The sequence below is a fragment of the Astyanax mexicanus genome, chromosome 7, assembly GCF_023375975.1.
Source record: "Astyanax mexicanus isolate ESR-SI-001 chromosome 7, AstMex3_surface, whole genome shotgun sequence".
In the NCBI taxonomy this organism is placed as follows: domain Eukaryota; kingdom Metazoa; phylum Chordata; class Actinopteri; order Characiformes; family Acestrorhamphidae; genus Astyanax; species Astyanax mexicanus.
In genome coordinates this window covers 40,099,670-40,243,848 of record NC_064414.1, presented here as the reverse complement: position 1 = coordinate 40,243,848, position 144,179 = coordinate 40,099,670, and the positions used below count along the sequence as shown (strand labels likewise).

The 144,179-nt window shown below is 38.7% G+C and overlaps 2 protein-coding genes, 2 long non-coding RNA genes and 1 other non-coding gene across 8 annotated transcripts; 2 read left to right on the top strand and 3 right to left on the bottom strand.

Annotated features, from left to right (window-relative positions):
* Nucleotides 1-33,324: 33,324 nt before the first annotated feature.
* LOC125803032 (uncharacterized) lies at nt 33,325-65,507 on the bottom strand. Its single transcript, XR_007440096.1, has 3 exons — nt 65,428-65,507; nt 53,761-53,843; nt 33,325-33,835 (listed from the first exon to the last, which is right to left on the bottom strand). It is a non-coding gene; the product is annotated as an uncharacterized LOC125803032 (long non-coding RNA).
* A 2,543-nt stretch (nt 65,508-68,050) lies between these two features.
* LOC103043622 (cilia- and flagella-associated protein 46) lies at nt 68,051-106,471 on the top strand. The gene is given in 39 exon segments (XM_049480967.1): nt 68,051-68,373; nt 69,003-69,100; nt 71,503-71,634; nt 71,897-71,961; nt 73,580-73,744; nt 76,546-76,669; nt 76,866-76,954; nt 77,588-77,610; nt 77,707-77,848; nt 81,081-81,180; nt 81,293-81,391; nt 81,672-81,862; nt 82,600-82,828; nt 82,942-83,062; nt 84,532-84,652; nt 85,089-85,228; nt 85,821-85,826; nt 85,868-85,917; nt 87,425-87,537; nt 88,617-88,817; nt 88,925-89,156; nt 90,615-90,758; nt 91,143-91,253; nt 91,641-91,822; nt 92,243-92,374; nt 92,659-92,824; nt 93,113-93,185; nt 94,053-94,194; nt 94,406-94,589; nt 95,124-95,277; nt 95,597-95,778; nt 99,142-99,262; nt 99,428-99,441; nt 99,635-99,794; nt 100,976-101,197; nt 102,374-102,555; nt 102,699-102,899; nt 102,965-103,105; nt 104,942-106,471. Coding segments are annotated over 39 exon segments (5,205 nt in total). The 5' UTR covers nt 68,051-68,318; the 3' UTR covers nt 105,140-106,471.
* Nucleotides 93,364-93,434, bottom strand: trnag-gcc (transfer RNA glycine (anticodon GCC)). Its single transcript has one exon. It is a non-coding gene; the product is annotated as a tRNA-Gly (tRNA).
* A 2,255-nt stretch (nt 106,472-108,726) lies between the features above and the next one.
* Nucleotides 108,727-114,265, bottom strand: LOC111196831 (uncharacterized). The gene is made up of 3 exons (XR_007440095.1): nt 113,950-114,265; nt 109,032-109,070; nt 108,727-108,860 (listed from the first exon to the last, which is right to left on the bottom strand). It is a non-coding gene; the product is annotated as an uncharacterized LOC111196831 (long non-coding RNA).
* Nucleotides 114,266-114,274: 9 nt separating this feature from the next.
* Nucleotides 114,275-143,907, top strand: LOC111190094 (calponin homology domain-containing protein DDB_G0272472-like). Of its 4 annotated transcripts, XM_049481809.1 has the most exons (9): nt 126,995-128,210; nt 133,849-133,992; nt 137,282-137,503; nt 138,696-138,872; nt 139,221-139,349; nt 139,508-139,555; nt 139,640-140,007; nt 140,131-140,498; nt 140,792-141,734. In XM_049481809.1, exons 1-3 carry the CDS (start codon nt 127,075-127,077, stop codon nt 137,340-137,342), a joined length of 1,341 nt encoding a protein of 446 aa, XP_049337766.1. In that variant the 5' UTR covers nt 126,995-127,074; the 3' UTR covers nt 137,343-137,503; nt 138,696-138,872; nt 139,221-139,349; nt 139,508-139,555; nt 139,640-140,007; nt 140,131-140,498; nt 140,792-141,734. The 4 variants fall into 4 exon arrangements, with proteins under 4 accessions (XP_049337765.1, XP_049337766.1, XP_049337764.1 ...); XM_049481808.1 differs by lacking the exon at nt 126,995-128,210 and adding an exon at nt 114,275-115,488 and having other exon boundaries at nt 139,640-140,498; XM_049481807.1 differs by having other exon boundaries at nt 139,640-140,498; nt 140,792-141,735.
* Nucleotides 143,908-144,179: the final 272 nt, after the last annotated feature.

The following is a 144,179-nucleotide window of genomic DNA, read 5'->3' as shown; positions in this document are numbered from 1 at the left end:
ATAGAGACAGAGCCGCTATGAATAATTTCAGCACTGCGGAGAACTCTCCAGAGCCCAATGCGATGCACAATTAAGTATGGCTGTGTTCACATTGTGTCTTCATAGGAGACCTCATGATAGCTGTGACATAATGATACTCCATATTTCAGCACAGTTATGAACATTTAATGGGCAGCTGTTGTGCCAAAGGGGAACTGGGGTGCTGCTGCAGAGTGGGGCTGTTTTTGACTGTTGTTTTTTTATTTGTTTTGCTTTGCCTTGGTATTTTTAATATGCTTTGAAGTGTTCTGATATTTTTCTGAAAGGAAGTTACTATAGTTTATTATATTAATACTTCATAATGGTTTTCGTATAAGCACATAATCCTATTAAATCCTAAATACATTAAAGAAGAATAAAGTAGAAAGTAAAATACTTACAAACATAAATATGAATTAGATAATGAATTAATTACATTTCTGGTAGGGTGCTATAGCATTTAACATGTTATCCACTGAACTGTAGTGCTTTAGAATGAAGCTGTTGTTTTGTTGTTTTTTTTATATGCAGCAATATATCTTTTTCAAAAAGAAATGTACTGATATTTTGTTGTTTGTTGTTTTAATACTTTAAAGGATTTTAGCCTATAAGCACATAATCCTTAAGAACAAATATAAACAAAAAAAACACAAACACATTCATCAATTAGATAATAAATCAATTAAGTGCGCTCTTGCATTAATCGTATTCTCCACTGAGCTTCTATTTGAAGTTCAGCTTCTAAGGACATTGTGAGGATGAGCTACCCTAGCTTCTGATGTATAGTTTGAGAAGAGCCTCCATCCATGCATATTGTATATGATCCAAATTTACTGAGAGGCTTACTCTGTTCTAGAAATGATTGATTCCCACAGTCCCCAGCAAGTCCTCCAGTTGCTTTGTATGTTCAATCTAATTGAGTTTCGATCTATCCCCATCTCTCTTTCCTGTTTTATTGATGAATCTGGACATCTAACTCTGGTAACCTTCTTTACCCTTTTTCCCTTCCCTGATTCTTCCCCCTTTTATCCTGTTTTTAATCTTCTCCCATCCCTGCAGTTCACCGTAGACTTCCCTCGGTTCTATCTTTCCCGTCAACCCATTTTCTTCTCTTTTGTTTGTCTACTTCTCTCTCTCTTATTTACCAATCTGCCTTCTGTCTCATTTTATGCAGCTAGCTTCTGGAATCATGTTTGTATTCTTAGTCTCAGAAAGAAACTGGGCTCACAGTCTCAAGAGAAGGAGAATAACATGAAAAGTTTGATGAATTGTTTTTGACATCACGGTTTAATGCCTTCAGAGACTTTTTTAATGGTTAGCACTGTTTCAGAGTTGTGCATTTGTATTTTTGGATCAATATCAATGTAATGTAGCTTTTGAGCCCGTAGCATAGTTGTTTAAATTTTATACAAACTCTGCACATTTCTCCAGATTTACAAAAAAAATTGCAAATACACATAATTGCAAATATAATGGAATGTTAAGTGTCACAACACTAACAAACTGATGTGATTTTACAGGGAAATTCTGACAGATTCTGAAAGTACTGTTTCAATCAAATACAGAACATTGCTATGGATCAGTAAGAATTTGAAGAATCTTCATGGCCCCCATGTGAGAGGTTTCTAATTACAGTAACTAACTGCAAATAACAGTGGATGATGGTGGATCAGCTTGATCACAGAAGTAGTTTTCATTTTAAATATACATGAATAAAGTTTTTTGAGTACATTAAAAGATTTCTTAGTACTTCACACACACACAAAACACACAAGAATACATTCAGCTTCATTTTATATAATGGTTGACTGTCTGGCCACCGTGTTGTAGGCTATAAGAGCAAGCTACCTTTGGTGTTACCCACAATATGGGTTATTGCAAATGTTAACATGTCCACAGTGCTGCCTGGTTCAATAAAAGTGGTTAAATTACACAATTAAAAATTTGTTTTCTAAATGTTAGCTTGATATTTATAAAAAATAGTCCATCCAAGAATTCCCATTACATCATGTCATCCTGGGATAACTTCACCGCTTAAGGAAAGTAATGTTTGATACCAGTGACATCACAATCATCATACCATTTTCTTTTTACTGAAGACACTTGTTGCATGTTCAGCAATTAATAATATAATATAATATATGTTTTATATTGTCTGCATATTTATCTAAGGTAAAGCTGCTGACCGTTTCATGGTAGAGTTAAATAATTAAAATAATAAAATGTTTTTTGAAAATCAAAATGTACAATGTTTTAGAGAATGGCATCTTTTGCTAAATTTCCCTGTCATTGTCCATGGGTCAGGGTCCACGCATGCACCCTAATAAAAAAAGTGATTAGGCAGAAAAAAATTTGATCTCAGTGCAGGCTGAAGTCTTATAAATATGATTAATAGTCAAAAAAATTAAGACAATTAACTTTAAATATATTTTTAAAGTTATCAGATGGCAAATAATAATTAATTTGAAGCTAGAAAATAACTGAAATGTCTGTTCAGTAAAAGTGAAAGTTGCTCATTTAAAAACAGAAGCTGAACGATTTCCCCCCTGAGAATCAGGCTCAGAGGATACGAGCTGAAGAGAGCTCACAGATAAACACACAGCCACTGTCGGCTCTACACACAGCAATTAACCACAATCAGTCTTATCCATCATCTTCATGAACTACAAAACCTTCAGCTCTGTTGTGCAGCGACAGCAAATAGTGAGTTATGTTCAAATCATGCTCTCATAAATTTAAATAATGACAATCAGTCTGATAAAACTAGAGGACAAAGTGCTGCTCTGGGACATTTTTCATATCAGAGCAGAGTCTACAGGGATTGCACAGATATATCATTACACATAATTGCACACGATTTTGCACCCATTCCTGCATATATTGTCCCCAGATATTTCATTATGTACTCACAGAAGTGAGGGGTTAAAAACAATGACCCGGTTGGGGTCATTTCTTTAATGCAGTGCAGGGCTGCTATATTACAAAACACATGATGCGTGTCCCTGGCCAGGAATCACTAGAGTATATGAATATCTCAACATGCTCATTAGAGTTCACCACATGTATAAGATGTGGATCAAACACAGACTGAGAAAATGTTCAATACCCAAACAATAATGTTGGCAATACTTTGCAAAGAAAGGGACAACCAGAGCAGGAATTTATACATTGTATGTATTAGTTTTATTTTATGTGGGGGTGGGTTTGGTGTCATGTCCACAGTTGTCCCTGGTTACATTTAATGGGTTAAATCACAATATAAAATCACGTTTTCTAAATGTTAGCTTGATATTTATAAAAAATAGTATATCCAAGTATTCCTATTACATCCTGTCATGCTGGGATAACTCCACCACTTTCGGAAAGTAACCTTTGACATCAGTTATATCACAATCATCATAATGTTTTCTTTTCAAGTGACTGAAGACACTTGCTGCATGTTCATCAATTAATAATATCATATAATATATATTTTTATATTGTCTGAATGTTTAGCCAAAGTAAAGCTTAAGCTACGTACCCTGTCATGGTAAAATGTAAAAAAATTGAGTAATAAAAATATTTTTTGAAATGATAAAATTATAGAATTTAATTTATTCAAACATGAGTAATCATGAACAGGTGAAGGTGATCAGTACTCAGGAGAGGACTGGGTGGCTGCATGCATGTGACAGGAGGATTATGAGAAGTGTGGTTCAAAGGCAGAGATAGAGGCAGCAGGAGAAGTGGTTGTCACCACTGATTAGTTTCCGAAATGCAGTATAACACCCTTTGTTTTACTCAGATTCCTAAAGTGCTTTTATTTATTGGAACTGGCTTTTTCAGGTGTTGTGAAAATAAACCTGTACAGTCAACGCAACATTTAAATACATTTTATTTACCCAGCAGTGTAATTACATAATTGCTAACATATTTGAAAAATAAATGTGCCAAAAATAAACATTTGGATGCCATAGAAGAACTATTTCTACATAAAGAGTGTATTAATGTATGGGAGATGTGATTATGAAGGAGGATCTGTACCAATATATTTTTTGTCTAGTGTCATCTCTCTTGCTAAATCAGTCACTTCAGGTTATATGCGTAATGGGAAAGAGAGAGAGAGAGAGAGAGAGAGAGAGAGAGAGAGAGAGAGAGAGAGAGAGAGAGAGAGAAGAGAAATCTTATCACACCACATCAAAGTATTCCAAAATGTCCTAAAAATACCTTTTACTTTGAGTTTATCGTCTGTATCTTCCCCTCAGCCTCCTCTCTTTCCCTCAGTCTCTTGCTGTCCCATTTTGCTCCCCCTCTTTCCCTCCTTATTTATTTATTTCGTTCCTATCTTTCTTTCTCTGCATCTTTTGCTTTGCTTTTTTTAAGCTATCTTTCTCTTTCTGCTGTCTTTCCATGTTTCTCTCCCCCTCTCTACCTTTCTTTCTCTTCCTCCGTCCCTCTTTATCTGTCTTTCTTTCTCTCCAGACAGTCACGCTGCATGATCTGTTTTCCATATGGCTTTCCCAGCACCAGGTCTCAGCAGTGTTTTAACTCCAGACAGACTAGCTGCTGCATGCCTTACATAAGCCTCCCCATTTCAAAGCTCTTTTGAGCCTCATTAGGGGGGAACCTGGAGCATGGCTTCCACATCTTCTCTGATGTTCTAAGGTAAAGAAGAAGCCGTCTGCTTAAACCAGCACACAGAGAGAGACAGAGAGAAAGTGCAGCTCAGGAGTACCTGCTATTATGAGGCTTTTTATACTGGAGACACTTGTGTTGCATTGTTCAGAGATGAGAACTACAGTCTTATCCTGTAGATTCCATCAGTTCTTAACGAGTCTACTGGTGATTATACTGTTGACAAAAATTTTAGTCAGTGAGTCAGTTGACCTGTTTACAAGATACAAACTGATTAAGCAATACCTCAATGTTTGACTGTTGAGAAACCTCCTCAAACAGACTCAGTCATCTTTTTATTACTGTAACTTCAAAATTCAGGCTTCAGGATTGGTGCAGCTGTTGCTCTTGGCTGTTCTTAGCAACATGCATTAGCTAGAATGTTGTGTTAACAGTGTCAGAAGACATATTCCCAAGGATTAGCACCTCTGCTGGCTGGTTGCAGTAAGTGTAGCTCTGCCTATCCTCATATGCTTCAATGATAGTTCATACATTTTTTTTTATCCTGTAAACCGTCTTTTCATGTCTAATTCCAATACAATTTCAATACAATTACACTTATATAGTGGCATTTTAGTGGCACTTATATTAGTGGCACTTATATAGTGGCATGTAAGCACTCAAGGATGCTTACAGTTCAGTTCCACACACTCTGGTAGGAAGCAGCAGCCAATAATGCTCAGCATACTCTCAACCGGAGCGAACATCCACCTGGAGGACTGCATCAGGCAGTTGAACCATCACAAAGTGCCAATCCATATCTGGGCAAACAGTCACACACACACATTCACTCACCAGGGCAATTTTTGTGTTTTTTTTTTAGGGTATCCCATTTTCTGGGCAATTTAGAATATGTAATTTACCTGATCTCCATGTTTTTGGACTGTGGGAGGAAACCGGAGTACCCAGAGGAAACCCACCAAACTCCACCAAGATAGGGACTAAAACCCAGGATGGTAGGTGAACTTGTTAACCACTAAACTACCTGCTTTTTTACTGTGTCAGAAAAAAACATCACAAAATCCTAAGACTAATTGATTTCTGTGTATTTGAGTGTCTGTTCTGGCAAAAGCTTCAAACAATCTATATCAGGGGTGTCCAAACTTTTTTTGTTGGGGGCCAGAAGGAGAAATATATTTGAAGTCACGGGCCACAGACTCTATAATAAAACAAATAATGAAATATACCACTTTAAATAATACTTTTTTCCTGATTATTTCATTTACACACCATTTTACTTGACTAACTGTCTTTATCTTTGACAGTGTTGTGTATTCTGCGCTAGAAATGCGCACCCTATCCGCTTTTAGACTCTTTGGCCCGTTTTCCTGCGCTAGAAATGCGCACTCTCTCCGCTTTTAGACTCTTTGGCCCGTTTTTCTGTGCTAGAAATGCGCACCCTCTCCGCTTTTAGACTCTTAGGCCTCGTTTTTCTGCGCTAGAAATGCGCACCCTCTCCGCTTTTAGACTCTTTGGCCCGTTTTTCTGTGCTAGAAATGTGCACCCTCTCCGCTTTTAGACTCTTTGGCCTCGTTTTTCTGCGCTAGAAATGCGCACCCTCTCCGCTTTTAGACTCTTTGGCCCGTTTTTCTGAGCTAGAAGTGTGCGACCTCTCCACTTTTAGACTCTTTGCCCTGTTTTTTCTGCGCAAGAAATGCACACCCTCTCCGACTCTTTGTCCCGTTTCTGACACCTAACTTTGAATCTCACATTATAAAAACCTGCTTAACAGCGGGCCAACTTTCATTCTATTTCTAAAATACCTCGCGGGCCGCTCCAAAAAAGGAAACGGGCCATAGTTTGGACACCCCTGATCTATATATTCAAACATAAAAAATGGTTCTTAAATGAGTTTGGGAACCTACACTTCATTCATTTACCCAGAGAAAGGGTGTTTTTTTTTTACATTTTTTTTTTTCAGAACAGAACTGATTCAGTTGTTTTCTACCTGAAGTTACTAAAGATTCACGCTTGAGGTTAACACCCCAGTGACAGTGTCTTGTCTGTACCTTGAAGGGTAGAGTTTACTTTATTTTGACATTTTCATCATAGCAGGATGCAGTATACGAACATGTTCACACTTCCAAAAAAACACAACAGGGAGGTTGACATTGACAAAACATTGTCATGACTTGTCATATCCATCAATATGAGTGCGGATGGGAGAGTTTTGGCTGACAGCTGAAGATCTGATTGACATTTCCTGAGACGTGTTAGCTTAGGAAACACTTCTCCACTTAGACTTCACTGGCTAACATTAGATTCTTTAGGACCTAGGATACAGACTGGAGGTAGAGAAGTGATACACTCTGTTCATCAACATTGCTGGTAAAGGCAAGGGCAAAGGCAGGGTGGGATAGAAATTGATAGAAGCTTTTTTGCTCTAACAACTTAGTAAAGAAATAGCATTATGAGCAAAACTGATCTCTGGATGTGTATTCATAAATTAAATGACTGCATCTGTGTTCTCAGATATGTTTTGCTTTATACAGAAACTAAACATATTTGACTATTTGACACTTTAATCTCACTGTACATGAAAGCTGATTATTAGAAAAATATCTGCAGGAAAAATCACTCAACAGTACATGACATAAGCACTCTGCAAATAAATAGATACATATGTTGATATAATTAGATGTGTGTATGTTTGTGTGTGTGTGTGTGTGTGTGTGTGTGTGTGTGTGTGTGTGCGTGTGTGTGTTGATGTAAATGGCACAAATAGTGTTTAGTGTTTGGCAAACGTAATGTCCCAAATGTAGTACATACCATATTCCATTTTAATATATATATATACACAAATACAAACACACACACACACACACAATACATGTGGAGGATATTGATAACACATTTGAACCTAATCAGTCGACTCATGCTTTAGTAGAGCTCAGTAACACTACAACAAATAACAGATCAGCACAGTAATTTATCAGTCTACTCATGCTTTAGTAAGACCCCAGTACCACTGAGAAATGTAATAAATAATGATCCTAAATTATTTTAAGTTCATTATAGCCTCATTATGTAATGTGAGCACAGTTTCCACTATAAAGAGCGCCCTATGTTGCTGCATGCAGGTTATGTCAATTTTGTAAATTTTGCTGTTATTCACAGCTCTTGCAATGTGTTTATTGTAAAAGAACATGATTTATCTTACAACCCTAATGTGATTGGCCAAAGCAAGTCTTTAAACATTACTAATGAGCGGTTTTGATGGGTTTGCATAAGTAGTCTAAAATATGAATATATCTGTAAAATACATGTGCTTACATTCAGTGCTTGCATTTGTTGTGTGTGTGTGTGTGTGTGTGATTCTATGACTTGCTCGTGTGTGTGTGTGCTTGCGATGGAGGCTATAATCTGTTTAGTCTACAGAGCGTGATTGTTCGCTATTTCCGTGTGGGAAAATAATATGTCACCAGCACCCCCTCAGTAGCGCTGAGCTATTACAGATGGTCTGTTCGTTGTCATATCTCTGTTCGCTTCTGCATAATGGGCTTGTCACCATCTTTCCCTTCATTACAGAGAAAAAGAACACCATCAATGCATAATTAATACATCTACCGACACACTTTCACACTTTACTGGTATAAACTCATGGGGCCGACTTCATTTGCCACTAATGACAAAGAGGTTGGGATGAATATGATTACTGGAGGTAGAACTTGGTACCAGTGGCCTGCTCAGTGAAACTGATAATATTATGCATGTGATCTTTATCAGATGAATGAACTCTCTCTGCTTTCTCTCCTGTGATAGTAATGAGCCACTTGATACGCAGAGTAACTCTGGCATTCTTCACACGGCAAATTAGATTATCTCTCTTTCACCCGGCAAACCGTGCACAGGATTGCAATGATGTTCAGGATTTTAAACCTCGACTCGATAAAATCAGCTTCTTTCACACTTGACCTTCTATTTGATTCTGCTAAACTTAGCCGCTGTGCCTCAGTATACACGAAGCCACAAGTTTTGACATAAAGTAATCAGGACTGCTCCATCTCTGAATTTCACCATCTTATTTTAAACCATTTTGTTTCAACTTCCATTTGAAAGCCACAGAGCTGTGGTAGGGATTTTTCATGCTCTCTAAAGACCGCTTGTCCAGCTCTGAAGATCGATAAAAGTCGATAAACTAACAGCAACAGTAAGCCAGTGTATTGAATTTCACACAAGAGAAAAGTGAGACTTATTTCCCCCTACATTTCTCACAGCTCTCGTCAATGCTCTAGCATTGTATCTTTGGCCTTTTTAAGAGCTTGGCCAGTCCTACTTACTTACTCTCAAGGACAAAGGTAGCATAGCATTTCCATTTTCGCTCATGAGTTATAAATCACTGAATTCTCGCTGAAACCTCAGCAATTTATAATCACATTAAAAAAGTAATTACAGAAAATAAGAAAAAATTAAGAAATATAATCAGTAATTTTCCATCACGCGTGTCCCATTTGTAGCTCCGCCCTTACCCCAGGTGTTAATGTTTAGTGTGTGTTCCCTGTTTGTATATATAGTCCTCCTTGGCCCTTTGTCTTCGTCGGTCTTTGCACCTTCACCTGTCGTTTGTCTATCCGTGTTTCTTTGTTGCCTTAGCCGTAGTTCCTAGTTCCTTATCTTCTTGTTTATTTCTTGTTTTTTCTAGTTCCTTGTTTATTTCCTTGTTCTGTTTTGTTTACTTTATCTAGATTTTTGTTTTTAGTTTGTTTCTAGTTAATTTCCTTTGTTATCCTTGTTCAGTTTAGTTATTTTAGTCTTGTTTTAGTTACTCGTTTGTTTCTTTGTATAGCCTCCCTGTTGTATGTTATTGTTACCCCCTCGTTTGTTTTGGTTTATTTTTTGTTACATGCTTACTTGTTCCATGTTTCTTTGTTTATTTGTTTTTTATTTATTAAATATTTTCTTACCTGCATTTACGTCCGCCTCCACGTCTTCTCTGTCTGCACCTCTCTGACAGATACATGCTGCAACTGTTGATTAGTCTCCCTGTTCTGCTCTTTACAGTGGCATTGTTTTCTATTAAGTCACTTAATCTTATGCTATGTTTTTTTAATAAATATTTTAGTCAAATGCCTCAATAATAATAAATGTGGTGTTAATAAAGAAAACAATAATAAACATTGCTGTCTTATACAACAGAAAAAAGCATCTCTTGTATTTTGATGTTTTTTTACATTTTTGGCTTAATTTGAATTTAGAAATTGTACGATGAATGGGTCAATATAGGTGATCCAAAATGGATAAAATGGAATACACTCTTTTTACACTGACTTCCACTGACAGTAAAAAAGTTGACAGCAATGATGTAGTCAGTATGTGTTTAAGAAACAACATTTGTAACATGCAAAGAAGGCAGCGCCACACGGTGCTTTTCTCTTTTTGATTTGGTCATTGCTTTTTTTGTAATGAACATCATTCTGAACAAATCACTGAATAACTGAATGGTTTGTTTAATGTGTGAGGCTTATTCATTTAATTTAATTATTATAGATTTTGTCTTAGATTTATTTGTTATTTTGTGTATTTGAATGCTGTCTAAAACTATTTATATTTATTTGTGCAGTTGCAATAAACCTCTATTTAACATAATAATAATTAGCAGAGCAGAATAATAATATAGTGGTCAGTGAATAGTATAGTTATTGATGTGTTGGTTAGAGACACACTGCATCCAGCCACTGTATAGATTTTTTTTTCTTTCTCCAAGCAGCTCGCCTGATTTACTTCAATGAAGAATTGATTACATAAACAATTGGACTTTATTGTAGGGAGCTTTGGAAACTGGACGCAAGCACACACACACACACACACACACACACACACACACACACACACACATATCCTAATATAGTGTTTGATTTGTATTTGTTTTTTAAACTAATAAACAAAGTGTGTTTGGTACTGTGATTCAATCTGATAGTCCGCATCATTATAGCCCACCTTAATCTCACACGGGTCCCATCTAGGCCCCACATGCAGTGTATAACTCAGCTGGGGCCACTTTTAACCCCTTATGGTTCCATCAGGGTCCCATCAATGTTATACATATTTAGGGTCAACATGGAGCCCATAGACAAACCTTTCTAGTTCCCAGCTGAGCTCTCCATACCATACAGACCTCACACAGGCATGTCATTTAGGGTGAGCTGTAGGACGTTTAGTGAAAGAGAGAATGTTCAGGTATTACATCAGTATCAAATCTGCATTCAGCATCTTATCACATTTCCTCATTCCTAAGGGTAATGATAACACAGTGTGACAAATAAAGCTAAACACAGTGGGCCCTATGTTAGCGATCTATAGCACACCGGTCATTTGGGCACAGCTTGATTTAGGGCGTGTTGGTGTGTCTTTGGTATCAGAAATATGCCAAAATACGCCTTGTGCAGCTTGAAATGCACAAAAAGCATGTCAACCAATCAGTGTGCCAGTTGTCATTCCCTTTAAGAGCCAGGTATGCTCTGACTTTGGCGCATTGATATCTTAACAGTGTAACTTTTTTCACATTTTTGCGTATCTCAGCCCTATGTGTTAAAAATGCCCACAGAGACTGTCTGTTCTGTCTTTGTGTATATATCTGCCAAACTATGTAGGTCTGTCACATAATCTCTATTAAAAATTATATATTTGTTGGAGTAACATTCTCTATTGTCCAGTGAGTTGGGGTTTTCTACTACACGGAAAAAAAATGATGCGTAAAATTTGCTTTAAAAACTTTTGCAACTTTCTGCATTTGCTTTGTTTAAGTAAATTTAATTTCATGTAAATTTATGTAACTTCAACTCGGTTTCAAGACTTAAATGTTACATAGAGTAAATAAGTGAGCTGAACTTCAGCCAATCCTTTCTTTTAGTAACCTTTACTTAATTTATTTTTGCTGAATTAATCCTTTTTCTAGTAACCTTTACTTAATTTCTGCATACAATATTACCTAATTACAATTACTTAATTTATACAATATTACTTAAATAATTTATGATACATGATATATTATAATTCCTGAAATGTAAAGACTTTTAGTTAAAACACACACAACACATGGATGACATGTAATACATTCTTTATACTAGTATATGAAAAAGAATGTATTAAATGCCTTCATGTGTTGAGACTTTGTATAAATTAAGTAGGTAATATTGTATGCAGAAATTAAGTAAAGTTTACTAAAATAAAGGATTGACTGAAGTTCAGTTCACTTATTTACTCTGTATAACATTTAAGTCTTGAAACCGAGTTGAAGTTACTTAAATTTACATGAAATTAAATTTATTTAAAAAGCAAATGCAGAAAGTTGGAAAAAAAAATTAAGTAAATATTACGCATCATTTTTTTCAGTGCAGATTTTGGAGCAATGCTGCGTGATTTGTTGTGATTTGATTACATTCATTGAAAAGTGTCAGTGGGTCAGTGAGACCAGGATGTTGCTCCAGAGAGTTCTGTTATTTGGCAGTACCCCTCGACAGAGCCTAGACAAGCTGTGTGTGTGCATTTACTTATATGTGTCAACAATGTGTACAACTTAAAGTAGCAGAATGCACGTATTATATGGGGTATTTACAAACACTTCTAGTGTATAGTGTATTTCCACAAATATATTACCACCATGTCTTAAATAGACTCCAGCCTTTTCCATCATTGTTTAATGTCCTGTCATTTTCACTTCACACAGTTCTTTAAAGCACAGCTCATGTTGTGTTCATGTTAATGAGATGCACCTACTCTATAGCTGTGTCTCATAAGCTGTTGGATCATTTATAGTCAATAGCCACCTATAATTTCTGTTAGGTCAGACGTGAGTTGACTGTTCCAGAGTCCTGTCTCCCATATGAGGTGTGTTAGAAATTATTACTATCCTGTTTTGCTTTCAGTGTGGGTAGGCTAGTGCCTAAGGCTGGACTGCAGTTCAGAGGGAGAACAGGTTTATTTTTACTGAGACAGAGTTTTAATTTGCTGCTTTTCTCATTATGTATGATAGAGGCCAAATTCAGCAGCATTGCCCCAGAATCTTTCGCTCAATAGCTATATTTGTAAACTGCACAGCCAACAGTCCAATTATTCATAGTGTCTTAAAATGAGAGGCTGTGTATAAAAACGCCTTTCATCCCTTTGTGATTCATCCACCATAGTTGCAAAAGCCCTCAATTTAAATCTGACTTTCTGCACTTTAACCTTATCACTGCTGGTTCATTTGAAAGCTCACAATCTGCACAACAAAAAAACATGCGATTTTCGAGATAATTGCAGAATGCACCATGTATAAGAATGCCTTTATATGCTAAAATATGGGATATATTTTTACTTTATTAACTTTATTCACCAATTCAAATGTGCTCATCATCTATATATCTATAAAATGTATGTCTATATAAGTTATTTTGAAAAAGAAAGCAAACTATAAGAAAACACAATGTAAGGGAGAATGTGCAATTAGAAGAGACCACTTAAAACAATGAGTATCTTTGATTTTACCTAATTGAAAAGCAATGATATATAAGCAAGAGAAAGATGGATGATTACAAGCCATCAAACCAAGCTGAACCGCTTGAATTTGTGGCATAAAGTTATCCAAAAGCAGTGTGTAAGACTGGTGGAGGAAAACATGCCAAGATGCATGAAAACTGTGATAAAAAACAGGGTTATCCCAACAAATATTGATTTCTGAACTTTATGAATATCAACTTGTTTTCTTTGCATTATTTGAAATCTGAAAGCTTTGCATCTTTTTTGTTATTTCATCCATTTCTCATTTTCTGCAAATAAATGCTTTAAATGACAATATTTGTATTTGGAATTTGGGAAAATGTTGTCCATAGTTTATAGAATAAAACAACAATGATGATTTTACTCAAACATAAACCTATGAATAGCAAAATCATTTAATTATCAAAATTATTTAGAAACTAAATTAGTCTCTTCATTTTTTCCAGAGCTGTAGTATGTAGGCATATATGTTGATATAATGAAACATTATGGACACTTATTGATGAAGCAGATCATACAGAATATTTTGTAACTATAGTGTAAATCAAGGTCTGGAAGATACACTGACATGCCAACTTTCACTGGACAGGACCTAAATGTCATGTCCCATGAGTTTTGCCATGTCTTATGGAAGGTATAGAATGCTGCATTAACTTGTGGGATGTGTGTGGGGCCTGACACAATTACCTGTTCATATAGACAGTTCTAGCCAGAGGCCACCAGTCACAATCATTACCACCCACTGCTTTGTCTGCTCTGTACTTTAGTGGTAACATCATCTATGTTGTATTGGTACATGTATTCACATATTCAAAATGGGAATATACTATGCATCTAGAATCCACTGTCTTTGCTCCAACTCGATAATTCACGTCATCTTGCCATAAGCATGCTGAACAGTGTTCAGTCTCACTCACAAGATATTCATCTTACAACCTACATACTTATACTGCTAAACAACTGAAGCTCTGTGGCAGGTGGAAATGCCAGTGGTGCAAACAGGGACAGGCCATTGTTGCATAAGGTTCTTGTCTAGGCTAGTAAGGGTCAGAAGGGTTGTGGCTTCAGGTTAAAGGTGGAATGTGTTACATCACACTATGCACCACACCTTGCAGTGAACTGGGCAGAGTAGGCACAGAACAGTCTAACACTGAGTTCTGTCCACTGTCTACTTTCAATAGGCAGCACTGGAGCTTGGAGCAATGCAAGAAGGGTGTCTGTTCCTATGACTTCTATTTTCCTTTATTTCATGTGGACGGCCAGGTGCATGTGAGTGGTTTACCTGTGGGATATGATGATGTAACACTTGCAGCAGGTACACCTCACAGCATGAAGGACATAACAGATCTGCTGCAAAGGTCTTGGTCACTTTAGCAAGAGAAGTTGCTACTATTTGGTGAGTCGACCTATGGAAATGAATTTAGGCTGGAATGGACTTTCAACATTTGTAAAAAACCTTAAAAAGTGCAGCAGTATTAGACATTTGTTAGTGACAGAAGATTTAACATTAAATTTAACTATAACCTGCCTAATTATTGTGCTCATTGTCCTTTTGGTTGTTGATGGGACCATTACAGATTGGTTCGCTGACTAATATACACTACTAGATTATGCTCAGAGTTGGAATGAAAAAAATCAAACATGTTTGAAATGCTCCAACAAGTTAAAACGACTGGAGGGCCAAAATCATGACACATCATCCCTTAAATGCTGCGCGATTTTCTCTTCAACTATCGACTCTGAGTGCTGAAAATTCTGAAGACAAGAGTCAAGGACGTAACAGATCTGCAGATTAGGTCTTGATCGCTTTGGGAATAGAATTTGCTACTATTTGTTGAGTCTACCTATGGAAATAAATTTAGGCTACATTTGTTTAAAAAAAAAAGCCTCTTATTAGATTCTTCTATGAAGGGCAAAACAGAGTGAGTCTTGTGGCACAAAATAACTGGTCTAAAATGTTGCTGCAGATGGTGATGGGGATGATTTAATTGTGGTTTTGTTTTTGTCTTGTCTCTTGTAAACCAATCAAGGTAACAGTGCAGAAGATTCTCTGAATATCAAGTAACATGTGCCAGCAGGCTTTACTCCCTATTTCTCAAATTTTAGCAAAACGGTTGAGCTGCTACTGTCAGGGTTCCTACACATTAAAGGCCGACAGAGCATTAGAAATCCACCCCCAACACATCCCAGTTAAGATGCTGTGTCAGCTCTGTTAGACTATAAAAGTGCCTGTATGCAGAAAAGAGATACTTCATCCAGTGTCAAAAAGTTCAATCCATTACAAACTTTGGTGAAGTGGATTCTGACATGGAGGCACGTCAACCAATAGAAATGAGCCAAGTTGGGTACAGGCAGACAACAGATAAAAAATCCTAGATAGAGGAAGGGGTAGTTTTGCGGATTTTTATGGCAAGTGGGGCCCATACATTACACATTGGCTGCCCTAGTGAAACAAAAAGTATATTAAAGTATACTAAGTATTATTATGCTATAGTGCACTAAAGTGTACTTTTAGCCACATTATTAATCAGTATATTGAAAGAGTGACCCTTTTTTGTACTTATTATACTTTAATTGTATAAAAAGAACAAAAGTCTTACATAAATTGTGCAAAATTGTAAAACGTCTACTTAACTGTACTAAAATGGAACTATTTTAAAAATATTTAAGTCATATTTAAAAATACTACATAATGTATGTAACCCAATATTTCAAATATGCTTATGGTAAACTTATAATACATTTAATGAGTAGTACAACTGTATCACTATTATACACTGGGTATATTTGGAATGTTTTAAGAATTGATGGTAAACATATTTACATTAGAGTACAAATATGCTTCTTGTTTCTGTCTTTTTTAAGTAGCACATTGTTTATTTGACATTTAAATGTTATTTAACACTGTGTCCTATAATTTATATATTATATATTAAAACTTTGTTAATGTACAAAAGTATATTTGGAAATAAGTATTTTGGAAGTATATTGAATTAGATTAAAATAAAAGTGTACTTCACAGTAGTCTATTTATTAAAATACATTATATTGTACTTCTTAAAAAGTATGATAACATTTTTCTTTTAAACATTTAATGAAAGCAGAATATGTACTTTTAATATATTTTAAGTAAGTACATAAATCTGTTTATTTACAGCATACTTAGACATTTTTCAATATGTTTTAAGTAGAATTAAGTATATATTTTTTCACCAGTGTCACGTTACCTAATATATGTATGTAGATTTTCTCCATAATAAATGCACATTCCATAAATAATGCACATTTCCATCCCACCCTAAAAAGTGCAGCAGTATCAGGCATTTGTTAGTGGCAGAAGAAAGCTGCTGAATCATTTAACATAAAATTGAACAATACATTTTATAAACAACCTTCCTAATTATCGTGCTCGCTGTCTAATATACACTACTAGATTATGCTGGGATGAGTTGGGATGAAAAATAATACATGTTTGAAATGCTCCAACAAACTTGAAACCAAAATTATGAGTCATGAGGGCCAAAGTCTGAGCCACTTAAGAAAAGAATGCAGTATGTGGCCATCTCCAGCAAACAATTCATTTCATGATTCCTATGTCTTTCAATGGTCTAAATACCTTATTTCCCACTAGGTTTTAAACTGTACAAACTCTACCCCAGCTTCAGCCATATATTTACCTTTAAGACATACAAAATCTGCATGCACATGTGCCTAACACTCTGTCCTTGTGCAGTGTAGGCACTTAAACTCGTACTGCTACAGTTCTTTTCTAAAACCTGGCTCTCCAAGTCCATCCCAGACAGCACTCTCCAACTCCCTGGCTTTTATCTCTACTGAACAGACTGCAATGCTGAGCCGCCAGGGAATTTGAGAAGTGGGGAAATCAGTTTTTTCTTTTATTAACCAAGGTTCTTGTACTAGTGCCACAGTGTTACCAAAATCCTGTATTCCAAACCCTGAATCACTTTTTGGAACGTGTAAACTATTCCACTGCCCTTTGGGAATTTTCCTCCACTGTTCATTGTGCATTCAGGCTGGCATGGACTGGCTACATTTGTGCAAAAGCCTCTCATCAGATCAATCTGTGGAGGCCAATACACAGCCAGGTTTGATGAGCAGACAAAGGCAAACAAAAAAACAACAATCATTCTAAAATGCTGTTGAGGATGGGGGTGTTGGATCAAAGGTCCTTTGTGGATTATTTGTGTCTTTCTGATTGTCTTGCCTCATATTAACAAATAAAAAAAAACCTGCTTAAGGTTTTCTTGGAAACACTGATGCCACAGTTTTATCAAAACCATGCAGTCCAAACCTCTAAATCACTTTTTAAGAAAGTATAAGCCATTCTACTCCTCCTGGTAATTTTCCTCCATTGTTCTGGTTGGGAATTTTAAGTTTTACCATGAGTGTGCATGAGCTGTAGCTGGCATTGGTGGAATAGACCATAGCATACACAATACAGCATAAACACTAATTTAACACTGCCCAAATACAGAAAGAATGGGATCTGCTCCTTCGGGGGGAGCAACTAAAACACTAGACCACTGCTATACTGTTTTAAAGAAGGCATGACACTCTGTGTTCACCATGTAGCCTCGAGGCTTTTTGATCTCATCTTCTCCCAACCTACAGGTAGAAGCTAAAATCAGTGTTCCCGCCTCCACCTGCCAGTGAAACAAAACACAAAAACATGGTGGATGGAAAACCCACTCGTGACATCCTACATCAGCTTTTGTGAAGACATCTGTTCTCTAAACAGGACACAAATAAAATACAACAGTAGCAAAAGCAGATCTTTATCAATCTAAAACAGATGGAACACAGAATTGAGGACTGGACGTAGTACGACAACAACAAGTCCCGATTTAATTCAAACCTGAGACATCAAAGTCAGTATAAAGAGAATGATTATAAAATTGAAGGCTAAATGTTGTACAACAAAAGCAAGAAACTCTCCAAAGAAAAAGCAGTCAACAAAAAAAAAAAAAACTGCAGCAGCCTGCAGGTCATCAGCTACAAGAAGACATTCGCCCAGAAGATCAAGAATTGTCATCTGGCTGAAAGGCTGAACTCTTACTACTCACTAGCTCTAATTCACACCTCACTCACACCACAACACAAACATCGGCACCTCTCCCACAATTTTGACCACCCCCCAGCATGTACACAGAATGTCCTGATCTGTGAACAGGATGATGCCTGTCTTTGATTGAGAAAATGTTATCTAGTCAACAAGTCACTGGAGCTTTATACTTGTATTAAAACACCTGAACAACATTGTGTACATTCTGTTGGACCCCTCTGCAGTTTGCATATTAAGCAAAAATGTCAGTGAATTACTTGGCAGATCTCAGATTCTTCTTATCCTTAACTTTAAATCAGTCAAGGAACCCAAGCAGAATCATGTTAGTTCACATCACCATGTTGTAGCAGGACACTGTTAGGCAGCACTTGTCTGGATCACTTAACCTATCTCAAATACTGGACAGTTGCGTGCAGATCACTGACTTGAATGTGAGCACCCAAATATTGAAATGACTTAAATGCCCATCCCTACTAGTGGTTGCCTAAAATTAACTTAATTCACCTAGTTAATTTTAATTAATATAAGCTGAAGCTCTGTGCTTATCAGTTCAGGAGAAAAATAGCCAGCTCAACTTATGTCTTGTAGTCCTTCTGGGTTCAGAGCTCTCTGTTTATTAAACACATTGCCAATATTTACTCATATTTTACTCCTGCTCTGATGTTGATGCATTAGCATACTGTGTTTGTCTGCTATTGTCTTCCATACCTGGCAACTAGGAAAATAGGACTGGGGAATCTGCAGTGGGTAGGATTAAAAGCTAAAATAAATGAGAATTGAAATGAAACATAGTGGTTAAAGCAATACTGGCAAGAGATACAAGTGATTAAACTTAAAATATTTACATAATATCCTGAATTAGTAAAAAAAAAAAAAAAAAATTCATACATCCTTTAATTTCAGTGCAGGGTTAATTCATCATTCCACAATCATTACAGCGTAACCTCTCCTAGCTCACTGTTCCTGCCTCCACCTGCCAGTGAATCACCAGCTTCCTCCCAGGCAAAGAGCAGCAGGTTAGGTGAGGAAAGCTCTGCTCATCAGTCACTTGAACCGTCAGTACTGGCAAACACACAAGTACAAATATACTCTCCCTACTACTGTTTCCACTGTAAATCAACAGATGCACCTCAACAGACCCCTCTTGTCAAAATCCTGAAGTTTTCAGACGACTCTACAGTAATTGGTTTCATCCGAGATGATGATGACTCTGCCTACAGTCTGATAGTTGCTTGGACAGCTGGCCCCCTGGAGCAGTCACAACACATTAGAGTTCATGAAAAGCCCACCACCTCTGTCTGCCCTCACCATCACTGACAAGCCTCTGATAGCTGTGCAAAAGAAAGCCCTGCAGAGGATGTGTTTTTTTTTTTTTGCACCAGCTGAAGAAGTTCAACCTGTCTCAGGAGTTGCTGCTACAGTTCACCATAGCCATCATAGAGTCTGTCATATTCACAAACTGCAGCACAGCATCAGGTCTGCAAAGACCAGCAGAGCTCACCTGTCCAACAAAGAACCAGGAGGCATGCAGAGAACATCATTACTGACTGATCACAGACTGTCCAACATCTGTTGAAGATTTCCCCTTCAAGCCACCATTTTATTTAATGCTTTAGAACCCGAATTGCTGGAAACAAGCATTACATAACTATATATTTTGCTTTATTTCATTGCTTTCTCAAGTTTCAAGTCATTTGCACAATATGTCAGGACATACATGCATGGAAATGATTAAGATTACACAAATATAGAGCACTAAATACATCAAAAAGAACCAAAAAATATACTAAACATACAGTAATATAAAAAACTGTATATTCAGAACAAGCCCAAATGATTCTAAATGCACTGTACAGAAATATACAAAAAGAAGTCCAGTGTCAGTTTGTATGGGGGTAGCACTCAGATATGGAAGTCTGTATTAGTCCAAGTGTGAAAAATATATCTATATATCTATAATTGTGTATTGTGTTTTGAGAAAATAATGTCAATTTTCTGCTGTCACATTCTCGTCCTGTTCTGTGTCTTTGTGTTTGTCCTGCCCTCCTGTTTGTTTCTTTACCTTTCCCCAGCATGTCACCCTGTGTGTTCCTCCCATGTCTCTGTTCCTGTCTTCAGTGCTCTCACCTGTGATCATTTGTAGCTCTGCCCCCTCGTTACCTGTCCCTAGGTGTTAGGTGTGATCCAATTTTAGACACATGGAAACATGACCTAATAGGATTCTCCCTTCAGCCACAGCTTGTATCTGAAATTAGATCTCCATCTGCCAAGCTGTTCTCATTTTATATGGGTGTTTCCTTACTTTTGCAACTACCTACTTTTGAGATAACCTGTAAACACTGATGAGACACTTAATTAAAGCGGCAGTGCATATTTTTTTTCTTTCTAAACTGAAGCAGAAGCATTTCTGACTGGAGAAGGGACAAAATATTGTGTTTAATGGTACCAATGTGCTGGAATGACCATTCCTGCTGAGACTAATATTCTAATTCTAAAATTTGGGATGTCGGGTCACTTTTCGCTGGAGTTCTTCTGGCCACGTCACACGTCTTTACGTACTTATGTTACATGTACAGCCTCTAAAAGAGGATCCGGATCAGTTTTACTGAACGCGAGCAGCTGGTGGAGCAATGGAGACTTCAGAAGGGGAAAATCCGAGCTCAGTAGCTCATTCACTCATAGTAGAAATAAGGTGTGTAGTTGAAGTGAAGTTTCTGACTGAACATAACCTGGAATCGCATTCATCCGCTCAAAAAGGAGACCGCATCACAGCCGCCCAGTTTAAAATGATTCTTCCGCATGCTCGGAGCAATTACCCATTCTCAACAGAGAGGGCTCTAAATCCCAAAACTTATAGACATCAGCTTTAAAACAACTTTTATCTACTTACAGTGTTTATTTTATAAATGCCACTTACCCTTCAAAACCATTTTGTATTTCTATAATTACAGTACAGACTCTAGTATTCCTGTTTCTCTGCAAACTTTATTATCCTGCTTTCAGCCTGTCCTTTAATAACCAGGACCCCACAGGACCACCACAGTGCAGGGGTATTATTGGGTGATGGGTTACTCTCAGCACAGCTGTGACACTGACATGGTAATGGCATGTTATTAGTGTGCGTTGTGGTATGACATGATCAGTCATACTGAATCTGTTGCTGTACAGTTTGTGTTGATCACACTTCTGGTCTTTTATCAGTGCCCACGGGACGCTGTTATCTGGATATTTCTTTTAGTTTATAGACTTTTCTCAGCCCAGCAGTGACACTCCAACAGCACTGCTGTGCCTGATCCACTCATCTGCACCCCGCCATCCTGTCAATGTCCCAGCAGTGAAGAGAGTGACCCACCACACAAATTATATCTGCTCTGTGGTGGTCCTGTGGGGTCCAGAGCATTGAGCAAGAGTGTGAAATTAGGATAATAAAGTATGCATATAATCAGATGGATTATAGTCTTTATTTCTAGAATTTCAAAAAAGGAGGTGGTTTTAATTAAGTGGCCTGTCAGTGAACTCACACAGTATTAATTTATAATTTTATCCCATTTTCTCCCCTAAATTTACAAGGTCAATTACTGCCCCTATCACTAGTGATGCTCACCCAACACCAGGAGGGTGAAGACTAGCACATGCCTCCTCCGATACGTGTGAAGTCAACCACCACCTCTTTTTGAACTGCTGCTGATGCAGAATTACCGAGTAGCATCACAGCGCACTCGGAGGAAAGCGCAGCGACTCGGTTCCGATACATCATCTCACAGACACCTAGTGCTGTGGACATCACCCTTTGGAGTGATGTGGGAGGAGAGCGCCATCTACCCACCTAGAGAGAGAGCAAGGCCAATTGTGCTCTCTCAGGGCTCCGGCAGCTGATGGCAAGCTACATGAACAGGATTCGAACTGACGAATCTTCTAATCATGGTGGCATTCCTTAGCCCTCACACAGTATTACTAATAGCACTAGTTTTCATGTTAGAATCACAACAGGGAATATCTTACAATGTGACTGCTGAGTGAAGAATACCTGCTTAGAAGCATTGCCACAGAACACAAAACCCTGTTATTTGGATGAAACTCTGTGTGTATGTGGGGGGGGTGGTAGAGGAGTGTCTGTTTAATCTTTGAGAACAAATTCTGCTTGAGGGATACAGCATCTGTTTTGCGCTATGCCCGCGAGAGAAAACAAGAAAGAGAGAGAGAGAGAGTGAGAGCAAGAATGAGAGGGAGGGAGGGAGTGAGAGTGGAAGAAAGATGGGGGGGGCAGGAGAATGAGAAAGAAGAGCTGTGCTTTCAGCACTGTAAAAGATATCGAAATGAGCCGACGTTGCTTTCCCTGCAGCATGCTAAAATAGTCAAATTCACTGAATAGGGTGGCACAAGCCCCTTTGTGTCACTAATACCTTACACCAGAGGTGTTTAATCTTATCCGCAAAGGGCCGAGCAGAAGCATGTGTCCTCGGTTGTTTGAAAACAGACCAACTGATTAAACAAGTGGAATCAGGTGTGCTGCTGCTGCTGCTGTTGTCAAAGAAATAAATGTGTGTCGGATTGCAATGCTATTCAGAAGGATCTATAGCACACTGGTCAATTGCGCATCACACAGCTTGAATTAGGGCATGTCAGTGTGTCTTTGGCATTGTGAGGGCACAAAAAATATGTCTTGATTGGCTGGAAAGGTGTGCAATTAATTAATCATGGGTGTGTTTTGGGCGCAACATGAAATAAAACAATGAATGTGCCCGTTGTCATTTACTTTAGGAGGCTGGTGTGCTATGACTTTAGTGCATTGGGATCTTAACAGCGGCGCTTTTCGCATCTTAGTAGAGGATACTGACCTGTGCATTCACTCTTAACATTATTTTATTCGTTATTCTGTTTATTGTTGAGATAAAAATCAGGTTTGCGCTCTGTAGCGCATCCGTGTATGTGTTTAATGAGTGGATTAGTGTTTAACGAGACAGGATTGGGCTGCTGACTGTTGTCATGGTTTTAATCAGTCAGTGGAGAACCTGTGTTTTCCGCTGGCCAGATAGAAACACGGCAGAAATGAACCTGAACACACCTCACTTCCAGACCACCAGGCCCATCGGTGTAGATTTAATCATAAACTCTGACACTATTTTAAGAGGGTGGGCCCAAGGCGTGAAAATAGACTGTTGAAGGGGTGTAAGATAGCAACGAGCTTAGCAACGCACCTTGTGCAGGGAGTACGATAGGTCTCTTAGACTGACATGGATTGCCATTTTGACATAAAGTTGGGTCAATGTAGTGTTAGGAGTCTTGCCCAAGGACTCTTGTTGGTGTAGTGCAGCACTCAGTCACTCAGGCTGGGAATTGAACCGGAGTCTCCCACACAATGTGGTAGTTAGCACTCTGGCAGTTAGTGGCGTTATCCACTGTGCCACACCAACCACTGAAAATAATCCATCCCGTGCAGCCTAAATATTCACATAGTTACTTCAGCTTGTGCCGTAGTGTTAAAATCTTGTTCAAAAGCATCATATAGCAGCAGTATAGGGACAACATTGTCCTGTTGGAATAGTGCACCGGAATATATGTTGGTTGCAGGACCCTTATCAACGTAACTTTGGGCTGTCAAAGGACCTGTCATGAAGATCAAAAGTATACCAGCATTGTAGGAAATTGTAACCCACAACATGACATTAGGCTTTCTGGACATGTTATAGTATGTAATATCATACTGTTGATCTAGCCGCTGATCAAGGTGCCTCCACACACAGATTCAGATTCAGATTCAGATTCATCTCCACCAAGGCCAACATTGGACTCTGCCTCCTGATTCACTACCCAGCAAGTTTCATTCCTGCCAGTTTATTTCCTTCTGTATGCACCTATTTTTTTGATGATGAGTGTGCAACAAAAACCTGCACCCACACCAGCTCTTTATGAAAAAGGTTTGACACCCCTGCCTTACAGTGATGCCAAAAGGAATAAAAAGAGCTTCACTCCCGCGCTCCTCCAACTCACCTGGCCACTGGCTGCTTCTCAGTGCTTAGCATGGTAAGATTAGGAGCCTGACTGCACTACAGTGTCTCTGCATGTCTCTGCTAATGTAATATAACAGACAGAAGGAGATTAAAGCCTGTCTTTTCCTATGTTAAGATAAGATATCACCGGCAGCGTGTTTCTTTAGCTGGGTAGGTATGTGAACATCTTGAGATCATCCTGGAACTAGCTAATTGGCAATAAAAAAAAGAAAGTAAGATGTCCTTATAAGACATTTTAGAAGTAGATACATTGACAAATTGTACTGTGAAAACTGTACAATTAAGAAGAGGCTCTAAGACCTTGTTAGGTCACCTCTAGCCTTGATAAATGATGAGACAAACATCCCCAGCGCGTACCGGGTGGAGCCCCGCCCCCACCTCGCTTTCTCGGATCACATGTGTGTTTGGCTGACACCAACATACACACCACTCATCAGACGCTCCAGACCAGTTCAGAAGCAGGTGAAAACCTGGCCGGCAGGCTCCATCTCTGCCCTTCAGGACTGTTTTGAGTGCACTGCATGGGACATGTTTAGGGAGGCTGCTACTGAAGGCGATTCTGTTGATTTGGAGGAGTATGCAGCATCAGTCACTGGCTACATCAGCAAGTGTATTGATGATGTCACTGTCTCCAAGACCATCACCACACGCCCAAACCAGAAGCCTTGGATGACTGCTGAGGTACGTGCGCTGCTGAGGACCCGCGACTCCGCCTTCAGAGTGGGTGACAAGGTGGCCCTGAGGAAAGCGAGAGCCAACCTGTCAAGAGGCTATCAGAGTGGCAAAGCGCGCACATGCCCAGAGAATCCACAGCCACTTCAAGGACACGGGTGACGCGCGGCGCATGTGGCAGGGCATCCAGGCAATCACCAACTACAGGACAATGCCACCATCCTGTGAACGTGATGCCTCCCTCCCTGATGCCCTAAACAACTTTTATGCACGGTTTGAGGCACAAAACAACACGATGGCGAGAAAGACCATGCCCAAGCCGGACGAGCAGGTGTTGTGCCTGACTGCAGTGGAGTGAGGAACACTCTGCGCAGAGTCAACCCACGAAAAGCTGCAGGACCAGACAACATCCCCGGCAGAGTGCTCAGGGAGTGCGCAGACCAGCTGACAGATGTTCTCATGGACATCTTCAACATCTCCCTGTGCAGCGCCACTGTCCCAACGTGCCTCAAGTCCACCACCATCGTCCCCGTGCCGAAGAAGTCAACAGTGTCCTGCCTCAATGACTACCGTCCCGTTGCACTTACACCCATCATCATGAAGTGCTTCGAGAGGCTAGTCATGAGGAACATCAAGACACAACTGCCCTCTTCACTGGACCCCCTGCAGTTTGCGTATCGTCCCAATCGCTCCACGGACGATGCCATCACCACCACCCTTCATCTCTCCCTCACCCACCTGGAGAAGAAGGACACTTACGTCAGAATGCTGTTTATAGACTTCAGTTCAGCATTCAACACCATCATCCCACAGAACCTCATCAGGAAGCTAAGCTCGCTCGGCCTCAACACCCCCCTCTGCAACTGGATCCTGGACTTTCTGACGGGGAGACCCCAGTCAGTCCGGTTCGGGGGCAGCACCTCCAGCACCATCACACTGAACACGGGGGCCCCCCAGGGCAGTGTCCTGAGATCCTCTGCTGTTCACCCTGCTGACTCATGACTGTGCTGCAAAACACAGTTCTAACAGCTTTATCAAGTTCGCCGATGATACAACCGTGCTGGGTCTCATCACCAAAGGCGACGAGTCAGCATACAGAGAGGAGGTGCAGCGGCTGAAAGACTGGTGTACAGTCAACAACCTTCACCTGAATGTGGACAAGACAAAGGAAATGGTTGTTGACTTCAGGAGAGCACAACACACCCACTCTCCACTCAACATCGACGGGTCCTCTGTGGAGATTGTTAAGAGCACCAAGTTCCTTGGTGTCCACTTAGCAGATAACCTCACCTGGACCCTGAACACCAGCTCTACAGCCAAGAAAGCCCAGCAGCGTCTCTACTTCCTCCGGAAGCTGAGAAAGGCCCGTCTCCCTCCACCCATCCTCACACTCTTCTATAGAGGGACCATTGAGAGCATCCTGAGCAGCTGCATCACTGCCTGGTTTGGGACCTGCACCGTCTCTGACCGCAAGACCCTCCAGCGTATTGTGAGGACAGCTGAGAGGATCATCGGCGTCTCTCTCCCCTCCATCACGGACATTTACACCACCCGCAGCATCCGCAAAGCAACCAGCATTGTGAATGACCCCACCCATCCCTCACACGAACTGTTCTCCCTCCTGCCTTCGGGAAGAAGGTACCGCAGCATCCAGTCCAGCACGACCAGATTCTGCAACAGCTTCTACCCCCAAGCCATCAGACTCCTGATGGTTTTTCTGTACATGCACACACACTCTTACCCCACTTACCCCAGAAAATGGAAAGCACTAAAAACCCTACTACCTCACTGGACTCTATTGCACACTGTGTAATAGAGTAATTACTACCTCACCTGGTCCTTTTTGCACACTGCAAAATTTGCACACTGTCTTGTTATTTATTATTCTTTGTCTCTATGGTGTTGTATTGTCTGTCTGCACTTTTGTACTGTTGCACTATTGTTCTGTCTACACTGTGTTTATGTGCACCATGGTCCTTGGAGGAACGTTGTTTCGTTTCACTGTGTACTCTGTATATAGCTGAAATGACAATAAAAACCACTTTGACTTTGACTTTGACTTGATCATGAAGGCTTCCAGGTTCCTTGGGGCATCCAGCGACATACATACTTACAGATGTGCAATTGAGCTTGTAGATCCTGCACCCCAGCATCCCAGTTTGTTATATAAATGTTCGATTGACGAAAGTGTTGAAATCTGGCAGACACATTAACGGAAAACCCTTGCTGTGTCTGGACGAGCAATATCCTGCTGAAAAATGGACTCAGTTCATTTTAGTTGTGGTTATTTGAGCCACTAAACTGTATTGCTCTCAATATATTACTGAAGAACATGCATCATTAAGGACATTAACTAGCTACTAGAAGGTCCATAACCAAGACTTTACACAAGCCATTGTGATGCTATAGATTTTTTACTATAGGTGGACTTACTAGCTTGTCTTGTCAAAGGATCAATACTACAATAGCCACAGCATGAGACACAATATCAGAAACCTGTTAGAACATCTGTCTCACTGCCAGAATAACAGGGAAAAGCAGCAGTGCTTCACTGGTATGAATGATGAGCTGCAATCTGGAAGCCTTTTTAGTACTATGGATAATATTTTAATATAAATTGTGTCCTTGGGGTATTAATTAATCGAGACCAGCACGTAATTAAACTGAACAAGTCACAGTTACAGCTGCTCAGGCATCAGTAAAGCAGTCTTAAATACAATATTCTGTCCAACCCTGCTCTAGGTGATCTGCTCCATCAATAACCTGTATGACCCCTTACCTGCCTCATATGACCACAAGAATTAGCTGCATCACGTGATTTCAGCAACTCTGCAGCCACCATTGATCAGGAGCCCATGCAGTAGACATACAGTTTTAATAGTAAACATTTTCATGCTAAACCTAAAAAAGTTGGACACAGTTGGACAAGCATCCACAAAACTCCCATTGAATTTAGATTGGCTTCATAATGTTGAGCTTTAGATCAACTAATGAATATATGTATTGAATCATAAATTCAACGCAATGCAATATGTATTGAATATGTTTCAGAGAAATGGCAATAAGATACAGTACAATATAATGAAAAAGCTAAAATAACTAAAGTATTTGTATTTACTTGTCACACCAAAATAGATTCTATTGTACATTAAGTACATATATAGGTAATTGTAATAACTAAAATTTTAGTATATATGATTGCACAACTAAGTAATTCTTTATATAATAAACTGCTATTTCCCTGATTCAGCAAACAGTACTGGATTATAAAGCTTGAGATGGTGAAATCTGAAAGAGAGTGCCACCTGCATAGCAGATGCAACATTAAGATATTATGTTGTTTATATGTTGTACAAAAAGGATATATTGCCAAGCCCAATTGAAATTGTAAAGCTGCACAAAATCCAGATATTCTAAAAGATTAAGATTGTAATTTAAACACAGAAAGGATGCTGTTCTCAATATAGACTGATACAGCTTGTGTAAACAGATTTATCTGTCCAGCAAAATTTTTCTTGAAGGAACAGTTCAACAAGATCTAGTGGGCTGACTACATGTTGCTCCCAGGCTGGAAGCTTCTTTCCAGACATGAATGTTAAATCAGCTTAGCTATAGCTAACGGAAGAGGAAATCTGACTGGGGAAAAAACAACAGGTTTCACACTGAAGAACCTGATGCGCGCTACTGATACCTTACAATTCACACACTCCTCCTCCTTAAGTATCACTGGAGACATTCATGCTGTGGAAACTAAGGGAGCAGCTGGAACTGCCGTGATCTACTCCAAACCACTCCAGCTCTCCATGACAGAACAACCCACTCCACTGGATTTCCTATTCTTTCATTCTTCCCACTGTACCGTACTTGCAGCGGTAAAGAAACGCTCTCCCACATGCTAAACTGCCTCCTTCTGTCAAGATGCCTGTGATGTGTGATGTCCCACAAGGTAGATTTCTCCCACGCCACAGGGCACTGACCCTTGGAGCTTCAAAACCCCGCGAGCTGATTCTTCAAAGCTCCACCAGCGACCTACTTCCACCCCATCTCTAACGTTCTGACTCTCACTTGCACTGCCTAAGGGGGTCAGGAAGGAGTGGTGGGGAGGAGTGGAGGAGAAAGCGCTACAGCATTGTCTCTCTGATGATTAATGGATAGCATAATGGAGTGCCGGAGTGAAGATGGATTGAAAAACATCAACCCTCGACTGACAACATTCTGTTCTCCTACAGCGAAAGGGAAACACACAGTCATGTTATGATGAAGCATTAACAGCCAATGCATCGCTAACCTTTTTCCACAGCACAGGTGGAGAAACTGGAAAGTCTTGTCTGGAATAGTGATTCACAATGTATAAAATAAAAAAGTCCAATTAAATTACAACAATGAACTGGCTACAGTTTTGCTAGTATTTTACTCAGCACAAGTATTTATCAGCAGTGCATCTACTGTAATTCATTTTAACAGTATTTTACTGTATATTGAATTATAGCTTGTTACTGTTTAGCTGTAAATAACAACATATTAAATCTACTTAATAAATTTGAGACAATACATGTTCATTTTATTTGGGTAGAATTCATCTCACATCTATATCTATCTATATATTCTGTGAGCAGGCAGCCAACCTTTATATAAAAATATAAATCTGAATACCCAAGGAAAGGAAGCCCTAGTGGGCATGACTACACACTGATGGTGAGGGGAATAATGCAAATAAATGGCACCAGAAGCAAATAAAAAAGATGTTTTTTGTATAATAGACTAAGAAATGTTGAAATGTACTCAGAAAAATCACAACTGCCTCTTTAAATATAAATGAACTGTTTTTGAACAAAAATAAAATGCATGATTTAAGACAGCTCTTCACACTACCAATGTCGCTTACTAAGCAGCTGATCTCAAAACAACACTTGGTATCTACAGTAATGTGTTTTTATTTGACTGAAACAGTACTTTACTGATAGACTTCGCCAGTAAAATTACATGATTTTGTCACAGTACAGATACATCCATCAGCTAGATGATTCCCAGGCAACATAAGGAATCACAAACCTGCCAATTACACCAATTATACAAATTAGCTTAGAAATGGTCCTTTGGGCCGATCTCCCATCCCCTATGCGAACCCCAGCCATACATTTCTGAAGAACATGAAAAAATCTACATAAAAATGTGTCTCCTTTTTATTAGCATGGATAAAGATATTAGACCATGTGCACACACCATGTAATTAGATCAAGATATTCTCTCTTACTCATGAGGTCCTTGCGTCATGTAATTAAAAGAACATGGAGAAGTCCCAGCATGGCCCCTATGTAGATAGCAAAGCAAGTACGATATGAGGCACGCTGGTGGTTCTGCTCTTGTCGGCTCTCAGTGGACGTATGCTAACACAAGAAGGCTGGGCAAGGAAAGTATCTGCTAATTATCTGAACACAGAAAATGTATGGCAGCAAAAGCCTGCCAGCATCAATTACACTGGCTTCTCATTCTTTCTTATAGTTATGCTGCATTTCCATTTGAACTTAGATGATAGAATTTCCAGAATTCCAAGAGTTCCAAGTAGGAAATTTAAACTGGAAAGCCCTCAAAAGCAGGATTTTATACTCAGAAAGTCAGGACAGCCTCCGAACCCAACATAGTAACTAAGCATCTAAGCATCAAAAGCAGTAAAAGCAGTAGTATTATACAGTTTATCAACACTTTTATCTTTTTGTATCTCATTAAATCAGTTAAATACACAGGACTGACCAACTTCTATTTATGAACACACTTGAAATCATTTTGCCCAGTTGACAGACTTTGAGAGGAAGTGCATCCATGGACTGAGAGAAGCAGAATAGTTGTTCCAATGAATTGCCCGCCATCTATGCTATCTTGTCAGCCAGACATCGTCACCTTCATTATATATCATTAAAAATTACTTTACTTTAGTACACACAGACTGATCTATTTTAATCATTTATTTATTTTATTGTTGATGATTACGGCTTACAGCCAATGAAAACCCAAAAGTCAGTATCTCAGATAATTAGAATATTTTATTAGACCAATTGGTACTTTTGGCAGTGTGGGCAGTGTGCCAAGTTGGAAAATGAAATCCACATCTCCATAAAAGTTTTCAGCAGAGGAAGCATGAAGTGCTGTAAGATTTTGTGGGAAAACAAAACTGCACTGACTTTGGACTTGATAAAACACAGAGAACCAAAACCAGCAGATGACATGTCTCTCCAAACCATCACTGATTGATTGTGGAAACTTCACACTAGACCTCAAACAGCTTGGACTGTGTGTCTCTCCACTCTTCCTGCAGGCTCTGAATGCTTGATTTCCAAATGAAATGCAAAATTTACTATTGGTCAATGTTGGTTTGGAGAGCCATGTCATCTGCTGGTGTTGGTCCACCGTGTTATATCAAGTCCAAAGTCAGTGCAGTGTCACATAACATTAAAAATCCAGAAGAATAACTAACTTCTCAGGTGCAAATTCATGCGTATAACAAAAGAACCACAATCATGTATAGCTTGCCTAGAATAATGTCCTCCAGTGACAACATGTTTGTACTTTATGCTTAATTTATGCTTAAATATTTGTAAATATGAATCTTCCATACAGTACATCGTGTACACCACAGTGAAAAGGCCATGCAAGTAACCTTCTAGAGATACATATGTCACAAGCAATGCTTTATGTTTTGTGCTGAGAAACAATGACAACAATTGCAGCTGCCTTTGGCATTGCTGACAACAAGGGGGAGGAAGGAAAGGAGCAGGGGAGAAAAAGAAAGAGACAGATGTAGAACATGCTTGCAGAAATGCCCATTAGCATAGAGGGGTGGGGCTAATCTGTGCCTTTAAGATTTGATCTGTAATAGAAAGAATTAAAATATGGGGTGGGGTGCATTTCGTTCATCGTTCATCTATTCATTATGACCCACAGCTAAAAAAAAGTAAAATTGACAGTTACATGCAATAACACAGAAATACTTTGGCATAGGACAGTTAGTGATTGGCTGAAGGTTACATTATAAAGCTGGAACAGAACACAGAGCACGTCTTATCAGAAGAGCAAAAATTACACACTAATACAAAGAATTTAAATGCTTAAATGACACCTGTCTGAATAGAAAAATCATGCTAATAGCCAAGGTGCAATAAATGACATTTAACCTGTTATGGCACAGCATGTTAACAGTGGTACCCAACCTGAACATTAAATGCGTGGATCAGAACAAGACAACCACTGATCGGGGGTCACGGTTCAGTTTGCGTAAGCGCATGCAGAATACATGGGTGCAGGCAGTCTAAACAACTTGTGAAACTAATGGACGTAATGCGAAACTAATGTTCAAAGGGGTGTTGCACCCAGAAAGTGTAGCTGTAGCACTGTTGCTATTAGCAACTCACTTCTGACTTGACTGCCCCGAGAAGTTTAGCTCTAAGCACGCTGGATATGTGTAGGCTACGGCGTAGTTTTGACGCAGAAGTATAAATTGGGTTTAACATGCTAAAGCATATTTGGCGGCATTATTCAGACCTACTAATAACCAGAACTAATAAAACAAAGTAACTTCAACCCAACTACTTACTCCACTGCCTCTAGATGTTTTACTGAAGCCATTACTGAAGTATTTTTAAAGCACATGGTTATAATTAAGTTATTCCAACAACCATGCCGAAACCGTACCAAATTGTGGGGTTTATACCCCGATGTGAGCCAAACGTCAATTTTCTGTACCGTTACACCCCTAGTATTGATCCATAAAGAGGTAGTGATGTTTGAAACACTGCTTTAAGTCAGAGTGTGAAACTAGCACATAGTAAGTTAGTCAGGTGGCCCAAATAACCAAAGCTTCTACAAGTTGCAGCACACAGTGAGCCAACTGCTACTTCTGGTTATTCGATAATGCAATGCTAGCCTAAACAAGCTAATGGTGGCTTTCTGCTTGCAATTCAGTGATGGTAACATTATTATAACATTATTAAACGTTAAATATGTTTTAAATCTAATTAATCTATGTTTACAGACTTGGAGGTACAGCATGTCTCTAAAGTGGTGAGATTTAGATTGCACTTCTCTTTCCTCTTAAACTTTACTCTTTGGTACACCAGCTTCATTCAAATTACAACTAGCAGTCTTTCTTTTCTGCATTTTCACACGAAATCTCTCCAAACAAACGTAATTTTACTCAAAACAATTCCTAATATTTGTGTACTTGGAAACCAGTGCTGCTGAGGGTTAATGGTAAACTGTAGATCTGGAATCTTGTGTTACGGTTATGGCGGCTTTATGGTTATGTGCAAGTTGTGGTCTGCAAACTGGATTAGTAAATGTATCCCTATGAAATGTAGCACACAAACAAACACACAGACACACACACACTTACTTTATTTCATATTCACACTTACACAAGCATTATCACACATGCAGTATTTCCATTATCTGTTTCTACACATACCCTCCCCCAACACACACAAACACATGCATAAACACACACATTCTCTTTTATTACACTTTTACACACATGTGAATTCACTCAGATGAGCAGTATGTCTTGTTTCTGTGCACATGCATAGATACATATATTGAATCCTATAGCCCGTGCTCTTTGTTTCTCTTTTCTCTTTCTCTTATTGGTTGCAGGGTATGAGCTGTCTTTTCTCATTATGGCTCCATCACATGCTCTCTCGCTCTCTCCCTCGCTCTCTCGCTTACTCTTTGCTGAGAATTGGCTGTAATGACTTGGCTGCCTGGGCAGAAAGGAGAATGTTGGTGCTGAGGCCGGTCTCTACAGGGACACAGCTGCATAGGCAGTGTGTTTATGAGGCTTGGAGAGGCGAGGCGATGGGCTGGGAGACAGGAGACGGCAGCCGCTCACCCTTCATTCTGTCTAAGGAGCAGCTGGCTGTATAATACCACCCTGCATGCAAGAGAGAGCAAAAACAAGAAAAGCACACTCAAGGAAACTTATGGTTAAACCTGAAATGCCTTTTTTTGTGTACAGTGTTGGTATACGTGTCAGTGCCATTACTGGGGATTCATGGCTACAAGTTGAGAGAGAGAGAGAGAGAGAGAGAGAGAGAGAGAGAGAAATAGACACTAGCATGTCTGATAGTAACACCAATAAACCAAATTTATTGTAGGTAATAAAATGATCCTGTTACTATGACCAAACATATTCTCACACATTTAAGTTCCTAGTTATCACAATGAAAGTTTTAGTTTTGTACATATTATATCAATTTATAATAAGGCATTTAAATGGTAGGGCCAGAATTCAAATACAAAAGCATCAATCAACGAACCAAACAAGCATAAGAAATAGTGTAATGCTGTGGAAAATGTTTTCTTGGCACAGTTTTGGCCTGTTATACCAATCAATCATTGCTTGAATGCCACAGGCTAATTGGGTATTGTTGTCAATCCCAATCATGTGCATCCCTTCTTGGCCACATTTTACTATTTGGTATGTCCAACCTGACAATGCAACAAAAATTCTAAGCATATTAGGACCCAAATTGGTTTTATGAGCTCAAAATAGTGAGTTTGGGGTTCATTAGTGGCTAGCATGAAAGTAGCATGAAAAATGTGTAATTTCAGCCACAAACAAATTCCGGTTAATAGGCTACAACATAAGTATATAACTTTACCCACTATTATTATTCTAATAAAGTGTTTGGATGGTGTATTAGGCTGTGTTCACACAAAAAATGAGATTAACCCAAATCCCATCTTTTCCTCTTATGTGAAACTTTAAAAACTGGTATTGAAATCTACAGTCTAAAATCAGATTCCACACAACTTCTCACACAACGTCAAGGAAAAGGTAAATGAAAGCAAAAAGAAGAACCAAAAAATGGACGACAACAACAGTGAGAGATGTTTTCAGTGAAATATTTGGGGCAAGGTCTCTGTTCAAACTAAACTAAAGTGTATATATATTGCAACTGCTCTGTGTTTAAAGGTATTTCCAAAGAAATGACTGAACATGGTCACAGGGGGATGTGTATGTGGAGCATATTTAAAGTTTTGTAAGGGAAGGTCAAATTAAATATCAAGACACAAACCAAAACAGTGCCTGTGGAAACATTGTGCAGCTTTTTACAGCAAGCTCAAATGCAATTTTTGGTGATGAGCCCAGTTGTTGACCTTTGGAATTTTTGATAGCTTTTATGATGTTGGCAAACTTAAACACTGAGCATGTATGTCAGTTTTTGATTCACACAAATTCATGATGCAATCAAAGTTAATTAATAAAAATGTTGGATAAATGCCATTGCTCAGAAAATCAGACTTGGGTCGTTTTGCCTACTGTGTGAACATTGCCTTAGTGGCCATATCATTACTTTCACACATATTCAGTACACTGTGATTTTTTTATTCATTTCCCAAGCCCTTTTTTCACTCAGTTTGATTGATCCACATCTAATGAGGACAGAGAGAGACAGACTGACACTTACCTTTCCTAGAACACTATAGTTTGCCACACGTTTCTATTCTAGGAGAAAATAAGAAGAAAAAGTGATGAAAGTCAGAATAGAGGGAATTGAGAGTTAAGACATTGTGCTTAGCTACAGAAATGGAGCTGAGAGTAAAAATATGGAAATCACAAGGAAGAATATAAGAGGTAGGCCCATTATAAACAAGCTTTTATATTGTATCCGGGTCTAAAGAACTGGAGTACAAGAGGTGACAAGAATAAGTACCATTTTACATCAGAGGATTCTATATTTGCTCAAGTTCAGTTGATGATTTATAAAGAAACCGAGAGACTGAGGTAAAGAAAGAGCTGAAAGGCACCATCACAGCCTTTAACGCAAATACTGTAGACAAACTTTCAATCTTTCTTTGATTCCACACATTTGTAGGGCCATGACCTCAGTTCAATCTGCTAGATTCTTTTGAAAGGGTCTGTTGAGCTGGCAGTTGAGTATCTGTCTCATTCTGCTTTGCTTTCTGATGTCATTTAAACTGCACAGCCTTGTGGGATGTGTCATGTGCTAAGTATCATCACAGGTGATTTCAAGAGCACTCGCACAAAGTGCTGTAATCCTACTTACACAGGGAAAGCCTTTGAACCAGCCTGGTCCTTTGTGACTACAGCCAGCAATTCACTGCTTTCATTGCCATTTTCTGCGAGTGCCTCTCGAGCCGCACATGAACAGATGTGTGTAGCAAATGTCATGTATTGTGCTTCACAACTCAGGAAAAATTGGGTCATGGAGTGTAGTGCAAGCACCACATTGTTTTTTGTTGAATTACAGATGTTTTAACACTAGATACAATTCACTGTTAGCTTAGAAGAAAATAGAGGCCCAAAAAATAAGCCTCCAACCTTCCCAGCATCCCCAACCCCCAGAGCTCACTAGCCCTTGAACCCTGAAGCTCTTCAGCCCTGCAGTGCTCAACCCCTCCTATCTTATACAATATGTACAGCAATCTGACCCCTAAGAGGTCAAGATGAAAACTGTAGCCCATGTATAACAGGGACCCTCATGGTCTCACGGTTCATTCAGTGTCTGACATGCTGCAGTGCTCAAATGGAATTTTAGAAGAATGTGGAAAGATGCGCACAGGGCCATATTAAGACATTCTGAGGCCCTGAGCTAACTCTCTCTAGAGACCCTGTACCTCAGCCATAGCAGCAGCAGGGATGTACATCATAATAAACAACCTCAGTTAGCTACACTATCCATTACCATACTGTAAAAACGCACTAATAACTTTAGAAGCTTTTGTGAGCAGCACTATGTGAACATAAGATATATATTTGACCAAGTTTCCTGTTTTAAAGTTTCAAGTTCTAAAATATGTTTGCCAGGCACAATTATATGCAGCCATGCATTGTAAAACTAGCAATGAATGTTTAATAAAATGCATACAAAACATAAAACTACCAGATACAAGAGAATATGCAAAATATATGTAGCCATGCATTGTAAAACTAGCAATAACTGTTTCATAAAAAGCATACAAAACATAAAACCACCAGATACAAGAGATTATACAAAATATATGTAGTCATGCATTGTAAAACTAGCAATAAATGTTTCATAAAATGCATACAAAACATAAAACTACCAGATACAAGAGAATATACAAAATATATGTAGTCATGCATTGTAAAACTAGCAATAAATTTTTCATAAAATGCATACAAAACATAAAACTACCAGATACAAGAGAATATACAAAATATAAAAATTAGAGATGTCAAATACACATAAATAAAATAAGAGCAAAACATACAGAGATAATAACATTACAATAAAATGTGTAAGGAAGGAGTAGTGATATACAGTGTACACAAAATTACACAATGCAGAAATGACCACTTAACAGTAGTGTACAATATATAGATGAGTTATTCTATATTGTGGCATTGTTTCGATAAGATTCTACAATGTCAAAAGATTTACTTCAATCCAGTGCTGCATTAATTTTTCACCAAGATCTTGCAGCAGCATTGATGATGGTAGAGTCTGACCACTGCACAAATCCTTCTCCAGCACATCCCAAAGATTCTCAATGAGGTTAAGATCTGGACTCTGTGGTGAACAATCCATGTGTGTAAAAATGATGATCTCATGCTCCCTGAATCACTCTTTCACAATTCCATCCGCATGAATCCTGACATTGTCACCTTGGAATATGCTCTTGCCATCAAATAAGAAAAAATCCATTGATGGAAGAACCTGGTCTGTATTCAGTATATTCAGGTAGTCAGCTGAACTCATTCTTCCAGCACATACTGTTGCTGAACCTAGACCTGACCAACTGCAGCAACAACCCCACATTACTTACTTACTTAAATCCAGGTGGTGATTTTTTTTGTTTTTGTTTTTTAACACAATTAACCCTAAAGGCCAATTGTTTCTGCAAACACATTTAAAACACATTGTTTTAAAATCTTAAAGAACTCAATCATTTGAGATATCAACAAACAGTCTACTACAGTGACTAGCACATTTTGTATGACATCAAAACATTTGACCTGACTGATCTGACTATTTTCATTTTAATCTGTGTACAGTATGACAACAATGTTGTCTCAGCACAATGTCTTTCTCGCTACAGGGTACAGTGGCTTATATGATGACACATAGCCCAATGACTCTTTTGTACTTTATAGTAAACAACCATAGAGATTACTCTGCCATCTTCAATTGTATGATTAATAAAGATGAATGAGTCTGCAGCGCATATGTAAAGATGATGCTACTATACATTAACATACACATAATGTTAATCTAACAATGTGTTCAGTGTGTGGTGGTATGTAATAAGAACAATTTTAAGGGGGACCTATTTAATAAAAAAACGAAAGAGAGAGAGAGAGAGAGAGAGAGAGAGAGAGAGAGAGAGAGAGAGAGAGAGATTGAGGGAAATCAAGAGCGAGAATACAATTAACAGCTTGGGAATCAGAAATGTGTGCATTCTGTAGCACAGGTTATTAATAAAGTACTATGTACAGAGCACTCGTAACTTAAAATAACAGCTTCAAAATAATTGCAACGCTCCACGTATTAGGGACAATCACGTCATCTTCATTACCACTTTTGGCTCTGAAGGCCAGATACTGCACTTGGAATTGGTGCAGCATGCAAAAACTAGCTCCACTTCCACACTTGTAGTGTTGTCTATGAAGGGAAGCTCAAATCACAAATTGTATTAATGGCAGTGGTGTAAAAGTGAAGTATGCTCTACAGGGCTGGGCAATGTGATGAAAATATATCACAATATATTTTTTTTATATTTTAATATACACTATAATTAAACATACAAACACATATAAAAATTGAATTTAATCTAAACATTGTTACATAAATACCTAATACAGATAATAATCATAAACTACAAAGACCATTTATTACCATTGGTAATAAACTTTACAATGACTCCTTTAACCTTTTAGCCGCTGTGTTTAAGCCCACATTTCAGTTCTTCACTTTCAAAGCTGCATTACTGTCATAATTATCAACAGTTTCATAATACCTAACATACAGCCCTGATACACACCTCAAAGAACACTAAAAATCATAATTCTTTACATAATTTAGATCTCACAACCCCATTATTGCTTTGCGCGTATTACCAGAGTTGGCTTCAGTGCTACAAACCAAGAAAAGTTGATATGCTTTAAAGAGATGCTAAAATTCCCAGATGTTAGAATATTTATTAAAACCCAGAAGGGCCCTTAAAAAATAATCTAACTCCCAATCCACACACTTAGTATTATTTCAGAGAGGACTTTAATACATACAGACCCAAGGGCATTTTATAGCGCAGCCAGGGGAAAAGACGAGCCCAAGGCACTTAAGAGAAGCCGGGTAGAAGGAGGACAGAGGAATCCCTAAGTGCTTAGAAGACCTGAAAGCATGGGGTTTAGCATTAACATTCAAGGGACCAGGGCCAGATTGCAGGGAGATGACACTCAAACAGCAACACTGCTGGAGGCATGTAGCTGAGAGTGAGAAGAGAAGGAGGATGAGGAGACAGCATAGTGGAGGATGAAGAAGCATGAAAGAAGAAGGAAGGGGAATGCGTAGAGCTGTAATGGAAATGGAAATGGAAAAAACATACAGTATCACTCAAACGTTTGGAACTACCTTCTTATTCAATGTTTATTTCTATTATTTTCTACATTGTAAAGTACCAGAATTACCTGACCTAAACCCAGGTGAGGGTGAGTTGGGTGAGTGAAGGAAAATCAGCCCCTTGTGGTACCCTTTATGGGGGGGATATGGGGTGGCACAGTGTGAATGAGTGTTAACTCAGGTGTCCAATCTTGCAAAAGGGTGCCATATTATGTCATGCAGTAGGTGGTCTTTTTTATTTTCACCCCTCCTTTAAAAAAAGCCTTAGTCCACTACTCGTTTTCGTCAAGGATAATTTTAGCATTTTTTACATACTTGGAATTATTTCAGGGTTGAGAAGTTTGACAGACTTATTTTACAGTGGTGGTAAAATCTGAAGATTTTAATTCACAATTTAAAACAACCAGTTAGGTCTGAAATGGCTAAATAAATAGTTAACCAGCCTGGTTTACTAATATAATATACAATACAATATATAATATTGTATATGTACAATCACTATCTTTAATAAACTCCTGAAGACAGAGCTCTTCAAAGAGCACTTACTCTCTTAACACCTCTAACACACTAACTACTTCTAACCTCATTTCCTTCTTCCCCTCCTTCACTCCTCTATCCTATTATTCCCCTTTGACCTCCTTTTATCCCTATCCAAAGATGTTTTACCTTTAAACTTATTTTACATTGTACTTGACTATTGTAAGTCGCTTTGGACAAAAGCGTCTGCCAAATGTAATGTAATGTAATGTAATGTAATAATATACAATATATAATATACAAGTGTGTGTATATTATGAATATATTAAAACTTTTGAAGCCAATATCTTCTTAAAATTAGGGTAAAGCAATCGTCAAATTGACTCCTGTCTTTAAAGGATAGTGTCTTCAACCTTTTACTCTAGCCAGGACTCTTATTGGGCAGTTGGAACACCTGTGGAGGGAGAACCAACCTACATGCTTGTTGTATGACTGAAACAACAGTAAGAAATGTGACCTACTAACATCTAACCAATACCATTTATTGTACTGCAATACGTTATCATTACTAATATCATGACATGTCATAATTTTGATAAAAAAAAAACTGTTATTTGTAAAATCGCAATAAAAAGAATGACAAAATATCGCAACGTAAGGTTTTTTAGTATCATATAAGCATCTAATTCTATGCATTCATAATAAAGTGTAAGTTAAAAACATTTATAACAAAAAAACAAGCTTTGTGCTTTTCTACACTGTGTAATTAAACACCTGCACCAGTAGTCGGTTCAGATTGAAGGACTGATGCAAATATATGGTTATTTTTTTAGACAAAAAAATAAATATAGATAGATAAATATTTGATTTCTTGCTGTAATAGGAAAAGCCCTGGCAGAAGCAAACTGGCCCATCTGTGGCCTTACATAAAGAGTTTTACTCAAGTGGGATTAGGAATGTGAAAAAAGTGCTGTAATCTGCTGCTCTCAGTCCTGCGGGAACAAGAGAGCAAGGGTATGTGAACCATGAAACAATAGAATTTTTACTGTGCCATTATCCTCCTGCCGCCCTCTTTTGTTCCCTCCATCTTTTCTCTTTATAACTACGCTCTCTCAATTCACTGGGTAAATTATTAGATAATTGGCCTGCCCACACTCATTCACACTGGCAGAGCTTGCACAACAGAATAAAAAGCACAAACTCTTTAAAATGTCTTTCTGTTTGGTGTATGTAGAAATACCTTACAGCTGATTAAACATACATCTTAAAGTTAAACACCTTTTGTCTGTTGGTAATCATTTCCTGTCCCTTCCAATACACAGTATAATGAAAACTAAAGTCAGTTATAGTGAATAAACCTGCCACACACATCACACTCAATTCATTATCTCCATTCAGTTTAGATACAGCTTGGTTTAACCTTATTCGAAAATGTTAAGGTGCAAATAGGAGTTTAGAAGGAAACAGACAAGGCCCATCACATCTGATTCATCAGTGTGGATCCAATACGACAAGACAATATAACTTGCAGTCTTGATTGTTAACTCTTAGCTGTTACATGATTTTGCAAGTGGATTTTGGTCAGGACTGAGTTTGGGTTCATATATAGCCTACATATTTTTGGAGACCTGTTGTTTATTAAAGAAATGTCTAAAGATTAAATGTATGTATAAATCAGTTTGATGCAGGACCACAAGAACAAAAACATTATTCTCTTTGTTTATTTAGAATAATAGAGTTTAATGAACAGCTATATTATGTCTTCTGTGTCCTGATTAACAACCTGCTGCATTAAATATTTATTTCATCACAAATACCAATATTTTGACTGAGCAGTTTCTAATCAAAACACACTAAATCTATATGCACGTATAATATAAACCTGTGGCAATTAGCCTTGATTTTTGTGCCATAAATGTAGAATAATGTACAAATAACATATTGTCACTTCCACATAAGAACCTTATATCTTGTAAATGCCAACTTTATAGAAAAGGAGAAGTCATCTTAATTTTCAGTGAAAGTGAATGTAAAATATATATATATTTAAATCGATTTTTGACCATTTATCATGATTTTTTCTTTTCCAAACGGACTGATTCAAATTATGTCAGCATGTGAACAATGGCAAATATTGATTGCAAGTTATATATGAGCATGCCTCCAAACACAACCACTCACACGCAGTTCTCCACAGTCACAACTTAAAAAATATTGTGCCTAAAATATAAGGAAAACGTTTGACTGATATAGTATACAGCATCTGCAGATTTACAAAGACTGAGAGCTTATTCTAACTCTGTAACCACATATGTGTAAGTGTGTGTGTGTGTGTGTGTGTAAGAGAGAGAGAGATGAAGAGAGAGGGCAGGGTGGCATGCTTCATTACTGAGGAAATACAACTCTAACTTCTTGATAGGAATCCACTCAGGTGTAATATTATAAGATTCTTTCATAACACATTTATGAAGGACATATTTAATCATGTAATCGATCTAGTCATAAAACGTGTTCCATTTCACTTCTGATTTGCAGGTTTTAGGAGCTGTCGGCATAACCATTAAAAATGCCGCTTTCAGAGTCATCAAAGGAAGCAGAGGCAAACAGAGGAAGTAAGCAGGTGAGAATTTGCTTTGATAATGTGACCGTTGGGTGAACTTTTATTTGATGATTTTTGGATGTTGTCAAGAGGGTGTGTTATTTTTCCTCCCCAAGTAGTGTGGGAAGATGAAGCAGGGTCTGCCTGCCTGACATGCAGCTCTGGATAATTATGTTGGCTTGCCACACTCCTCCTACAGCTTTCAAGTCAGAACTACCACACTTGGCATGAAGCTGCAGGGCATGGTCTATAATACATGCACCTCTCTCTCGCTTTTTTCTAACAGGCTTTCATTCAATTTATCTTTCAGCAATTTCATGACGTTGATGTTTACATGAATCGATTTGGATTTTCTGCTGAGATCACATTTAGCTAGCTTGACGATTCACAACCACAAATGTAAGTGACCTGTATCTGTCTGTAATAAGAACAATAAATCTGTACCTGAAACCGCACACATGCACACATTGATGCATTTATGCACATCAACATTCAGACTCCCTGCAGGAAACTGACTCCCCTTAATGCAGTGGTTCTCAATCCTGGTCCTGAAGCAGTCCTTTAAAGTTGCAGAAAGGACATGTTAATGAGTGGATTAGTTGAATCAGGTGTGTTGATAGAATGAAAAGCAATAAATGTGCATGGCAAAGGGACTTAAAGACCAGGTGTGAGAAACATTGGCTTAAGCAATAACAACAGGATTTGTAAGCACAATCTGTACTGCTAATACTGCTTGCTGTGTGATGCCCTTGCACATGCAGTGAAGTTAAAATTTGGCACAACACTGGTGCTGGCTAATACCAACGAATCCAAGCACATGTATACCGAAAAAATTACATGAAATGTTTGTCACATATGAATGCTATGTTCATACTATGAGCAATCGGCTTTGTTTCTAAACAAATTTTGATTAACCGCATTGTTATTTGCAAGGGATCAGATCAGATTTACATTTCAGATGGACATCACAAGTGTGTCTGCATAGGTTGATGGTATCAATGTAGGCATCCCCACATTTGTGTCACTGATTTAAAAGGACAGCATATCTAGATTAAGATGCATGTGCACAGATTTCATTGTAATTGCATTGTGGTTTGGATCATTATTGTGGTTTAGATCGATTTGCAGATGTTTTTCTAATTGTTCAAAAAAATCTTAATTTCCATTTTAAGGCTCTCAGTAAAAGCCTAGCCAAACTCTCAACCACTTGCCTTCAAACAGGAAATTATGTGATGTCATATCTGGTCATTTTATCATAAACCTGCCCATAAACCCCCCAAACAAACATAATGTCCAAAATTACTGCAAGAGCACAGCGACGACTCATCCAAGAGGTCACAAAAGACCCCACAACAACATCCAAAGAACTGCAGGCCACACTTGTCTCAGTTAAGGTCAGTGTTCATGCCTCCACCATCAGAAAGAGACCGAGCAAAAATGGCCTACATGGCAGAGCTCCTAGACGAAAACCACTGCTGAGCAAAAAGAACATTAAAGTTAATTTCTATTTTTCCAGAACACATCTAGATGATCCCCAAGACTTTTAGGAAAACATTCTGTGCACCGATGAGACAAAAGTTGAACTCTTTGGAAGGTGTGTGTCCCAGTACATCTTGAGTAAAAGAAACACTGCATTCCAGAAAAAGAACTTGTTATACCAACAGTAAAGCTGTTTTGCTGCTTCAGGGCCTGAAAGACTTGCTGTGATAAATGGAACTATGAATTCTGCTTTCTACCAAAAGATCCTGAAGGAGAATGTCCGACCATCTGTTCGTGACCTTAAGCTGAAATGAACTTGGGTTCTGCAGCAGGACACTGATCCAAAACACACCAGCAATCCACCTCTGAATGGCTGAAGAAAAACAAAATGAAGAATTTGGAGTGGCCTAGTCAAAGTCCTGACCTGAATCTGTTTGAGATGCTGTGGCATGACCTTAAAAAGGCTGTTCATTCTCGAAAACCCTCCAATGTGGCTGATTTAAAACAATTCTGCAAAGATGAGTGGAGCCAAAATTCCTCCACAACGCTGTAAAAGACTCATTGCAAGTTATCGCAAACGCTTCGTTGCAGTTGTTGCTGCTAAGGGTGGCCTGACCAGCTATTAGGTTAAGCGGGCAATCACTTTTTCACACAGGGCCATGTAGGTTTTGATTTTTTTCTCCCTTAATAATAAACACCTTCATTTAAAAATAGCATTTTGTGTTAACCTGTACTGTCTTTGACTAATATTTAAAATGGTTTGTTGTTCTGAAACATTTAAGTGTGACAAACATGCCAAAATATCAGGAAATCAGGAAGGGGCAAACACTTTTTTACACCACTGTATATCTTTAATGTCTGTTTATAGTAGCAAAAAGCAGCTCTGTCACAGTGCTGTATACATGCACTATACAAATACTGTGACTGGGAGTGGAATGAATAATCTTAGATTTCTTATGGGAGGTGAAAGGAATATTGAACTGAACCTTTGCAGCACCTAACAATTACTTGACTCCCATTGTATAATTTATTTTCTGTATGTGCTCTGTGACTCAGCAGTAGGGGGTCCAGGAACAAAAGAAGAAGAAGAGCTGTAGACGAAACCACTAGAGAGGAGAAAACACTCCTGAGAGATGACAACTAAAATAAATACCCAATTAAAATGTTGTAATGCCAGTATTATACACCACAATCCTGACAGCCTCTCACAATGAACCGGTCATTACTGAGAATATTCTTGTCCTAAGGTTGCAAATATTAAAAAAGGTTCAAGGTAAACTGTGTGGTAGCTCAAAGCAAGTGTTGAAACTGGAGTAATCTACAGGGCCATGACAATGTTTAAAAATGCTAAATCTGTCAAAATACAAAACAAGGACTGGAGTAAAGCATTAAGTGATACATATTACAATATATTAATCACATACATCTCATATTAGGCAGTCTACCAGGTATTTTTATCATGGCAGTATTCAGATTAAATTGCTCACTTTCCAGGTCTGAGATTGTTAAAATGTGATCTGATACAAAAAAAATAAATAATCTGTTCAAAAATGTAAAATAATCTCAGGGATTACAATTTTAAGAAATATAATCTGATTACTATTACGAATTACTTTTGAATTACTTATCTTATATCATATCTCTATATAAATATTTAGAAAATGTATATAATATTTTATGTACTGTATAAAACACAGTACATAAATGAACACAAAACCATTCAGTGTCTTCATACCAAAAATCCTCATATCTAGATAAAACTAATCACCTGAGTATTATATTATATTAACCATCACTGCTGTCTCTAAACAGAAGTGTGAAACCAAAACTAAAGGGACCAAAAAATATATTAAATTGGCCCAGACTTTGAGGTGTAAAAACACCCATATTCTTCTCAGCTATTCCAAAAAGGCTCCAGATTACAATAAGAATCATCTGGATGCTTAATAAGGCTCCACACAGAAATGTATGTGTGTCTGACTCATCCTGTTCAGTCCATTCCACTGTGATTAAAAGTGAAAACTTCCATCTGAGAAAACCCTTTTTATGTCTATTTACGTTTTAAAGAGAATGGAGGTAATTAACAAATGTTAATTTTTGGATCTTAAGCTCGTTTTAGAATCAGTTACTTGGCATTCTTTTTGAAGTCCTCCGTCACATTTTTAGAGATGTGATACAGATAATATCTGTTCAAAGTAGAATCGTACAAAAATAGCACTGTATCCTTAGGGAACGTATTTTTAGCAATACAGGGCAGAAGCGAGCAACACAGAAAAAAAATCAGTTGCACGTCTCTTTAGTCACACATAAAACTCTTATAATACTTCAGAAAAGATTGAGTCAGTCTACTGAAGGCATGTTTTAAGGTGTAAGATTTTGAGTCAGACAACTTAAAACCAGAATTGATCTGGAGGATCTCTGCCTACATACAGCATCTTCATGCTAGACTCCTTTTATAAAGTGTGATGTTTTGTATGAGAGGTTTAGGCACTGTGATAAAACTTCTGAAGGTTTTAGGATTGTAGAAAACAAAAAAAAGAAGAGGAAAACAAGATCAGAAAAAATGCAAGAACACACAGAGCATGATGATTAAACAGGTGATCAATCAAATTATTCATCTTTATCTCCCAAAAAAAAGCTAATCAAATCTTCATTAACCTATTATTCATCATCTTCCCAATGTCTAACAGCATCCCAGATCTGTATGATTTTAATATATATATATATATTTTTAATCCTTAATATTGAAATTTGTATCAGTACCTTTGTATCAGACCTGCAGAGTAACAGTGTCTCTTCCTGTAAAATGGTTCAGCACAGAGATGCTGCCACGGATTCCTTTTTTAACAACTGCCTGAATGCTGGTTAGATAGCTGTTCATATTCACCAGTCTAAGCCTTATTTCAACGGGATTCGTTTTATCTGAGGTGGTGGAGTACTGTACTTGAACAACAGGAATCTGTATAATTTAAGACTGATTTGCACGGGATAAGAAATCTCAGCATAAATGACTGAGAAGGGAGTGGCTACTTAATTTACCGACTGCCACCACCTTCAAAAAAATGTAAGGGTAACCAAGGTTGCAACCCACTTACAATAATAATAATTAAATTTACAAAAGGTAAATGTTGCCAGAATATGACTGACGGGGCACATTGGTTGGGACTAAAATCAAGAAGAAACTCTGTTAATAATAACATTATCCTACCTTTCCAGGTTACTAATGCTGCGATCATGTGCTAGTCAGAAGTTTCTACTTGTGAAATTAAAATTACGAGCATGTCATCATATTATTTGTTGTCTGAGCAACATGAAAAATTGCAGATACAAGGTTTGTTTTTACCTGATTCTTTGAGAAACAGCACAGTATTTGAATTCTATAGATAAAACAACAAACAGTCTTGTTTTAAATCAAGTTATGAGCAGCTGCACTATTAAGAATTATATACCATCCAATACTGTCTTCTTTGAAGTCATGTTAAAAGCGAAAAAATGTCACATGAACTCAGAAAAAAAGAGTATTAGATTGAACAAGTTTCCCACTAGAAAATAAGACTCGAAGAAGTGTTAACGTGCCAAGTCTGAGTCAGGATGATGCTTCATTCTTGTATCACATGAACGCAGTATTATCCCATGCAAATAGAGTTTAAGTGACATTTTATAGAGGAAACAAAGACACAGGACATGATTGGTTTACTTCTCTGTCTGTTCTTGATCATGTTGTTGGTTAAATATGATGTTAGGTATTTGTTAGATATTTACCTCTGCTTGTGAAATTCAAGCCAAACATTTTAATGAAATTATTTTTATTACATTACATTTAGTATCATTCAATTAAATAGAAAATGATTCTTATAATTAGAAAAAAGGGGTAGAAGTTAATAAAAGTAAAACTTTTGCCTCTATTTTAGAACAGCTGAAGTGGTCTGCTTTGAGCAAGGCCCTTCACTGTCTCTCCCCTCAGGCTGAGCCTGTTAAAAAAATCCTTTTGCTTTTCCACCCAAAATAAATGCATTCTCAATGTGCAGCCAAGAACTTGTTACCGAAAAAAGCCTCAAACAAAAGACACAACATGTGAACTGGCTGGCCCTACTTAAGGACAAAGCCTGTGGGTGAAATCTCATACTGACATACTGAGTGGTGCATTTTTTATAGCTTCCAAATGCCCCATGAGATAGAAATGCCCCACATGATCTACTTATCTCCACACTTTCAATGAGATAAGTAATTCACTGCATATTTTTCATGAAGTGAAAGGATATTTAAAGTCCATGAGATGCTCTGACTGTCATGATGTTAGATGTGCCTCTGCTGACCCAATTAAATAGTCAATCAAAACACCAGGGAGTGTGCAAGATGCTTGAATGTGATGTGGGGAGAGTTATCATGCTTCCTCAGTGGGATTTAAACAAGCAGTGGGTATCAAAAGGTGCTCACAATGACTAGGTCTGAGCTCACACAGCAAGTGTGAGAGACAAAATGAGCATTCGCCTGCAAGCCAGGTCTACCCAGCTGGATGCTAATTGTAGCCACCTGACTTCATACAGCAAGATATGAAGGGAAAGGGAAAGATTGTCCTTGTATGATCGAGCTACAACAAAAGACTGGGGTGTGATGATTTTTTTTCCTTACTAAAGGGCCTATTTAGGCCTTTTACGATTACCTCCCATAGCTGAGTTGATTTGGTTGGTTGTTTGATGTGGTTAATTCTTGCAGCTGGATGACCTGATTTATTCAGACACTCCTTTTGTTAATCCACCCTGCTGTAGTCGAACAAATATACGAAATGACAAAAAATAATGCACAAACAACAAGAAAAAACATTCCAGGGAAGGCCTTGTTGTTAGAGATCAAGCCTTATCCTGCTGAAAAATGAAAGCTGAAAGCCCTGCCATGACACATAGGGCTGAAAAATGTCCTGCAAATCTCACTGAGCTGTTACGGTCCCTTGTTTCACTACTAGGGCTAACCGACTGTTGTATGTGATGGTTCCCCAGATTATCACACCAACAGCTAGGACAGTGTGTCCAAGCAGGACCTGGATTTAAGATTTAAGATTAGGATATACCACTGTAAATTAAGGTGGCGGTGGCTGGTCGATGGACAACCTATAGTTTTATCTTTTTTGTAAGCTTTTAAGTTTTGTTTCATGGCAAATCCAGGTTTCTAATCTCAAGTTTTGTCAAAAAGAGTATGCACTGTAAATTTAAGTTTTAAACACATCTTGGGATGTCCATTGTTCCAACCAGTTGAAGGCTTTTAAAGAATTAAAAGAAAATGGTGTCCACACAGTGCATATCCTTAAGATACAGTATATGCAGTGGAGGGCAGGTAGAAGCTGGTTTAAAGCTGGTTTATGCATTTACAGCCACAATTCAAATTCAGAGTCAGAAAACCTTAACAATAATTCCTCACTTTCAGCCCAACAGCTCATTTGACAGTTAATGCATTAGGACGAAGTAGAGTCGTGACTACCATGAGAGGGAAAGCTGATGGGGTACAGGAGTTTATCATGCTCATCAGAGCCAGAGCACACTCCTGTCTCACTGATCATTACACTTCAGACGGCACATGGACTCCTGCTGCTGCAAAACGGCCGGCACTGCAGAAGAGTGAAAACAGCTATAGGAAGACATATGGAGGGGGTAACTGCGGCATACTTCAAAAATAAATGTAGAGGCTGCAAAAAATGTGCTGAACTACGCAAAGTTTCTTTGAGAAACGGGACGTTCTAGATGGAAGGACTTCACAAGCTGAGTGAGCAAAGTGCTTCTGAAGTTGTAGAAAAAGAGTTAATAGATACAGAGACTTAAAGTTGTGTAAATGTGCTTCAGTGGAGCTCAAGCTAATAATTGGTTGTTTTTATTTGTTACAGGAACATAAAGTTACAGGTAGAGAACTTCACATCTGTGTTTCTCAATCCTGGTCCTGGGTGCACTGAGTCCTGCACACTTTTGTGCTATCATTGCTTCCAAAACAACTGACTAAATTAATCAGCTCAATAACAACACTTTTTCAGTTTTAGGGGGTGTATTAAAGCAGATAATCCACTAAAATGTGACAGAACATTACAGGCATTGGAAAACACGTATGCAAATATACATATGCAGCATTCCATTTTAACTTGGATATTATAATTTCCTAGTTCCAAGTAGGAAATTTTAACTGAAATCCAAGATGGCTGCACTGCACACCAACAGCAGTAAAAGCAGTAGCATTATGCAGTTTATTAGAACTTATTTCTATTTTTGTGTAACTGAACCAGTCATAGGCACAACACTGTCCAAAGTCTAACTATTGACTTGTTTTAATGGTGTTTGGTTGGACAAAATACTGAATAATACATAATTATCAACTGGTATTGCTAACAATGCTAACCAAGTTGAATGCTAACAGTGATAACCTGAGACATAAAAGAAGGAAAATATGGAAATAAGGAAAAACTGGAGTTTCCAAACAACCCTATACAATAACTATCAAATGAGCTGCAATAAACTGCAAAGTCTTTAGTTAACTGAAATGTTCCAAAATGATGTACAATTATCACACAGCAGTTTCAATTGAAAGGTAAATATAGACAAGAGTTTGGCCTAATCCCTGTCAGAGAAACTGACCCATAAAGTTTATAATATGTGAGTACCATATAACCTGTAGTCGAGGACTGTTTTTTTGTCAGATTCATTCACTCAGTGAGAATGGTGCTCTAGTTTTTAACATTAAGTCTGTTCCCATGTTTCTGAACTACAGATATGCTGCTGATTTGGACTGTGGCTCTATATTAAGGAAATGCTGTAAAAATAAGGATGGTTCACTCTAACAACATTCTACTGCCTGTGGCACCAATCTGTTAAACAGTGTGAGAGAGATTTTTATGCGTATTTAAATATAGTTTGTACAGCATGGTAGTGAATAATTAATAGCTTGTCGCAGCTGATCAATAATTGATTTAATCTCACACATTTAAAATCTCAGGAATGAGGCAGAATTGTGTACAGGGAAAATCAGCAACAGAGAGCAGTAAGAGAGACTGAAAGATAAGAGAGATTGGGATAGAGAAATGTATAGGGGGAGGGGGAATTATGCAAAAGACTATGGTGCTCTAACGGCTTTTGATGATTTTTTAATGGGAGGTTATTTGTGTTTATACTTAAAAAAAACCCTAGACTTTCAATCTCTCATGTTCAGAACTCATCAATAAGAACTAAAATAATAATAAAGTAATAACAATTAAAAAGCAAGGCAGAAATATGGATTAAATTACAAATTAAATATTAATACATGCTATAGACATACCGGTAATTTGAAAGAAAAATGTACTGTCTATGCCAATGTTGATCATGTTCGTTTCATGATTGTTTTTTTTACATTTATTTGTAGCTCTGAGAGCCAAAACCTCTGACACAAATGTTGCACATTACCCACTTTTATATTGGAACCATACCACTGAGACTGAATGAGTTAATGTGATTAACTTCTCCAATTAATTACAAGAATTCCCCTTAAATTTTTCTCTGCATCATTGCAGCTTCTGAATAGAGTAATTAAACAATTTCTCTGCAATGTTCCTCTGAGACTCTTACTATTACTAGACCTATTAACCAAACTCCATCTATAGACATTTAATGTCTACCGAATTCATTGCTTCAAATATAGCTTGTGGGGTGGCTATCACAGTACACTGTCACAGATGCGAATTAGATTAGCACAATGACATTGAGCTAAAGTGTTTATCTTTGAAAGAAAGAAAGATACAGGGTGTGATAAAACTGACTTCATCTTATAGAGTCTTATGGTGATGAAGATTACAGTATTCCATTTATCTGCATTCCTTATCTAGGAGTGTAAATGAAGAAAGCCTGGAATGGCTAACATGATTTCATGGTTAAAGGCTGTGGTCTAAAGTTTCTCAACCCTGCTCCCACTGCCCAGCACATTTTTAGGGGTTCTCTGTTCCCAATACACCTGATCCAACTAACCAGCTGATTAAAAAGATATTGGGTTACAGTGTTTGAATATTTTCCTTTTTTAATCCTGAAAGTTAAGACGCATGAAGTGACCAGGTGTAAATGGAGTCATTGGGTTACAAGAGCGCATGACATCATTGTCCATGGCAATTTAAAAAAGAACTCTGCAAACATGTGTAAACAAAGGTGAAACATCTAATTTCATAGGTTTTGTAGTACTTGAGAATGCTCACCAAACAATGGATGGTCAAAAGCATTTTAAGATAAGTAATCAATCTAAATATTCTGAGCATTTATGATTACATGGAAAATCTAGGCCAGCTATCATTGTAATTTTTCAAATGTATTCATTGTCTCTATTCTCTGACATCTTTCTCAAATCAAATTCAGTTTCAGACACTTTTGAGGGTTTTTTAAGGCACTAAATTGGCCTACCTCATTTTGCATACAGGATCTTTTCCCGATTCACATGCTGTTAAGCTGTTAAGATCCTCTGATCAATACCATAAAGTCCCTCTCTGTTGAAGTAAAAGCTAGAGGGGGATTGGGTTCTCTCGCTGACAGCTCCTAAGCTTTGAAATGATCTCCCTATCGAGATCTGACAGGCACTAACTGTCTAAATGTCCTTCATGTAAAAGCTTTAAACAGATCTGCACTGTTTGTCTTTTAGGCCTCCATTTTGTGTTATACGTTTTGCTGTTATATTACTTTGCTTATCCTGCCCTATTTTCTCTTTTTTACTTTCACTTTGAATATTTTGTGTAAAGCACTTTTGTAAAGTGCTATAGAAATAAACTGTTTTGTGTGTAGTGTGTTTCTGTAGATGCAGGTCCAAGATTAGTCACCAGTGAAGCTCTCGCAAACAAGAAGGCTGGAAAAGAGTGTGTGGGTAAGAGTGTGAGGAAACAATGTGTTCCAATGCCTTGGCTGCAGTTGAGGTAGGAATTTCCTATGAAGAAACCTTCTCAGTATTCTGTTGCTTACTCATTTCAAACAGCCTAACAAGGCTTCACATGGTGACCTGGCAGTGTCAAACTGCCTTGTTTGCATTTAAACATTTTCAAGGAAAAGTATTCAGTGTCTTTAGTGGCCTTATCTTACACCCTGTGCAAGGCATGTGGTGATGCTCATTGCTACCTTACACCCTGCAAACATACTATTTTTACTATTTAAGTGGTCAGGAAATGCAGTCTACCTCAGCTGCTGCCTAGGCTTTAAGATGCCGCAGGAGATACACATTTAGGACTCTTCCCCTTTGAAGACTTGTTAAACCCTGAAGCCATTTCATCCACTGACTGGCATTAACTCATACTGGTTCATTCATCTATATAGTGTCTGGTGTTTGCTCTGACAGACAGTCTGGGGAGAACACCCACTCTCAATATATTAAGGTGAAAATGTATATAACCCAGAGCAGAGACATGGTACTGACTACAGAATAATGAAGTAAAAAAACCCCTTCTTTATCCATTAAATAAAAAAAAGAGTTCCTGGATTTATGTCATTCTTCTGTATCAGCCCTGGCTATGTAATGCACAGTGTAAAAGGGGGACCACGGCAGATTTTGATTTGAACTGTCTGAGTTTTGGATTGATGTAAAATGTTGCTTTTCTTCATGTGAACTTTACTTTTACTTTGCTTCCCTCAATAAAGTATTTCCTTTGGCTGACAGACTTTACAGCGTAGTTTCTTGTGGGCATAGATTCCCTTCAAAAAACATAGAAATTACCTCAACATCACGACCTCCAGCTGTCACATCACTAAACACTGCAGTCACAAAACCCAGCGGAGCACAGAATTGAATAAACGGCACTGTAAACAGAAAAAATACAAGCCAAAGAAGCATGGCTGAGTAAACATGATGTAGCCCAGGGTTAAATCCCTAACCCTAGTCTAACCTTGTGCAATTTAAACATTTATTGAAATATATTTTGTTGGAGGGGTGTTCTAGCGGGTGGGACTTTTGGGCAGGCGGGGCGTAGCTGGCTGACTCATTTGTTGTGATAGGGTAAAGTGAAGTGTATGTCACAGTATCTGGCTTTACTGCCAGAGCTCTGAAGGGTTATTGGTGGGGAGATCCTCTGTCGGGCGTTTCCTCCTATCGGGGTAGTCCTGTGGTTCGGGGGAGGGACAAGCAGCCTCACACACAGACAGAGAAGCGCGGGCTCAGGACAGAGAGCGGGAAAAAAAGGAGAAGCAGAGGGAAAGAGACGAAGGAGAGGAGTTTATGCGGCTTGCAGACTCCACAGTTCTCCGAGTCTGATATATTTTCAGTTCTGTTACTGTTTAAATTAGAGAAAACTGCTACTAGTCAAGTTTAAGGAGCAGTAGAGCCACTCAGCTCATAGCGTTATAAGGGTGAGTCATTCAGAGAAGTTTTCCCCAGCACCAAGGCTGACCGTATTAGCATTAGCATTAGCTGCTAACCGCAGCACGAGCTCTAACACAGTTTATAATCCAGTGTATTGGACTGTAGTTGGCGCGTTTACCGTGTGGAACAACCTACGTGGGAAGAACCGCTAGCTGATAGCGTCCTGGGTTACCGGAACACTCAGGGTTCCTCAGTCTAGCCTCCGAGGGACGTGAATGCTGCCCGATAGCGCTCCGAGTTACCGGATTGCTCGGAGTTCCTCGGGTGGGCCACCATTACACGCTCTGCAGTTTTCCACCAAGAGATGCTGACGGACAAGTTTGCAAGCACACCACACCAAGGTACTGACTGAAGTATTTCTTCAGTAGAAGATAAGAGATCCACACACGCACAGGCCTGCACCTTTTATTATTTTATTCTTTTGTTTTGCCGGCTTTAAAAAAGTGTATATAAAGGGTATCTAAAGAGTGACCGGTCACCGTAATATAGTACAGACAGAGCTAAATGCTCATAAGGGAACTCAGCTATTATAGAGTTGAGTTTTATATTAGAGTTCACATTTAAGTGAGCTTTCACTGGGTGTTCACCAGGTTTAAAGAAGTTTATTCACAGTTGTTTAAGGGAAAACGACTTATTTTGTTTAAATCTGTTCATTTTCAATTGCATTTGGTTTACTTAGTTTAAATATTATTAAATTAATCATTAAGAGCTCTTTCTACAAATTCTATAGCTGATCTATTCTATAAGCTAAGTGTATCTGATCTATTATATACGCTAAGGTTCTCTAAGCTAAACTACATTGTAATAGAGTGTATATCACTTGGGTTATTTAAATTTGCTATTGGGAGTCAGTGGTTTATTATAGACTATTGAAAATCCCGAAGATTTATTCATTTTATTTTTATATTTGACACTGTGTTGATGTTTTTTCATTGCCCTGAGTTTTATATTTTTTATAATACAATCACTTTCTAAAACTGTGTCTGTGTCCACTCTATGTGTATATGGTTGGTACGGTAGTAAAGTTAGATCGGGTAAGGTTAAGCTAACTATAAACAATTGGAGCGTAACAGGTGAGAACCACACCCACGAACTCAGAATAAAAAAAAACACCACCCCCTCTGTGGTAAAAGAGGGCTACATAAATTGGAGGCACCGCTGGGATTTCTAACTATATTGTATATACCATTGTATACCCCACCATAGCTATTCTTATTGTTAACCTAATAAGTAAGTCATAGTAAATTTCGCTGTGTATTATTTGCCTTCCATATATTCAGTGAGTGGACTATTTAAATAATTTTTTTTTTTTTTGGAAACACTGATATTCTACGTTTATTTTAGTATTCTAAGTGATGCTGAAATGTCGCTGCTGCAGAATTGGTGTAAGGGAGAGGGTGTAGATCCAAGCCATGCTTTAGTAGTGAGTCAGATACCTGAAGATACTGAGACAGGAGATATTGAGAAAGCTCTGGAACACATTAAAGCTCTCGGGAGGGTGCGTGTACGGGGGCGCTTATTTGAGCCACAGACCCAAAGTCTTGTTGTGCTATGTGAGTGCAAAGGTAAGGTCAGTGCAGAGTATGTACCTCGTGAGTTAACTCATGTAGAGGGGGGTAGGCCGTGGGCACTTATTGGGCCTGATGATATCACCCCTGTAGAAATGGCGACCAAAGACACCCCCCCTGCCGCTCCAGAACCAGTACCAAGCCCTTTAGAAGACCACCCGTACTCCGAACCTGCTCAGCAAGCTACTCCGTCGTCCATTCCCATGGATACCTTTTTCAAGGTAGTTGAAACTCTCATCGAAAAGTCTGCAAAACCCTCATATGACAACCATGCGTTCAGACGGCTTAGACCCTTCTCAGGCATTGTCCCTACTCCAGCTGGTGAAGAGAGCCTTGATGTCTGGTTGGAACAAGCCCGATTGATGGTAGATGAAGTTGAGCTCCCAGCTCGTGAGAAACGAAAGAGAATAGTGGAGAGTTTAAAGGGTCCAGCATTTGATATAGCCCAAGCTGTTCGGGCTAATGATCCTGATGCTACCCCTGATGACTACATAGCAGCTCTGGAGAAAGTTTTTGGCTCCACAGAGTCTGGAGAAGACATGTACATAGCTTTCAGATCTATGCGACAGCACTTTGGAGAGAAACTGTCAGATTTCTTGAGACGAATTGAGCGAGCTTTGACCAAAGTTGTACAGAAAGGAGGACTTCTACCAACTCAGCGAGATGGGGCTCGTATAGAACAACTGCTAAGAGGGGCCACTGAGTCTGAACTGATGCTGGTGCAGTTACGCATAAGAGAACGCCGTAACCGCCCTCCAAATTTTCTTGAGCTGTTAAATGAAGTACGTGAGGAAGAGGATAGGCTACTGGTGCGACAAAAGAACACAACCGGAACATCCAAAGCTACAGTGCGACAGTTTAGTGCTGCCGAGGATACACTAACAAGCCCCTCTGAAACAGCCAAACTGCGAACTGAGATTGAGCAGCTAAAGACAAAACTCTCTAAGTTGTCCGTGAAAACATTGGATGCTTCACAAGCCCAGGTGGAGGATGAACCAAGGCAGTCTAACAAAACATCCAACCTGAGAGAGAGAAATGTAGTCCAGTGCCTACAGAAACAAGTGTGTGACATGCAACATCAACTCCAGACCATGGCAGTCACCTTTAAAGATACTACCCAAAAAATTCAGAGGAGTAGTCAGAGCCAAGATGCTACAGCAAGATTTCCAAGATCAGCCCACAGAGACGCACAAGACAAGTTTACAGAGAAGAGTCAGAAGGAGACCTTCTTTTGTTACCGTTGTGGGGAAGATGGTCATGTAAGCAGGAGATGTATGGCTGCTGAAGACCCCAGTAAAGTCATCTCTAAGCTGATTAGTGCGTTAAAAAGACAAAGACACACTGAAGCTTCATATGTCAAAGCTGAACTTCCAGTGAGCCAGAGTAATGCTAAGGCCTGTAAAGTCAAGACCAGTACAGTGTACACCCCCAAGCTTCCAAGTCTCCCTGAAGGTCTAGTGGGAAAGTCTTCATTGAGCCAAGTGATCATTGAAGGGCGAAGCTGTACTGCTTTGATGGATAGCGGCTCCACGGTAACCATTATTTTTGAACAATGGTACCTACAACATCTGCAGCATATACCTCTCCAACCCATTTCTAGCCTTGCCATCTGGGGATTAGGAGACTCAAGCTATCCCTACCGAGGTTATGTGGCTGTTAGTATCGAGTTCCTCGAAGACGTAAAGCGTCAGAAGCCCAAGACCATATTAGCACTGGTGTGTCCAGACCCCCCAGGACCCGACCAGGTGCCTGTGATCATTGGTACAAATGCAAGATCTTTTTATCATGGTCCGAGTGAGTCCAAACATAAAGATCCCCCTCGCCAAGCTCAAGTATGGCGTGTTAATACTGTTCCAGAACGCTGCAGAGAATCCTGTCTGAAAAACAGGCCAGTGGATGAATGTTCAGGACATGTCAAGTGGGTAGGTCCAGGCCCGCTGACCATCCCTGCTGGTGAGTCCTGTCATGCTGTTTGTAAAGCAGTGGTTAACCAGGGAGAGAAACCAAGCATTCTGGTCATCGACTCACAAAGTATGCTACCGTCTGGTGTCACATTTCCTCCATGTGTACTGCTTCCTTCTGACTTACAGCAAGAAACTGTGTCGTTATGGATCAAGAATGAGACTGTCAAGGATAGAGCCATTCCAAAGGGTTCTATTATAGCACACATCTACAGAGCTGATGTAGTGACTGAAGTTAAGGCCACAACAAGCACAAAAGGCCAGATCGATCCTAAGCTCTTCTGTTTCGGAGACTCTCCCATCCCTAAGGCATGGAAAGAAAGGTTGGTGTATAGACTAGCTCAAAGGACCAACGTGTTCTCAGTAGACGAGTGGGACGTGGGCCTTGCCAAGGGCGTAGAGCATGAAATCCGCCTCAATGATCCACGACCGTTTAGAGAGAGGTCCCGTAGACTTGCACCTGCAGACCTTGACGATGTCCGCCGCCACCTGCAGGATTTGCTGGCCGCAGGAATTATTAAAGAGTCTCGAAGTCCATATGCTTCAGCTATAGTAGTTGCCAGAAAGAAAAGCGGGAAGATCCGAATGTGTGTTGACTATCGCACGCTAAATTCCCGAACTGTTCCAGATCAGTACACTGTCCCAAGAGTGAATGATGCTCTTGATTGTTTATCCGGCAGTCAGTGGTTCTCTGTCCTCGATCTCAGAAGTGGATACTATCAAATAGAGATGGCTGATCAAGACAAGGAGAAGACCGCTTTCATCTGTCCCCTTGGATTCTACCAATTCGAAAAAATGCCGCAAGGGATCACTGGGGCCCCCGCTACGTTTCAGAGACTGATGGAACGGGTGGTGGGAGACATGAACTTGTTGCAGTGTCTAGTTTACTTAGATGATGTCATAGTTTTTGGACGGACGCTCGCCGAGCATGAAGAACGGTTGTTCAGAGTCCTTGACCGACTTGAAGAGCACGGTCTGAAAGTCTCTATTGATAAGTGTCAATTCTGTCAGACTCAAGTAAAGTATGTGGGACACATTGTCTCTGCTGCTGGGATCGCTACAGACCCTGATAAAATCAATGCTGTCTCACATTGGCCACAACCAACTGACTTGAAGTCTCTGCAGTCCTTTCTTGGATTTTGTGGGTATTACAGGCGATTTATCGCCAACTACTCTGCTATTGTGCGCCCACTGACTGACCTAACAAGAGGTTACCCTCCTACTCAGAAAAGGAAAGCTCTCAAGAAGGAACAGCCATATCTCCGAAAGTCTGAACCCTTTAAGGAGCGATGGACACCAGAGTGCACTCAAGCTTTTGAAAAGATCAAGTGCTGCCTCACTCATGCTCCCGTCCTGGCTTTTGCAGACCCCAACAAGCCTTACATCCTCCATGTTGACGCCAGCTTAGATGGGTTGGGTGCAGTATTGAACCAGCAGTTTCCAGAGGGTCTACGACCTGTAGCTTATGCCAGCAGGAAGCTTAGTAATTCAGAGCGAAACTATCCTGCTCATCAACTCGAGTTCCTGGCTTTAAAGTGGGCAGTGGTGGATAAACTGCATGACTACCTGTATGGTGCACAGTTCACTGTGAGGACAGACAACAACCCGCTCACATATGTCCTAACATCTGCTAAACTGAATGCCACGGGCCATAGGTGGCTAGCAGCTTTGTCCACGTATGACTTTGGGATCCAGTACAGGCCCGGTAGAGAGAATGTGGATGCTGATTTGTTATCCCGAAACGCGGCTGAGGACAAAGGATGGCTGTCTCCACACACTGTTAAGACTGTGTGCAAACAGGTCAACTTTAGTAAGTCCCCACAGATGTCACAATGCATTGAAAGCTTGGGAGCATCTCCTCAAGCTATACCTGAGTGCTACGCTTACCCAACTAAGCTAACTCCTAGTTTGTCAGAACAAGTGAGTTCGAAAGAGTTGAGACTTGCCCAAGAAAATGACCCAGTCATTGGTAAAGTGCGTCAAGCAGTGCTGAGGGGAGAATGGCCCTCTAGCAGTTCCGATGTTGGCCCTGAATTTGCGTTGTTCAGGAGAGAGGAAAAGAAACTCTCTATAGTGGATGGCGTCTTGCATAGAAAGACTAGTAAAGCAGGAGAGGAAACAGGTCTTCAGTTGGTTCTGCCTGAGCAGTACAGAGAGAAAGTTTTGAAGTCTCTCCATGATGAGTCTGGTCATCTAGGCATTGAGAGAACATTAGCGCTGACCCGAGATCGATTCTATTGGTCAAAAATGATGTCATATGTCACCAATTACATCAACAATTGTGGTAGGTGTGTGGTCCGAAAAACTATTCCACACCGAGCATCGCCTCTGCAACAGATCTCCAGTAATGGCCCGTTGGACCTGGTCTGTATTGATTTTCTGTCCTTGGAGCCTGATTCTCAAGGCATCTCTAACATCTTAATTGTGACTGATCATTTTACACGTTATGCCCAGGCTTACCCCACCCGTGACCAGAAGGCCTTGACAGTGGCCAAAGTGTTGGTGGAGAAGTTCTTCGTCCATTACGGGTTACCTGCGCGGATTCATTCCGATCAGGGGCGGGATTTTGAGAGCAAGTTGGTGAAGGAGGTTCTTCAGTTACTTGGAGTGAGAAAGTCACATACCACCATATATCACCCTCAAGGTGACCCACAGCCTGAGCGCTTTAACAGGACCCTCCTCTCCATGCTGGGTACTTTGAAGCCAAGCCAGAAGCGGCAATGGAGCCAAAAAGTTGCACTGCTAGTGCATGCCTACAATTCTACTCGTAACGACGCTACTGGGTATTCTCCATACCTTCTGATGTTTGGACGTGAGGCCCGCCTTCCAATCGACCTCTGTTTTGAGACACCCGTACAGGTGGAAGAAGGTGTTCACCATCAGCAGTATGTTGAGAAGTTACGGAGTAATTTGAAAAGAGCTTACCAGTTGGCTGTAGAGAATTCTGACCGACTGCATCAGAGAAACAAACGTCGGTACGATGCTTGTGTACGCCCTCAAAAGCTTGAGGAGGGAGACCGTGTCCTTATTCGTGCTTTTGGAGAAAGTGGGAAGCTCAAAGACAAGTGGAGCTCTGAACCATATGTAGTGCTGGGAAAGTTACCCAACCTGCCTGTGTATCGCCTGCAGCCTGAAAGAGGGAAAAAGTTGATAAAGACCCTTCACAGAGATCATTTACTGCCTGTGGGGTGCCTGATTCGTTTGCCAGGAGCAGAAGCTGAACAAGACGACAGTCCCCGACAAGCTCCTGCAAGACACACCCGACAGAACAAGATATCCAAGAGAAAGAGTGAACATCCTTTGAGAGAGAGCGGTAGTGATCTGTCAGAGTCTGAGGGTGAGAGGTTCTACTCTAGGCCTACTGACAACTGGAGAAGTGAACTGTCCAAGTTAAAGAGCTTATTTCCAAAGAGAAAAGTTCCGACCAGAGCTGACACCCCTAGTAACCCCAGTGAAGTGGAGGACAGCAGTGAAGCTGAGTCAGCCGAACTTCCTGATGCAGAGTGTGTTGAGATGCAGCAGGAGGATGATGAGGAGGCTGTGGAGAGCTGTTCCGAAGATGTGCTGCCTGAACAGGGGGGAGTGCCTTTGGTCCCTAATGTGGGTGAAATGTCACACCATGCCGGTAGTGATTGTTTCTCAGAAGCAACTTCTCTAAAGAGGTTTCCCTCAGTTGTTAAAGAGAAGCGCACAGTTAAGCCAATAGTTAGGTTGAGCTATGATGAGCTTGGAAAACCTGCAGACCTACCAATAGAGATTGTACACAGAGGCCTTAGGATTGGCATATCACCGTTCAGTGATACGGGTGCCACCGTAGTTCAGCCAGAAGGGCAAGATCTCAGAACAGAGTTCAGACGAGTAGAAACTGCAGTCTGATGAGGACATCCAGACCTTTTAGAAAGGGGGGGATGTAGCCCAGGGTTAAATCCCTAACCCTAGTCTAACCTTGTGCAATTTAAACATTTATTGAAATATATTTTGTTGGAGGGGTGTTCTAGCGGGTGGGACTTTTGGGCAGGCGGGGCGTAGCTGGCTGACTCATTTGTTGTGATAGGGTAAAGTGAAGTGTATGTCACAGTATCTGGCTTTACTGCCAGAGCTCTGAAGGGTTATTGGTGGGGAGATCCTCTGTCGGGCGTTTCCTCCTATCGGGGTAGTCCTGTGGTTCGGGGGAGGGACAAGCAGCCTCACACACAGACAGAGAAGCGCGGGCTCAGGACAGAGAGCGGGAAAAAAGGAGAAGCAGAGGGAAAGAGACGAAGGAGAGGAGTTTATGCGGCTTGCAGACTCCACAGTTCTCCGAGTCTGATATATTTTCAGTTCTGTTACTGTTTAAATTAGAGAAAACTGCTACTAGTCAAGTTTAAGGAGCAGTAGAGCCACTCAGCTCATAGCGTTATAAGGGTGAGTCATTCAGAGAAGTTTTCCCCAGCACCAAGGCTGACCGTATTAGCATTAGCATTAGCTGCTAACCGCAGCACGAGCTCTAACACAGTTTATAATCCAGTGTATTGGACTGTAGTTGGCGCGTTTACCGTGTGGAACAACCTACGTGGGAAGAACCGCTAGCTGATAGCGTCCTGGGTTACCGGAACACTCAGGGTTCCTCAGTCTAGCCTCCGAGGGACGTGAATGCTGCCCGATAGCGCTCCGAGTTACCGGATTGCTCGGAGTTCCTCGGGTGGGCCACCATTACACGCTCTGCAGTTTTCCACCAAGAGATGCTGACGGACAAGTTTGCAAGCACACCACACCAAGGTACTGACTGAAGTATTTCTTCAGTAGAAGATAAGAGATCCACACACGCACAGGCCTGCACCTTTTATTATTTTATTCTTTTGTTTTGCCGGCTTTAAAAAAGTGTATATAAAGGGTATCTAAAGAGTGACCGGTCACCGTAATATAGTACAGACAGAGCTAAATGCTCATAAGGGAACTCAGCTATTATAGAGTTGAGTTTTATATTAGAGTTCACATTTAAGTGAGCTTTCACTGGGTGTTCACCAGGTTTAAAGAAGTTTATTCACAGTTGTTTAAGGGAAAACGACTTATTTTGTTTAAATCTGTTCATTTTCAATTGCATTTGGTTTACTTAGTTTAAATATTATTAAATTAATCATTAAGAGCTCTTTCTACAAATTCTATAGCTGATCTATTCTATAAGCTAAGTGTATCTGATCTATTATATACGCTAAGGTTCTCTAAGCTAAACTACATTGTAATAGAGTGTATATCACTTGGGTTATTTAAATTTGCTATTGGGAGTCAGTGGTTTATTATAGACTATTGAAAATCCCGAAGATTTATTCATTTTATTTTTATATTTGACACTGTGTTGATGTTTTTTCATTGCCCTGAGTTTTATATTTTTTATAATACAATCACTTTCTAAAACTGTGTCTGTGTCCACTCTATGTGTATATGGTTGGTACGGTAGTAAAGTTAGATCGGGTAAGGTTAAGCTAACTATAAACAATTGGAGCGTAACAGGTGAGAACCACACCCACGAACTCAGAATAAAAAAAAACACCACCCCCTCTGTGGTAAAAGAGGGCTACAATGAAATGTGTGGTTAGATGTGACAGCCTCCTGATTTTAGCTCTAAAAACATTACACATAAGAATCACACCATGAATATTCCAACAAAAGCTTCTACAATTTTAAAAGAGATCTTACTGGATCTATTGATGATATGAATGACCTAAATAATGTAGGCCTAACTTATTTTGCTTTTAAAGCTGGCCTTCTGTTTCCTTTTTATATCATAGACCATGTCCTGCTATGTTTTTTAGCACTAAGACAAGCTTATTTTGTATATTTAGATAAAAGATATATTTATCTTTTTAGACAAACATGCTGTAATAAACTTCTCAGTAACTAGACTAACTTAATGATGTTCTCACCCTAGATGTTCTCTGTGCATAACTATTAATTACAACACAATGAGCCAAGAGTCTTTGGAGCTCAAACAATATTTAATGAGCAAGCAAAGCTACTGATATTTGCCCTTGCATGGAGACCTCATTAATAAGCTACAAATATCTGGGGAAATTTGAGATTAGGAAGCATGATTGTCGAGTATTCAAAGTAGGATGAACAATAGGAAACTTTAATGACTTCAGTGAATATGCCTTAGAATAATAGAACTAGTAGAACACCTAAAAACAAAGCACAACCCTAACACAGAGCTCTAATACCAATAACAGTAATGAACCAAGTTGTAGCACTTTAATTTAACTCCTTCACTATAAGATAGTACTGCATTTTGACAAAAAAAACAAAACAAAAAATGAAGAACAATCAAGGGTATAAATGTGCCCCAAAATGCATTGCAAGTCTCGCCAAATTGTTACAATAGGACTTAGATAAAGTCCAGATAAGTCACTGGGTATCAAATCCTCCAAAATGCAGACAAAATCGCCCAGAAAACTAAAACAAAAAAGCTAATAATCAGTCTATCAGCGGTATTGCAGGGTTTAATCAAACATGATCTTAAATAAAATACCTTATCTTAAATATCACCAATTACAAAAATATATATTTAAAATTGTTTTTGTATGTTTGTATTAGATGTGTGTTTTGTGCATTGTATGATGAGACACACAAACCAAACAAAAGTAATTACATTACATAAAAATAAGATTGCAAGCAATGAAAGTGCTCAAATATAATAACCAACACAAACCATGCTTATTAAAATTACCATCAGCAGCACTCCCTCTGTCTCTGCAAGGTTAGCTACAGTATCTACAAAACTGATAAAGGAAATTTCTAAAGTCTTAAAATTTCTTAATTTTGTCCATCCAGTCAATTTCAAACTGAAGTCGACATTTGGCTTGAAACCACCCAATCCGGCAACATTGCAAGCCGGCGTACGCTGTTCATTTCAGATATTTCTCCGTGTAGTTTCATTAATGTGAGGATTAGGTTGTAAACAGTGTAAATTTACCAGTCAGAGATTATAACATATTTAGCACAGAGCTTCACTTACTTTAATTCAGAGTTTGTGTATTTATGGAGTTTTAAACACAGCTAAGTCGTTCAGGTGTTCGTGTTTAAGCGACCTGAGCGGGCGCATGTAGCTTGACTCCGGTTTCAAATCGAGGGATTTGAGAATCACTGGTAAGATGGCGAAACAAGCGACCAAAGAAACCCACAAATGTAAGTACTGTCCTTTGTTAAAATGACGTTTAGCACTATATTACCATAGTTTAATGTGTAGTTTCAATGTTAATTGATCGAATTCTTCATAACAATCATAAATAAGTAGTACCGTTACTAGTAGTAGTTTGTCTTAGCTATCTAATTAGCATATCTAACGTTCCACCTTAAATGATGCTACAGACGGAAGAAGCTGCAGCATTTAAGGCGGAACGGAAAAATAAAATGAAGCTAATTTCAGCTCCCACTCACAGAGAGATTAAGAAATTGACAATAATAATTCATTTCTGCACCACCCCTCCCCTTTCTGAAGACATCAAAAGCCCTAAAGTTACCTAGTTAACCAGCAGCAGCTAGATTATTGAAGTTCAGCGCTTCTGAAGAAGTATCGGGTGCTTGAAGGGTTGTTCCCCCCCCCCAAAAAAAAAACATTGTGACCAAAAATCACCAGACGTTTAAAAAAAATGTTAAAGAGAAGAGAGTTCAGGAGGCAAGAACGGAAAAGAGTAATTATTACTTTTAAATGTTCTTGACTAGGACATAAAACTGTTATAAAATAACTAATATAATATAAAATAACTACTGTTACGATTTCCCACAATAGACCACTGAAGTCGTGTCGTCATTTTGTAGTAGGCGCCATGTTGTTTATTCCCATATTTGGGGCTCCTTTGGGGTTCCGTGTCTAAGCCGTCCAAGTCAATACGGGATTTGAATGGGCTTTTCAAAAACTGTCACATTCTGTGGTAAATAAATATGTTCAGAACCCAGTACGTTTTATTCTGTGTACATTTACCTCCTAAACATCACTGGATCCTCTGAATTTCGAGATCGTTTAAGGGGAGTAATCAGAAAAATGCTAAGTTTAAGCTAATGCTTAACTGACGTCACAGCACAGCGGCTCTTGAAATGACCCCGGACTGGATTCTGCACTACACCAGTGAACTCCCATCAGAAAGCGTTTTTGATTATTATGCTTCTTCACAGAGGATCATTAAAGCATTTAAACAGGTGAAAACTCTTTCAGTAATGTTGAGCAGTGTGATGTTAAGCAGTGTAGTCTGTGTAAGAGCTTTAAAAGGCAGATAATAAGAGAAAATGGCTCTCAGTTCGGTGGCGCTTCCCTGCAAGTTAAGTATTAAATTACGGTCATTAGTTTATACTAATTACAACACCTGACCTAAATAATCAACTAACTACATGCCCTCACTGCGGCGACAACGAACCAGAAACACCAATTTATTTCACTGCATAATAAAGACGGTAACGTTAAATGTTAAAACATGTTACAGCTGGTTCTGGAGTATAACTGACCTGTTTTAGTGATTTTATTCTGTGAGACTCTCCTCAGTAAGCGCAGTTAGTTCATTATTAGGCTCAGCTGTGTGTAAAATATTCCTAACTTACGGCCGGAGTTCTCTGGTGTTGCGCCGAAAACAGTCCCTTGCTAATCTCTGCAGCGGTGCCGGGAGGTCAGTTCACGCCGCTGTAGCATTAGTTTAAAGTTAGCATTTTTCTCATTACGACCTTTAAACGATCTCGAAATTCAGAGGATCCAGCGATGTTCAGGAGTAAAATGTACACAAAATAAAACGTACAGAGGTCTGAACAGATTTATTTACCACAGAATGTGACAGAGGCGGGTTTTAAAAAAAAAAAAAACATTCATTTTTCTCATAGGGAAAAACCGCTTAGAGCCGTACGAGCACTACAGAATGACGCACGACTTCAGTGGTCTATAAGAAATCGTGTAATTTGTGATCGAAATTTGTGTCGCTGACCAGTCATGTAGTGTGAAAGTCTCAACTACTGAAGGACTCAGGATTACAGCACAACCAGTCATGTAGTGTAAACAGCACAATGACCGAAAGACTCAAAAAGTAGTGTAGTGTGAATCTGGCATTAGTTGTTTTGCCATTTGCTTCAGACTTGGGCTGGTTTAAGCTTCTGAATGGCGGGTTTTAGACTGACTAATGAGGGAGCCATTTGACCAATGACCATCTTAGACCATCTAAAATCAGCTACAGAGAAAAGCTGGGTTTGAGATGTATGCCATGTTGCCAGTTCATTTTAGAGTCCAAAATTAGCTCGGGCCAGGATAATTCCAAGTTTTCCTTAAAGTAGAAGACTAGAACTGTTTATCTCATGTGTGTTTGTTCTGACCCAAGATGAAAAAGTCTGTCAAAATCACAATGGAACTACTTGTTTTATTTTCAATTTTTGTGTATTATGGCTCGCATGCCATGTTGCTAGTTCATTTTACAGTATAAAATTGTCTCGGGCCAGGGTAATTTTAGGTTTTTCTTAAAGTGGAAGACAAAATCATGTGAATTTGGTCTGGCCCAAGATGAAATATCCTTCAAAATCACATCGGAACATTAGCTTTATATTCATCATATTTGTGCAAAATGGCTCGTGTACCATGTTGCTAATTCATTTCACAGTATAAAATCAGCTCGGGCCAGGCTAATTCTAAGATTTCCTTAAATTAGAAGAATAGAACTCTTCATATCAAGTGTATTTGGTCTGGCCCAAGATGAAAAAAATCCTTTAAAATCACACTGGATCATCTGACTCATATTTTATAATTTTATTAAAGATATTTTTTTTATTATATATTAAATTGTTAATTATAAATTCAGTAATTAAAATAAATATTTTACAGTATACAATTAGCTCCGGCCAGGATAATGCCAGGTTTTCTTTAAAGTAGGAGGCTAATTCTCTATTTAAGATATTTTTTACTCAGGAAATGAATGAATTACACTAGAAGAGCAAATTCATGTTGTAAGTAAAACTGGAGAAAATAAGTGATGGAAGGTTGTGTATATAAAATTACATTTAAAAACATATTGTATATTTACATTTTTAATAAACAGCTGAACTGCTTTACCTCATTCTATCTCCTTCAGCAGTCAGTTAGCCTGCTAGCTAAGCTTCATTTCACAAGTAAACGGTGACATTTAGTTAACCTAGTTAATTAGTTACTTAGTTAGCAAGCTTAGCCTTATTTTTTTGTCCAGGAGCGAAGCCGTATCTATTTCTACTGTGGTTTGTTCTGTTTGACGCTTTTTAAAGGGCGAAATGTAATAGAAATAGCGGGCTCTAGCTAAGAGATACTTATTAACTAGCCAATTAGTTAGTTAGCCAACTCTAGCTGGTTACTACGACTAAAAGCAGAAGCTGCTCTTAATATTTGGACATTCCTGGTGTTCAACACAAATGAATGGAGCTTCAGATCCGCCACTGTTTAATACAGGCACAGGACAAAAACGGTAATAGTAGCTACTTGTTTTCTATTAAAACTGTAATGGTATTATAGTTAAGTAACTACATTAATTTAATTTCATGATGTCTTGTTTTAGTTTCCTAGAATTAATTAACCTAGTTTTTTTTCAGCCAATCTAACAGATAACGTTATTAGAACCTTTAACAACGTTTTAAAAAGGTTCCAGGAAGGTTAGCCTGTAACAATACAGAAAAAGGTTATAAGAACGTTCTAAAAACGTGCGACATTACCTAATAATGGTTTGCAATAACAACTTTATTAGAATGTTTCTCAACGCAACGTTACCAGTGACCCTGCAGCAACATTATTAGAACGTTTAAAAAGTAGTACTGGTACATACAGTAATATTATACTGAAAGATTTACTCTCTCTTCGAGCAGATCTTATTGGGTTTGAACCATTTAGGTATTTTCCCACCAGCTCGTAAATGCTTCAGCAGTGTATTATGTGTACTGGTTAGTAAAAGATGTGTGTGTTTGTTACACCAGATAAGACAAGCAGGTTGTTCAAGGACTGAACACACTGAAACGGTTTAGTAGCAACAACGGTTATTGGGGCTAACAGTTTCCTGGGTCACTTTATCAGTATGGCTTCTGTTGACCTATCATTATTTTTTTGCAGAAGCTCTGAAGAAAGCATATGGCCTAATTAAAGAAGGAAAGACACCAGTGTGTCTCCTCCCTGAGCTGTATGTGTTGTGTTCAGAGCAAGCACTACAGGTAAGAGATATAAGCCTTGCACAGATTAAACCTAAAGTTAATAAAAAAGTAAAAAGTAACATTAAGAAAACAAATCTCAGTATAATGAGTGGTTCTTGCTGAGTTGAAAAACTGCTTCATGTAGCTAGGTTACTTTAAGTCACTTTATTTTGTATGCCTTTAGTTCATATTGCACTTCCAGGATACATTTAGTTAGCTAAAGCCATAGTTAATATTCATACTGTGGCAAATATAGTTTGGACATTTCAAAAGAAAAATCCATATCCTGTGTCCCATAAAAAACTAGGGCTTTGGGAACACTGTGCTGATAAGCAGAGTCTGGATATTTAGTTGAGCTGTCTGACATTAGCAGCTATGTGATTGCTTGGCTTGCATGACCTGGGCAAATTTTCCACAGGCGTGGATAGGATTGAAATCAGAAAGTTGCTAGAAAATGCACACAGAAATGTGCCAAAGACTGCAGATACTGATAAAAGAGTTGTACAATTTTCATCTTTTTTCCTAAGAGAAAAATTGTAACTGAAATATCCCTAAATAAATAGAAAATGAAAAGGTTTAGAGGTGAATAACCAGCCCTAATACATAATGGTGTATTAAATCAGTATACTAAGAAGTGAAGGTAAACTTTTTTGTGGCTTTTTCATGCTTACACAGGAAAAAAATAAACAAACAAAAAAATATAATGCTAATCGTAATCTCTGAGCATCATCCACATGCTGTTTGTGAACGTGTGACATTTGAATGGTGAGATGAGCATTTCACACTCCCCACTTTCTAAAGAAAAATCTTTTTTTATGAAGAAATCTCAGCAGTGAGGATAAGCACACTTTTATATGCACACTGCTGAGGCGTTGAATTTAGTGCTCCACAGATCTGCGAAATGCATGCAGCATCTCAGCCTGCAGCAGAGAGGGACTGAATGAAGTGGGGAGGGGGCTTTGTATCCCCACCACAATCATGCAGGGCGCCCCTTCCAGGCAGAATGACAGCAGGATCAGGCTGTGCTTTGGAGAGATAACACTAGCGAAGTTAATTGGTCACAGGACCTTTTTTTGGTACGTCTTTTTGACGTGCTGTGATTTTACTGTACCCATTGCTTATATATGGTCAGGGCCAAGTATACGGAAATAACACAAAGGGGCAGCAGTGCTCTGTTCTGTGTGCCATAAGGGCAAATATAAAGGAAATAATAGGTTGCAGTTATCATGTCTTCCTTTTGGGGTTTTTAATTAAATAACTTATGATTATGTAATACTTATTATTTGAATTTAATCTTTACTCTTCTTTCACTGTAGGGTTGGGCGGTTTTACTGGTTATTTTTGCTAATATTATTCCACACACTAAGAAAAGTAAGTACAGATTTGTACTTAAAAGAGTACAAAGCTTGTCGCTGGGGCTGTACCTTATATTGAGGTACAAAAAAGTACCTTTCAGTGAAAGTCCTTTTTTGTACTCATGTTTTTGTGCCAGTAAAGATTATAAAGATTATAAACAGTATCATCAACTAAATATGGCTCAAAAACTTGATGATCCAAAATTGTCTGGCTTTCAAATGAAAAATGTGAAGTTAAAATAAATATTGTTTATTAGTACAGTGATACAGAATACTGAATGTACCCTTTGGCTGGTTAAATGGTACAAATTTGTACTTATTGCTGTTAGAAGTTACTTTGTACTTCAGAGGGAACAAATCTGACCCTGTAAAGACCAATATTGTACCTTTGAGGGTACAATTGTGAAGAGTGTACCTTTGAGTACAAAAAAGTACTCATATCGTACCTCTGTTTTTTAGAGTGCATATGACATGTTCTATAATGAATAGCTACATTGTATAATGTTATTTTATTATAATGTCAGTCTTACAATGTTTAATTTTTTATTTGACAATATAAACAAAGCTGTAAATAAGTAGTGCACTGGTGCTGATTCATAAATTGCATATTAAACAGCCCTAAATCCAAGGCTAGGCTGCATAAGACACTTCCTTTAGCTCCCTGAGAAACCATGGGTCACATTGGAAATTTATACCTGTCTGAAACAGAGAACTGCTACATTATCTATGTAGGGCTAAGCTGAGGAAGTCTGAAAGTGCTGGTGTACAAGAGCTTTTAAAAGTCATGATTTTCCCACTGGATCATATTTTACATGCTAAAATAATGCGCTGCCTTTTCAGCATGAAGCAAGCCATGTTTGATTAAAGATACTTCACAAAGGGAAAAAATGTGTAAACACATTAATTTAGCCTATACTTGCATTGCTATTCCAATATTAGGAAATTAATTTCATAATCAATTGAGAATGAAGTGATGGTACTGTAATGTAAAAAGTTGCATCCAGAAAGTGTATCAGATGTCAGTCATCTGGACACAGGTGTATTTTAGTGTGTTTGCTGTGCTTTCAGCTGGGCTGTAAGGAGATCGCAGAGCATTGCCTAATGATGTATTTTGAGACCAACCCCCCATCGAATCAGTTTCTATGCCGCGCTTACTTCTGCCAGGCTCAGTTGAACTCGCCCCACACTGTCACCACTGTGGTGAGTAGCCCTGTTGCACAGAATCTTTGCATACCTTTGCGTCATTTCCAAAGAGTGTTATATAAGGTGCATGAGTCATAGGGGTTCATGGGAACATATGCAACATGCACAGATCATGAACACATCGTTTCTCTTGGTGCATGCGATTAGTCATTGTAAGTTGTTATAAAAAAAAAAAAATTTTTTGCTATTCTCTGGTGTTTGCAACAGGCACATCAGAGCCCTCATTTTACTGCTCTTTGTGTGTCTGTTCCATTTTCAGGAGGATATGGATGAGGCTGCGATGTACTATCTAAAGGCCATAGAGATTTCCAAAGACAACCCGAGGTAGAGTGTGATGTTAGCAGGGAATAGGAGCAGTGCTTTTCCATCTCCATTCTTGACCAAAGAGATACAAGCCTGTGCTATTTTTTGACATAACAGACTGTGTTGAATGCACTGATGTTCTGCTGCTTTTCTGGTTAAAAGCATCAACTGAAATAGGCTAGATATATTTCAGGAGAGAGTACTATTTTCAGGTGCTTGGTAGAAATAACTTCACTACCAAGTTCATACTGAAATAATAAAAAAAAAACATTATACTGATGATACTGTTTTTTTGTGTTTATTTTATGTTTAGGAACCCATACCTTTTTGCTTAGGAGTGCTGCTGGAGATTTCTCTTTCACAACCACAAATGCACATCAAAGTGTCAAAAACATTTGACCTGTCTACTCACTAAATATTAGAATATTCCAGATTAAAATAAATCCTGTGTTGCTGTTCCTGTCATTTGTTAGTTATCGAGAGAGACAAGTGAGGTACTGCTCAGCAGGAGCCTTTTGCCCATAATGAACACAACAAGTCATAGGGGGTAGTGTGATGATGTCACTGTAACTGTCGCTGGTTTGCTGGAAAAATGAAAAAGGATGGACTGTTCTGCTTCTGTGCAGCAGGATTGTGAATTAATGGAAATAGTATTTTTGTGTTAATATGTACATATCAAATCAAGACATATGATGGCATAGAATAGCATAGAATTTTTTTGAAAATTGCATCTGGAATATGTGACTGTACATAAATACAATTATTATTATATATTATTATTATATTAATATATAAATTAAAAGTCTCCATCCCACAGCTGTTACTGAACAAAAAGGTAAGATAGTATATTATTTTTTATTGTTTTTATCTTTTGCAGAAGTTGCGGAATTGGCATCTTACATCAAATAATTTTAGAGGTGTTGGTACCACCTACCATATTTCTAGTATTGTGATATCCCTAGTAAAAAGTGCAGAAAAAAGTCATTACAAACAAACAGCCTTGACAATTTCTGCAGTTCATGCATGTTAAGTTGAGGAGATCTGTTGTGAACTTCCATTTCATCTTTGATGGATAACAAATTACTGATTTGGGTCTGCTTTAAAAGTGTATAGCCCCTATCCAAGCTAAAACATATTGGATGTGGAGCATGCTAATGTGCGTGAAGCTCCCTGGTGAATAAATTAGCCCTCAAATAGAGTCTTCAACCCCTTTTTTGGTTTGATGATTCCCCTTTGGATCCACATCACTCCTGTGGCTCATTTTAAGGCTATTTGCATGAACCCAGACTTAAGGTCACCACAGGGCGAAAATTGAGATGTTCAGAAAAATCAGACGGGGTTTTCCCAGTAGCAGCAGCCCTGAATAATAAAACTGGTTTCAGTGTCCCAAAAGCAGCACTGTGTAAAGATAATCTTAACTGTTAGAAAGTGTTCAAAGTGATGCTCACTCGGCAGCTTTTGGGAAAACAAAGTCTGAATATTTTATTCACATCACTGTCTTGGCATGACTTGCTTCTCTGTCCCTCTCTCTGGCTTTTCTTCACTGTATTTTCTTCTTGTCTTTTTCTCTCTATCTCTCTCAACCCCCGCCCTTTCTGTTTCTTCTGCTCATCACTCTGTCTCTCTCTTTGCTTTGCAGGTACCACTTTCTGGTCTTCAATGCATCGCTCCTGTACTTCCAGACTGTGTGTGCATTCCTGCGACCTGGCCAGTGGCAGCACCTGGTCTGCTCTCTCTCACAGGTGGTCAGCGCTCTGGAGGCAGTGCTGGAGCCCGATTACGCTTGGCGGGCTGAACTTATGCTGTGAGAGCTTGCAGATCTCCATTTTTAATCTGAACGTTTAAAAGAGGTTCAAGAAGTCTTGTGGAAATATAAAAAAATCAATACAAAAAATGGGGCTTTATCTAATTTCTGTTAACAATTAAAATATAAAATTAGCCTAGATGTTTTTAAAATTGTCTAAAGTGCATGTTCATGTGTAGTTTAGTAGAATAATTTGTCCACAAGAGAGCAGAAGTTAGCTTCATATTTACAATATTTTTGTTAAACTAACAGTATTCTAAACTTGTTTTAACAAATGTTTAACAAAAATTTCTGCATGTCTATCCATATTTAACAAAAAATGGATTTTTATATATATATAAATCAGTGGTGGATGCTGGTCTTTCAAGGAGGGGAAGCTCAATTTCGGCCTACATCTTAACATATGTAGTTTTATTTATACAAAAATTCTCCTCTCCCTGAGATGTTTTTTTTTTTTTTTGTAAACAAAACGCATTATTTATTTATTTTTTTACATTAGTTTTCACTACACAACAAAAAGGTACCCATTCTTTACATTGAACAATTACATAAAAAAGACGCTATGACATGAATAAACATAAAATGATCAGTAAAAAAAAACATTACGCAAAATCTTTAAAGTTGGTAAAGGAAAAAAATGCAGATAAATTTAGTTCCTTTTTGGAAAGTTTTAATTTCCTTAAATAATCCCTTTATTAATTTAAATTATTTAAATTATTTTTTAATGATAACACAATATTAGTATTTTTATCAAAGAAAATGCCGCTATAAGGATTAGGAAAGTCTCAGGTTCAACCATGAAAATACTCCCATCACGAGTTTTACACTAAAATATCGCTGATTCGCTCATTTCGCTGTCAATCAAGAAGGGACTCCGCCTCAGACAGATCATCCAATCATCATGCAGAAGCTGAGCGTCCGGGCCGGCCGAGGCCAGCCCACTGCTCCATAGACCCCCAGAGACGCTGAGCGTCCGATGGGCGGGACAAAGCCCAGCATTTATCCAATGACTCGTCTCGTTTCGCCGCGCGCTTTGCTCCGCTATTGAGCTCGGTGGACGCTCAGCGTCCGCACTGTTTAAAGCAGCGCTGTGGGAATGAGTGAGAGGAAAGCCGCGACGTTACCAGTGATAAGAAGCTGATTCTGAACTAAGTTCAGCGCGGTGTAGCGCATATTTAATCAGTGACATGTACACAAAATAGTATATATTTAATCACTTATTTTTTTTACATTTTAGGGGAAACTGAGCTTCCCTTGCAGTCTTAGAGCAATCGCCACTGATATAAATATAGAAAATATAATACAATAGAAACTGCTCACTCACAGGAAGCTGCAGTTTTTCATCCAACCACTAGTCGGAGCTGCAGTAGCAGAGCACAAGCCCTGCTGTCTTCACTCAGTCACAGAGCTACAGCCCAGCCACGGGCTACAGGCAAAGCTCAGTCAGTCTGGAGGGTTTTTACAGTTTCTGCAGTTCATATGTAGGACTAATGCGCCTCGCAATGAAAAGAAAAACGATTTAACCACAATAACTGGATAATACCGCTCTCTACAGCAGCTAACCTCAGGAGCGGTCACAGAGCTGGGTTAGCTCACAAGCTCAGCAGCAAACAGCGGCATCAGTCACGAAGCTAGTTAGCGCACAAGCTAACAACAGCAGGGGACTATAGTCAGTGTTTTTAGAGCTGGATATGCATAAGTTTTCGCTCCTCACTGCAGTTTCTGTGTGCTCACACTCCAGCTCCTTCACTCCGTATCGGTTTATACTGGACGCGCTGAGGAAGCCGCAGTTCCGCTCAGTTTGCGCGCTGCTCACCTCAGAATGTTTATAACTACGCGGTTTAGTGAACACAGCTGCCAGGTAAGACTTTAGAAGGCTACTGAAGACTATTAAAGTCTATTAGAGGTTATTGAAAGGATTATTGGGGAGGGGACAGAAATCAGTACAGGCTGGTTAGATAAGTGATTCACGCCCTCGCTGCAGGCTGGATTTTTAGCCCAATCTAAACTCTAGCTGGAAGAACAACAGCTCTAGATTACTATTGTTCTTAATAAAATAATGTATTATTAGTTATATATTAACAGTAAATATGACCTATTTTAAGCAGTAAGCTAACTCCGAAAAACAGGCTGTGAGGTGGTTGATGTTGGGATACACATTCCTGCGGTATTGGCATATAAATATAAAAATTCTGGTGTCTTATATTTACACATAACTTATATCACTCCTGAAAAGCGTTTATTTTGGTCAGTAACACTCTTCTGTTAATTTACTATCAGTGTAAATTAACAGTGTTTGCTTAGGTGTGGATGTAATTAGGGGAATCTGTACCAGGTTTGCCTGACATCTGTGTGGCATTTGGCCCCGCCCAAGATCGGTATCGGCGATCGGCCGATCGAGGTGAAAGACGATCGGCGATCGGCATCGGCCCCAAAAACACTGATCGGTCCATCATATATATATATATGTATGAACCCCGAAATAAACAAATATTTTAATTTATATATTATTAATAATTATAATATTTTTACTATCACAGCTGCAAATGTTATCAGGTTTAATGTGTTATCTTAATTGTTTTTATTTTTATAATATAACCATGAATTTCTGAAGGATTTTATTTTAGTTCTGTTTTACTAAAGACACGTTGCATGTCTGACTGAGCAGATCCGTTTTGGCAAATAGAGACAGAACTTGAGTTTAATACTTTTTGATTGTTTTTGAGAAAGCCTGCTTAAGTAGTCAGTAGTTATCTTTAAATGACGTGTAAGAGCTGCCACTGATTCACATTTGTGTTTAGACATCTTGTTGAGTGCCTGTTGGATACTGGGAAACACAAGGAGGCAGCTGCCTTTGCCAAGGTCACCTCTGAGTTTATAGAAGCGCATAAACCTGAAATATATCCGCACATTTTCTCCATACAGGTAAATCATTTGCTCTTTGTCTTTACGCTGTTGACACCTTTTATTAGAACCTGTTTGGACAGCTGAGCCCCCTCACACTCTGACAGTTTCTGCAATCCATTTTTCACAAGAAATAGCTAATGTTTGCTGTTGGTTTATGTATTTTTCAGTGTTTTGACAACAGCATTTAAAATCTGTGTTTTGACCTGATTTCCAGGTACGCCATGATCTTCTAGATGCCTCCCAAACTGTAGGAAAACGAAGTCATAAATTACTTGTCATCTACAAGATACAGAAACTTAAACAGTGAGTGAATTTATGGCCTTTTCCTTTCTTTGTCATGAGGGTTTATATGATACAATATTCTAAAATATTTCTACACTGTAGAGATTTAGGAGTATTTACTATTTTAGAATTTAGTATTTTGGTAGATTACTCTTTTAGAATGTTTCTTAGTATGTTTCTGTTGTTTACAAATTAGACAAAGTTTACATATGTCTTTCTATTGAATGTTTGGAACTGTTATATTGTTTCAAACTGTTTTATTCATATTGCCAAGAATATAATTATCGCAAAAATATCATAATATTATCTTCAGGTTATATTGTCCACCCCTATTAAAGATTTTCTTAAAGAAGCCACCACATGAAGAAAGTGCCTACTTTGTATTATTGTCCAGTGTATGAATAAATATTTCTGCTAGCCTCTGTAGAATGTTTGAAAGGGCCTCTGCCTTTGATGAAGTGGTGTGGGCTAGTTTCTGACCCTTTAGAAGAAAGCCCACAGGGTGTGTGACAAATCTAAATTTTTGCTATCCATTCTGGAACTAAAGTTTGAGGCATCTTTTGATTCACATTGTACATCTTTGAGTATCTAAGCATTAATGCCCTGTCAGCATTCCTGTCATATACTGTTCATATTTAAATGTTGTACTTTCAGGGTTTTGTCCAAACTGTTTCACAGTCACTTAATTATCCCTGACTCACTAAGAATAGTAATATATTTGCAATGTTTCTGTCTGTCCATCTGTCCGTCTGTCTGTGTCCCCTGCATTGCAGAAGTGAGTGAAGTCAGTAATGAAACTGCTGAACTGAAGGGGGTTTTGCTCTTGCTGAGCCAGTCATCCCAGGCTGAATCACCCGTTTCTTACAGTTCTAGTCCTGATTCTGATGACCGCTCCCTCATTCTTTCATCTGACAGGTAGACCAGATACTTCATGGTTTGACTGTAGTGTAGACATTTATGGACGGGTACACACAGGGGTGAATGCAAAAAAATAAATCTTAGCAAGTAAAATTTTTTAAATTTAAGGCAATAAATCTTATTTTCTTCCCTGATAAGACTTTTTGTCTTACTAAGCATTGTAAGTGTTAGATTATTTTGCTTATTTTAGGGATAATTATCTTAATCGTTCTTACTTAGAATGTGGACCTTATTTTAAGTCATTTGAACTCAAAATAAGCACAATCAATCAGCAATCAAGTTATTCTGATTCTTGTGACTTTTTTGCTTGATTTAGGTGTTTCTTCACACATTTTGAGACTTTGCCATTGCTTTTTGTAGGAAATCTTACTAAGAAAATTTTGCTTATCCCATTGGCAGATTTTTTTGCCTTATATACATATATTATATATCCACACTAAGCTCCTGTTTGGACAACCTCTGTCCTCTTACATCTCGAGCCATTAGCTCAAACAAACCGCAGCCATGGCTTAAAAATGACACACTCAGGGAACTACGCTCCAAACTCCGAGCTGCCGAAAGAAAATGGCAAAAAACCCAAAAACAAGCAGACCTAAGCAATTACCAACTGCTCCTGGCTTCTTTTTCAGCCAACCTCACTACTGCTAAAGCTGAATTTTATCACAATAAATTCTGCTCTCTCACAGACTCCCGGAAACTATTTGCTACATTTAAATCACTACTCAACCCTCCGCCTCCTCCTCCGGCTACATGCCTTACGGCTCAAACACTTGCCTCATTCTTTACTGGCAAAGTGGCGGCCATCAGCAACCAGTTTACTGATGCACAATGTAGCAGTCCTACTGCATCCTCTACTGCCCGGTGTCCCTCCACCAAAGGCGTTGCTTTCTCCTCGTTCACTCCTCTCACTGAGAACGAGACACTGGCTCTCCTAACACGTAGCCGCCCTACTACGTGTCCGCTTGACCCAATTCCTTCAAACCTACTGCAAACTATCGCACCTGCAATCATTCCGGTTATCACTCACACGATCAATGCCTCTTTAACTTCTGGTGTATTCCCGACTGCTTTCAAACAAGCACATGTGACACCACTGCTTAAAAAGCCTTCTCTCAACCCCGCCCAGGTTTACAACTACAGACCGGTCTCACTGCTACCCTTTCTCTCTAAAACACTAGAAAGAGCTGTTTTAAATCAGGTCTCTGGCTTCCTCTCCCAGAATGACCTTCTGGACCAGAACCAATCTGGGTTCAAAAAAGGACACTCTACCGAGACGGCTCTGTTGTCTGTGACTGAAGCGTTGAAAACTGCCAGAGCTGCAGGTCAGTCCTCAGTGCTCATTCTGCTGGACCTCTCGGCCGCATTTGACACAGTCAACCATGACTTCCTCCTAACTATACTCTCAAACATGGGGATCGCAGACAATGTGCTGTCATGGTTCAGATCGTACCTCACTGGGTGCTCGTTCAAGGTGTCGTGGCAAGGACAGCTGTCCTCAGCCCGCTCCTTATCCACTGGGGTTCCCCAAGGTTCGGTACTGGGACCCCTTCTCTTCTCCATATACACCACCTCTCTTGGTCAGGTTATCCGCTCACACGGATTTTCCTACCATTGCTTTGCTGATGACACCCAGCTATACCTGTCGTTCTCACCTGAAGATCACTCAATCTCTGCACGGATATCGCAGTGTCTCTCTGACATATCCTCATGGATGAAGGAGCATCACCTTCAGTTAAATCTCTCAAAGACTGAACTTCTGGTTATACCAGCAAAACCATCTTTTCAACACAACTTCTCTATAAGTATCGACTCTCTCTCTCTCTCACCGACAAAGGTTGCTAGGAACCTGGGTGTTCTGGTTGATACCAACTCTCCTTCACGCACCATGTGGCCTCAGTTGCTCGGTCCTGCCGCTTTGCGCTCTATAACATCCGAAAAATTAGACCGTTCTTGACGCAACAGGCCACCCAACTCCTGGTGCAAGCGGTCGTCATCTCACGCCTCGACTACTGCAATGGCCCGCTAACTGGCCTCCCGGCCTGTGTAGTAAAACCACTCCAGATGATCCAGAACGCAGCAGCACGTCTGGTCTTCAACCAGCCAAAACGGGCACATGTCACCCCGCTGCTCATTGAGCTCCATTGGCTACCAGTTGATGCTCGCATCAAATTCAAAGCTCTTACAATCGCCTACAAGGTGATGACAGAACAGGCTCCTTCCTACCTGCACTCGCTCCTGAAGGCATACGCTACCTCCCGGCCGCTGCGCTCCTCCAGTGAACGTCGCCTCGCTTTGCCAAACATTCACACAAAGCAATCCAGACTGTTCTCATACAGAGTTCCCCAATGCTGGAACAAACTACCTTCCACTACCAGATCAGGAGAATCTCTTGCTATCTTTAAGAAACTCCTGAAGACAGAGCTCTTCAAAGAGCACTTACTCTCTTAACACCTCTAACACACTAACTACTTCTAACCTCATTTCCTTCTTCCTCTCCTTCACTCCTCCATCCTATTACTCCCCTTTGTCCTCCTTTTATCCCTATCCAAAGATGTTTTACCTTTAAACTTATCTTACATTGTACTTGACTATTTTAAGTCGCTTTGGACAAAAGCGTCTGCCAAATGTAATGTAATGTAATGTAATGTAATATTTGTCTTAATTTGCATAATTTTTTTATCTAGTTTTTGCCAATGGATTTTTTGCAGTGTATTATTTATATGGCAATAATTAGTCCTGTGGAGATTTATAAACTTCCATAATGAAGAGTATTGTCAAATGGAAAGTTTTTTAAAAATGTTTTCTCATAAGATAAACAATACTTAAAATGTTTATCTGTGGGAAATCTGGAAAAAACATCCACAGGTATAATTTCTGAAAAGAGCTGATCAAGAAGCCCTTAGTGAGAAACTAAATATCAAAAAGAACATTTACTAATCAGGAAGAAGCTGATGGTGCTTTTAGGGAAACTGACCATCCCAGATCATTAAATTAGATTAAACTAAAATGAAACTATCATTAGATTGTTACTGTGGTATATTCTTATACATAATTAACCAACAAGTAGTTTGTATATACAGTATTGCTACTAAAAACGCAGATAAAATTGTGTACAGGCTGTGTTTTAATAATATATAAGCACAATAAAGTAAGCTTTAGATTGGCTCATTTTGAATTTCATAAAAAAAAGTAAATGTCATGACCCCATGATAAATATCTGCTTTAATAGGATTGAGCTTCTGTTGGAGTTGGCCTTCTTCTGTATGCAGCTGAAAGAGCACAGGGTTGCAGAAGGCTGCCTTAAGGAGCTACAAGCTATAGAGGGCACCGTGAGTGGATTGACAGATCCTTACTGCCTGCCAAGATCTTTCAGACATGGCAGATAGATTGTCATTGCTTTTTTACTGTATTAATCTTTTTTATGTTCGATTTTCTACACAGACTGTTGCTCAGCGCATTAAGCTGGAGTGTGTTGAGTGTGAGCTGACCCTTAAGGGACAGGTCAGCCGCATCGAGGACTACACCAAAAGCAGTGTGGAGGTGCTAATTTGTGTTTCTTAATATGTGACGTGAGATGTGGCTGATGTATTTTTAGCAAAAACACAGATGAGCTCCAGATGGTGTTAATCCATACTGGGTGCTTGATGCTGCCAACAGAGGGCAACATCTGTGCTGAGACATAGAGAAACACATAATTGCCTTAAGTGTATAGAGTATGTACGGAAAATTAAATGAATGTTTCATGTTAGTTTGGCTATTGTGCATATGTAGGCAGTACATAATGCACTATATTAAGTGTGAATATGTTTTCTTCACTCAGGCCCAGCTTGCAGTATTTGGGCGATTGGAAGCTCTGCTCCAGAGAGCAGTGAGAGAAGGAGAAGGGGAGGTGACGCAGTGTGTGTGTGCTGCTCAGTGGAACAGCTGTCTGCCCCTTCTTCAGCACAACCTCCGGAGGAGCATCAAAAGACCTCTGCTCAATCTTGCACATGCACTGGATGACATCAACAGGTATGCATGTAAAAAAAAAAATAAATACTGTTTTACTACCATTACTACTATCTGGACAAAAAATGCAGGTCAATGAGCTCTAGCAAAACTAGACGGAGAAAAACATATCAGTGTTTTTGAAGCTGATATTGATATTATATGTGGAATAATTATTAGGGCGGGATGTCACATTAACCTAACCAGGTAAACCTGGTAATGCATCATTGTGCAGTACCATCACAATGGCCACTATTACATTACAATAGAGTACCATCTCAATTTCCACTATGCCATCACAATCGCCACTATAACATCACAATGGAGTATTGTCTCAAAGGCCATTATGACATCAGAATGAAGTACCATCACAATAGCTGTTCTGACATTACAATAGGACTGCAACTAATGGCTATTTTTCAACAAGAAACCTCTCTGAAATTATTGTTTGTCTTTCAGAAAATATATATATATTTTAATGAAGTCTGTAGTTACTATAAAATATAACTTATTTTTATTGAAGAGGACAGAGTACAGTGTCACTTTAACACTTATCCAGCTAACATTAGTTTATCGAATGTTAGTGATTTTAATGAAGGGTTGAAGCCTGTTAAAACTCACCTCAGCAGCTATCTGCAGTAAATTTAACTCATCATATGTAATATAGAAATCAGTGTTTAAACTGACATTCTGTTCATCTGCAGGCATATGGAAATTCGGAGGTAACTGTATGTGTACCTGGTATGTGTTTGTGTGTGCAGCACGTTGTTGGACATACGCTGTCAGGTCCAAGCTGAGCTGGCTGCTATAGAGGAGAAAGAGGACAGGCTGGAGCCTGCATTAAAACATCTCCACGCAGCCCTGCGCCTGGATGAGAGAGGCCAACATCAGGAACGTCTGTCATCCTCACTGCACCTCCTTCAGCTGCGCACCAGCCTCTACAACACCCCCACTCGCCCAGAGGACCAGGCTGCTGTGCCTATCCAGCAGGTCAGACCACCATCATTTTAATAAAGATGTTAGTGTGTAAATCCAAACTGTGGAATACAATAAATGGAATGGGGCTGTAGAGACACTGCTGAGATCAGTTTTGTGTTTCACAGGCAAAAGAAGGGAGTGCCTGTATGCCAACAAAGAAGTGGCGTCCTATGCTGGTTAGTGCTGGAACTGCCCTGGCACCTGACACCTTCCAGATGGTGCTGGATGCAGACAAGGCTGTGCAAGGTATTATTATATGAACAAATTTGTCTGTCATGTTCCTTTTTGGTGCTGTAAATGGTAGTGCATTCCACACCAGTGCTCAAACCAAGTCCAGTCAAACTGGAGCTCAAGTCCCACTGGCATCTCCTCTTTCTGCATTTCCTCTGAGTGGCAGATAGATGTCTCCGGTCTCTGTTTCGTTTGATCTCTGGCCTCATCTGCTCTCTCAGGCCCCAAGAGTACCACCCTTCTCTGAAGTTTATTAACCCCAACAAGAGCTTCACTTCTTCAGTGCCTGTGTCTGACAGTAATGTGTGCGCGCGCGTGCGTGCGTGCGTGCGTGCGTGCGTGCGTGCGTGCGTGCGTGCGTGCGTGCGTGTGTGTGTGCGTGCGTGCGTGTGTGTGTGTGTGTGTGCGTGCGTGCGTGCGTGTGTGTGCGTATCTTGTGAGGGTCAAAATCTCCAGACCTCAGCTGCAACCCATTCCATTATTCAAGATTATTCAAGAAGGGCAGAATGAAGAAAAGGTGTTTGAAGTGAGAGCTGCAGTGCTGGTGTCTAGAGAGACAGAGTGTGTGTGGGGGGGGATGAATAAATGATGAGTGGTAATGTTTAAGTTGTTACATTGTAGTGGCCTCTCTGCTGAGATATACACACATTTAACCTCTGTGTCTATTATTTAAACCAAACCACTGCCAAGACTGAGCACTACACTATGTTTTGTTCTGCATGTGCCAGAAACACATGAACATGCATTATGACATGCAATCTTTATATTATATTCGCCATGCTAATTTTCACCAGTTATGTCTAGATTTGCATGATATGGTGATTTAGTAAATTTAAGAATTGGAATGTCTGAACTACCTACTTGACATTTAGTGGAATATTACGCTAAATCACAACAGGCATGTACATGGCTACTCCAGCTAAATTTCAAAACACTAGACTGAGTTGTCTGCTTAGTCCTGTTTTCTCCAGATTCAACGCTTACTTGAGCTGCAAGTTTAAGGACCGTGAACCTACACAAACATGCACAAGTCAAGTTCAAATAGCAATGTATAATTTGTAGCGAACTGACTAATATGTTTCCTTATATTTTTTATGCTGGTTGCTACTACATATTTTTTTCTGTTGTGACTGATAACAGTTTATGTTCGCATGCTGTAACATAACACTGTAGCTAGCACTAGTCTAAATTACTTTACCTTTCTCCAATATTTGCTTCCAGCTGCTTGCGAACCAATTAATAAAATGACTTAAAATATCAACCCCTACTACTAGATAATTTACCACCTTCATAATCAGAATGAATATATGTGTATTTAAGGGTTGCTTAAAGGGCAGATTGCACTTCCTAACTGTATGGGAGTCCAGAAGCAACAAATGCCAATTCTTTGATAATGCTACTGATGACAAGTTACTTTTGTCATATTTTCACAATTTCTGAAAAACATCTTTGTTGCCCTTTGTCATAATTTTGTTCTGTTCCAGGTAAAAGACACCATATCCCTGTGGAGCAGCTTGCTGCCAAGGCCCAGCATCACTTGACCTGTATCCAAAAGGTAGAAGGACATCTGGCCAGGCTGGAGGGAGGCACAGATGATAGAGAGAGGTATGAGGATATTGTTGTTGATATCTGTGCCTGTGCACATCCCTAGATAAGGCTTTGTAAAAAAAATTAATTATAGATGTTATGAGAGTTCTTCACTTGGAACCTCACAGTACTGACAGAAAGAATAGTCAAGAATAGTCAAGGACATGCGAGGAAGCATTTTCTAATAAACTTGAATCCGCTAGGACCTCATTAAGATAGCCAGAACCGTTGAACAGTTCTGCTTAGGGATGGAGAAAAAATACCATTAAGAAGAGCCATCCTCTAGGAAACATACATTATGTATTATAACCCAAACTCAAACAAAGAAACTTTCTAAAAATGTTTGTTCATGTTCTCTTCCCCACTGATGAACTTGAGTACTGTTGGTAAAGATTTTTTTCTTACTCTTATTGAATTGATTATAGAGATTTTTTTTTATGTACTCTTGTGGCAGGATGAGGTTATGGGCCTCTCTGGTGAAGGTTGCACGGAAGCAGCAGGTGTCGGATGTTTGCAGGGCAGCATGCCGCTTCTGTCTGCTCTATGATGATGGCAGGTGGAACAGCAAGAGTTACAAGTTACAACGGGATAAATGTTAAAGGAGAAATCACTTGTGAAATGGACATGAAGTGTAGTGAAACATTATAACAATTATGAACTTTTGTTGAATAACCCACCTCCATTTGCCCCCAGCATTCTGAAATACAGAGCTTGATTAACAAGGCTTAAGGTAGCTCTGAATTATTGTGGCGAAACCTGGAGAACTGCTTCATGGTCTTTTCATAAACTAACTGTGCACTTTTGAAGTTCTCAGAGACAATTTTTTAAATGTCAGGGCCCTTATTATTCTACCACAGAAGTGTGGAGCTACTTTGAGCTTGTTAACGGTGTAAAAAAAAGCCATTTCTTTGCATGTACAACACTACCCCCATATTTCTAGCATTGTAAGCCTGCCTGGAGCATCGGCTAAAAGCCCCAGATATTTCACAGATTACTTCGCTGTAATCTTTACTATGCATGAGTGGGCAGGTCATTAAAATGACGAAAATAGTGAATTGGGAGAGGACAAAACTAATTTAGAAACTAATCCAGTCCAAACAGGGCTTTTGTCACCAGTTCATTTGAGCAGGTGTATATTTTTGTGTTCTAGAGCCTTCAGGTGAGCTGAACGGCAATGGTGAGCCAGCAGGGAGTAGCCAAGGGGACCATGGAGGAATGAAACATACTGGAGAGAGAGAGAGCTCCTGCTTCTTCTGGCTGAGGTCCACTTTATTAATGCTGAGGTAGAAAAGAATCATCATGTAGTTAATGCATGCTTACCTCTGGATCAGTAAGTAAATTGCCATTTGTAACCTAATTTCTGCAAATAGCCCATTTTTGGTACATAAGTAAATGTTGTTATTCTTTTTTCACTTTTGTCTTATTATTATGGAGAAATTAGGGTCTGAAATGTCTTTTAAAATGGCTCTCATTTGAAGAATGCTAGCTGACACAAGTTTGTGATGACATTATTAAGACTGCGCTGGACCTCCAGGCTCTTTTCTGAAACGAAGTCTTCAGAGACATTAACTTCCCTTTGAACCAAACAGAGATGTGAGAACAAGAGAATTGAGAGGAAAAAGAAAAGCGATGACCTTGACAAAAGCAGAAACGGCTGTCTCCGACGCTCCACTTTGATAGCGGCCCATCTCTTTGTTCTCCACGAATATGTTTCCTTTGTTTTTAGAGAGGTCGGCTTTTTCAAAAGGCGCCCCTCTAATTTGATGAGGGCGTTAGGCGGGGTGTGCAGGGATTGTAAGCCCAGCTCCCTAATCGACCTGTCTTGCTTTGATCCTCTGTCGCAGCCTGTTATAGACTGTTGCTGGAGGCTCTCAGCAGTTCCGTCTATGTGGTCCACGTACTATAGCTCCTCATCACCAGATCAGTGTGAATAAGGGATCAGATGCAGCCAGTTAGAACTTTTTATGGCTGAAGTGTATGAACATTTGCTCCTCAGTAATTTATACTCCTAAAATAAGTGCAACAAAAGGTTTATTGAGTAATGCCTTAAAAGAACAATTTTAATTCCATAAAGAACCAGCTTAAGATGACCTTGTAAATATGTTTATTTAGGGTTTAATTTTAAAGGTTCTATCCACGCACTACTCGCATCTCCTTTACAATTTTTTTTGGGGGGAACCAAATGTTCCCATTTGTAGGTATTTTATGGTTGGATGCAAGAATCAACAATACCTGTCTTAAAAAGATTTTTTTTGTTCAAATCAATTAACATTAATTTATATTGCGATTTTTACAACAAATGTTGTTACAAGCAGCTTTACAGAGATACTTTACAGAAATACAGGTTGGTAAGGAAAAACTTCCTCACACCAAGAGGAAGAAACTTTGGAAGGAACCAAGACTCAGTAAGAGAAACCCATCCTCCTCTGGTTGACCCGGACAGCACAAACAAATATTTTTAGCTCACAGATAATAAACCTGTGTTTAAAATGTTTCAGTTTTAACTGATGTTTGCAAGTTTTAAGTAGAAGCAGAATGCTGGAAAGTTCTTTTGATGTGTATTTGGAGCACCTCTGTCCTCTCAAAATGTAATATTAATTTCCAAAACATGATCATCTTTTTCAAATATCATGGAACAAAATTAACTCTAATCCAGCTAATTAGAGTGATTGTTCTAATATAATTAGTTTTTTTTTTATATTAATTTTATGTACCATCTAACCCGCCTATAAATTTTTTTTGTTTCTTCACACAGAACACAAAACATTCATTCTTGTTCTTGTCTCTAAGGTAACTATAGTTAAACTTCGGTCTGACAGCATGGAGCTTAGTGAATTACCAGTTCGGCCTGTTAAGAAAAAAACACACCAACCTGAGAATGACTCTCAGTGGACACTGTACAGGTACATGCATAATACCACTTTAAGGTGACTGTTCTCACACCATACGTTAGATCAGACCACCAAGTTTCACCTCTTTCTCTTTCCACACAAAGAAGGTTCTTTTGTTGGTCATATTTTCAAAGACAAAATATTTTCCAGCAATACACTATTTGTGAATTTCTGAGCAATATTAATAAATGTGTCTCAAAGGGTGAGCCCCACTGACAAAATATTTCAGAAGAGTAGTCCACTTATGACATTAATTTAGACTTTACACAAGCACACCTTCCCCATCACTGGCAACGCCCCAGTCTTAGTAAGAATTCCATGAAGTATTATCAGATCTCTTCTGACTGTTAATCTTAATCTGAACAGTAAAACGTCTTACCATGATATGACTGCAACCCAGATTTTAGCAATGTTATCAATGGTAAATGATGTGCACAGAACGAACATGCTCCACATCTGTCCACTTTATCGTTTACGCTACATCCCAAACCTTTTTCTAAACTTTTTTTTTTAAAAAAGAAGCCATCTCATCTGGCATGCATAAAGAGCTCATCCTATTATGCTTAGATTTTCATGCTCAACTCAACCTGTAAAGGCAGGATAATCAGTGAAAGCTCCCCTTGATCCCGCACCACAGCATGCATTTAATGAATTTCTCAAATGATGAGCCACAGGGGGCAAAAGGCCATGAAAACGCTTGGTTCATAGTTTGGTAAACAAAGCTCACCAAACATTCACTCAAAGATTCTTGTTAATTTGCTTAGTCAACAGTGTCAAGTGCTTTTTAATGTCATGTTCTGCCATTTGATAATATTAAAAAAACACTCTATCTGGAGGATTACTGATTTTTCCAACCCATGTCAGTATTTCTGCCTTTCTTCCTTTTTGCGTTGTCTCTCTCTTTCTTTCTTTCTTTCTTTCTTAGGTCATTTTAAATGGGGAAATTTGGGGCATTTGGGGGCATTTGATTTGAACTTGAGTTCCATGCTAAGTTACAAACTATGTGATTAATTACAAAAAAATCTACTAGTCCAAAGTATTTTTAATCAGTCTTGGACCATTTTCACACCTACAGTTTGGTTGTTGTGCAGTGATTGGATCCAAAAGCTGTCAGCCTATGCTACAGATAATTTTCTGCGAGGGGCAGAAATACAGGAAGCGTGGCTGGTGGCTAATGCAGCTGTGTACCTGTGGAACTATAACACTCATTTGCTGTCCAAAAAGCAGTACCCTACTCTTCTACCCACGTTCAGCCGACTAACAGAGTTGCTCAAACAGATCAGCCATACTGGGTAAGGCAGTGCTTTCAAACCCTGATTAAAGCATGTGAATGTTTTTATTCATTTTAAATATAGTGTTTTAAATTGTGCATGTCTTTTTATTTTGTCTGTCATTCTAGGGATATAGTGCTTCTGGTCCTCTTGTGTGATGCTGTTGCTCAGGGAATGATCCAACCTTGGTTTGAGGCAGCTGGACAAATTAAGCCAGAACAAGACACTGCAAAGGGTGGAGTGCAGCAGCAAGCTGACAAGGTGAAAAAGAGTGGAGGAAAGGTTCTAGAAAAACATAGCTCCACCCATGGCTTTCCTCTGGAGGTGGCTGCTGTGCAGGATATCAAGAAGGCTTTAGAGGTGAGAGAGTTGATTGCAGGTGTCTTCTAAATGCGTGTAATCAAAAAGGTGACTCAAATCTGATTTTTCAGATTTAATTTGTTATTATCTGTCATCACCTGCGAAGGCTTTTGTTTATGCTGATTGCTGATTTACTAGGAAAGTCGTAGAGAATGTAAATCCTAGAACTAATAGGATGCTCCTGGTTGTGCCCTTTGACCAATTGTTGTGGCTTTGCTGGTTGCTTCACTTGGATCAATTATGTTAATATGATCAGCAACATTGTTGAGTGCCATGGAATGTCCCAGTGTTATGAAAATTGTAAATTAAACCAACAATATAGACTACTTGACTCTTTACTACAGTTCTGTGCTACTTTGTAGATGAAAAGTCACTAATGCTGCTTCTGGAGAGCTATTTTTCAGCAGACTGTTGCTTCAACCACTAATCAATACCACCCAGTACAACTAATTACTGCCTCCAGCAGTGCTTAATAAGTTGAAATGTGTGTGTTAGATTTAGTGTAAAGGTATAACCTGCAGAACAGTAACTCTACAGGAGCAGGGTTAGTGAACCTGGCATTTAGTGCTGATAGATCAAATCACATTACAACACCTAACAACAACTAAACTCAGTGTTGTGCAGTATATTAAAACAAAAAAAATGGAAGATGGTGTAATTGCACCTGAATATGATAACAACACATGCACATGATTTGTTTTAGGTTCAGTCTTTTAATAACAAATTCAGACAGACAGATGCTTGCGAGACTCATACAAAACTTCAATTTAATTAGACTTCTATTAATTAGATTCTCATCAGAATGTTAATCAGCTGGACCTAATTAGATCTTAATTAACTGGGTTGGTGCAGGGCTGGAGGCAGATCTCCAGGTGGAGCAATGCCTACCTCATCTCCCAGAAGATGCATAACAAGGAAGTTGCTCTTCCCCAATGAAATTACACATGCAAATGCCCCATGCAACTTCCCAGTTAAATTAGATGCAAACAGCCCATGAAATTTCACAATTTATGGCATCAGCAAGTACATTGCTGTGTTTCCGTTTTCATTTCTACTTTAATTAAGCATAATTGTGTATAATTCCGTGCAGATTTTGAAAATCCTCTTTTTTCACTTGAGATAATCCAACTGGACTCAGCATTATTAATTGTTAAAAGAAACATGTAATTTTAAAAATGCTTGCTAGAAGGAGATAAGATTTGCAGCAATTAAGGCTGAGCTGAGCTGTTAGAATGAGATTCAATGACTGTGAAAGTATGAAGTCTCTCTGTGGGCCAGCTGACACTCCCTAACAGCCAGTTCGACGGATGGCGGAAGGATGGATGAATGGCTGGCTGAGTGAAGGGAGTTCAGAAGTGATGGATGGATAAAAATAAATCGAGTAGTGATAGATGTAGGTACTTTTGTGTTACTGAATGGATGAACAGATGGATGCTGGTGTTTTGTTTCATGCTGCAGGTATGTCACTATGCTCTGAGGCTGTCCAATGGGAATGAGGCGATGGTGCCCATGATGGTCAGAAAACAACTCATCAGCACGTGGGTGAATACCAAATATCTGCTACAGCAACAGATTGGACAAAACCTTGACATTGATGATGAGGTATGTATTTGTTTGGTGTTTGTAAGTGAAATGTGTTAGATATTTTTTACTACTTTGTACATTTCAATGCTTCTTCTTTTTCCAGCAGAGTACAGTGTGAATTAAAATACTCTGCAATGTGTAACCTCTAAATGAAAGTAGTACGTTTTTAATTAATTAGAGCACAGGATTCATATTAAACGTGTGTAATAATGTGTGATATAATCTACTTCCACTCACCTCATCAAGAAAACTAAATTATTAAAGAGAGAGTATAATAAAGCTCTCAGTCTGCTTTGCTTACTGTGGTTTGCAGTGCTAAATGAATTTAATTTGTATGTGTTTGCCAGTGTTGCTGAATATTTACCTTTACACACCTGTTCTTTGTCTGTGTAATACCCCTAGAGTAAAAATGAGTCTGTAGCAGCCATGTCCCGTGTGCTGGTGGGAGTGGAGATGCTGCTGTGTAACTCTAATCTCGGACTGATGGAATTTTATGTGCCCAGCCTCAGAGTGGTAAAAGATGCTGTGATGTATCAGACTGTGGATATCCTAAGATCCTAAAATCTTTGTATTTGCATAAATAAAACAGCCACACTCTTTAGATAAGATGTGTTGCTAATGAATACTGAAGTAAAAGCACTTCATAGTTAGTAACACTTAATATATCGTAATAAAGTCATTTTGAACTGATTTTTTTTGTAAAGTAGAGAATGTCTTTAATTCCAGTTATATTATGTTTGTATTATTCACTGTATTCACTGTAGTTCCATACTGCAGACTTCTTATTAAGTTTAATGATATACGATTGTTATGCTTTTAAGAGAAAGTGACAGTATTAGTAGTGGTATCGCCATTACAGTTTTTATTTTTTATTATGTCCACTCTCTTTCTCTGTGGCAGCTGGCACAAATGGCAGCAGACTGCAAGTGGTCTGATCCAATAGTGGAGCTATACGTATGGTCTCAGCTTGCTCACTTTGCCTGCCAGAGCCCTGATCATGACCTGGTCATGACCTGAACACACAATGCATTGCAACTGGAGAAGACTGCTATTCATAAAGCAAAGGTCCCAGCAAGCAGTCTGTAAGTGTTTTATCAGAAGACTGGAATAAGGAAGCAGAAGAACATAATCATGCTGTGTAAGGCTCAGCAGTTGTCCAAAGGTTTAAGTTAAAAGGATTACACTGAAAATATTTATTTACCATTCTTTAGACAGAAAAGAAACACTGAAATATTGTCCAGAAACCAAAAGGTGCCACCTAGTGGTCTTGTTTAAATAACACATTACACATGATACTGCTTAGCATAGTGTTTTGTGTTATGTAATCTTTTTATGGTACAGTAATTATAAATTAGCACAGATTACCCCATTCACAAAGATCCAGAGAGTCATTGGTGTGGAAAGCAAGGCTATTTTAAAATGTTTTTGGACAAATAATTCTTTATTTCGAGTAGCGTAGTTGATTGTAAGCTGAAAATGTGTGTAACTGTGTTTGCGTTTAGGTACAGTGTGAAAACAGTAAAGGAAATGTTGAGCAGCTCCGCATGTCTCAGAGGATTGAGTATGCTTCATAAGTCTGTTGGACATCCTTCCAGCTACACAGCAGCTCATGACATGCTCCAGTCTAGCATCAGGTCAGTGTACTAAACCTGTCTTATTGATAAACTGCCTGCTGTGCACATGTTTGGGGCATGGGGAGAGCAGTATATCACTTTAGGTCTACATCCTAACTTATTGTTGTATGTTATTCACCTATAAGCATTTATTTAATGGCAAAAATTCTACACATAACTTAATAAAAAAAAAAAAATCACAGGCCAGAAAATGTGCACATCAGCTATACATCATGGACTTTTCTCCAGACATATCATGTGATTTCCACTCTGTTTACAAATGTTTGCTTTTCCTATATCTTTAGCTATGCTGAACAGGCCGTTAGCTGGACTCATTGTGGGTCTGCAGCCAAGCACTACTGGAATGCCTGCTTGCCTCTTGTAGATTTTCCAGAGCAAAGACATCAGCTCCGGGAACCACTGGAGCTCATTCTGAAAGCTCTGAACAACACATACCCTCAACCAGGCAATGTAAGATGGTGAAGAAATTTAATTAAACTACTCAATATTTGCCTAAAATAAAGGGAAAAAAATGAATTGGTTATTGATTTATATTGTATTTACTTAATACTTATTGTTAAAAGAAAAAACACTCTTATTGCTGAGTTAAACCATTTTAAATGATTCCATGCATTTTGTGTTATATCAGGCTCTTTAATTTAGCGAAAAACAAGAACGTGTAAGCTTGAATGTGTGTACTACTAATATACTGTTGAAATAAAGGGCATTAATAAACACTTCAACCTTTTTCTTTTACAGGAAAAATGTGAAGTGGTGAACGTTCAAAAGAAACCTCAAGCAGAGCCTGTGACCACAGCGGCGGACACTGACAGTAAGTAGATGTGCTGTCATATCCACTTGTGGAAAAATAGGTTGAAAACCCTGTATAATCTTTTTACTCTTATCACTATGCTAATAATAAAATAAAATAATTAGTGCTCTAAAAATGATACTCTTTGGCTAGTGGGTATGGAAAATTCAAAAAGGAAAGGAAAAAGAAAAGTTTTGACTGCATTGGCCGGGAATCGAACCCGGGCCTCCCGCGTGGCAGGCGAGAATTCTACCACTGAACCACCAATGCTGACATGAGAGGGAAGAGGCACCACATGCCTTTAAGCAGGAAGCGCCGCCCCATGAACAGAAGACGGGGGATGGGCCAACGGGCTTAGAGAGCAGCAGCGAGCAGAGGAAACAGACAGGCATGCTCAGTTACCTCACACAAAACGTCGGAAAAGCAATTATGTTTGCCTACTTTTACGACCCCCTCTCCCAGATTTCTCCATTACTCAAACCCCCAACCCCCCTGACCAGCTCTCCTGCTCCGTCTTTCACTGCCTGCCACACTCTCTCGCCTGTCTGTTCATGCTTTTTTTGTCCACTGTGTCCTGCTTTGCCTGTCTTATTCAGATCACACTTGAGACTGTTGAGTGTTAATGCTGACGGACATGGCTGACCCCCTGGTTGGAAGGAGTGGAGGGGTTGGGGGGGCTTCCAACCATGCATAATTTCATGTGCTTTAGGCAGAAATGGGGCAAAAGTAATCAGGCATTTATTGTGAGTTTGTTGAACATTAATCTCCTCACGTTGAAATTAAGGCATAATGCAAACATTGTTACACAGGCATTTTTATTTCGGTTTGTCTCATTTTCTTTCTCTTTATTTCCCTCTTTCTCCTTTTCTCTCTTGCTCTTTTTTATAGGTAGAGCTGAAGATGTCCTGGCAGTAATAGCAGCCATGTACAATGTGCTATTTCATATCCATGCTGACACTGGTAATTTAAAGAGAGGCCTGCAGGTCCTGGATCAAGCCATCAGAGAGCTTCTTTGTAGCTCACATAGACTGTGAGTTCATGTTGTCACCGTTTATTGAAAATAACAAGGATATTCTTATAACACTTTTAATAACATTAAATGTAATTATCCCGCATTGGAGGTAGTGGTGTTTGTTACCTCTCTAAAGTGAAATATGTATCAATTAGAAGTATATAGGTGCATAGTGTTGGGCATGGGCCTGTGTCATATATGCTGTCTAAATGACTGTGTGTGTTTTCAGACTTCTCTATAAGCAGCGGGTGCTGGTAAAGGCTCAGCAGGGTCAGAGTGTTGTGCTGGACGTGCAGAGGTTTACTGAGGAGGGAGAGCTAGACTGTGCTCTGATGTGGCATCATGTGGCTCTCTGTGCAATAGACAAACGACAGAAGCTGTCCTGCTACCAAAATGCCATCAATACCCTACAGGTGCATATGAAACATCAATGCATGCAGTGTATTGATTAGCTACACACATTGACATTTCCCCTTCCAGCTCTAAAACACATAAACAGACAGTATATGCAGGTTACATATGATTAAGAGCTGTATTTATCTTTTTATTTTTTAGGCACTGAACATGTACATACAATACCAAATTTAAACAGATTCATTTTTGAGGAATTTAGCTTATATTAGTACTTTCTAATATTCTAGAGTGCTACAATGGAAAATATAATCCACCATACTCTGCCAATATGTAATATTAATTGTAGCTTTTATGATGCAAAAAAAATCTCTCAAATCTCAAATCTGGGCTTTCCTGGGGTTTATGCTAAAGAACTCGTTTCCATTTTCATTTCTACATGTGCTGTAATACAGTGACACCTGCTGGACATTCAAGTATACTGCAGAAAGTTGCTTTAGCTGGAAACTATTGTACCCTTACATTTGAGACCTGTGTTTAATATTAACATTAAGTAGGCTTTTGATGTTTCTTTGTGCTGTGTTGTCTTTTTACAGAGTGTTGATAATCTGAAGCAGAAAGTGGATTTTCTTCTGGAATTTGGGGAGTGGCAGTACTCTAATAATTTCCCTTTGTTGGAAGCACAGCTGGAGATTCAGAAGTCCATACAAATTATTCTCTCTTCCACCTCGGACTCAAGCCAGAGCCTTGGTAAGCTAGATGATCTAACTAGATATTTGTTTATAATACAATCCAATATCCATGAAGATTTAAAAAAGATATATATATATATATATATATTGGAAGTTTTTATGATGTGGATGCTTTGAGAGCAATGTATACAACTAGGGCATTCATAGAGAGAAACTGATGCTTGCTAAAACGTCTATATACAGTGGTTGCCTGATATGAGATATAAATGTTATAATCCTCTTTACAGAGGATGCCTTGTTTATAATCCAGAAACTGGTTCGGTTGCACATCTACTTTAGCCCTCTTCTGCCTCTAACAGCATATTTATTCCCGTTAGGAACCTCTGAGCAGCCAGAAGGGGTGATTCCGGTGAGCAGTGTGTTGGACCTAAAGGAAGTGTGGCATCTAGATTGCCTCGTGAGGGCAAATACGCTGCTGGCTCTCATGGAATCCAAAGCATCTTCCCGGCACCAGCAGTACCTGTTTCTTGCATATTCCGCTGTACTGCAGATCTGGAAGGTTAAGAAACAAGACAAGGCATATGTAGAATGCCAATTTTACTTTTCAGTGTTCAGTATTTTTGTTTATTGTATGTGACTTATAAGTTTTTTATTTAAACATCACCTACACTTAGGCAAAGCTATTCAGGTTTTTTAGTAAGGTGTACAGATGATGCAAGTGCAAATTCGGTGTCCCCCAAAGGTGATACTGGTGCTGTCATCAAAGGCTTGTTCCCTCACAAACCTAATCTGATTGCTTTCTACTCCAGCAAAGGGCTTGTTAGAAATTTCACTCATTTTATCTTCCCTGTTTTACATTTGGATGGAATTCTCTATTCTAAAAGTCGCATGCGGATAGTTTTAGTTTTTCCTCTGTCTTGTTTTAATTTAATAAACTTACATAAATATGTATAACACTGTGAGTCTTTAAAGTGTTTATAATCTTTAATATGGCAATGCTAATTTAGTGTTAAATAACAGTGTAATGGAATTGTGATCATGTGTGCTTGTAGTATTGAAGGGTGTTTCAGTTCCGTGGTCTTTAGGGTGTTTAATATTTAATTTAAAAATTGATTTTGCGGCTCCGAGTGGTCCAGCGGTCTAAGGCGCTGCCACTATGAGCAGGAGGTCGCAGGTTTGAATCCCAGCTCATGCAGCTTTGCCATCAAGCTGCCGGCGTCAGAGGGAGCAAAATTGGCCCTGCCATCAAAATTGGCCCTTTGCCATCAAGTTGCATGCTTTGCCATCAAGGAATGCTTTGCCTTTGAGGGAGCAAAATTGGCCCTGCTCCCTCTGGGTGGGTAGATGGCGCTCTCTCCCCACATCACTCCCAGGGTAATGTCTGCAGCACAGGGCGTCTGTGAGCTGATGTATCGGAGCTGAGCCGCACGCTGCAGCTCGAAAAGAAGCGGTGGCTGGCTTCACATGTATCGGAGGAAGCATGTGTTAGTCTTCACCCTCCTGGTGTGTTGGGGCATTACTAGTGATAGGGGGGAGGGGGGGGTCCTAATGAGTGGGTTGGGTAATTGGCCGTGTATTGGACGAGCAGGTGTTGTGCCTGACTGCAGTGGAGTGAGGAACACTCTGTGCAGAGTCAACCCACGGAAAGCTGGACCAGACAACATCCCCGGCAGAGTGCTCAGGGAGTGCGCAGACCAGCTGACAGATGTTCTCACGGACATCTTCAACATCTCCCTGTGCAGCGCCACTGTCCCAACGTGCCTCAAGTCCACCACCATCGTCCCCGTGCCGAAGAAGTCCACAGTGTCCTGCCTCAATGACTACCGTCCCGTTGCACTTACACCCATCATCATGAAGTGCTTCGAGAGGCTAGTCATGAGGAACATCAAGACACGACTGCCCTCTTCACTGGACCCCCTGCAGTTTGCGTATCGTCCCAATTAATCCACGGACGATGCCATCACCACCACCCTTCATCTCTCCCTCACCCACCTGGAGAAGAAGGACACTTACGTCAGAATGCTGTTTATAGACTTCAGTTCAGCATTCAACACCATCATCCCACAGAACCTCACCAGGAAGCTAAGCTCGCTCGGCCTCAACACCCCCCTCTGCAACTGGATCCTGGACTTTCTGACGGGCAGACCCCAGTCAGTCCGGTTCGGGGGCAGCACCTCCAGCTCCATCACACTGAACACTGGGGCCCCCCAGGGCAGTGTCCTGAGTCCTCTGCTGTTCACCCTGCTGACTCATGACTGTGCTGCAAAACACAGTTCTAACAGCTTTATCAAGTTCGCCGATGATACAACCGTGCTGGGTCTCATCACCAAAGGCGACGAGTCAGCATACAGAGAGGAGGTGCAGCAGCTGACAGACTGGTGTACAGTCAACAACCTTCACCTGAATGTGGACAAGACAAAGGAAATGGTTGTTGACTTCAGGAGAGCACAACACACCCACTCTCCACTCAACATCGACGGGTCCTCTGTGGAGATTGTTAAGAGCACCAAGTTCCTTGGTGTCCACTTAGCAGATAACCTCACCTGGACCCTGAACACCAGCTCTACAGCCAAGAAAGCCCAGCAGCGTCTCTACTTCCTCCGGAAGCTGAGAAAAGCCCGTCTCCCTCCACCCATCCTCACACTCTTCTATAGAGGGACCATTGAGAGCATCCTGAGCAGCTGCATCACTGCCTGGTTTGGGACCTGCACCGTCTCTGACCGCAAGACCCTCCAGCGTATTGTGAGGACAGCTGAGAGGATCATCGGCGTCTCTCTCCCCTCCATCACGGACATTTACACCACCCGCAGCATCCGCAAAGCAACCAGCATTGTGAATGACCCCACTCATCCCTCACACGAACTGTTCTCCCTCCTGCCTTCGGGAAGAAGGTACCGCAGCATCCGGTCCAGCACGACCAGATTCTGCAACAGCTTCTACCCCCAAGCCATCAGAATCCTCAACTGCAGAGACTGAACTGATGGTTTTTCTGTACATGCACACACACTCTTACACCACTTACCCCAGAAAATGGAAGCACTAAAAACCCTACTACCTCACTGGACTCTATTGCACACTGTGTAATAGAGGTAATTACTACCTCACTGGTCTTTTTTGCACACTGCATAATTTGCACACTGTCTTGTTATTTATTATTCTTTGTCTGTATTGTGTTGTATTGTCTGTCTGCACTTTTTTACTGTTGTACTTATTGTTCTGTCTACACTGTGTTTATGTGCACCATGGTCCCTGGAGGAACGTTGTTTCGTTTCACTGTGTACTCTGTATATAGCTGAAATGACAATAAAAACCACTTTGACTTTGACTAAATTGGGGAGAAAATGGGAAAAAATTAGAAATAATTTTTTTTTTTTTAATTGATTTTGCGATGATTTTAAGATTAGCAATTTGTTAAAGTAACGATAATCAAAAACATTATTTGGACAAAAGTGTTGGGACAGCTAGATATTACACAGATATTAGTTTTTATGACATGCAATTCTAAATCCATAAGCATCAATATGGAATTGGTTCCCCCTGGAGTTGTAGCTCTAACAGTGGGTCTGGAAAGCTACAGTTATTGAGTCAGCAGGGCATTGGTACATTTTATTCACTTTAAAGTGTTTCAGCATTTGGAAGCCTTGCACTGTAACTTTATGTGAGTTGCTATGGTTCACAAACACTTTCACTTTTCAATAAAATCATTCAGAGTTGATGGTGAAATACATAGAAGAAAAAAAAAGGTATTTTTACACACTTTCTACTACTTTGTAAGTTGGTGTGAATAAAACTCCAGAATTCATTGATTAATATGTGTGTCCCAGGACTTTTTGCATGCATTGTGTATGTATACAAATAGTTGAGCTTTAGTTGTGCTTCAATAAATAACAGACATTTTCTTTGTGTGAAATGATGTCTTCAGGTGTACATGGAAAGAGCACTGGAAGTCATCAAAGAGGAACAGAAGAATTTGAATATTCCAGCTCCGCCTGCGTCAGCAGCCAGCATCAAAAAAGAAAAAGAAAGAGAGAAAGGCAAAAGAGGTTTGTAGCTATTACTAAATAAATCTCCTCCTTGAAACTATGGAATATCAATCCCTGTACAATGATATAGACACACACTCATGCCAAAAGTCATTATTGGATAGCAGTATGTAAACTGTTCATTGGTCAAGTGTTACCCAAGCCAATGGATTGAACACCGGCCAGAATGCATGCTCATGGCAAGGTGAAATAAATGCATGAGATTAAGGAAGACCTGGTAGTGGGTGTGGTATTTAAGACATTTTAAGACTATTTAAGACACCACGAGTGTGTACATAACAAATAAACAACTATGCAGTGAACAGTAAAAATTGCAGCATTTTACCATGTCTGTGTGCACATTCATTTAAAAATTCAAATATGTCTTTTCAGCCTCCTCCTGTTGAGAAAAAGCCCAAAGGTTCGATTTTAGATGCCTCCCCAACTTCCAGCCCTGAAGAGCGGGCTCAGTTTGAGTGTCCTGAGGTGGTCCGCCAGTGTTTTAGACAGGACAGTGGCATTAAAGTGCAGGTCAGTGTATTCCCAACAGGAGGTGACTGTCTGTCTCCTCACTATCAGTCATTAGATGACCGCAGTGTAATGTTTTGTGTCTTGGCACTTATAATCAAAGAGCCAGTAGAGCAGAAAAGTCTTGCATGGATCCCCTCTGAGATCTCAGAGTTTCAGCTGGCTTGCTTGTGGATGAAGTGGGAATATTTAGGTCCAGTCAGCGTGAAAGTGGAGGTAGTTTTACTCTTCTAAGAGTCAAAGACCGCTACATGCTCCATCGATCTGCTGAACTGGATCTGATGACGTTGAATAGCCTCACAGGAAAAAGACCATGATCTCTAGACACGTGTATCAGTCAGACCTGACTTTTTATTAAAGAATGCAATTCAGCGTGAACAGATTAAACTAAACAGAATAAAATGAAGAGAATTACATTGTTTATTAATCTCTATTATTATGTAAATTTTGATGACTGGTGTACATTCAATTATAATATTTTCCTGATGTGTTTTAAGAAGATTTCTAGTTATACTCAAATCCATTTCAATCATTATTATCCATTACTACATGCTTTTACTTTGGGTAAAAAGAACAAAAGATCTGACAGGTCCAGTATTGTGTGTGTGTGTGTGTGTGTGTGTGTGTGTGTGTGTGTGTGTGTGTGTGTGTGTGTGTGGATAAGCTCAAGTAGAAGTTCATTACATTAAATAAGTTACAATTAATTATCTATTTAATTTTAAGAAACTCTGAGGACTTTACAGAGAATCAAATGGTTTTTATTTCATTGTGTCTTTTTTCAAAGCACTGACTTTGCCAGATCTATAGTCAGCATCCTGGGGTGTACAGTGTCTCACCTACAGTTAAAGAGATTCTGGTTGTGCTGTGGGATTTGACTGTCTCGCTGGTCGTGCCTGTACATTAATGTCAGTGCAGTTTAAGGAGAGAAGATTCCTTTAATAAGCAGCTGAACTCTTTAAGAATTCATTGCCATTAAGAATGAGGGTTCACAATTTATTTGATGGGCCAGACTGAAACCTTAATTTTGCCAGTTCTGGCCCGTGGGACATGTTTTGAAACTCCCTGTTCTAAACTGTACACAGATCAGGACAGTTTAGAAGTTTAAATGAAATTGATTTATATATGTTGGTTTTTATACAGAAAATTGATGATGAAAACAATTTTCAGAACATTTTAATAGTGATGTATAAATGACAATGTTTATAGGACATTATGGCATTACCTTACATATGCACTACAACATAACCAGAGATTTTTTTTTCAGGATAATAAAAGCCTGTTGTTACGTGGGGCTTGAGTCATTCTCACCATACAGAAAAGGGTTGCTGAACGTGGCTCATATTCCTGAGAACGAGCAGATGGCGCGAGCTATGTTTTTTTTTTTTTTATGTATGTTAAAACGTGTGTATTATATTATGGTTCTAGAATGATTCTGAGTGTTCAGTGATATTAAACAAAAACAGTTTATTCTTATGCTGAGCTGAACATTTAAGGAGTATGCACTGATCAACATTAACGCACTCAGAATCTGTTTTCTATATTAGCCATAGCTCTATATTATATAATTAGTACATGTTACATTATCTATTATATATTACATTATTTCTCTGTTCTGTTGTTTTGTTCTGTTATTTGTTTATTTGATTGTACTGAGCAGGTCAACTCGAGTAGGATGGGTTTCTCTGACTGAGTCTTGGTTCCTTCCAAGGTTTCTCTTAAATGGAGTTTTTCCTTGCCACTGTGTCACTATAAATATTGGCATCTCTGTGGTGCTGCTCTTAAGAGGCGAGGACCTGTTTTTCCCTGTAAAACTGCTTTGTGACAACTTTTGTTGTATTGAATTGAATATGTTGGTTTTATACAACAGGGCTTGGCCTAACTTTTTTTATTATTACAGTACATCCGGAAAGTATTCACAGCGCATCACTTTTTCCACATTTTGTTACGTTACAGCCTTATTTCAAATTGTATTAAATTAATCTCTTTCCTCAAAATTCTACACAAAATACCCCATTATGACAATGTGAAAAAAGTTTTCTTGAGAGCTTTGAAAATTTATTAAAATCAAAAATCATATTTACATAAGTATTTGCTTAATTTTGACGGCCGACCAGCTCTAGGAAGAGTCCTGTGGTTCCAAACTTCTTCCATTTACGAATGATGGAGGCCACTGTGCTCATTGGGACCTCCAAAGCAGCAGAATTTTTTTCTGTATCCTTCCCCAGATTTGTGCCAGGTGTAATAAGGAATAAGGCTGTAACATTACAAAATGTGAAAAAAGTGAAGCGCTGTGAATACTTTCCGGATGCACTGTAAATTAATGATTGTTGTCTAAATCAGTGCAGATAACATTGACAACTCTCTTAAGAAGTCTTGTATTATATATTATAGATAAATAAATGATGAATTACAATGATAAATGATGAATGACTAAGGCAATTGCTCTTCAAAAAGAAAGAAATTAATATCAATTGAAGAGTGAAGTCAAGCTAGACAAGGTTAGTCTGTTGCAAGTAGCACTGCTGGAAACGTGCTGGTGAAACAGCAAATACATTCTTCTCTCTGAAACTTTACTGTGGATGTCTTACAAATAATGCAATGCAATATCCAAACCACTTCTACAGGCTCCTGGCAGTGAGAAGTCTGCAGCTGTAGGCAGTACGTCCAGGAGATGGCACAGGTACACTGAACAAGAGCTGTGGCTGGATAAGGCCTCTGTGTGTCTCAGTCTGGGTCTGTACCAGCCTGCTAGAAGCTTGCTGGCTGAGACTCACCTGGTGGCCAAGGTGAGAGCAGACACACACACACAGCTGTCCTGAATTTGTTTTATCCAGCAGCACACAGAGCGTGCCAGCTGGCTGTTGGTTTTCTCTGCATCTGTGATTCATTCATAACATGCTTCTCCTGAAATTGCTCTTTGTATGTCCAGGAACTTGGAGACCAAACTTCACTGGCTAAGAGTTATCACCTTTTGGCTGTTCTGGCCAGTCTGGAGCAGCAGCATGGTCAGGCCCTAGCTTTACTGGATCAAGCTCAGGAGTTTGTCGGGGATGAAGGTTTTTGGTATCACCTCATTTAGAGCGTCTTAAACACAACTGCAGAGCTTGGAGGCGAAGATATGTACACACAGGTTTGCTTGCTTTATTTAGATTTAGGTCAAATAATTGTTCAGTAAATAATAATCAGTAAATTCTTTTTGATGCTTGGAGCTTGCTCATTTGCATCAAAGAAGAGAAACAGCGGCACCTACTCGATGCCCTCTCATTTATGCAGCAGACTGTATCTCTGCAGGAGGAAGTGCTTTCCAGCTGCCTCAGGCTTCTCCCATCTCATGAGGTATCTTGTCCATACTGTAAACACACATACACACTGTAGGTTAAGTAAAGTCAGACTTGCTGTGCACAGTATATTAATATAATGTCATTTATATAGGGCCCTTATAACATTTAGTCTTTTACACCATAAGGTGATTATTTTTCCCTCTTCCTTGAAAATACACGCCACCTGGATTTAAGTAAATTATGTGGTATTGCTGCAGTTGGTCAGGTCTGGGTTCAACAACAGTACGTGCTGAAACAATGAGGTCAGCTGACTTCTTGAATATACTGATTGAGCAGGTTATTCCATCAATAGATTTTTTCTTCCCTGTTGGCACGGGAATATTCCAAGATGACAATGCCGGGATTAATGGGGCTGCAATTGTGAAGGAGTGCTTCAGGGAGCATAAATTCGTAATTTTCTTACATGGATTGGCCACCATAACCCCATTAACCCCATTGAAAATCTTTGTGATGTGCAGGAGAGCGCTTTTTGGCCAGGCAGTGTAAAAACAGACTCAATGTTTTCTGATGACAGCTACAAGTATAAAGCAGCTTCTAATGACACCTACAATTGTTTTATTTATCTCCAAGTATTCCAAAAGTGATTAAAAGGGATATTGAATCTCCTTAAATTTGTATATAGATTTGTTCAGGTGGTAAACCTGAAAAAATAACCTGAAACACAATATAACATACTGTTGGTAAACACATTTGGGATGATATTAGAAAGTAATTTTTGAGTATTTGAACTTTACTTTTTCTGTAAGTGGATGTCAATGGCATGTAATTTTTGGAGTGTTAAATTTCAGATCCACAATCACAGCACGGTGAAAGGAGCTGACTGTGATAGTGACTTCTGCTCCGTTCAGACACGTTCACAATTTCATTTAGAACAAAAACTCTAAACACATTCAGCTGGTCTTTAACATGGTTAGACTAACTAATCCACATTAAGAACAAGTGAAATTAGGCAGCTCTGTAATCTTTTATATAAATTATCTAAAAGGAATCTAAAAAGTCTTAATCTTGTACACATTACATAATATTCATCATTCATTTATTTAGTTACATATTTTGCTACATTATCCTGTCTAAGATGAAGAGCTATAGATCTGGTTCTACAGCAGATGGTGCTGATTTCCCATCTAATGCAATAAATGTGGACCCCACTACAGTTTCCAGGCTGGTAACATTGTGACATGATTTAATATCTGTTAGAATCTGTGTGTATTTTACTCAAAAAAACTTTAGACATACTCTGTACTGTAGCAATGAGTGAAATCTGTCTTTAATAAGTGTAACAACCTGTTAGTTACTCTGCATTTAAACATAGTGTAAGACAAACTGGAGGAAAAGTAAATGTATAAACTGTAAAACTGTTATTCAGTGGACCACACGTTTCTCTTTTTAGGGTTTAAGCTGATTGCCCAAATGTGAGATTCTCAAAAGATTGCTTGTATTTGTTCATTGGCTCTCTTTCTCTCTACTCCTACCTTGCTTCCTCTGTTGAATCATTCATGACCTGCAGGTATTGTTGTAACCCACTTTTCTGGCAAGGATTCCTTCCTCTCTCTCACTTTTTTTTCTGTCCCTCTCTTTCGTTCTCATATTCTCTTTCACACTCGATCTTTCACTTTTGCCTTCTCTCTTACTTACTTTCTGTCACACACTCTCTTGGTCACTCTCCCTCTTGCAATCTCACACTCTTGTGCTTGTACATATTCACTCTCACTCTTAGGTTTGAAGAACTCATCACACTGAATGGTGTTGCCTGTTTACTGATGTATCTTATCCTGTATCTCCTTTCAGATCTAGGTGCTCATGCTAATGTTTCTGTCTGTCTGTGTGTCAGAGTGGGCAGTATAATCTGCCAGCAGTGTGTGTGGACTATAGGTTGACTCTGGTAGACCTGATTCTGCTGATGCTGGAGATGCAGTGTGAAGAAGAAAAATTTAAATCAAGAATCCGTAGTAGTAGTCATGTACTTTATGGAGGAACATTACAGTCACATGATGTGCCAGGTTGCGTGTGTGTAGTTGGCTTCATATGAAATGAAGCCATGGTTCAGTACTCTAAGACTGTTTAATCCTACTGCTTTTCTACAGATGAGTATGTAGAACCAAAAATGGCCCTAGAATGGGAAAGTTCGTGATCAAACTTGGCTTGGAAAAGTGGTTGCTAAGTTAAGTATTAATAGACAGTTGCTATCTAAATTAGTTGGTAAGGTTTTCACAGATAGTTGCTACTGTAGGTTGTATGGTAATTTTGGTGTGAAGTGTGTGGGGTGGGCTGTGTTTAGTGTGCAGTATATGGCATGTTAGGTGGTTGCTATGGTGTCTGGTGGTTGCTAAACAGTTGCTAGGTGGTTGGTAAGCTGTTGCTATGGTATCTGTGGTGGTTGCTAAGGTGTTGCTTAGCAGTTGCTAGGTGGTTCCTAAGGTGTTGCTTGGTGGTTGCTATGGTGTCTGTGGTGGTTGCTAAGGTGTTGCTAAGCAGTTGTTAGGTGGTTGCTAAGGTGTGACTAGGTGGTTGCTAGAGTGTTGTTATGGTGTTCGTGGTGGTTGCTAAGCAGTTGTTAGGTGGTTGCTATGGTGTTCGTGTTGGTTGTCAATGTGTTGCTAGGCAGTTGCTAGGTGGTTACTAAGGTGTTCGTAGGTGGTTGCTAAGGTGTTGCTATGGTATCTGTGGTGGTTGCTAAGATGTTGCTAGGCAGTTGTTAGGTGGTTACTAAGGTGTTGCTAGGTGGTTGCTAAGCTGTTGCTATGGTATCTGTGGTGGTTGCTAAGATGTTGCTAGGCAGTTGTTAGGTGGTTACTATGCCGTTGCTGGGTGTTAAAGTTATTACTTTGTATTTGTCATCACCTCCCGTACCCGCGCCCCCGCCTCGCGCTGCATCCCTCCGGCCTTTATAGTACACTGCACGACCTCTGGTACACTGCAGTTCACTATAATACACTATAGTACAGTGTGGTACACGATAGTTCACTAAAGAGCATGGAGCGGTGTGAGCGCGGCAGATACAAACGCTGATTGTGAGAGTGAGAGCGATTAAAATCTAATCTTTGGTAACAACTCGCATTGTTTGAGCACACTGATTACTCCACCTCATTTCTGTTTGTCTACTGTGTGGACAGGTTAGATGGGCACCCTACATATACACACACGCAGGAGCACATTTGTTTAGACACACTAGGTTAGGGGCGGGTGCTATTTTTGTATTTTGGTTAGTTTAGTGTTTTTGGTTAGGCAGTTTAGTTTGATTTTATTATTTTCTTTTCGTTGGCACAGTCCTTTAGTCCACCTTTAGACATTATAGTTTCTGTTGATTTATTTTCTATTTAAAATACACTTTCTACAACCCCTGGCAAAAAGTATGGAATCGCCAGTCTTGGATGAGCACTCCTACAGACATTTCATTCTGTAAAACAAACTCTGATCAAAAACATGATACAATAATAAGGTCATTCCAAAGTGCAACTTGTTGGCTTTCAGGAACACTCAAAGAAATGAAGAAAAAACATTGTGGAAGTCAGTGAATGTTACTTTTATTGACCAACCACAGGGAAAAAAATATGGAATCACTCAATTCTGAGGAAAAAAGTATGGAATCACTCAAATTGAAGGTAGAAAATAAGGACACACCCAGTCAATTTCCTTTCCCTAAATGGACACCTGCCTCAGATTAGATCTGCTCGTTAGTCTGCAGTTAAAAACACCTGCAGTCATGACACCTTGGAGGGCTGCTGGACGAATTAGAGTGGCAAGAACCATGGCTCCAACAAGAGAAATGTCTCTTGAAACAAAAGAGAGGATTGTGAAACTTCTTGAAGAAGGTAACTCTTCACGCATGGTTGCTAAAGATGTGGGCTGTTCACAGTCAGCTGTATCCAAGATATGGACCAAATACAAACAGCATGGAATGGTTGTTAAAGCCAAGCGTACTGGTAGACCGAGAAAGACATCAAAGCGTCAAGACAAGCAACTTAAGGCCATTTGTCTTGAAAACCGAAAAAGTACAACTAAACAGATGAAGCATAAATGGGAAGAAGCTGGAGCCAATGTATGTGACCGAACTGTAAGAAATCGCCTAAAGGAAATGGGATTTCAATACAGGAAAGCTAAAAGAAAACCATCATTGACACCTAAACATAAAAGAACAAGACTGCAGTGGGCTAAGGAGAGGCAATCATGGACTGTGGATTACTGGATGAAAGTTATCTTCAGTGATGAGTCAAGAATCTGCATTGGACAAGGTGATGATGCTGGAACTTTTGTTTGGTGCCGTTCCAGTGAGATTTATGAAGAGGCCTGTCTGAAGAAAACAACCAAATTTCCACAGTCCTTGATGATATGGGGCTGCATGTCAGGCAAAGGCACTGGGGAGATGACTGTGGTTAATTCTTCTATCAATGCACAAGTTTACATTGACATTTTGGACAGTTTTCTCATCCCTTCAATTGAACAGATGTTTGGAGATAATGAAATAATTTTCCAAGATGACAATGCATTGTGCCATAGGGCAAAAAAAGTGAAGGCATTCCTTGGAGAAAGACACATTCAGTCGATGTCATGGCCTGCAAATAGTCCAGATCTCAACCCAATTGAAAACCTGTGGTGGAAATTGAAAAAAATGGTCCACAAGAAGGCTCCGACCTGCAAAGCTGATCTGGCAACTGCTATCAAAGAGAGTTGGCACCAAATTGATGCAGAATACTGTTTGTCACTCATCAAGTCCATGCCTCAGAGACTGAAAGCCGTTATAAAAGCCAAAGGTGGTGCAACTAAATACTAGTGATGTATTTTGAATCATCTTTTGTTTATCTGTTTTTCATGATTCCATACTTTTTTCCTCAGAATTGAGTGATTCCATATTTTTTTCCCTGTGGTTGGTCAATAAAAGTAACATTCACTGACTTCCACAATGTTTTTTCTTCATTTCTTTGAGTGTTCCTGAAAGCCAACAAGTTGCACTTTGGAATGACCTTATTATTGTATCATGTTTTTGATCAGAGTTTGTTTTACAGAATGAAATGTCTGAAGGAGTGCTCATCCAAGACTGGTGATTCCATACTTTTTGCCAGGGGTTGTAGTTTTGATATCAACACATTTAATTGTTTATTCTCTTTATCATCAGTTTATTCATTTATCTCTCTATCTTTTGTATTACTGTATTTGTACTTTTGATTTTTGTAAGAAATATCTTTCTTTTTTACCACTAATTGTTGTCTTCCCACTTCCTCCTCCATCACATGCCTTATTGTTACTCCTCCTCACCCCTAGACAAAAGGGGAGGAGCATAACACTTGGATACAGCTGACTGTGAACAGCCCACATCTTTAGCAACCACGTGTGAAGAGTTCAAGAAGTTTCACAATCCTCTCTTTTGTTTCAAGAGACATTTCTCTTTTTGGGGCCATGGTTCTTGCCACTCCACTTCGTCCAGCAGCCCTCCAAGGTGTCATGACTGAAGGTGTTTTTAACTGCAGACTAAGGAGCAGATCTAATTTGAGGCAGGTGTCCATTTAGGGAAAGGAAATTGAATGGGCTTGTCCTTATTTTCGACCTCCAATTTGAGTGAATCCATACCTTTTTTCCTCAGAATTGAGTAATTCCATATTTTTTTCCCCTGTGCTTGGTCAATAAAAGTAAAGTAACATTCACTGACTTCCACAATGTTTTCTCTTCATTTTTTTGAGTGCTCCTGTTTTAATTGGAAGGACTTCATCGTATAGCTTCACTTTGTCATCGGCTGCTTGCTCACCGGACTTCTCCTTTAAAAAAACAAAAACAAAACAACAGTGAGGCGATGTGAGCTAAACAATTATGTAATATTAATATTAGTGATATCTCAATTAGCTAGCTGACTTGCATAGTGATTAACTGTGTAGGTTATTATTGTGATTCACATACAAATACAAGTGAAGACAGGCTAGAGTTCTTACCCATTTCACCAAAGCATCTTTAAAAGTAGTTGCTTTAGCCTGTAGAGACAGAAAAACAGCCTTGATTTATTTAACAGATTATATATTTACTTACTAAATTTTAGCACTTTCTACATTTAAACACCTTCCCACACTCAGCTATTTCTATTGCTTCATATAGATGGAAGGCATGGCAGAAATAATTGTTGATTAATCTATAAATAATCAACAGATTAGTCAATTACCAAAATAATCTTGGTAGCTACTAAATACTTTAGTAGAGTCAAAATTTTAGAAAAGGCTTAACTAGGTTAACTAAATACTTCAGCTAGCCATTTAGCAGTGTTTTTTAGCTAACTTTACTTACTAATTAATAAATAACTAGCACTCTGTAATGAAACTGACAGCTGGTCAGTGTTCCTTCTTTTAGGCACTGAAAATATATACAATATGCTCAGAAAAACATATCAGTTATCACAACAACTAAATTTATCACGCAGGCAATCTTGAAGAAATGAGGGGCCAGCCTGCAGTGCTCAGACCATACACCCTGTACACACTGCATAAACTCTGTCTGCATGGCACCGTCTCAGAAAAAGTTTCTAATCATCTCTAATGACCTTCACTTCACCCTGATACAGAGATTTATCTATATATCCTACCTACACATCTGTCAGGGGTATGGTTCTATAGTGTTGTCTCATTAAAAGATGTAACAACAGAAGATGCAGAAACAGAGGGGTGTACTCAATGAATTTACTTAAAACATATATAATTCTGTTTATACTGCAGCTGCATTTACTATGACAGAACAGTAAGCCTGCTACTATTTTTTCCTGTAAATTGTTATTGTTTTTCCTGTAAAGAGGCTTTGTGACAACCTTTGTTGTAAAAAGCGCTATATAAATAAAACTGAATTGAATTGAATACTAATAATTACAGAGATTTTGTACAGTAATGTTAACAGATAATGAACCAGAAACTGAGAAATAATATTTACATGCTCATATAATCTAAACTGCTGATAAATTATTCGCATTATTTAGATAACAAAAGGATTTACACTACTGTGCCAGTGTTCAGTCAGAGTCAGTGACCGCTTAGTCAGAGCGCGCTGGGTTTGCTGAACAGGTGTTGCACCGTTTTCTGTGACCGTCGGGTTTTGTGACCACAGAGGCCGCTACTTCACAGTTTCTGTTCACGGGCACGAGCGCGCTGCGTAGACTGCGTAAGCTACGCGGACTCGCTTTATTTTCTCTTTCTGCTGCTGTCGGTCCGCCGAACGATGAAAAAAGGCTGTTTACATTTTTAGGTTGTCTATAAATAAAATAAACGATCTTAAACATTAACATTTCATTATTAATTCTCTACATTTTCACGTCGTATGAAGAAAGTAGGTGGGGTGCACTGCAAAATACAAGCTCTTTCCCTAAACAAACCAAAACGCCAGACCCAGTAAAATATAAGATAAAACCCTATAAGAAAACTGAGTAACACTAAGAAAATGTTTACTTTTATACAATTACTTTTATGTTGAGTAGTATTGCAAAACAGAAGAAAATAGATTGATTATCACATACTTTACACCTGTTCTATTATGCTAAACATACATTAGGTAATGTGTATCATATTCAAACTGATCTATAAATAATTAAATTGGTAGTTATAATGCCCTATCCGATATTAAAGGTAATTAGATTTATTAAAAGGGTTAGGTTATTTTTTGTCATTGTTTTCTGTTATTTTGGAGACAAAATGGGCTGATACCTGATTCAACTGTAAAAATGTGCCTTTGTCAGGTCTTATCTTAACCCCTTCAGAACCTGCGTTCATTGCAGTGGACATAATGTATTCTTGAACCTATGTCTGCAATCTGAAGTAAAACATGGCAGCATCCCATATAATGAAGTATAGTAAACACATTTTTCTCCATTATATTATACAGTTTATTTTACTGCTTAGCTATATAGATCAAGGTTACAGAATAAAAATAACGTTAAACGAATTATTCCACTGCAATAAACATAGAAAAGACAAATAATACATATAAATTGTATTTATTTATTGAGCGAATCTTTATTTTTGAGTGCATTATGTATATTTTTTCTTAATTGGAACATAATTCAGGTCTGAAAGGGTTAAACATGAGTTATCAAGTTTTTTTGTGAGAGTGAGGCAATCACTGGGCTTTACTCATACTCTGACATCTGACATCAGAATATGTGACCCTATTCATCTCTGTGTAAAACCAACCAAATCTTCCCAGATTACTTACTATTCCTTCACATTTTCAGCTTTACAAAACATTTATTACTGGACTTAACCATAATGCTTTAGAATAGGGATCATACTTTGTGATAGCTGGTATCAGAATATGTGACCCTATACCATCTCTATTAAATATAGTGTAAAACCAACCAAATCTTCACAGATTACTGACTATTCCTTCACCTTTTCAGCTACAAAAAAAACTTTATTACTGGACTTGACCATAATGCTTTAGAATAGGGGTCACACTTTCTGACAGCTGGTATCAGAATATGTGTGACCCCTATTCTAAAGCATGCTGCTCTGGACAATTGTGCAACCGCCGGAGACAACATGGTGAGCAGCTGATCTTACATATTACTACATTTATTACTAATTACATATATATGTATTACTGCACTATATACACACTACAGCACCCGCAGCACCACAGCACACAGCCCGGGAGATACGAGTTTATGCAACATGCTTATCGCAGGGTTCTCTCACTTCTTCCAGCTCCGGTGTTCTGCTGAATTGTGCTACCCATCAAAATATGGTAAAGAGAATGCATCTTTTCACATGATTTTCAACACATTTGTAACAATCTCGTCAATAATGATGATGGATTTACTTATTTGGAGCAATTTTGAAGCAGCAGGGAGAGGTAAGCGCTGGTGGGGGCTGTATGTGTGACTGTTGACCTCTAGTTACCCAGGGGGATTAATTACACAAGCTGCTGTAAAACTGTACAAAACAGTCTAACGCACTGTTTAGGCTCCAATTCAGGAACTGTACAGTGAAATGGTTTGCAGTTCCATAATCCTGAGAGTTAGATGGTTGGAATGATGTATAGCATGTCCGCATTGGATCATATATGGACGTACGTAAAAATATAATAATATTTGTAATAAACAAGGCATATTTTGCCGTAAATGTTTATTTTCTAAAAGGAAACACAGCTAAATAGGCTAGACAACTGAAAATCAGAGATTCTAAGCTTCAAAATATGGCATATTGTGTGTTGAGCCTATGATTAATCATAAACACAGCCAGATATGCATTATGATATTGTTAAGTAAAAATAGTAAACATAAAATTACCTATTTTAAAAACTGTTTTAAAATTTACAAATTACTCATAAAATCTACTCAATTACAGTAACGTGAGTTAATGTAATTTGTTACTTTCCACCTCTGCATCTATGTATATGATGCCCCCAACTCGAGCTCTCCAAGTCGTCTGCAGTGTATTGCATTAGAGTTTTTTTTTATTAGACCTTTGCATTAGACCATTTTTTAATACTGTATTATTGTTTAAACTACTCCTAGTATTTATGGTCATCCTCCTAACATTAGTGTGTTGCATGCCTAGCATCCACAGTGTTTACAATTATACTGTATATTGTACAACAACAAACTATTATAGAACAATAAATTGTCCTATGTGCTCATTGGTGCCAAAAACTGATAGAAACAAGCAGTTGGTCATAATGTTATTTTTGATTTATAATTATATACAGGACAGTAAGTAATCTGTACACGATTGCTTTGATTTAAGAAACAATCATCTGATATGTATAAATAATACATACATGTTTTTTGTGTAATAATAAAACTCGTGTTGTATATTCTGTAATGTAACATAATGGAACTGGAATAAAGCAAAACCAATCACCTGGATGAGGCTGGATTACATGAACACCTGATTACTCATTTTGGCTGTCTTGTTTGTAATCAATGACTAGACAAGACCTTTTATTCTGGTGACTCTGACATGTTAACTGATATGAATATGTACCGTTGGGGCAAAAACTAAGGATTTTGAGTGAAGTATGTGTATTAGCTGCTCCTCTATTATGTGGTGCATGTAGTTTGAGAAATGCCCACACTGGTGGAAATAGTTCTGATTTGAGAAAATGCAACAAAGTAACTGAGAAAAAAAAATGCAAATATACACATGGCATTAAAATTAGTTTAGAAATAGTATTTGTCAAGTCATTTGTCATGTGCAGCTTCCCCACTTGAAAGGGATTGACCCATCTACTCGGAGTTTACACTGGATTTCACTCAATGACCAGCCAAATATCTTCTTTTCTCTTTTTATTTCAACACAGTTATTATTTAATTTGCTTTTGTTTTCCTTCACAGTTTTCCATATGATTTTGTAGTTGTTTTTAGCTCATTAATTCGGTGATTTGGTTTGAACAGTGTCCGAATAGTCAAAATAGTTTGGGCTAGCTTGGACGAGCTCCGATAGCCACAACAAGATGAAGAGTTGATTTCAGTTGAATAGTTGAATAGAGTGGTGTTCTGAGCCGAATACAGCTGAACAGAGCCAAATATAGTTGGGCAGAGTATAGGTCTAAGGTGTAAGCTGAAAAAAGGTTTAAAACAGAAAATACACAGAAGAAAGAAAAATAAATTATCTCAAGAAATTAAAGCTAGTATGTTTCATCACTAAAAGCCTAATTAACACAGTAACAACTTAGTTAGTTATAACTTAAGCAAGATTTAGCAACATATCTAGCTTAAATAAACAATTAGCATGCTAAACAATTAGCTAAACACAACAGCCTAGTATCTTTTTTTATCACGGAGTTAGCAAAGTCCATACGGCTTAAGCAGCAGCAGCCACTATTTTCACTCGAATAGCAATTCCGAGGTGGTTTTAATGTTCTGGCTACTCTTACCGGCTGCCTCTCCGGGTCTAGTAGACGTTGTCAGTCCTGCACAGTCTCTGAGAACACCAACTTCGCTAGGTTCCGAACAGTAGCTTCTCCTCGTGATGAAAGTTAGCAGCTCTCTCTCTCTCTCTGTTTTACTCCGAGAGGGTACTGACTCCTCTCTCTCTGTTTTACTCCTCTCTCTCTCTGTTTTACTCCTGTCTGTACTTGTCTTCTTGTGGACTCGTAATACGTCATCAGTCGCAGCCCAAGTACTTAAGAGGGTGACGTCATCAAGTACACAGCTGTTCCAAAAACACACTCTGCAGCGCGCAGCCGCGGCGATGACGTCATAGCTCTCCTAAATATATAAATAGGGCTGGGGACGGCTCTTCTCCCAATTCATAAAGTGCAGCAGGGCGAAGCGATAATGTATTTCTTGATGCAACAAGACCAAAAATGTATGAGCACAGAATCTTTGCAAGCGAAAATATTGGACATTAAGAAATTTGAAGATACAGACAGTAGGATTAAGGAAAGCCACATGGCAAGGGCCAAGGTGAAGTTTGAGAAGACAATGCTGTCACTGGACATCGAGGCCCGGGAGATCGAGAGGAAAATAGAGATGATGCGCTTAGCAGAGGAGCGGAAGCTCAGGGCGGAACAGCTCCAGCGCAAGAAGATGGAAAAAGTTGCACAGCAGAAGGCCCTCGGCTCGCTGATCACCGCCACACGGAGGCGCTCGCGCTGCGAGAGCGAAATGGAGGCGAACAAGGCAGCGTTTACGAGCAAGCGGTGCGACGTTAAGAGGGAGTGCATCGTCAAATGCAAAACAGCAGAAAAAGAGGCGAAACAAGTGCTGGCTGAGCTCCTGGAAAACATTAAATATGATCGGAAGGCCGTCAAGAATGCCATTGATCAGATCAAAGATGAGTCCGAGAAGCAGCAGCTGGAGGACACTCTCAAGGAGGTCGAGAAGGAATACAAGCACCGGGTAAAAACCGTTAAAGCTGTGCTTAAGTGGAAGTGCGATATGGTCAAGCGGGAGGCTGAAACGAAGCTGCTGTGTATCGATGCTAAGGAGATGAACTACAAGAAACAGCTCAGGACAGAGCTGTACGAGATCGGCGAAGTAATCAAGAAGGGAAAAAGCTGGGAGATCGGGCAAAAGGCCAACGTGAAAATACCAGCGGCCGTTTTAGAAAAGCTAGAACGGGTGCGCAGCGAAGCCTTGGCCAAGATCGAGGAGCAGCGCAAGATCGCCGCTGACAGGTATGAGGAGATGCAAAGGAAACACCAGGAGAACATCAAGAAGGAATGGCAGGAGGCCAAAAGGAAAGTCAAGCAGGAGCGTGAGGAAAAGGAAAAACGACAACTTGAGAAGCTGCTGGCCCAGGAAAAGAAGGGCAAGGAGGTCCAGGAAGCGGTGAAAAGGCGCTTGGAAAAGGCACAGGATGTCATTCAAAAGAAGGAGGAGGAATGGCAGGCCGAGGTGAAAAGGCGCGAGAAGAAGCGCGACGCTACCTATAAAAGGATCAACAAGGAACAGCTGGAATACAAACTCAGGTGCAAAGAAAGGAGCCTTCGATTTAGGGACGAGGAGCTGCCGGTGTTACAACGTTTTCTGTGACCGTCGGGTTTTGTGACCACAGAGGCCGCTACTTCACAGTTTCTGTTCACGGGCACGAGCGCGCTGCGTAGACTGCGTAAGCTACGCGGACTCGCTTTATTTTCTCTTTCTGCTGCTGTCGGTCCGCCGAACGATGAAAAAAGGCTGTTTACATTTTTAGGTTGTCTATAAATAAAATAAACGATCTTAAACATTAACATTTCATTATTAATTCTCTACATTTTCACGTCGTATGAAGAAAGTAGGTGGGGTGCACTGCAAAATAAAAGCTCTTTCCCTAAACAAACCAAAACGCCAGACCCAGTAAAATATAAGATAAAACCCTATAAGAAAACTGAGTAACACTAAGAAAATGTTTACTTTTATACAATTACTTTTATGTTGAGTAGTATTGCAAAACAGAAGAAAATAGATTGATTATATCATACTTTACACCTGTTCTATTATGCTAAACATACATTAGGTAATGTGTATCATATTCAAACTGATCGTGTTAAACACGAGGCTGAAGTTGGTTTGATATTCGCAGCTCCAGATTCGTTTGGCTCGATATTCGCAGCCTCGTATTCCCCGGCTGAAGTTGGTTTGATATTCGCAGCTGCCGCTTCACTGAACCACCGTGAACTAAAGGGAGCGTTCACAAACACCCGCTGTTTATATTAAACACCTCACAGATCAACACTGAAGGAGATAGAATGAAGAAAAGCAGTACATCTGTTTATTAACAATGTAAATATACAATATATTATTAAATATAATTTTGTATATTGTAAAATATTTATTTTAATTACTGAATTTATAATTATATATTACAATAAATAATTAAATATATATTTAATAAAATTATATTTTAAAAGCCATTGCGCTCAAAAAATATGAGGCAGATGTTCAAGTGTGATTTTGAAGAACTTTTTCATGTTGGGCCAGAACAAATACACATGATCTGAAGAGTACTAGTCTTCTACTTTAAGAAAAACCTGGAATTAGCCTGGCCCAAGCTGATTTTATACTTTAAAATGAACTGGCAACATAGCATACCGATCCATAATGCACTTTTTTTTTTTATGTAAAGCTGATGTTCTAGTGTGATTTTGAAGGACTTTTTCATCTTGGGCCAGAACACATACACATCAGATGAAGAGAACTACTCTCCCACTTTGAGGAAAACCTGGAATTAGCCTGGCCCGAGCTGATTTTATACTTTAAAATGAACTGGCAACATAGCATACCAATCCATAATGCACTTTTTTTTTTTATGTAAAGCTGATGTTCTAGTGTGATTTTGAAGGACTTTTTCATCTTGGGCCAGAACAAATACACATGATCTAAAGAGTACTAGTCTTCTACTTTAAGAAAAACCTGGAATTAGCCTGGCCCAAGCTGATTTTATACTTTAAAATGAACTGGCAACATGGAATACCAATCCATAAAGCACAATTTTTTTATGTAAAGCTGATGTTCCAGTGTGATTTTGAAGGACTTTTTCATTTTGGGCCAGACCAAATACACATGATCTGAAGAGTACTAGTCTTCTACTTTAAGGAAAACCTGGAATTAGCCTGGCCCAAGCTTATTTTATACTTTAAAATTAACTGGCAACATGGCCTACCGATCCATAATGCACAAAAAAATTGAATATAAAGCTGATGTTCTAGTGTGATTTTGAAGGACTTTTTAATCTTGGGCCAGACCAAATACACATGATCTAAAGAGTACTAGTCATCTACTTTAAGGAAAACCTGGAAATAGCTTGGCCCAAGCTGATTTTATACTTTAAAATGAACTGGCAACGTGGAATACCGATCCATAATGCACAATTTTTTTATGTAAAGCTGATGTTCCAGTGTGATTTTGAAGGACTTTTTCATATTGGGCCAGACCAAATACACATGATCTAAAGGGTACTAGTCTTCTACTTTAGGGAAAGCCTGGAATTAGCCTGGCCCAAGCTGATTTTATACTTTAAAATTAACTGGCAACATGGCCTACCGATCCATAATGCACAAAAAAATTTAATATAAAGCTGATGTTCTAGTGTGATTTTGAAGGACTTTTATATCTTGGGCCAGACCTAATACACATGATCTAAAGAGTACTAGTCTTCTACTTTAAGAAAAACCTGGAATTAGCCTGGCCTAAGCTGATTTTATACTTTAAAATGAACTGGCAACATAGCATACCGATCCATAATGCACAATTTTTTTTTTATGTATAGCAGATGTTCAAGTGTGATTTTGAAGAACTTTTTCATGTTGGGCCAGACCAAATACACATGATCTGAAGAGTACTAGCCTTCTACTTTAAGGAAAACCTGGAAGTAGCCTGGCCCAAGCTGATTTTATACTTTAAAATGAACTGGCTACATGGTATAACGAGCCATAATGCACAATTTTTTTATGTAAAGCTGATGTTCTAGTGTGATTTTGAAGGACTTTTTCATCTTGGGCCAGACCAAATACACATGATCTAAAGGGTACTAGTCTTCTACTTTAAGGAAATTTTGGGATTTGCCTGGCCTGAGCTGATTTTAGACTGCACAATTAATTGGCAACATGGCAGCACAAAAAAAATATTATTTAAAGCTGATATTCCAGTATGATTTTGGACTTTTTTTCAGACCAAATACACATCAGATGAAGAGTTCTGGTATTCTCAAAATCAATGCTTTATATTCATTATTTCTGTGCAAAATGGCTTTCATGTCATGTTGCCAATTCATTTTAAAGGTTAAAATTAGCTCGGGCCAGGCTAATTCCAAGTTTTCCTTAAAGTAGAAGACTAGTTCTCTTCAGATGTTCTCTTCATGTGTATTTGTTCTGGCCCAAGATTAAAAAATTCTTCAAACTTGTACTGGAACAGTGGCTTTTTTGTGCAAAATGGCTCGTTATACCATGTTGCCAGTTCATTTTAAAGTATAAAATCAGCTCGGGCCAGGCTATTTCCAGGCTTTCCTTAAAGTAGAAGACTAGTACTCTTTAGATCATGTGTATTTGGTCTGGCCCAAGATGAAAAAGTCTTTCAAAATCACACTGGAACATCAGCTTTACATAAAAAAATGTGCATTATGGGTCATTATACCATGTTGCCAGTTCATTTTAAAGTATAAAATCAGCTTGGGCCAGGCTAATTCCAGGTTTTCCTTAAAGTAGAAGACTACTACTCTTCAGATCATGTGTATTTGTTCCGGCCCAAGATTAAAAAGTCCTTCAAAATCACACTAGAACATCAGCTTTATATTCAATTTTTTTTGTGCATTATGGATCGGTATGCCATGTTGCCAGTTCATTTTAAAGTATAAAATCAGCTTGGGCCAGGCTTATTCCAGGTTTTCCTTAAAGTAGAAGACTACTCTTTAGATCATGTGTATTTGGTCTGGCCCAAGATGAAATAGTCTTTCAAAATCACACTATAACATCAGCTTTACATAAAAAAACTGTGCATTATGGATCGGTATGCTATGTTGCCAGTTCATTTTAAAATATAAAATCAGCTTGGGCCAGGCTAATTCCAGGTTTTTCTTAAAGTAGAAGACTAGTACTCTTCAGATCATGTGTATTTGTTCTGGCCCAACATGAAAAAGTTCTTCAAAATCACACTTGAACATCTGCCTCATATTTTTTGAGCGCAATGGCTTTTAAAATATAATTGTATTAAATATATATTTTTATTATTTATTATAATATATAATTATAAATTCAGTAGTTAAAATAAATATTTTACAATATACAATTAGCTCCGGACAGGATAATGCCAGGTTTTCTTGAAAGTAGGAGGCTAAATCTCTATTTCAGATATTTTTTACTCAGGAAATGAATGAATTACACTAGAACAGCAAATTCATGTTGTAAGTAAAACTGGAGAAAATAATTGATGAAAGGTCGTGTATATAAAATTATATTTAATAATATATTGTATATTTACATTGTTCATTAACAGCTGTACTGCTTTTCTTCATTCTATCTCCTTCAGTGTTGATCTGTGAGGTGTTTAATATAAACAGCGGGTGTTTGTGAACGCTCCCTTTAGTTCACGGTGGTTCAGTGAAGCGGCAGCTGCGAATATCAAACCAACTTCAGCCGGGGAATACGAGGCTGCGAATATCGAGCCAAACGAATCTGGAGCTGCGAATATCAAACCAACTTCAGCCTCGTTCTATAAAAAGTGTTGGGAGTAACGGCGTTAAAACTAACGGCGTTACTAACGCCGTTACTTTTTTCAGTAACGAGTAATCTAACTAATTACTCTGACTGTAACTATAACGCCGTTACCATTTCCGACACCCCGTTACTGCACTTTAGCCTCTATGAACTTTTTTTTGTTGTAACTTTGGTTTGCCCTGGTTAACCCCTCTTCTTTCCAGTGAACTTGAGCTTCTGGCCGCTGTGCCTGTGTGTTGGCGTGGTGAAGTGAGGCACAATTGTGACGATTTGCTGCTCTAATCAATTCAGTGATTGCCCTGGACAGGCCAAGTTCCGATTTAAGGAAGTTAAGCTCTTTTTAGCTGCTCCGGTTTTTGTGGTGCTGCGCTTTCTCTTTTAGAGCTTATAGATTCTCTGCCCGAACCCGACCTGACCCAAAGACCGTCCCAAAATCGGGCTCTTATTTTTATTTTATATAAAGCTCTGGTGTGATAATCACAATGTTGCTAAATAACCAATTATTATTGTTCACTAAAGCGAACGAAATAGCGAAAACTGAAAGTGAAAAAAACATTTGTGTTAACTGAAACTAATAAAAACGGTAATTAAAAGGAAAAAAACATAACTATCTCGAACTGTATTTTGTGTTTATAAAACTAACTAAAACGAACTAAAAGTACTGAATTTTCGTGTTTATTATTTATTTATAAGAGCTGTTGTACAGCGGAGTTGTACAGCGGGCGGTGTAGCCGCAAAATACGTCAGAAAACACTGAAAAACTGCAGAACTATGTATGGGATTACAATATGAGCGCAAGGCAGATGAAATAGAAACAGGAGATTCAGTATGTGAGAACATTTACCTGTGAGTAGCTCATTCCAGAACAAGCAAATATCTCTCTCTCTTTCTCTCTCACGTTTATTAGATTGGTCTCTCTGATGAGATGTGTGAAAACTAATAAAAACTAGCAAGCCCACCCTAAAAACAAATTAAAACTTACTGAATCAAACTATAATAAAATGAAAAATGTAATCACGTAGCTCTGGGGGCACGTGAACACCTCCGCGTTTGACTTGCAGCACTGTGTGTGTTCTTAAAAATCATTTTAATTAAATAATAGTTTTATGCTATGTTTCAGTGTTAATTAACATAATTCTGATTATATTTCACTCATTCAATCAGCCCGAAAACAGACAGTTTATGGTTTGGGTTGGCTCGGGCTGATAATGACAGTTCATGGTTCGGGCTTTGGCAGAACGTGCACGGGCTCTGGCTGGGTCGGGTCGAATTTTTTGGGCCGATCTAAGCTCTATTCTCTTTTGGTGAAACTGTTATATTAATACCATTTTAACGGTCATTAGATTGTTGTTTTTGTCTGTTATTTTGTTTTGTTTATATATACATATTTCCTTTGAGTGTGGCTTGGTTTGTTTAACTCCATCCCCAGACGCGTTTTTCCGCTGTTTCCGTTTTTTTCAGTATTATATGTTTTAGTAATTTTCTTTGGTTCTGTGAAGAATTTCGTTTTTATTTTTTGTAATTCGTTAGATTATATTTTTGTCAACATTTTGGGTTTATTATCGTTTGGTATTTTTCTAATAATAGTAAATACATAATTCATTTCCTTTTTTTTTGACGGGCGAATAATAAAAGTAACTCGATAGTTACTTTTACTGGTAACTAGTTACTTTTATAGTGGAGTAACTCCGTTAGTAACTCAGTTACTTTTTTGGAGAAGTAACGAGTAACTATAACTAATTACTTTTTCAAAGTAACGTGCCCAACACTGTCTATAAATAATTAAATTGGTAGTTATAATGCCCTATCCGATATTAAAGGTAATTAGATTTATTAAAAGGGTTAGGTTATTTTTTGTCATTGTTTTCTGTTATTTTGGAGACAAAATGGGCTGATACATGATTCAACTGTAAAAATGTGCCTTTGTCAGGTCTTATCTTAAACATGAGTTATCAAGTTTTTTGTGAGAGTGAGGCTATCACTGGGCTTTACTCATACTCTGACATCTGACATCAGAATATGTGACCCTATTCATCTCTGTGTAAAACCAACCAAATCTTCTCAGCACTGTAAAACCCAATAAGTTAAGTTAACTCAAAAAAATTTAGTGAAACTGATTACATAAAAATTATTAATTGATAGTAACTCAACTTTGTAAGTTAAAGAAACTGTCTTATTTAAGTACCATTTACTAAATAATTTTAAGTTACATTACCTTACACTTGTAATCTAAATAAATACTTTTTATTGAGTTATCATTACTAGATAATTTTAAGTTCAAAGTACACAATTAAATCATGTATAGGTAACGAAATCTTTTTAATGCATTTACTTGAAAACATTTCTCGTTAAAACAACAACAAAAAAAACTAATTCACAGTAGTTTAAAAACGTTTTTTGAACCTGTTAGAAATGTACAGGGGTTAGACAATGAAACTGAAACACCTGTCCTTATTTTAGTGTGGGAGGTTTCATGGTTAAATTGGAGCAGCCTGATGTCCAATCTTCATTAATTGCACATTGCACCAGTAAGAGCAGAGTGTGAATGTTCAATTACGTTTACGCATCTGTGACCAAGACAGCAAGTCTGTGGTCTAAAACCAGGTGTTTCAGTTTCATTGTCCAACCCCTACTTGAACACATTTTAAAATAAAAACAAATATGTCAACAGTTAACTAACTTTTTATTTACACATACAATGAAAAACTATAAAAATAGAAATTACTTGAATTAATCACAAACAGTACATAAGGAAATGCCTGAGGAAATGGATCAATCATTTTTAGAAGTGGAGAATACGAAAAAAAAAAAAGTATAAAAAAATGTGTCAAATAATCAGGTCACAACAATAAATAAATAAATATATATATATATATATATATATATATATATATATATATATATATATATATATATATATATATATATATAAAGCTTAATTATACAGCCTTTTAACACAAGAATTTCTAAATTGTGGCTTCTCTAATAGAAAAAGTGAGCACCAAAAAAAAAAAAAAAAACCCTTCCTCTAATAATTCATTGTTTTTGCAGAATGACACATTAGGGGTTTTGTGTAGCAATGCAAAAATAAATTAATAAAATACATTAAAAAAAATCCCACTTCAAGAGTAACTCACTAAAACCAAGTTGAACATCATTGCTGTCCAATGCAACTTCACAGGAGAGAGGGAGAGAAAAAAACGTATTATGGTATGGTCATTTTGGAACATTTCTACAGGGCAATTAATAAATACATTTTGACAGCGTAAGGCAGGGTTGCTAAACCTCTCCATATTGGCCCAGTGTGGCTGCAGATTTTTATTCAAACCAACCAGCAACACACCTGATTCTACTAGTTTAATCCATTAGTCAGTCTTCAAACAAATGAGAACATGAGCCGACACCCCTGGTGTAAGGGACAGTTTTGTGTGTTTAAATTACATATTTTAAAAAAAAAACTGGACAGTCACTGGACAGTTTTTTCTGCATCTGGTGAATAATAGTCCCATTAATATAATTTGTACTTTTGGGCATAATATTATTGAATCATCAAAATCATCTTTACTCCCCTGACATTTTTTTAACACAACACCAGACTAATTTTAACACAACCTCCACTCATAGTTCAGTCTAGTTAACACAAAATAAACTTGATGATCATAGCAGTAGAAAATGTACAGCACTGGCTACACTCATACAGCAGGTAAAATGGACCAAATACAATTTTCCCTAATATGTATCATTTTTGTCTGACATTCAATTCCAATTTGGCACACATTGATATGTGGTAATGAAAATCATTAAAATTTAAAATTGAAGTTTAACGCAAGAAAGTAACTCATAACACTAGCGCTCATTTCTTTCTTATTATTCCTTTAAAATTGAACAAGAAAATAACATTTGGGCCACGCTACCTGCTCTCCACCGGTTTTGCACTGGTAAAACTGTTTTTTTCTGCAAGTAAAACCAAGAACACATACAATACATAGGTACAAAAAGTATTGGGATCCTTACAGAAGCTTTTATGGCATTGCTTTCAGCAGATTGAGAGTCCTGCTGGTAGTGATGAGCAGAGCGCTGAACACTACTGTGCACTACTCCCTTCAGCAATCAGAAAACCAAACTCTAACATAACATGGCTGGACACATGGGACTGAATGTAATAACTGAACCATGTCCAGACACTTGCATGAATTAGCAACGGTGTAACATTTCTTCATACTTCAATTTACTCCACTGCCAACAGCTCGTTTTTAAGGGTCAACACTCTGGGCCTCAACTTTCCATCCTCCAGTCCCATCAAGACTTTCTGGGTGAAGTCAAAAGTGTTTGCTAACTCTTTTGGGTAACTTAGATGCAGTGCGTACATAAGTCCAAAAAGCGTGACAAATGCATCAGCTAATGTGGGGTGTTCGATAACAATGTTACCCTCAAGCACAACTGCAATCCTCTCTGGACACAATGGCGTGGCATCAGTTGAATTGGCACTGATTGAGAGGAGACCAATTGGCATGTCATCAATGTCGGGTTCATCAGATTGGGACACCTGAAGAGAGATGTATTGTGTTACTTTATATTTCCAAAGGCTAAAAAAAAAAAAAAAAAAAAAAAAAAAAAAAAAAAATCTAAAAACTACATAAAATCATAGCATAAAATAAAACATAAAACGTGACATCAACTGGTGTATGTATAAACAAACATTTGGACATTTTATAATTGTCATGTAATTTTTTATGGATGATATAGTCCCAGGATTAATCATGAGAAACATTTATCACGTATTTGTGTACACAAATATACATATTACGTATATTTGATTGTTTTAAAATTAAGTCAGCTCAATCACGTTAATGAGCTCTCCTTCCAAATTGATCAGAAAGGATCCTAATTTTTGGGTAGCGCATCAGATCATATTTACCAAATAATTATATTTGATTTACACATGTTCACTTCCTACTCTCCTCTCTCAGATGGAGCAGACAGGAGAAACAGTGTACCTGTTTAAAAGTCTTCACTTACACATGCAAATACAAATAGTTACACTGCATTATATTATGTGTCCACCAGGCGTCTCCAAAGTGTTCAAAACCTCTCCAGAGTTCCCCTAATCTAATACAGAGATACAACTAAATCTGTCTCTATACCACACGAGTTTGTAATATTTTTGTTTGTTTGTGATTAAATTTGTAATGGATGAACGATAAATATGATTAATAACAATTATTAAAATCCCAACCAAGGCATTTTTCGCCCTAAATGTTTATTTTCTTAAAGGATATACTGCTAAATATGCTAAATAAGTGAAAAGCAGAGATTTTAAGCTTTAAATTGTATATTGTATGTCTATATTGAGCCTATAACTGTTCATAACTATTCAGAAACAAAATATGAATATGAAAATATGAAATTTTACAAATTTCTGGCCCTCCGGCGGGCCAGGGCGTGTTAAGAGGTTAAAAAAAAAAAAAAAAAGAAAGGGGTTAAAGGCGGGAGCTGGCTCAGCTATAAAGCATCTGGGGCTAGCTAGCTAAGCTAAGCTAGCGCCAGAAGCCCTATAAGCGATAGCTTTTTAAAATTAATAATACATTTTAATAAACTTTTCTATTTTTATATAACGATTTTAACCAATGTTAGCCCCCAACATTTAAATGTATGAACGTTTTGTCTCATCTTAAGGCGGGAGGTGGCCTGACAAGAAGGCTTAGCTAGCCGAAAATAAGGGGTGGCCGTAATAGGGGCCTGCTAGCTAGTAAGCTAACGTTAGCGCTAGCTAGCTAGCTAACGATTTTAGCTAATGTTACCCCACGACATTTAAAATATATGCACAGCTGATTCAGCAATGTAAACTCTGAGACAATGAAGAATAATGAATTAAATATTAATATGCTGGCTTCTACTAGTTTAGCTAGCTAGTTAGCGTTAGCTAGTTTAGCTAGCTAGTTAGCGTTAGCTACTTTAGCAAGCTAGTTAGCGTTAGCTACTTTAGCTAGCTAGCTATCAGTTTCCACCATTGAGATGGCAGAGAAAATTTTAACTCACAATACATACATAAATATTAGCAAATAATGTATTAAATATTCAATGTAGTACACGAGGTAGCTAAAACACCAGTAAAATATGAATATGGGGCAAAATCACCAGATAACTCACCTCATTCAGGAGCCCAAAAAACAAAATGCCCGCCTGAAGCGAGCAGAGCAAGTATGGCGCACTTGCCCAGGAGAATGTGTAGGAGGAGCTTCGTCAGGTCAGGTGGCATTGCTGTAAAATTATTTGAGTTCAGTGACACAGACAAATTAAAATGATTGAGCACAAAAACCTTAAAATGTTAAAATAGTACAGATTATGTTGAAAATTTGAGTCAAATTAACTTCTTACTTGTTTTTGAGTTATTACAACCTATTTAATTTATCAAACTTGTACTGTTCGGGTTTACAGTGAGATTACTTACTATTCCTTCACATTTTCAGCTTTACAAAACATTTATTACTGGACTTAACCGTAATGCTTTAGAATAGGGATCATACTATGTGATAGCTGGTATCAGAATATGTGACCCTATACCATCTCTATTAAATATAGTGTAAAACCAACCAAATCCTCTCAGATTACTCACTATTCCTTCACCTTTTCAGCTACACAAAAATGTATTACTGGACTTGACCATAATGCTTTAGAATAGGGGTCACACTTTCTGACAGTGGGCATCAGAATATGTGACCCCATACCATCTCTATTTAAACTAGTGTAAAGCCAACCAAATCTTCTCAGATTACTCACTATTCCTTCACCTTTTCAGCTACAAAAAACTTTATTACTGGACTTGACCATAATGCTTTAGAATAGGGGTCACACTTTCTGACAGCTGGTATCAGAATATGTGTGACCCCTATGCCATCTCTATTTAAAACAGTGTAAAGCTAACTACATTTTCTCAGATTACTCACCATTCCTTCACCTTTTCAGCTACACAAAACATTTATTACTGGACTTGATCATAAGGCTTTAGAATAGGGGTCACACTTTCTGACAGCTGGTATCAGAATATGTGACCCTATGCCATCTCTATTTAAAACAGTGTAAAGCTAACCACATTTCTCAGATTACTGACTATTCCTTCACCTTTTCAGCTACACAAAACATATATTTTAATTAAATCTAAGATAGTGTTACTCATCTTAGTAATACGTCATCAGTCGCAGCCCAAGTACTTAAGAGGGTGACGTCATCAAGTACACAGCTGTTCCAAATACACACTCTGCAGCGCGCAGCCGCGGCGATGACGTCATAGCTCTCCTAAATATATAAATAGGGCTGGGGACGGCTCTTCTCCCAATTCATAAAGTGCAGCAGGGCGAAGCGATAATGTATTTCTTGATGCAACAAGACCAAAAATGTATGAGCACAGAATCTTTGCAAGCGAAAATATTGGACATTAAGAAATTTGAAGATACAGACAGTAGGATTAAGGAAAGCCACATGGCAAGGGCCAAGGTGAAGTTTGAGAAGACAATGCTGTCACTGGACATCGAGGCCCGGGAGATCGAGAGGAAAATAGAGATGATGCGCTTAGCAGAGGAGCGGAAGCTCAGGGCGGAACAGCTCCAGCGCAAGAAGATGGAAAAAGTTGCACAGCAGAAGGCCCTCGGCTCGCTGATCACCGCCACACGGAGGCGCTCGCGCTGCGAGAGCGAAATGGAGGCGAACAAGGCAGCGTTTACGAGCAAGCGGTGCGACGTTAAGAGGGAGTGCATCGTCAAATGCAAAACAGCAGAAAAAGAGGCGAAACAAGTGCTGGCTGAGCTCCTGGAAAACATTAAATATGATCGGAAGGCCGTCAAGAATGCCATTGATCAGATCAAAGATGAGTCCGAGAAGCAGCAGCTGGAGGACACTCTCAAGGAGGTCGAGAAGGAATACAAGCACCGGGTAAAAACCGTTAAAGCTGTGCTTAAGTGGAAGTGCGATATGGTCAAGCGGGAGGCTGAAACGAAGCTGCTGTGTATCGATGCTAAGGAGATGAACTACAAGAAACAGCTCAGGACAGAGCTGTACGAGATCGGCGAAGTAATCAAGAAGGGAAAAAGCTGGGAGATCGGGCAAAAGGCCAACGTGAAAATACCAGCGGCCGTTTTAGAAAAGCTAGAACGGGTGCGCAGCGAATCCTTGGCCAAGATCGAGGAGCAGCGCAAGATCGCCGCTGACAGGTATGAGGAGATGCAAAGGAAACACCAGGAGAACATCAAGAAGGAATGGCAGGAGGCCAAAAGGAAAGTCAAGCAGGAGCGTGAGGAAAAGGAAAAACGACAACTTGAGAAGCTGCTGGCCCAGGAAAAGAAGGGCAAGGAGGTCCAGGAAGCGGTGAAAAGGCGCTTGGAAAAGGCACAGGATGTCATTCAAAAGAAGGAGGAGGAATGGCAGGCCGAGGTGAAAAGGCGCGAGAAGAAGCGCGACGCTACCTATAAAAGGATCAACAAGGAACAGCTGGAATACAAACTCAGGTGCAAAGAAAGGAGCCTTCGATTTAGGGACGAGGAGCTGCCGGTGTTACAACGTTTTCTGTGACCGTCGGGTTTTGTGACCACAGAGGCCGCTACTTCACAGTTTCTGTTCACGGGCACGAGCGCGCTGCGTAGACTGCGTAAGCTACGCGGACTCGCTTTATTTTCTCTTTCTGCTGCTGTCGGTCCGCCGAACGATGAAAAAAGGCTGTTTACATTTTTAGGTTGTCTATAAATAAAATAAACGATCTTAAACATTAACATTTCATTATTAATTCTCTACATTTTCACGTCGTATGAAGAAAGTAGGTGGGGTGCACTGCAAAATACAAGCTCTTTCCCTAAACAAACCAAAACGCCAGACCCAGTAAAATATAAGATAAAACCCTATAAGAAAACTGAGTAACACTAAGAAAATGTTTACTTTTATACAATTACTTTTATGTTGAGTAGTATTGCAAAACAGAAGAAAATAGATTGATTATCACATACTTTACACCTGTTCTATTATGCTAAACATACATTAGGTAATGTGTATCATATTCAAACTGATCTATAAATAATTAAATTGGTAGTTATAATGCCCTATCCGATATTAAAGGTAATTAGATTTATTAAAAGGGTTAGGTTATTTTTTGTCATTGTTTTCTGTTATTTTGGAGACAAAATGGGCTGATACCTGATTCAACTGTAAAAATGTGCCTTTGTCAGGTCTTACCTTGAACATGAGTTCTAAAGTTTTTTGTGAGAGTGAGGCAATCACTGGGCTTTACTCATACTCTGACATCTGACATCAGAATATGTGACCCTATTCATCTCTGTGTAAAACCAACCAAATCTTCTCAGATTACTTACTATTCCTTCACATTTTCAGCTTTACAAAACATTTCTTACTGGACTTAACCCTAATGCTTTAGAATAGGGATCATACTTTGTGATAGCTGGTATCAGAATATGTGACCCCATACCATCTCTATTTAAACTAGTGTAAAGCCAACCAAATCTTCTCAGCTTACTCATCATTCCTTCACCTTTTCAGCTACACAAAAATGTATTACTGTACTTGACCATAATGCTTTAGAATAGGGGTCACACTTTCTGACAGTGGGCATCAGAATATGTGACCCCATACCATCTCTATTTAAACTAGTGTAAAGCCAACCAAATCTTCTCAGATTACTCACTATTCCTTCACATTTTCAGCTACAAAAAAACTTTATTACTGGACTTGACCATAATGCTTTAGAATAGGGGTCACACTTTCTGACAGCTGGTATCAGAATATGTGTGACCCTATGCCATCTCTATTTAAAACAGTGTAAAGCTAACCACATTTTCTCAGATTACTCACCATTCCTTCACCTTTTCAGCTACACAAAACATTTATTACTGGACTTGATCATAAGGCTTTAGAATAGGGGTCACACTTTCTGACAGCTGGTATCAGAATATCTGTGACCCCTATTCTAAAGCATTATGGTCAAGTCCAGTAATAAATGTTTTTTGTAGCTGAAAATGTAAAGGAATAGTGAGTAATCTGTGAAGATTTGGTTGGTTTTACACTATATTTACTAGAGATGGTATAGGGTCACATATTCTGATACCAGCTATCACAAAGTATGATCCCTATTCTAAAGCATTACGGTTAAGTCCAGTAATAAATGTTTTGTAAAGCTGAAAATGTGAAGGAATAGTAAGTAATCTGAGAAGATTTGGTTGGTTTTACACGGAGATGAATAGGGTCACATATTCTGATGTCAGATGTCAGAGTATGAGTAAAGCCCAGTGATAGCCTCACTCTCACAAAAAACTTTAGAACTCATGTTTAAGATAAGACCTGACAAAGGCACATTTTTACAGTTGAATCAGGTATCAGCCCATTTTGTCTCCAAAATAACAGAAAACAATGACAAAAAATAACCTAACCCTTTTAATAAATCTAATTAAATCTAATGTGACCCTATGCTATCTCCACATACAATAGTGTAAAATCAACCAAATTTTCTCAGATTACTCACTATTCCTTCACCTTTTCAGCTACACAAAACCTTTATTACTGGACTTGACCATAATGCTTTAGAATAGGGGTCACACGTTCTGACAGCTGGTATCAGAATATGTGACCCTATGCTATCTCCACATACAATAGTGTAAAACCAACCAAATCCTCTCAGATTACTCACTATTCCTTCACCTTTTCAGCTACACAAAAATGTATTACTGGACATGACCATAATGCTTTAGAATAGGGGTCACACTTTCTGACAGCTGGTATCAGAATATGTGACCCTATGCCACCTCCACATAAAATAGTGTAATACCAACCAAATCTTCTCAGATTACTGACTATTCCTTCCCCTTTTCAGCTACACAAAAAATTATTACTGGACTTGACCATAATGCTTTAGAATAGGGGTCACACTTTCTGACAGCTGGTATCAGAATATGTGACCATATGCTATCTCACATACAATAGTATAAAACCAAGTCCAGTAATAAATGTTTTGTGTAGCTGAAAAGGGGAAGGAATAGTAAGTAATCTGAGAGGATTTGGTTGGTTTTACACTATTATATGTGGAGATAGCATAGGGTCACATATTCTGATACCAGCTGTCAGAAAGTGTGACCCCTATTCTAAAGCATTATGGTCAAGTCCAGTAATAAATGCTTTTTTGTAGCTGAAAAGGTGAAAGAATAGTGAGTAATCTGAGAAAATTTGGTTGGTTTTACACTATTTTAGTGGAGATAGCATAGGGTCACATATTCTGATACCAGCTGTCAGAAAGTGTGACCCCTATTCTAAAGCATTAAGGTCAAGTCCAGTAATAAATGTTTTTTGTAGCTGAAAATGTAAAGGAATAGTGAGTAATCTGAGAGGATTTGGTTGGTTTTACACTATATTTAATAGAGATGGTATAGGGTCACATATTCTGTTACCAACTATCACAAAGTATGATCCCTATTCTAAAGCATTATGGTTAAGTCCAGTAATAAATGTTTTGTAAAGCTGAAAATGTGAAGGAATAGTAAGTAATCTGAGAAGATTTGGTTGGTTTTACACAGAGATGAATAGGGTCACATATTCTGATGTCAGATGTCAGAGTATGAGTAAAGCCTAGTGATTGCCTCACTCTCACAAAAAACTTTAGAACTCATGTTTAAGGTAAGACCTGACAAAGGCACATTTTTACAGTTGAATCAGGTATCAGCCCATTTTGTCTCCAAAATAACAGAAAACAATGACAAAAAATAACCTAACCCTTTTAATAAATCTAATTACCTTTAATATCGGATAGGGCATTATAACTACCAATTTAATTATTTATAGATCAGTTTGAATATGATACACATTACCTAATGTATGTTTAGCATAATAGAACAGGTGTAAAGTATGTGATAATCAATCTATTTTCTTCTGTTTTGCAATACTACTCAACATAAAAGTAATTGTATAAAAGTAAACATTTTCTTAGTGTTACTCAGTTTTCTTATAGGGTTTTATCTTATATTTTACTGGGTCTGGCGTTTTGGTTTGTTTAGGGAAAGAGCTTGTATTTTGCAGTGCACCCCACCTACTTTCTTCATACGACGTGAAAATGTAGAGAATTAATAATGAAATGTTCATGTTTAAGATCGTTTATTTTATTTATAGACAACCTAAAAATTAGAGGTGTGCCAAAAAATCGATTCACATAAGAATCTTGATTCTCATTTACTACGATTCAGAATCGATTTAAAATGTCCCAAAATCGATTCTGAGGGGCGGGTTTTGGACTGATTTTGGGCTGGGTATTTTTGTTGGACCTGGCAACCCGCTTGTCCCTTCAAACCGAGGTCTTCCAGACCCACACAGAGCGTAGTAGGTGTTTGAGAATCACCGGTAAGATGGCAGAACAAGCACTATATTACCTTAGATTAACGTGTAGTTTTAATGTTTTATGGCAGAATGCTTCATAACAAGCATAAAAAGATCGCTAGTAGTTAGTTTCAGTAACTGTTAGCTAGCTAACAAGCTAACTTTCCAGTTCCACCTTAAATAACGCTACAGGTGGCTGCGGGCTGCAGCATTTAAGGCGGAACGGAAAAATAACAATAAGCTAATCAGAGCTCATTTCAGCTCCTCATCACAGAGGAATTAAGGAATGGACAATATGAATTAATTTCTCCACCTCCTGCCCCCTTTCTGAAGAAATACAACGACCTTAAATTAACTAGTTAATCAGCAGCTGCTCCTGAACTTTAGCGCTCCACTGCTATCATCACATCAGCCCAGCAGCGTCACCTACACACCACCGCTAGTAGCCTGGTAATAAAGCAGTGTTATTTATTATTTATTTATTGTTCATTAACGTCATTGTGATATCCCAGTGATTCCTCTGTCACTGAGGACCCACATTCCTGCACATTTTATTGTTTTTGTAACACATTACTTGCTCCAGGACCAGTGTATATTATGGAGGGTTTTTTTTTCAATAAGATTCATAAGCCAGAAGCAGAAATTTTTATAATTCAAATCGTTTTGAATCAAAAATCGATTTTGAATCGAATCGTGGCCCCCAAAATCGGAATCGAATCGAATCGTGAGATAGTAATCGATTCCCACCCCTACTAAAAATGTAAACAGCCTTTTTTCATCGTTCGGCGGACCGACAGCAGCAGAAAGAGAAAATAAAGCGAGTCCGCGTAGCTTACGCAGTCTACGCAGCGCGCTCGTGCCCGTGAACAGAAACTGTGAAGTAGCGGCCTCTGTGGTCACAAAACCCGACGGTCACAGAAAACGGTGTAACACCTGTAAGATAACGCGGTCACGCCATCTGCACTTAGAAAACGCTCAGTCGCGCTATCTACACCGAAAACTATGGAACGCCAAAAGGCCCAAAAAACGCCTGGACCAGATGCCTTTTATCGAAAAGAGGGGAGTGGGTTTTACGCCGTAATATACGCTGTATGATTTCAAGACGCCGTAATATACGGCGTATGATTTCACGACGGCATTAAAAACGCCGCTAAAAGCACAGAAAACGCCGTTTCCCCCAGCGTTTTTTGACCCTTTTGGCGCGTCGTACAGAGCGCCGTCTCAGTGCAATAAGATATGGAACGCCCTTTGGGTCTTTACGTCTACATTGACGTCCGTGTTAACAAGTCCAATTTGAACGTCTTAAGACGGCAAATCTTACCGTGTTAACACGTTACTTTTGGACGTCTTAAGACGTCCAAACGTCTTAAGACGGCAACTTGTGCCGTCCTAACACGTAACAACGTCTTAAGACGGCAAAATGTGCCGCGTTAACACATAACTTTAAAATTGGGTGCTACCACTGCACTCACATCTGAGGGGGGGAATCCAAACACTGCAAAAAAGCCCCTCCAAAGACCCACCCTGACCTCGCCCCCATTCTTTGGCGCGCAACGCTGACCATAGCACCTGTGATGCTCCTTGTAAGTACTGGGAAGCTTTACACACCTAATGTTTAAATGTATTTTATTTAAATCTGTAAAATCTATTTAGTAGTGATTATATGCATGTAGTTTTCAATATTCTTTTAAATGAAGCAGCGTGTTATTTGTAGTAATTACATTTGCCAGTAAATATTTCAGAGTTTTGCTCATTTAAAGCTCTAGTTGTTTGTGTTTCAAGATCTGGCAACCCTGGCCGCAGCGTTGGCGCAGAAGAAATGAATCAGCAGAGGCTTCAAGCAATAGCTGATCGATTTCAACAGCTTGTTAATCGAGCATCTGCAACTGAAGGCAGGCCTTCCACTTCTGGGACAATGGTCGACAGGTTGGTTAAGTTTGTGGGTTAACTTACTAGGAACAATATCCTTTAACGTTACCTTAGGTAAACATTATCTCTTGGTTAAAGTAGAATAAGATGAATAGGATTTTTACTACTGAACTAAACAAACCGAACTGCAGCATCAGAAGGTAAATCACGGAGTGTAGTTTAGTACAACAGTTTAAGGGTTTTATTAAAGAGGATACTTGGCTTACTCTAATAAGGAGGATGTAGTCTCGCAAAATACTTCAACAAAAATGTACCCCAGAATACTCAGAAACATCAGCTGTAGTCCGCATCCAGTTTAATTCCACTTTATTTAGCTTAATCCTGCACATCATACGTGTATTCTTCTAAAACATGACTTTCCTTTCATCCACGTGATGGCAAAATGTGTGTGTTGTGGACTATATAAAAATCAACAGACCATCAGGTTGTATTAAAAATATATTTGGGGAAATTAAAATGGCGAACTGCAGTGCTGTAACCGTGAGCCAGCTGACCTGTTCTATCCGAAATATCTTATGTGGTTCCTCGCTTTTCTTTAAGGACTGGTGTTATGACCGGTTGTGCTACCCTGTCTAATCGTGCTACTTTAGTCTATATTTCCCATTAACATATATTTACAAATACAAACATAAGCACACTTTTATAAATATGCTTCCAAAAGGATATTTGGATAAGCTAAACAACTGAATAACTTAATGTATCCAAAAGTAATGTTTAGGTAATTAGACATGATTAGATAAATATATTTTGTATTTTAAATGCTTATTATTGCTATTTTTGGTATTAATTGCTATTCACACTTTTGACAAAAGATGACTGAGTTGTAGATAAACATAAACTGAAAAATCGAAAAAAAAAAAAAATAAAAAATAGGTCTGTGCGGGCGCGCTGGTTGTAAGAAGCATATATCGGATGGGTAGCACATCTCGACAGAACACCAGTAGCACCTAGACCTAACCTAGACAAGGATCTCTTTATCACCAACATTGGACACTAAACACACAAAATCATTAGACACAATAAATGCAGGCACCTGTAATAGTACCATAAACTATATACTTTATTTAACAATAAGATAAACAAACAGTTTGATGAAGGCTTAAATGATAACTTAGAAGGTTAAGTGAGCACGGAGCTAAGAGGCTAACTTGGTTAACCTCAACTACAGAACTGGAGCCATTTACCTTTATAATCAAAATTAAACTGCTCGAAAAAGAACTTATATCCCTTAAGGAGTTTCGCTCAATAGTTCCTCGATAGTTCCACGACGGTTCTGGCAACATCGTCTTGTCTAATGTGCAGGGAAAAAAATAGGAATGATAAAACCCATTTATTTTCGTAGCGGTGCTCCAAACCGGAAATAGGTTTACCCATCACCTCGCCCGGAACTTGACCCCTTCTCCTTGCGTGAAAAAAGCTTAGTGATATCCCTCATGAATCACTAACCTGTGTTTCAAGGATTGAGATTACCTATAAAGTGGGAATAGGCATAATGAATTAATCTAAATCTAAGGTTTGTAAACTAAAATTTTGCTAACATTAGGTCTTATCTTCAAATTGAAAAAAATATATGTGTATATATTTTTTTAAATCTCCCACCATCTAAACTGGTAGTTTCATTGGGTGGAGGCTGCACTATGTAGGCTTAGTTTGTTAAAAGTAAACAAATTTGCACTAATGAATCATGTGTTCAGTCATAGTCCCTAGAAAGGCTGAAGATTCATTTGTAAGATTAGTTTTTTCGTTTAGACAGAGATAAATACTACAGTCAGGCCAAATAGCACCAATAAATAGTGCAGGCAGTTTTGGCGGTACTATGACATTGAGTTATCTCCTACTTTAATCCATTTTAATCTATTTATTAAATTTCATAATATTCATTCTAAGGTAGTTCCATTCTTGAATATTAGATTACATCAAATCAATTCATACATATGGATCAAATGCTACAGACAGGGGTTACACTGGAATCAGATTGATGTAATATGATTTAAATTCATATACCACAATAGAACTCTAAATGTCCACAATATACTAGATTTAAACTTTGTTAGTACAAGTTGGCAGGTGTTGTAACGGGTAGATACACGTGTCTTAGATCAGAATGAAGTTGTGATTATGGATGTTTTATGGGATTTAAAAGCCAGTCATTAAGTCATTGGCAATATTTAAGAACAGACTGAAGTTGCTATAAATTATGTATTGTGAGATTTTTATATGGACAATATTAGTTTGAATACAGTGTTCCATCTGTATGATTTCACAGATGCAAAAGATACAATACATTTCAATATATTGTCAAAATAAAATACACAGGTTTGGTGGATAGGTTTGACATGAAATGCAAGTGCAAGTTTAATCCTAAATGTGACATAGGCAAGGGCAGGTATTATTTGTTCCTGTGGAAAACGTCCTGTAGAAAACAAATCTAATCTTACTGAAATATAATTTATTTATTTATTGTTATTATTAAATGTAAGAATTTTACTATTTGTTTGCAAAAAAGAATACATTAAGCAGAACAAATAATATATGTATATTATTCATGGAGTTATAATGCACAATAATGTAAAGTAAATAGACCTTCTAACCTAGCCACTTTTCTGAGCCTTCTCGTCCTTCTGAGTAGCATAGCAAGCTAACACGTCCTTGTGGGTGCAACATGTGCTTGGGGATGGGGAGCCTAGTCAAATCCATATTACAAAATGTTTTTCTTCATATTTTATGCAGCTGCATTTTTTTTTCAGTTAAGTGCTGGCTTGTACCCCAAATGTGACAAACTTACAACGTTTAGCTCAGTTTTTACATTAGTGAAGAAATAATTTCATAAAAAGCCTCCGTTATGCGTCATGTAAAAACTTGGTGAAAATAGTTTTATTTATATAAGGAACAGCATCTTTATTTAGAAAAAATGTTACTTGTTTCATTTCCATTTATTCAGCATTCCCCTTTGCTTTGCATTTCACATTTTGATAATTGGACATATGTAATGCTTTGAGACTCAACAGCCATGAGTCTCTTTAGCATAGGAAGGTAGCTTTTTTATTTTTAAGGAGCTTTATCACAAAGAAATGCTGCATTTCTGAAGACTATGACCGGATTCTCCAAACGAATGTGTTCACAATTGCTACTATGTTTATAGATTTATTTAGAAACAATGAAATCGTGTATTAGCTTGTTGTCTCAAATTTCAGCTTTCTAATATGCAGGAGACAATATACAGTATAATGAATTAATTAAATGTAAAATGTTTTCAACCTTTATGTTTTTATCTTTTCCTCAACAGCGGGATCAACAGTGAAAAAAGTTGTAGTGCCACTCTCCATGCCAGAAGCTGCTTTTATTGAAAAAAATAAGAGAAGAATTTCCTGCTGTACAAGGTGACTTTTGCCTTTTCAGAATTGACAGACAGAGGAGAATCCACCGACTGGAGCTTACTTCAGTCTGTCCGGCTGCTATAAAAGCCTGTTCTGTGCTAAGAAGATCAGCCGTTTACATCAGAAAAATGGTATGATACTGTCACTTGAGTCAAATTCCAGGGCATTTTAAATGCTTTATAATTAAATGAAACTTGCAGTTTACAATACTATGCTTACTTTGTTTTTTGTTTTAGTGTAGAAAGAACTAACCTAATTTCTTGTTTTTGTCAAATTCATTTAATTTTTAATACACACCATTTCTGCACCTCAACTCTGCAACACATTTTAAAAACGATAGGGACACAAAAAAAATTGTCACCTTGCTTGTTGAGGGTAATAGTTATTTCAGGCCATTGCAGAAGGCATTGTACTAAAATGATCAGGCTATACATTGTACATTGAGAAGAGGTGGTACATGTGAATGTCTTGTTTAAATAAATAATATGGGTCTCCCAGAAGTGGCAAAAAAATCCAGTTTACTGGAAATTCCTGTCAGAACTGCGGCCAAAACATGAAACTGACTGACAGGGTCCATTAGTGAGTTTTAAGCTTGCTACATGGTATGCATTTCTCTACAGTGTTCTTTCAGAAATTGGTTGTGAAGGATCTGCATTTACTTCTTGAAGCAATTATTGCCTGGAAGTACAGCAGTTTTGGTCCACAAGCCGTTAAATCTGACAGTAGTCCCTGTCCATCAGTTTGGTGTTTTGGCCACAGACCTGACCAAAATTCCCTGCAGATTGGGATTTTTGCCACTGCATCATGCCATAGTCTACATCTGCTTTGTGAACTATTTTACACACATCAAATAAGATGCATTGTACACTGTACTGCCTCTTTTCAATCTACAAAACCTCACAACTGCAGGTATTTAAATTTGTCCTCATATAATTTTATCTACAAAATCCTGAATTTACTGCCACCTTAAACATACAAGGTGAATGATCTTTTGTTTGACCTTATTAACCACTTTGTAATGGTGCCATTTGTTATCACAACACTTAAAGGATGTCTTTGTACCTGAGGATAAAAATAATGAAATTGTTTCATGTGTTGTACTGTCCCATTCTTTCTGCAAACACCTCCTAATGTGTTCAACATTGTCTGATGGGGACAGATCAGGATTGTAGACAGGCCAGTCAAGTGCTTATACCCTCTTTTCTGCAGCCATGCCTTTTGAAATGTGTGCAATGTTTTGCATTGTCTGCATTAATATAAAAGTAAAAAACACATTTGACTTGTATTATTTTGGATTGCATTTTTTCATTGTTAATCTAATAGGAAAATGGGGAAGAAGAGGTCAGGAATATCCACGGCATGGGGGATGGAATGCTGGAGGAAAACCAGAACATGTTGGAAGAACAAAACAGGTTGGAGGAAGAGGAACAAAACTTGGATGTGGTGGAGGAGGATAAGCAAAATGGGTTTGATGAAGAGGAGCAAGACAGATCAGGGAAGGTATGTGAAGGGTATTTGGTTAAAATCCATACTATGACAGACTGTCAGTTCTTTCACAGTAAACATCAATAAGAGGGTGTTCTTTCAAGGTTACATGTTCAGGCATAATAAGGTAATGACATCAAAACATTTTCCCAATGCATTTTCCCAAATCATGACCTCTATCTAATGCTTATTTTAAACCAATAATATATTAAACATATTAAGTAATTAATATTACTAAAAAGCATTTAGTAATGCTTTTTGTCTAAATCAGTTTGAAGCCTTATTTTGTGAATTGGGGATCAAACAGCATAACAGTATAATTCTTGCTTTTCTGTACATAAGCTATATCCTCTATAATTTCAGGACATTTTCATAGATCCGGATGACAACCAGTCTGTTGCAAGAGAAAGTACAGTCTTGCTGCAGTGGCGTGCCCTGCGTTGCCAACAGGATGAAGAGTATCAAGTTTCTCTGCAAATAGACAGAGAAAGGGTAAGAAAATGCAGACAATCATATAACCAACTTGTGCACTTAACTTACACTTTCTAAATGTGCAAAATTAAGTTTAGACAGTGAGAATCCCTTCTTGTTTAGGTAGATTGGATTGAGCTGTTGAATAGCACTTAAACTTAAGTTTCATTTTACATTAGGAGAGAAGGCGAAGGCAACTCCTGGAGCGTGAACTAAGAAGAGTACACGTAAGTTAGTTAAGTAATAGGTATTACCCTATAAAGACTAAAACCTTAAATCAATCACTTACATTTACAATTATTTGTGTCTAGGTAATAAATACAAGAAATGAATGGATTGATTCCATACCAGAGCCTGAAAATGGGATGGTCATTCAGTTTAAATATCCTGATGGTGGCTTAAAAAGGAGGCGCTTCCTACCAAGTCAGCTATTTCAGATGTGTTCCCCTTATTATATTTCTCCTCAGAGATCACAGCTGTCTGCATGCTTATAAGTAATAAATGTATTATTTGATAAATTTGAATTTGCAGGATTTAGTTGCCTTTGCAGGTAATGTAGACATGGCCAGTGAAATATTTTCACTCCAGAAAGCTATGTCTCCTATCTCAATCCAATGACAATGGAATCACTGCACAGTGTACTTTGTACATTCTGTGGATGTCAGGGGATGAAGTGGAGGTGAGTTCCCATTGTATGTAATTCTCTGCGAGGGGATCATTATGTTTACTGTATTCGTTGTATCGTTTTTAGCCATTTTAAGTAAGCCTTCATATGTTAACTCTGTTTATCAATTCATTTCAGAATATTATATCAAATTCATCCATAGTATGTGGCCCATACCCAGTTGCACCATCTACCACCTTTTCTCCTGCTCCTTCTACGCCCACCACGATCACCACCTGTTCTCCTGCCCCCTCTTCACCCATTGCAGCCCCCATATTTTCTCCTGCTCCTTCTCCACCCACCACAATCACCACCATTTCTCCTGCCCCCTCTTCACCCATCCCAGCCCCCATATTTTCTCCTGCTCCTTCTCCACCCACCACAATCACCACCATTTCTCCTGCTCCCTCTTCACCCATTGCAGCCCCCATATTTTCTCCTGCTCCTTCTCCATCCCAGAGTCCTTCATTCAGTCCATCAAGCCCAGACCAGGAGGATATTGAAGAGTAAGTACTTGAACACAAACATCTTGTATATTAATTTTCAGAGTTTGATTTCATTTAGCATTAACAATTATAATAGTATAGCAGTATATATTTTTATATTACCCAGTCCTGCTGCTATTAAAAATGACATCCTTTATTATGTGCCACTTTACATGTAATTCATAGCTGTATGGAAAAACAATTTTTACAATAAATATATAATGCCTGCATTAAATTGATATTGCATTTTACATTGTTTGTATGTATTAAAAGAGACATTTCTTCTGCGCCCCCACTCCCCACTCCCTATTCAGAGCTTTTGACATTGCTGCTGCACTGCAGACTCTGAAGGCAAGGGTTCACCATCTTGCTCCTACTGCCAATCAAATAAACGTTCTTCATGATGAAGAGTTTGAATGTGCTCTAAGAGCTTTCAACAGGCCAACATTTGACCCTGAGTCAAAACTAGACATCGTCTTCATTGATGAGGATGGTCGATGGAGAAGGGGCCGTAGATCACATGTGTCAAACACAAGGCCCGCGGGCCAAATGTGGCCCGCCACGTCCTTTTATGTGGCCCGCGAGAGCTTGTAAGATCTTAGTGTCTATAATAAATAGGTAGGAAGCGTGCTTTGACCAAAAACTACATTTCCCACAATTGTCGATTGTATTACCCGCGAAGTTACGGCTTACTGCCACTACACGGCAGTGTAATCATTGATGTGGAAACCGGAGGGAAGGCGTAACTTCGCGGGTGGACTTGAGACATACAAATGTTTATCCCATAATGTCCGTTTAATGACGTTAATAAACATCACTGTGACAGCGCTAGTCACAGTTTCACCGCAGCAAAGGAGGAGGACGTGAATCACTTATCTAACCAGCCTCTACTAATTTCTGCCCCCAATAGCCTTTAATAGTCTTCAGTAGCCTTCAACAGTCTAACCTTGCAGCCGTGGTGTGTCCACTAAACTCCGTAGTTATAAACATGCTGAGGTTAGCAGCGGCTAACTGACCTGTTTATAATGTAATCCGAGCAGTGCCTCCGTGATGGCTGCTCTAAACTGCTGCTGTTAGCTGCTTGTGCTGAAAGATGAACTGTAGAGAGCTGTATTATCCGTTTAGTGGGGTTAAAACCTTTTTTATTTTCTACACAGAAGAACTTTAAAAACTGTAAAAACGTTCCAGACTGGCTCAGCTGAGCCCTGTAGCCCGTGGCTGGGTTGCAGCTCTGACTGAGTGACTGGCTTGTGCTGCTGCTGCAGCTCCGACTAGTGGTTGGATGAGGAACTGCTAAATCTGTCATGTTCTTAACAGCTCACAATTTTTGATTTTATATTTATTAAGCTTCTTTTCAGTATCAAACGTTTTGATCAAAGTTAATATAACTTGTATTTTATGTCATTTCTATTCACTTGAATAGTTTGGTTCTTGATTGATGGAGTTTTTGGATTTCATAACATGACAAATTAAAAGGATTTATGTTAATAGAGCAACAAGCAAACATTTTTTTCATGCAACTGTAATATTTGATTGAATTAATAATATATTGAGAGTTATTTAACATTAAGTAGTAATTACATTCATTTTATATTACATTTATAAGTTACATCTGGCCCTCAGAGGACAGCCAATATGCCAATGTGGCCCTCGGCCAAAAAGAGTTTGACACCCCTGCCGTAGATGATGGTGGGCCTACCAGAGAGTTTTATAGACTGCTTATGGGAAAACTACAAGGGCACCAAATATTTGAAGGGCCTCCAGAAGAACGCACCCTTGCACTTGACAGCATTGGTAAGTTTAAATGCAAGCAAAATAACCAAATCCGTACATTTATTTAAAAGTTCCTTGTATAATTCAGTTAATGGTTTTTAACTTTTTAGAAAATTAAGCCTCTTGAAATTACGCATGCGTATCACGACTTTTTCACAATTGTTGTGGTTGATGATTCAGTGTACTTTTCTCATGCAGCACTTCACACCAACACCTACAAAAGCGTGGGACAGATGTTGTCTGTTTGCCTGATCCACGGGGGAGTGTCACCTAACTTCTTTTCAAAAAGGCTTTTCAGCCAAGTCTTTGGTTTACCATCTGGCCCAGCAACCATTGAGGACGTGGTAGACCATGGTCTCAGAGCTAAACTGGAGAAGGCAAGTTTATGAATCAGTAAACACATGTAACATATTTTTATCTTTTGTTTTATAATACTTAGTGTCCAAGGTTCTGCCATGGAGATCAGTCCTCAATTGGTAAAAGTTATTTAATGAAGAACATTGTTTTATTTATATAAGGAACAGCATCTTTATTTAGAAAAAATGTTACTTGTTTCATTTCCATTTATTCAGCATTCCCCTTTGCTTTGCATTTCACATTTTGATAATTGGACATATGTAATGCTTTGAGACTCAACAGCCATGAGTCTCTTTAGCATAGGAAGGTAGCTTTTTTATTTTTAAGGAGCTTTATCACAAAAAAATGCTGCATTTCTGAAGACTATGACCGGATTCTCCAAACGAATGTGTTCACAATTGCTACTATGTTTATAGATTTATTTAGAAACAATTAAATCTTGTATTAGCTTGTTGTCTCAAATTTCAGCTTTCTAATATGCAGGAGAAAATATACAGTATAATGAATTAATTAAATGTAAAATGTTTTCAACCTTTATGTTTTTATCTTTTCCTCAACAGTGGGATCAACAGTGAAAAAAGTTGTAGTGCCACTCTCCATGCCAGAAGCTGCTTTTATTGAAAAAAATAAGAGAAGAATTTCCTGCTGTACAAGGTGACTTTTGCCTTTTCAGAATTGACAGACAGAGGAGAATCCACCGACTGGAACTTACTTCAGTCTGTCCGGCTGCTATAAAAGCCTGTTCTGTGCTAAGAAGATCAGCCGTTTACATCAGAAAAATGGTATGATACTGTCACTTGAGTCAAATTCCAGGGCATTTTAAATGCTTTATAATTAAATGAAACTTGCAGTTTACAATACTATGCTTACTTTGTTTTTTTGTTTTAGTGTAGAAAGAACTAACCTAATTTCATGTTTTTGTCAAATTCATTTAATTTTTAATACACACCATTTCTGCACCTCAACTCTGCAACACATTTTAAAAACGATAGGGACACAAAAAAAATTGTCACCTTGCTTGTTGAGGGTAATAGTTATTTCAGGCCATTGCAGAAGATCAGTCCTCAATTGGTAAAAGTTATTTAATGAAGAACATTGTTGGCTAACAGTTCTTGCTTTAACATGGATGCTAATTTTCTATATCAAAGCTAGTGTTAATTTTTACCCCCAGATAAACAGTGCAGATACGCTTGATGATGCCAGGGAGGCTGTTAGTGAAACTGCTGAAGAGTTGGCGCTGATGGGAGCTCTACGGCACCTCAGATCCTTGGAGCACAGGAAGGAGTTGATGGAAGCTGTTCTTCAGTTTTACTGTGAAGGCCGAATCAATGCAGCCCTCACACAGTGAGTTCTCAGTACTTGTATTCATTTCACATGTTGAAACTGAGGTTGTATAGTATTTGGATAGCATAGTGTATATTATACTATATAATTATATATATTATTTAATAAGAGATCTAATGCTGCAATATTTTTTGTTTAATTTGTAAAGAGTTGTTAGACCAGTGTTTCTCAACCAGGGTGCCGTCTGGCTTCATCGGGGGTGCCGTCAAAATATTGCGCCTCACGTGC

Coding starts and splice junctions, on each gene's coding strand:
- LOC111190094 (XM_049481810.1), top strand. CDS start 127,075: ATGTATTTCTTGATGCAACAAGACCAAAAATGTATGAGCACAGAATCT. Junction 128,211..133,848: donor CAGCTGGAATACAAACTCAG/GTGCAAAGAAAG, acceptor TTGTGTTTCAAG/ATCTGGCAACCCTGGCCGCA. Junction 133,993..137,281: donor TCTGGGACAATGGTCGACAG/GTTGGTTAAGTT, acceptor TTTCCTCAACAG/CGGGATCAACAGTGAAAAAA.